Below are 121,705 nucleotides of genomic sequence, written 5' to 3' on the forward strand. Positions count from 1 at the left end.
AAGTGCTGGGATTAAAAGTATGAGCCACCATGTCCAGACCAAGAATTATTTTTTAAAAATGTATTCATTGAGCTGGGCAGTGGTGGCACAAGCCTTTAATCCCAGCCTCTGGGAGGCAGAGGCAGGTGGATTTCTGAGTTTGAGGCCAGCCTGGTCTACAGAGTGAGTTCCAGGACAGTTCTAGGACAGCCAGGTTTTGAGAAACCCTGTCTCAAAAAAAACAAAACAAAAACCAAAACCAAAACCAAAAAAAAAGTATTCATTGAAACAATTTTATTTTACATTTTATTTTGTGTGGATGTCTGATAAGGGCACACAATGTTTGTGTGTGTGTGTGTGTGTGTGTGTGTGTGTATAAACCAAACAACAACCTAAGAGTGTCAATTCTGTCTTTCTAGTCTGTGGGTCCTAGGGATTGAACTCAGTGCCCCAGGCTTGGCAGCAAATGCCTGTCTACTGAGCCATCTCACACACCCAATTTGTGTGTGTACAGAGGTCAGAGGTCAGCTTTGTGGAGTCAGTTCTGTCTGTCCACCTTTACCTGGGTAGCCAGGATGGCACGCAGGCGACTTGCGACGCTGGCTGGCTTTTCTTATTGAGCCATCTTGCTGCCATTTTCCCCGAAGTCCTCAAATGGGACTGCTGAGAAACCCAAAGCCATTCTAATTTCCTGTCTCTTTTAAGACTTTGTTTTCTCTTTGGAAGCCAGAAGAGTCTTATCTGTACACACGGTTCAGAAGTTTTACAAGTTTGTTCAATGCAGTGGGGCAGGTTTCCTTCCCTGTGGGCACTCTCCATCTGTAAACGGTTTATCCTCCAGGTCTGGGAAATTCTTTCTGAATCGTTCCACAGATGCTTTCCTTATTTGTTTTGTTTTGTTTCTGGGTTTTTTTTTTTTTCCTTCACTCTTTTACTGTTAGGATATTAGGATGGTGGGAACTCCCAGTCTGGTTTCTTTTCTTTAAAAAAAAAAAACATTTAAAATTTTGTGTCTTGCTCACGTGCACACACGTGAATGAGCGCAGGTGTCTAAGGAGGCCAAAGGTGTTGGATTACTCTGGAGCTGGAATTACAGGCGGTTGTGAGCCATGTGACTCGGGTGCTGGGAATCAAACCCCACTCCAGTGCGAGAGGAGTGTGGGCTCTTAAGCTCCACGGGCAGGGAATTTACCAGGCAAGTGTGAAGAACAGGGTATGGAAGGATCAGCGTCCAATCCAGAACCTACGTGTCTACCAGGAGGGTAAGATGAGTCACCTGTAATTCCAGGAGATAAAGATGAGATCTCCGAGACAAGCTGGTTGACTAGACTAACTGGAATCGGCCAGTTTTGTGTTCAGTGAGAAACCTTTCTTCGAGGTATATAAGGTGGAGAACAAGTGAAGAAGACATTCAGTGTCAACTTTGGTCTTCTACACAAGTATGACTGCGTCTCCCGTACATGTGCCCACACATGAAAACATGCAAACACCCCCACATACACACCACATAACCAAAAATATCTTTAATGTTCCTGTCTTCTAATAGGATACTTTATATATTCTTCCCCTATCATATCAGCAACCTTTAAACGAATTCTTCCTGTCCTTTAGCCTTATGTTTATTATTTTAATGGTATGTATGGTTTCTTCCTTATAGTTTTTTTTTTTTTAATTTACTCCTCCCACCCCCACACACACATTGAGAACGTCTCATGGTAGTTCAGGCTATCCTTGGACTCTTACATAGCCAGGGGACAAATCTCAGACGCTTCTGCTACCTCCAGTCCAGAGCTGGGATTCCAGGTATGGACGCATCACATCTGTTTCATACCGTAGTGGGGCTCTAACCTAGGGGTTCATATCTGCTTTGGAAGCACTCTACCAATTGATCTGCATATCCAGCTCTTCTTAGCGACAGGTAACCCAGGCTGGGTCTCGAATTCCACACATACTTGAGGTAGACCTCAGGATTCTACTGCTTCCGCCTACCAAGTGTGGGGATTACAGGTGAGCCACCAGGGCAGGCTGTGACATGCTAGGGATGGAACCCCAGGGTGTACATGGTGGCCCACGTTCTAACGTGGCTACATCTCCAGTAATTTCTTTTTCAGACAGGATCTCACTGTGGCACAAGCTATATAGGATTTTCTAGCAGGACCTTATGCTACATCATATTGTAGTTATCGCATAACGGGGGTGGGGCGCTCAGGAATCTCTCCATGGAGTTGGCAGAAGTGGGTGCGAGCGAATGCGACCCCATCACAGACCCGAACCGGTAACTCCAGGATTCCTAAACTTGGCCACACCCGGGACGCGTTAGCGTGCCAAAATGGCGGACGCCCCGCCCCGCGGCCCTCCGAGGTCCGTTCGCCGGCCGGAGCCGAGCGTTTCCGAGCTTTCCCGAAAGCCCGTGGAACCCAGGAACGGCGCGGGCGGGAGCGGCCCCGCCCGGAGCCTGGGAGCTGCGTCGACGGCACCGAGGGGGAGGGGAGGCCGGATGTGAGTGGAGCGGCCATTTCCTGTTTCTCTGCAGTTTTCCTCAGCTTTGGGTGGTGGCTGCTGCTGCGCTTCGCCTTCCAGTCCGCTGAGGGCCAGGCGGCGTGGACAGCGGTCCCGGCACTCGGCGCTCCGCCGCCCGCAGCCTCGCACCCGCCCGCCCCGCGCTTCCCGAGCCCACCGCTTCCCTCCTCAGTGACCGGCCGCCGCCGCCGCGGCCCACGGAGCGGCCCAAATGCAGGCCATCAAGTGTGTGGTGGTGGGAGACGGGTGAGTGCACGACCGTGCTGGGCGCTGCGGAGCGGGTGTCTCGCGCGGCGCCATCGGGGGCGGGCGGCGCTTGGGTCCCCGCAGGCCCGAAAAGCCTCGAGCTGGCGTAGAGCGCGCGCCCGGCTTTCTGGGGGGCGCGGGCCTCCCACCCTCCCGGGCCTGGTTCCGGCTTCTGGTTGGGGGAGGGCCTGGGCGAGCCGGCCGGAGGGAAAAGTGAACTCCACCCTCCTGCCTCCTTCTTCCCGGGCCGGACACCGCCCGTCGCCCTGCTCTGGTTGGCACGTAGACGAGGCTGGTTTGAAGGGTTTTTCTTTAAACATTTTCTTTTTTTTTTCTTTTTTTCTTTTGAGAAAGGGAAGTCTAGTTTCTTCATTTACTGAGGGTATTCCCCACTCAACCCCTCCGAAAACCGGGATAGGTAACGGCCCCCAAGTCGGTCCTGTTCGATGCACGTTTGCACCAGTCACTTGGGTGACCTGGAACTTGGGGAAGGGCTCGGTGGCATCGACTTTGCAGGGTGTTTATAAAAATATTCATTTTCACACTTTACGCCGAGAAAGTTACAGGGATGCTAGCTGAAGGAGTGTGTGTGTGTGTGTGTGTGTGTCTGAGATGAAGACTGTCCATTGAACGAAGTGTGGTTATTTAACAAACAAAAACAAAAAACCCCAAACCTTCTCTAAAGGCATTAGATACGGCTGTAGCAGACCCAGCTCCCTGTGACTCGAGGCAGTTCTTTTCACGATTGACCGTGATGGTTTCAGGCCCTTGAGGGAGACAAGACTGGTCTTATGCAGTGCCCCCCCCCCTTCGGTAGAAACAAGAATCTCAGTGTAATCGGAGCAAAATCGCGCGTCTCAGCGTTGCCTGTGTAGGTTCGTGTTAACGAGGAAGCTTGGCGATTGACTGCTACCGGTTTCCTCAAACGCAGAATGCAACTGGTCCGTTTTCAAGTTGAGTAGAATACATCGCAAACTTGGTTAAGGTCTTCCTCCCTTGCGGGTGAGCGCTCGCAGCCCGTGGATTTATATGATCGATTGTTAAGCTCTACGTTAGATGTTTGCGATCATCCCTGTAACTCGGTCCCCGAGAACTTTTTATTTTTCTGCTAACACGCCGGTCTGTGGGATTTGTTTCAGAAACAGGAAGTCTCATGGATACGGCTCAGTGTATCTACCGACACACAGGAATTTCATTGAGGAGGAATGTCTATGGTGCTTTCGCCTCCTAAAAGAAAGCTTTGTCACTTGGGGCAGTGTAAATGAGGATGTATTGTGGAGCCTTGGTCTTTTGGTGTAAATCCTGGCTTCTGACTGCCTTGGTTCCAACTCTGCGGTTCTCCTGTCAGCCCTAGGGAGTATATGTTGTGCGTGCAGGTGGGAGCCACCAGGCCTGCTTTAAGTGACGGCAGGCTGGCTGGGTGGACTGTCTCTGTCCCCCCCCCCCCCATTGTGAATGAGTTATAACATAGCACCTTGCTGGGGAACGTTAGAAAGTTGCCTGAACTTTCCTTTAAAAGTTAAAAACGTCGTGCCAGCAGTTTGTGGGCTGGGGAATACTACCACATTCCTAGTGTTTTAATAAGTTAAATTGCTCTGTGGCCGTCCTCTTTTCCTCCCAGAGCTTAGGGACCACGGGGAGGCAGAGAGATTGTAAGATCCAGAGGTCAGGGACACAAGGCGGAAACAGTGTTTTCTGGATTCCACTTGTGAACTCAACAGCAGCTGTGCAGCTAGCCCAGGGCAGAGAGGGCCTCTGTGGTGGAGTAGAGATGGGCCCTTGGTGCTTCCAGGGGTGGGCGAGGCAGTGTTCTTTGTGGGTGTGGTCCTTGAGGGAAACTAGCCCCAGTGGATGGCCTCACAGTCTGTGGGCAGCACAGATTGGACTAGGTGAGGTTTCAGGGCTGGGGAGAAGTTGGGAGGGAGTAGGGGTGAATATGAACAAACTATGAAAGACATCTCAAAGGCTTTGTAAAAAGAGGTAAACTGCTGCCTGTCCGGAGCCAAACCAGGGTGCTTGAGAATTCCTAAGACTGAAACACATGCAACAGGTATGCTAATACCATTAGTTTGACACTGCATCCTCTTGTTGCTTTGTAGCCCCTCCCCTCCCCCAACTGGGACGGACCTGGGGCCTTATGTTCCCCAGCAAGTGCTGAACAGCTGAGGTACATCTTAGTCTGTTGCTGGCTTTAAAAAAAAAAAAATCTAGTAAAAACTTGTAGAATGCCCACTTTGGAATCCTTTGGATTGCTGCTACTTTATTTTTCTCCCTCCATTTTTAATGTGTGTGGATGCCTTCTTGTGAATGGCCGTGCGGCATGTTGATGCCAGCAGAGGATCTCCTGAAACTGGAGTCCCTGATAGTGCTGAGCCGTTCGTTAGGTTGGTGATAGGAATGGAACCCAGGTCCTCCGGAAGAACTGCCTGTGCCCCTAACTGCCGAGCCCCCTCCTGCCCCCACTACCTTTTTAACTTCCAGGGAGTACTCCTCAGCATATCATTTTTCCCTCAAGAGAGATGCCTCAAGGGAAAGTTAAACAAGACTAAACAAGATGCTGGATATTAAGAGGCTCTTAAGTGCCTGGTCCTTGTGGAGTGCTAAGTAAGTGCAGGTTACCATTGCTGCTGTGCTTTTCTCTTTTTCTTTTTTCTTTTTGGGAGTCCAGTGCCTGTTCTCCTGAGCTGTTCCCACTGGCTTACTATCATTGTTGGGTTTTCGTTGTTGTTTTTTTTAATGAGCCTGTGAAGAATGTTAGACATAAAAATGCAGTTCCTGCTTGTGTAAGGTACATCATGGCAAGCTTGTCTTCCCTCAGGTGGCTGCCAGGGCTTGAACTTGGGTCGTCAGGCTTACCTTGACCCGCCGAGCCATCTCTCTCCCTCAGTGAATCTTTGTTTTTCAGTGCAGGCTCACCTGCGTATCTCTAGCTGGCTTGTCGGTGCCTCTTGAATGCTGGGAGCAAAGGTGTGCATCACCATCTAACTGTTCTTAAGAAGAGCATGCTGATCGTTTTGCTGAGTGAATATCTGTACCACATTTGTGTCTGGTGTCCAGAGAGACCAAAAGAGGGGACATTGGATCCCCTGGAGCTGGAGTTAGAATGGCTCTGAGCCACCATGTGGGTGCTGGGAATTGAACCCGGGTCCTCCGCTCCTATCCATTGAGTGTCTCTCCAGACTCTGTACTTGACATTGATATTGTTGGGGCTAAGTGCGGAGAGAAGTGTACATATACCAAGAGAGTTGAGATTTGCGCTCTGAAGGGTAATATGTAGCAAACACTGGTTAAGAACAGTGGCTCCCAACCTGTGGGTCATAACCTACCTGGGATCGAATATCAGATACCTTGCATATTGATTTCATAACAGTAGCAAAATTATAGTTAGGAAGTATCAATGAAAATAATTTTATGTTTGGGGGTCACCATAACATGAAGAACTGGATTAAAGGGTCACAGCATTAGGAAAGTGGAGAACCACCAGTTTGGAGGTGTAGATACATAGCTTTTCATGCCAATAATATTTTTCTGCTTTTTATCAAATAAATTACATGCCTGAGGTATAGTTGGAATGCTTTTTCTGAAAAATTTAAAGCTGGTAAGCTTAACACCACATATAGTTATGAAATTTTACAGGGCTAAAAGTCGAGTGAGGACAGACAGATTGATTGTATGACCATGTTAGATTAATCGGCCTGTATTCTTCTGGTGGGTTTGTCCCTGTTCATTAGTTAATTGACAGTGGATATAAAATATGAGAGATTTAAAACATACTTTGTGAAAACAGAACCTGTGTGTTCTGGTACTATGGAATGAACCTAGGGCCTCACATTTGGTAGGTAAGTGGTGTACTATTTCATGCAATCCCTACCCAGCCCTGGTCTCTAGCTCTTCTCCTGCCTCCCCTGAGTGCGTATTGCAGAGATGTGCTATCACAACTAACTCAGTGGCTTTTAATAGTATTGGTTTAGTTTTGATTGACTAGAAGGCCAACAAGCAAATGTCTTGAAGCTTACTTCTTGTCTGCATGTAGACTTGGGCTGGTAGTCTGTCCAGTACTGTGTCTAGCTTAGACACTGCTGTCCAGGAATTTTGTTAGGTCGGCCTCCTATGATGTCATCCTTACAGGAATGAACACATTTTCCTCTGCTTCCATGAACAGTGATGGCATGGCCCATACATTTGCTCAAGCTCTTCATGAGTTAGATTTTGACCTGTTTTATACGAGTACTTGGCTACACTGGCTTCCAAATTTAGATTTAATTATTATTTTATACACATGGGTGTTTTGCCTGCATATATGTCTGTGCACCAAGTTCCTGGTGCCCTTGGAAGCCAGAAGAAGAGTTTTGGATCCCCAGGAATTGGAGTTACAGACTGTTGTGAGCCACCATGTGGGTGTTGGGGATTGAACCTGAATCCTCCAAAACTAGTGCAACACTCAGTGCTCTTAAGAGACGAAGCATCTCTCCAGCCCCTCTCTTCATTTTCCTCTATTTCCCTATTTATCCATCTATCTATCCATCCATCCATCCATCCATCCATGCAAGTGGTTCTACATATAGAATCACATATATGAGGTAAATGTGTATTTTTATCTCTCTCTACACACATACACCTAGCATCTTTCCACTCCTCTGTGTATGTATATGTATTTATGTATGTATGTAAAATAACCTTTGTATCTTTGCTGGATTGTCATTTGACAGTCCATGGTGATATGAAGATTCTAGAAGCAAGAAGGGTAGTCTAGAACAAAGCTTCTAAAGTTATGTGTAGTATCTTCAGCCTTCAGTATCTGAGAAACTTTGTACACAGTCTTCACATTTTGAAGTCTTTTAATGGTGGTAATGACTATATTTATACACACTGATTATGATGTACCTGGTTCGTAAACTCCAGACTTTTGAATTGGTTTGTCTTTTCCTGGTACTGAACTACTTTTACTGATTCATCTATTTTTTTGAACTTACACTTTTTCTTTTTTCTTTCTTTCTTTTTAAAAAAGATTTATTTATTTATATGAGTACACTGTAGTTGTCATCAGATATACCAGAAAGAGGGCATCAGATCCCATTACAGATGGTTGTCATGTGGTTGCTGGGACTTGAACTCAGGACCTCTGGAAGAGCAAGCCTCTTAACCACAGAGCCATCTCTCCAGCCCACTCCTTTTCTTTATATATCTTCTGTCTCAGAAACTGAGGACCTTACTTCAAGGTATTTCAGTTACTGAAGAAGCATGAGGAGGGCATGTGCGAGAGTTTGGGTGTGCACACGCATATGTCTACATGGAGGGAGAGGCATCTTCAATCATTCTGCACTTCATCTTTTAATTATTTTAAAATGATTGTATGTGTGTTTTTAATGAGTAGATGTCATCTGTATGAATGCCCACAGAGGTCAGGAGAGGGCATTGACTATTCTTAAACCAGAGTCACAGGTGGTTGTGAGCAGCATGATGGGGAGCTGGGAACCAGACTTGAGTCTTTGGAAAAGCAACAAGCTTTCTTAACCTCTGAGCTATCTTTTCAGCCCCCACATTATTTTTTGAAACAAGGTCTCATGTAGCTCAGTACCCAAGGCTAGACCTGAACTCTGGATTGTAAGAGGTAGACAGGCATGCATCACTATACCCTGCCCTTAAGATTGACTTGTCAGATCTGTGGGACTTTAGGTGATAATTACCTGATCTGCCTTTGATTTGCAGCTGCTAATGGATGAGTCCGGTTTTTCTGTCTAGGGAATGGTTTTTCTTAGAAGGCCATACACAAAGTTTAATTCTCTTTTAGCTCTATACTCATCCTTTGATGCTGGGGTTGGAATTGATGGTGTATGCTGGTACACTCTCTCCCGCTCTGCTGTAGCTGATGGAGGTCTTTCTCCCTTTGGACAGGGTTTGCTATGTAGTTCATGCAGGACTGGAACTTGAAGAAACCCTTGCCTAGATTCCCAAGCTGTGATCACATACCCAATTGTCTTACACACCTTTAACATTTTTATGTGCATATGTGTGTGCGTGTATACAAGCAGATGCCTATAGGAGAGTTGTAGGCATTGCGAGCCCTCTGGTGTGGATGCTGTGGGTCAGACTCTGCAAGAGCAGCAAGTGCTCTTCGACACCAAGCCATCTCACCAGCTTCCCTAGGTATGAGATTTTTTTTTTCTTTTTTTGAGACAGTTTCTCTGTGTAGCCCTGGCTATCTTGGAACTCACTCTGTAAGCCAGGCTGGCCTCTAGAGATACACCTGCCTCTGCCTCCTGAGTGCTGGGATTAAAGGCAAGCGCCATCCCCGCCCTGATCTATATGGTTTATAATGGAGGTTATTGTCAGTGCTTTTAGGTACTGATTTTTGTGTTAAGGTTTGGTTTGTAGTTTCAGAAAGTCAGAATAAAGCTGGTCAGAGCAGAGGGGCATTAAGTCCAATGTTCTCTCCACGGGAGAGGGAAGACTTCAGTGGGACTGGAAATTGCTAGCAGGTTTCATTCTTGGTCCTTTCTGCAGGAAAGGGCAGGATGAGCTGATAGGTTAAAAAATAGTAATGTCATGCACTAGGGGAAGAGCCTGTGTAGAATGGATGGAACTTTCTTCCAGTAGACCCAGGCTCATTTCCTGCAGTTTAAAGATTAATAAAAGGAGGCTGAACTGAACACTTTATTTTTGGTTGCTCAAGACAGGGTTTCTATGTGTAACCCTGGCTGTCCTGGAACTCACTCTGTAAACCAGGCTGGCTTCAAACTCAGAAATTTGCCTGCCTCTGCCTCCCAAGTGCTGGGAATAAAGCATGAGCCACCACCGCCCAGCTTTTTTTTTTTTTTTTTAAAGAATTACTTATTTTATGAATATGAGTACACTGAAGCTGTTTTCAGTCATACTAGAAGAGGGCATCAGATTCCTTTACAGATGGTTGAGAGTCACCATGTGGTTGCTGGTAATTGAACTCAGGACCTCTAGAAGAGCAGTCAGTGTTCTTAACCGTCGAGCCATCTCTCCAGCCCTGAACTGGACACTTAAATATACAAATTTAGAAAATTTCAAAGCAAATATTCTTCCAGAAATTTGGTAATGTGTCAGCCATGGCTGTGACTGAATATGTCTTCCTTTCTTCGTGTGGACATATTCTTGACGTTACTTCCTGTAGTTCAGATGTTGACTTTGGCCTCTAGAATTGATTTATGTCCTGCGTTTACAAGGAATCAGTAAGTACACTAAAAGAAGAGTAATAACCTTTCTATTTATGCTGGTCCTTTTTTTAGATTAAGAATTGAGTGAAAGTGCAGAGAGACAGGCTCTCACACAGCTCAGGCTGGGCTCACACTTGCTGTGAGCCTCCCTTCCCACCCTGTGTAGTGTTATTTGGTGTTGGGGATCAAACCTGGGACTTGGTGCATGCCGGGCCAACTGAGCTGCAGTCCTATAGCCATGCTTTTATAGAACACAAATTGTAGTCAGTAATGATACGTAAGAAGTCTATTTCCCAGTCGTGCATAGTGGCTCACAGCTGTAACCTAGACTGAGGAGGCAGAAGTGAATGGGTCACAGGATCGTGACGGGCACGTTCAGAATCAGCCTGTTGTACAGAGCGAGTGCACGGCCGTTAGGACTGTGCAGTAAGTGAAAGCACTTGCTGTCCAGCCTTACAACTGGAGGGCATATGATAGGGCCATCCTGACCTTAGCAAGGCAGCAGAAGACAGCAGAGAGCTGGACTCAGTACAGAGAATTGTGAACTGAGTCTTCAGATGTCCCTCAAGCCAGTTAGGGTCTGTGGTAAAATTTAGAGTTTTATCTACTAATTTGCTACCTATTCCCTTAAAGCAGTGGTCCTTAATGCTGTGGCCCTTCAATACAGTTCCTTCCTCGTGTTGCAGTGACCCCTAATTATAACATTATTTTCATTGCTTCTTCATAACTGTCATTTTGCTACTGTTACAAATTGTAATATCTTTGTTTTCCAATGGTCTTAGTTGACTCCCATGAAAGGGTTATGCAGTGTGCCCCCCACCTGGGGTCATGACCCACAGGGTGAGAATTGCTGCCTTTAGTTTTTCTTCATCTCATACATGCTATGACCTGTGTGGTGCACATGTGTGCGTTCTTACAAATAACAGCAACACAATTCTCAATACCAGACTTTGCCAGTTCCTTCCCAGCTGGGCCTTTCAAAGATCTCGAACTGGGGTCCAGGCCAGGTAGAAGGCTTGCCTGGCATGCTGGGGTGCAAGATGGCGGTGTGAGGAAGAGGAAGGGTTGGGGATTGAATACAGAGTTTGTATGTACTAGGCAAGCACTTTGCTGCTGAGCCACAGCCCCGGTGAGATTTTATTCTTTTAATTACTACATATATTAATTGTGCCAAGAGTTTGACTGACACATCCATATATGTATGGGATGCTCTTTGATATCTTCCCCTGCTATTCTCTCTCTCCTTCACCCCCTTCTGCCACCCTGTTTTTGTTGGTTTGAAGTGGAATCTTCAGTAAATGGCTCTAGCTAGAGTAGAACTCACTGTGTAGGCCAGACTGACCTGGGACTCCTGGAGATCATCTTGTCTTGTTCTAGAAGCTGGGATTACAGGCTTGAGCCAGCCAGCACTTGCTGCTATTCCTCGAGTTTCCTGAAGAGTGAGTATCTTAGCACCCAGTACCTTCCTTCCTTGCTATGAATTCACTGTACTTCAGACCATCTGCTTACCAGCAAGAAAACTGAGGCAAAAAGGAAGTTCAGGTGTGTGAGAGACTGCTCCGGGTGAATGGGCTGGTCTGCGTCTTAGAGCTAGGCCTCCTCAGAGCTTGGCTCATGCTCATACAGGTTTGTTTTGACATTCTAAGCCTTTCTCACAAGATAAATGTCTAATGAGTCATATCTGTGTAGAAAGCCTTTAAGGGATTGGAAGTTACCTGCCAGTGATGTAATGTTTGACACCGAGATCTTTAGGGTGGGGAGTTCCAACTTCATTAAGCCCTTTATACTGTTACAAGTCAGGCAAGTATTGGCAAGAAAGAGTGGTTGAGCTCCTGCCCTGTGGAGCCCTTGTCCCAAAGAGTGGAAGGAAAGTGTAAAGATTGTCTTTGGATAGTGAACCCCAGTCTACAGTGGACCATCCTGGCCTTAGCAAGGCAGCAAACTACAGCAGAGAGCAGGGCTCAGTACAGAGAACTGTGAACTGAGTCTTCAGATGTCCCTCAAGTCAGTTAGGGTCTGTGGGGGAAACTTAGGAGCTTTTCTTTATATACTTATTTGTGAATGGTGCAGCGGTCTTTATTTTTTAGTGATGTTCTGAAAACTATTTCAAGTGGTTGGAAGCTTTTCAGACAGTACCCTAACTTCTGCCTCAGGGAGCGTTTGTAACTTTGGTCCCCTTAATGGACTTAACTTTGCACATTTCTCATGCTATGCCTTAGCAGCTGTTTAGGAAGTTTATTCCATCCCTGTACCCTTTGCTTCCAGGTTTAGGATCTACGCTGTTAGCTCCTTTCACAGCTTGTGAGTGTGAGAGCCCTGTGTGTGGCTGCTTAACTGGTTGTGCTGTTAGGGACAGGCTTAAGCCAGGGCGTGGCAGTTTGCAGCATTGCCACTTAGAGGCAGCACCATTAGTCAGTACTTGAGAAATAACAGTTCAGGTTGCAGAGGCAGTCATGTTCACTTACTAGTAATCAGCTAGAGTGGAAGATGTTCTAGAAGAAACTTTGCTAACCATTTCTCTGAGCCTTGCATGCAGTACATACTTTCTGACCAGTGTCAGGTGCCACATACCGTAACAGAGAGGTTGTTGACTCTGCCTTTCTGAAACACAAAGGTTTGGTCTTCTTGTTAAGATGAACATGTGTGCAGAGTGTTAAATGTCACCGAAGCGTGTTTGTTTATGCTTATGGTGTGGTAGAGCTGTTTCCTGGTCCATTCTAGAATACTGTAGTGCAATGGTGGAAGCCAGGACTGCCGTGTTGACTAAGCAGCCCCTTTCTCTTCTTTCAGAGCTGTTGGTAAAACCTGCCTGCTCATCAGTTACACGACCAATGCATTTCCTGGAGAGTACATCCCCACCGTGTGAGTATCGTTGTTGGCTGAGGATCAGCTTATCTGGGATGTGTTTTTTCTGTTCTGCTGTAAAGCCCTTGTCAGTCCATATATAAAGCATTAGTGTTTATTTTCCTCTGAATCATCGACTGGAATAGAATTGTTAGGTATTTAGAACTTCAAATAAAAAATGAGCCAATTTAATGTATGGTTTCCTCATATGAAGGCGTATACAGTTTCCTGATTGATTCTTAGATATTTCGGAAACAAAAGAAAATTATACTATGTTTAGGCTGGGAAATGTAAAGACCACAGCCTGGCCACAACAGTCTGCTAACTTGGCTCTGGGACCTGGCAAGTCATCAGGTGGTTCCATATCATACTTCCAGGGCTGGAGAGTTGAACTAGGGTGTAGGTGGGGCAGAGGTGGATTCTGGGCTGCTCACCGATGACTTACAGGGGAGCCTCATTATGTTACACAGCTCTTTCCTCATGTCTGCAACCAATGCACCCTTGAAGGCTCTCCCTTGGGGAAGACATGGGTTTTAGACCATAAAGCCCAGGCTGACTTTGGACTCTGATCTTGCCTCCCAATACACATCACTCCACCATCTTTATAAAGGCTGCTTTGGTCAGTATAGTCTGTAAATCACACTGGCTTATTATACTAAGAGCCCCTGTTTTTAAGCACTACAAATAATAAAAAACAAGCCAGGGTTTCCAGTTACTGATATTTGTGTAGGCAACAATTTTAGGCTAATGTACACATTTATGTGCTCAGGTGCACTCAGGCTGAAAACCCAGGTGACTTTCAAGTCCAAGTGTGCTTGCTGTCCTGCTGCCCTTGGCCTCAGACACAGGGGCTTTGCTGTGTGCCCTGAGCACACCAGCTGAAAGTGAGCGGAGCGTGTGCTTGAGAGGCTTGACAGATGGCTTTGGGAAGAGGGGTTGTTCCAAGTCGCCTTTTTCATGCAGAGAAAACCCTGTTTATTAAAGGTGGAGTTTGTTGCCAGGCGCATGCCTGTAATCCCAGCACTTGGGAGGCAGAGGCAGGCGGATTTCTGAGTTCGAGGCCAGCCTGGTCTACAGAGTGAGTTCCAGGACAGCCAGGGCTACACAGAGAAACCCTGTCTCGGAAAAAACAAAAATCCAAAAAAAAAAACCCAAAAAAACAAAAACAAAAAACAAAAAAAGAAAAGAAAAAAAAAGATGGAGTTTGTTTTGGTTTTCTGTTTGTTTCCTTGTAAGTAGCCTGACCTTTGTTTCCTCCTCTCTGGTGTGTACAAGGTTGACGCCCTGTGTCTTCCTTCCTTCAGGGACTTCTCATACCTCAGGGGGATTTTCTGGACCAGGGGCAGCCTCAAGGTCCATCTCTTCCCATACAGCAGACCTCCTCAGGGAATCGGGAACTAGGACTTAGTCCCTGTGTCTATGGCTAATGTTTTTCTTGTCCCTTCTACAGCTTTGACAACTATTCTGCCAATGTTATGGTAGATGGGAAACCAGTGAATCTGGGCCTGTGGGACACAGCTGGACAAGAAGATTATGACAGATTGCGTCCCCTCTCCTACCCGCAAACAGTAAGGCTCACACTTGATTTTTACCATGTATAATTATTTAGCGTCCAATGCTCACAGATCTGCTTGTGCTGCTGGGCCTGGGGTCTGTGAGAACAGCCAGTAAAGGGGAATACCTCCTTTCATGCCACCCAGAATTTGGAATTTGAATTATCCACATTTTCAGCCCTTTTTATTTTATATCCTTTTATTTACTTTCAAGACAACCACACAGAACAGATACTGTCTTATTTTGGGTTCTGCAAAGCTGTTCTTAACAGCAGTTACATTGAAAGGTGGCTTGCTCTGGGATGGTTTTGCATTGTAAAATCAAACTAAGCTGTTAGGTTGGGTGTGGCGACTCAAACCTGTCACCTAGCACACAGGAAGCAGAGGCTACAAGTTTGGGGCCAGCCTGGTCAATAGCTTTCTCAAACCTTGGCTCAAAACATCCAAATTCAGTAGTTAATATTAAGGTTTCTGGAGCTGGGCGTTGCTTAATTGTTAGAATGATTGCCCTGCATTCCCAGTCTTGAGTTGTATCCCTTTTGTGACAAACTGGACATAGTGGCTTATCCCTGTAATCAGAAGCGAAGGCAGGATAGTCAAGGACATCCTTTGTTATAGTAAGTTCCAACCTGACTGCATGAGACCCTAAACTGAATTAGTAACTTACCTTAGGGCTTAATACTTTTTTTCCCCATAAAGTGCATAGTTATTGTGTTAGTACTAAGTCTTAGGTGTAGATTGAGGAGTAGACCTTTGTCTACTTTATTAAAAAAAAAAATACTTTTTTTAGATTACTTTGGCTTCTGTATGAGACAAGCAGTGATTGGTTATTTACCAAAGCTTATTAGCGCAGTGGTTGGCAAGGGTTGGGCACTTGGTTGGTGTCTGATGCAGAGTAGTTGTCATGTTATGTCACTTGCTTATCTCAGTTCATGGGCGTCATTTTAGACTGCATGTTAGGGCCAGGGCTTGGGCTCAGGGAAGAGCATTTGCTTTCTCAGTAGCAGCACAGGGACATAGGGAAGCAAGAGTGTATCAGTACGGTTTTGTTGCCAAGGTGACCAACCTTAAACGTTGATGCCAGGCAGCAGCGCCCGTGCTGTTGATTCAAGCCCTGCACTTTCTGCCTGCTGTGCAGTCCCAGGCAGTTTCTTCGTCGTCCTCTGTGTGCTTGCCATTAGCGTAAGATGCGTTCATACATCTCAGACCAGGGGTGGTGGCTCAACGACTGTCATCTCAGGACTTTGGAGACAAAGGCAAGCGGATGACTAGAAGTTCAAGGCTGGCCTTGAACTTCTGTCTGTATAGGGAGTCCATGTCCATAAATACAACTACACAATCCCTGTTGTGCACACAGCAGCTCTGGGGCAGCCCATGGCCTCTAGTGCCCAGTTGTCCCCCCTTTACCTTACTGATTGATGGGCAGAGGCTCCTCTGTTCAAGTTTGGTTTTGTATGAGCATTACTTGTGCTCTTGCTTGGAGAAAGACAGGTTTTGAACCCTGGCTGCCTGGGAGCTGTAATCTTTCTTTGGAGTGTCAAGAATCAGTTCCAGTCTATAGAGTTTGTATTTTTAAATGAGCTTCCTGTTCAGTTCATGATGGTTTTACATGTTAGATGCCTTTTCTCTGCAATCAGAGAATACCTTTTGTTTCTCACTGGAAATGTTACTAGATACTGTCTCTTTGAACTGTAGGTTTTTGTAATTGAATTATAACCAAATTAGTTAATAGTGTAAATAAAGATCAAAAATGTAAGAGGAAAGATTTGAGTTGGGTGTTTCTTTTTTCCAGTTAATCTTGTGCTAAAAATGAAGCGTGATTAAATATTTCAAATCAGCCCACAGTCATGAGCTGACTGCAGTCTTCAGTGTCTTCAGAAACACTCTACAACTTGTGAATGCTGAATAGTTCCAGATTTTAGGTGGATTTTAAAAGGTAGTAATTGGTATCTTTCCAGCCTATTGGATGTGTCTGGAAGGGTGTGGTATCGTTTCTGAGAAATGAGAGATACCCTATTGTGACACAGTGGGTACAGAGTAGGGTGAGGCCTTCTGTCTAAGGGAGTCACTCTTAACAAGTCAAAGGTGACTTGACTCTGTGCTAAGTGGACACTTCCCAGGTTGAATAAACTGTAACTGAGGGTGAGGTCAGGCTGAAGTCGTCTGTGTGTAGCAGGCAGACAGTTTCCTTATATAAGGACTGAGTGAGGAAGGAGGAAGACAGCCGGGTGGTGGAATACCAGCACTTGGGAGGCAGAGGCAGGCAGATTTCTGAGTTCGAGACCAGCCTGGTCTACAAAGTGAGGTCCAGGACAGCCAGGGCCACACAGAGAAACCCTCTCTCGAAAAAACCAGAAAGAGAGAGAAAGGAGGAAGCCGAGATTCCTGCTGATATCCCATGATCTAGTGTGGATGGTCAGGTGGAGGTCTTAGGAGCAGAGGGGAGAGCACACAGCTAGCAGATAAAGACTGGCCTGCTAAGACTTTCTTAGATGTGGACGTTACGCTCAATGCCAGTACCCACAAGTCTGCCTTGCTTTGGGCCACACTGTCATACTACAAGGAGACCCAGGGTCTCCAGGCTGGCACCATAGTCTGTTGTCTCTGCTAGTTGGCACAGGGTCCTAACGTTGGCTCTCTGAGCTATCAGTCTGTTTATGTGACTCTTCTAAAAACCTGTGGTCAGAGCTGAGCAGTAGCGGCACATCCTTTAGCCCTAGCTCTTGGAGTTCAAGACTAGCCTGGTCTACATGTCAGCTAGTACATCACACAAAACCCTGACTTGAAAAAAATAGGTGAACAAACAAAAAGTTGTGGTCAGATATTCTTTTGAAGGGCCAAGTGGAAGATTTCTTGTTGGGACACACTGAAAAGAGGTGGCTGCGCTTCCTGTGACCATTGTTATTTTGAAATAGGGTCTCCCCTTCCGTCTGTAGCCAGGCTCCAGTCTGAGGTCTAGCTGGCCTGCAACTCAGAGTGCTTTGTTGTTATGTTTTTGCCTTGCTCTTCTGAATGCTGAGATTAGGCTTTTGTTTCTTCTTAAATACTTGTTTTGTGTGTATGAACCTTTGTACGCATGTGTACTGCATGCATGCCTGGAGCCAGGTCAGAGCCCTAGAAACGGCTGGCTGTAGTTTTGATTTTCTTTTGTTGTTGTTGGGTTTGGTTTGGTTTTTGAGTTATGCTCTGTGTAGTCCAGGCTATCCTAAAACTTGCTCTATAGATCATAGTGACCTCAAACCCAGAGATCCACCTTCCTCTACCTCCTGAGTGTTGGGATTAAAGGCCTGAGTCACCACTGTTCAGTTTTGATTTTCAGAGGGTTTCCTTTGTTAAGATGACCTTTAGAAGGGCTGTAGAGATGGCTCAGCGGTTAAGAGTGCTGACTGCTCTTCTGAAGGTCCTGAGTTCAAATCCCAGCAACCACATGGTGGCTCACAACCATCTGTAATGAGATCTGACACCCTCTTCTGGGGTGTCTGAAGATAGCAACAGTGTACTTTCATATAACAACAAATAACTCTTAAAAAAAAAAAAAGATGACTGGTCCTTCAGCCAGAGGTCACTAGAAAACTACTTACAATTAGCCAGAATAGGGTACATTGCTTTTTGCCATGCGGGGACCCACTGGGGTTGTACTGTGCCGTGGGGGTGTGCAGTGCATTTGCTCTGGCTCAGTGCTGTCTCAACCTTGCATTTTAAGGAGTCCTGCCTAGAAGGCAGTGAGGTATAGTGTCCTGCTACACAGGAAAATCCACTTCCTTGCATTCTATGCTTCATGAAGTGACGTTGGGTTTAGGAAATGATCTTCTAGTCTTCATTTCCTCGTGGTTGCTTTTCATCAGCATAGTCCCATGACGGCCTGGGAGCTTGTGCGGTCTCACAGGGCCGTCTCTGCTGCAGTGGAGCTGTCAGCGTCAGGCCCGGCATGCCTTTTTCCAGGGCGTCTTTTCTTGGGAACACTTGTCTAGCTTTTTAAATTCTTCCTTTTCTCTGTTGTGTGTGTAAGCCCTGGTCCTTTTCCCTGTTGTGTGGAATCCTTATATTAAAAAGAAGAAAAATCCAAATGTGAGCCTGAACTCCAGATACAGAGTGTGGATGACAGCAGAGTGAAAGGCTGTGTCTGTAGTGGTGAGCACTCCAGCGCCTCGTGTCCTGCCCGGTCTCATCTAGAAGCTGCCTCTCGCTGGGGACTGCGCCACTGACAGGCAGAGGTGTGGCAGGTGGGACCACTGAAGTTGGTGTATGCGACTGTGTGTGTCTGTATTTGGGTGTGACAGAGGGCACCTTCAGGTGTTGTCCCTCAAGAGCCACCTTGTTTTTGAAGACTGGGTCTCTCACTGGGACTCGGCTTACCCCAGGGTTCCTCATGCCTGGCCAGCGAGCATGTTCCTCCCTAAGTGACCGCTCTTCCGTCCTTGCCGAACTTCTGATTGCTGAGGCAGAGGTAGCTCGTGAGACGGGAGTGGCGAAGTTATTGGAGACTCTCTTGTTAAAGGCATCTTGGGTATGTGGTGTGTCACAAGTGTCCTGGAGATCTAGGAAAGTAGCAGTCAAGTCCCCAGGAAAGATGGTCAGCCAGCAGTGAGGAGACAGGGAGGAGCAGGGACACCAGCAACACAACCCCTTTGCCCTGGTATCAGGAAAAAGCATCAGAAGCCAGTTAATTTAGTAAAAGCTGTGTTAGGCCAAGGGAAGGGGGTGAAAAGGGAAGAAGAAAGCGGAAGGCTGGTGGCATAATGTAGACCTGAGGCAGGGGTCTGGAAGATGAGGAGGACGAAGGCAGAGGGGCCAGAGTGAGGGGCTAGAGTGAGGGGCCAGAGTGAGGGGCCGGAGTGAGGGGCTAGAGGGGGCTCCAGCAGGGTCTGACCCATCCTGACGACCGGCACAATATGAAATACTGGATTGTTTTGTTTTGTTGGTGGGGTATATTGTGTCCTTGACACCCTTAGAAATAGCCGACAGATGAAACCTGGAGTCTGGAAACTATTACTCTTTGAATTGTAAATAGAAGCTTGAGTGAGGTGAAATTAAAATAATCCCTGTGCTTCTTTTTATTAGATTTTCTGGGGTTTCATATTGGTAGAGTAAGCCTGTCGATTTTTATGGAGCATAGAAACGAATGGAAAGTGTTATGATGAAAATGGAAAAGGTTGTCACTTCAAGAGTTACCACCAAGTGGCGGCCTTTGCAACTCCCCAAGGGACCTTAGTTCGTTTCAAGAACTCATTCTAGTCTGAATCCACTCCCCACTCCCAGAGCCAGGCTAGGAGGCGCCACTTGGACCCTTCTGTCCTGTCTGGAAAGCATCACTGTGCCTGCCTACAGGCAGGTGCCTCCCCTGGCTTATCTCTGAGAAGGTGGAGTTCTCTGCAGCTCTTGTCAGTGATGGATGCGAGCCACAGACCATCTCTGCACACTGAGCACTGTGGGTGTGGTAAATTCTGGCAAGGGCGGGAGTGCCGTGGGGGCACCGCAGGGCGGGCCCAGCATTCCCTCAACTCCTTATTGAACTGCTGGGGACAGCCCTTAGCTCCAGCTTCAAGGTAACAGCGTGTGGCTCTCAGTTCCTAAAATGAATTACGGGATTGCACAGCTTCGGATTCCTCAGGAGGGCTGAGACAGAACTAACAGGGTTATATTGATTTTGTATTTCTTAGTTTATACTGAACTCAAGCAAAGTTCTCCTGCATTACTAGGTTGGAGACACATGTGGTAAAGATAGAACCTCCAGGGGCAAAGACAAGCCGATTGCCGTATGTAAGACTTTGAGTGACCTCAGCCTCAAGCTTTGTCTCTTTCTCGTCTCACTGAGTCCCCAGGAATTCCGTTGGGCCTTGGTTCCTGGAGTGTTTCCTCTCTGATTCACTCGGGAGAGGCTGCTCTTGACGAAACGAGCTTTCACTGGCTGTGACTTCACCACCAGTGGATTATAAAGTGGTCTGTCGATGGACTGCTTGCTCCCCTCCTCCCATGTGAGAGGAGGGGCGTCCGGAAGCCCCCTTGGGGATGGTTGGAGGTGCAGGTGTGGAGGGTCCACCCGGTGCTCGTGTGGGTGCTTTCTCGCTGAGTCAGACTAACCACTCTCAGGGCCTCTTCTCTGACTTTGGTGTTCTGTGTGGTGGGCTGTGGGGGCGGCTGCGCTGCTGAGCTAACCAACTGCTTTCAGAGGGTTTGAAATCAACTCGGATGCTTGGGAGGAGGCCCTGGTGATTCTCTGATAGGCTTGTGCATGCGCCTGCATTGAAGTAAACAATTGTCATAAAAAGCTGTTGTGTGGGTCGACTCTTTCCTTTTCAGGTACAGATGCCGGCTGGATGGTTTCAGGTGCTGGCTTGGGAACTATACACTTCACAGAGTAGCATAGTTGCCTTTTCTAGGGCAATGTCTTGATAAGCCTAACATTTTAGAAACTCTTGGGCATAATTTTATACAGGTAAATATCTGAATTTTACTTTATGAGTGATAACAGGAAGAAACCTCAGATAGTTTATACTCAGCCAGGAGTTCCTCTTGACCTAAGCACTCTCGCACTGCTTGTCCTTGTGTTCTCTGGGGCCGCAGATACACTGGGGCAGCTTTCCCAGAGGCCCTTGGCTGTGCTTGGGGAGATGGGACGGTGCTGGGGCAGTGGTTGGGCTTGTCGGCTGGGAGGTGGCACACTGAAGGCCCGGGAGCAAACTCTTGAACTCCATTTTGTGCCAGGGCCAGGGACAAGCTGGCTGATGGAGTAGAGCTGTAGGACGGCTTGTGCTTGATGTGTGTGTGCGGCCTAACGAAAACCGTGCCTTGTTAGAGGATGATTTAAATCGACTCCACATTCATGAGCCTAAGAGAGACCATGGTTGTCAGAAGAGTTTGTGTTGATAACAGATAATTAGGTTTCCAGTTGGGCGTGATTAGAAAGCGACCTTCTGGGAATGTGACTTGATACCTCCCTAGCACCAAACGGCTTCCACAGTTTCTTCTTCCACGATCCCTTTCTCAAAAGGCAGGCCTGGTAATGGTTTTGAGTCATCGGGCCAACTAGAGGGTTGAGTGGGGAGCAGTGAGGGCCGCGTAGGTAGCTGTAGACACGCCTCAGGACCTCTGACAGCCCACCGCTAGCAGCCTTAGGCAGAATGCTCTGACAGTTTAAGGTGGTCCTCTACATATTGCCTGTGTTTCCTTTCCGTAGGACGTGTTCTTAATTTGCTTTTCCCTTGTGAGTCCTGCATCATTTGAAAATGTCCGTGCAAAGGTAAGTGGGACTTCCTGGAAGATTGCCGCATAATGTCAGTCCCAGAAAGAAAGAATAAGTAAAATCAATGTTGCCCACCGCTGGGAACTGGTCGTTTAACTTGGCTTTAGTAACTATTGAGGAACAGGCCTTTAAGTCTATAGCTTTAGGGTATGGATTTCTAGAGCTTAACTTCTGTGGGAAGTTCCTCACTGCTGTAACAAGCACTTCAGAATTGGTCTAGTGACCATTTCTTTCTGCTCCAGCATCTGGAACCCACCTAGTGAGGAGGGGTGAGGGACCCTGTTAGTGTAGAGATTGGGACCATGGTGGTGATAATGATCCCTGAGTTGATGATGAGTTTTCTAGGGTGATCCTATAAATTAGATTTATTTTCCTGAAAACAAAAGTGGGGATACTTTGCATTGTGTCTTCCTTTCTTGTTTCCTTTCCTTAGTCCTTGACAGGTGGGAGTCTGTGGTGTTGTCCTTCTGGGGCCTGGCTAGCCAGGGTGCGTGTGGTTAGGGCTTGAGTAGAAGGCAGGGAGGCTCAGGGGCCGGCTGTGGCTACGGGTTGGCACTCACTGCACGTAAGCTGTGTGAAGGAAGTCAGAGCAGAAGGGGGCTTGACCTTGTTTCTTTCTTCACATGCAGTGGTATCCTGAAGTGCGACACCACTGTCCCAACACTCCCATCATCCTGGTGGGGACGAAACTTGATCTTAGGGATGATAAGGACACAATTGAGAAGCTGAAGGAGAAGAAGCTGACCCCCATCACCTACCCGCAGGGGCTAGCCATGGCAAAAGAGATCGGTACGAAAGCCTCATTTCTTGTGTCTGCCTTGCAGTCCTGATGCCAGGCAGCTGGAGTCCGCCTGAGAGAGGGAAATGTCTCCTTCTTGGGGGTCTCTGCTTCAGGCAAGCAGCCACGCCAGGCCTTTCCTAGCCTTGGTGTTGGTGTGGGAGCTGGCTGCGGAGCCAGCCGTGCTGACTGAGCTGGGGTGTGCTGTCTTTTCTAGGTGCTGTCAAATACCTGGAGTGCTCAGCACTTACGCAGCGGGGACTCAAGACAGTGTTTGACGAAGCTATCCGAGCGGTTCTCTGTCCCCCTCCTGTCAAGAAGAGGAAGAGAAAATGCCTGCTGTTGTAAAGTCTGAGCCCCTCGTTCTTGGTCCTGTCCCTGGAACCTTTGTACGCTTTGCTCAAAAAAAACGGCGGAGCCTTCGCATTTGATGCCAAGTTTTTGTTACAGATTAATTTTTCCATAAAACCATTTTGAACCAATGAACCAGTCAATAATTTTAAGGTTCTGTTTTAAATGTAAGAATTCCAACTTACAGTCTATTAAAATTCAGCCCTAAAATGACAAAGCCTTCTTAAAGCCTTATTTTTCAAAATCCCCTATTCTTGCTCAGATTAAGAATTGCCAAAATACCTTCTGAACTAAGTTGCGTTGTGCTGAGAACACTTAAGCACTAAACTGTTGAGAGACTTCTGTCGTTAAGAAGACTGCAGCTTCTGGATTCAGGGGTGCAGACCCTTCCGTAGTTCCTAGACCGTGTGACACAGCACAGCCTCCTTAATGACACGTTGCCATGTAATGCACCTGTAACTTATCAGCCCATGTTCATAACGTAACTTTGTACTGTATGTCACAGTGATGAGTGTAACAGCTCAGCTCTTTGATTTCATAGTGAGTTTTCTAAAATACCAGTTGACTAGCTTTTGCAGACTTTGAACAGAACTCTGGTTCCTGTGTTGCCTCTAACGAAGTATTCTGTTCCTAGTCGTGGGTGTGCTGGCTGGAGTGTATGAAATAGGACACGATCAAAGGAGACAGACAGTATTTGACTAATATGAAGTAGAGATTACTTTACACTACATTGTACATGGAGTAATTCAACTGAATAAAAGTGTCACGGGTAAAGCTTTTTAACGGTTAATTTCTGTCAAACAGTAGGTGACAAATGGCCGATCTTACCGGTGTCTCTTGAGCCTTTCCTCCCCCACCCCACACTGCCGTCCCTCCCCAGATGGGGCGTTGAGTCCATATTTAAACTGGCCATCCTCACAGTTGCTAACTTAGCAAGTGCGTTTCTTTAGGATCCCCTTCTTAACGAGCAATATGTCTGACCTGTACTATAAGATCTTTCTGATAATGCATTTGGAGATTTTTTTTTTTTGGTAGATCAGTAGAAGTGCGTTCCTGTTTTCACCTTACTTTACTCAAAGCTAATTAGTGCTTTCCTTAGTTTTCTAGTAACTAGGTGTAAAAATCATGTGTTGCAGCTTTACAGTTTTTAAACTATTTTAGATATTCTGAAACAATGAACCTTCTAAACATCACTGTCTTGCCAGAGTACCAACACTGTCATGTGACTAATGCTGCCCCTCTAGACCTCACCCACGTGGACATATGCTTCCCGTCGTGGCTCTGCCTAGAGATGTTCCTTTGGGTCTGTGAGGTTCTGTCAACTGCTAGTGCTAACGCTGTCCTGTACAACCTAACTCACTGGCAAGAATACAGTGTTGGGCCTTTCAACCACTAGAACAAACTTTTTTCAATTGACAGTCGCAGAATTGTGGAGTGTTTTTACATTGATCTTTTGCTAATGCAGTTAGCAGTGTTTTGCATGTATGACTTAATAAATCCTTGAATCATACAACTGGTCATGCTTGTGTTTTTGGAACTGGACATGCTCTTGGGTGTGTTTGCTTCACTTTAAAGCCCTGGATCGCTGGGGATTGCTTTTCTCACTGGAGGGATGGAGTGAGTACCACCTTCAGAGAACAGGGCGGGTGAGCCCACAGCCACACTCCAGTGGGGTTGGGTTGATCATTGAGCTGTTGTGAGGTGCTTGTGTGGGGTTGTGTGGGTTGATCATTGAGCTGTTGTGAGGTGCTTGCATAGTGGGCTATGATGGCCAAGCATGTGTCTGTGGAAGGTGTGCTAAAGATGGGGAGGCTGAGCTGCAGGGATGAACCACGCCTCACTCAGTCCATGGTTACATGGCCAGTTAAGATTAGCTTTCATGGGTGATTCTTGTACTTTGGATCTTTAAATAGAAATTACGTGTCACACACACACACACCTCTGTAGGATATAGACCAGCCTGGCCTCAAACTCCCAAGTGCTGTGATGAAAATTTGTACCACCATTTCCCAGTTCAAATTCTGACATGCACCTTCATCATAATGTTCATCCATGGCTCTTGATCCACCGAGGGATCGGAGGGAGCCTCTTCCTAACCCCTCTCCAGCCAGTTTGAACCCAGGTCCTCACACTTGTATGACACTTATTAGCCAAGCCATCTCTAGCTGCCTTGTTAAAAAATTAATAGCATATTTTAAGATCTCATCGGTTTGCACTTTGCTAGGTCTCAGGATCATCTGACCATCAAGTCTCTGTGGCATATATAATGTGACAGATTGTATCTCTGAGGGTTTTCACCTTAAATCCAGGTTCCTGGGGATTCCCTTCAGTCTTACTGACTGCTGTTATTTTTGTGGTTATTCTGGCTGGCCTAGAACTCACTCTGTGGGGAGCAGTCTGGCCATGAGCTCACAGAGAATGGTCTGCCTCGCTCCAGATGCTGGGATTACAGTATATCACCATAGCTGGCAGGAGTACTTATTACTACATCCTGCAAGGCTTCCCTTCAGTCTTACTTGCTCCCTTTTGGAGTGTTGATTGGAGATGACATCCCGAGTAGCAAAAGGTGGCTTGGGTCCTTTATAAAGTAGTTGTGATCTCCAATGTCTGGTCCTCCTGCCCCCATCTGAGTGGTGGAGATAACAGGCCCACCACACTTGGTTTTTTTGTTGTTTTCTGGATGTGTGTGTGTGTGTGTGTGTGTGTGCTGTGCTTGGTGGATTCCATAATGTATGCACTTCTTAGTAACCAGAGTGGCAAGACAACTTGGTTTAGAGCGGAAAGGCACAAACTCATTACCCCTGGGTACAGTCATCCCAGCATCCCGGCTGACAGAGGGAAATGGTGCATTGGAACTCAGCGAGTTCCTGCCTCCCAGGAATCACACGCCTTTCCTTGCAGGCACTTGATGGTATACCAGCTGCTTTATTTTTTTAAAATTCCCCTGAGCCTACCACCTGGCTCAGAGGTAGACTAACGTGAGAATTAAGCAGACATAAGGGTTAGTGATCAGCTCATGTATACACGAGGGAGGAGCTGCAGTGCCGGGGCTCAGGAAGCTCGGGCTGTCCTGGTGACCCCGAAATGCAGGTAAATATAAAGTGCATATCTGTTGTCTCAAAGTTCAGACTCATGTAAACAGCAGGATGGGATCCTATCAGGAGTGGGGGTGCTGCAGACCCACTGATGGTCTTCAGATGTAGACTTCGTAGGTGGTTTACTCTGTGAGCTGGCCTACAAGTCCCAACACCTGTGCCATGTTCCCAACTCTGGATCCTGTGAATACTGTGGTTAAAAGTGGTTCCATGGGCCAGGCAGTGGTGGCACATGCCATTAATCCTAGCACTCAGGCAGAGGCAGGCGGATCTGAGTTCGAGGCCAGCCTGGTCTACGAGTTTAGGCCAGCCAGGGCTACGCAGAGAAACCCTGTCTTGAAAAACCAAAAGAAAACAAAACAAAAAGACAGAAAAGACTGTATAAATTGTATGGTCATATTGATGTCCATTTCTGCCGTTACTGTTGATGGACAGATACCACCATACCAGCCTCACAGAAGCCACTCACAGTCAGTCAGTCTTAAGAAAAAAACCAAAAAGCAAAAAGCAACAACAAAAGAACCTCCCCCAAAATGCAAGTCCCTTGTGCTGGTCAGTGCGAGAGCTCGCTAAGGTACGTTAGAGCTGCTGTGCCCTGGGCAGGAGACACAGGCTGTCCTGTCGGCAACCACTCTGTCCAGGGCCCGGATCACGATGTCGGGCATGTGGTCAGTCAGCATCTTTGGGCCTATCAGGATCTTACTGAACTCTGCTTCCTGGGCCCACCTCGCTCTGTACTGGGCAGCAGAACAGCAGCCAAACCTGGAACGGGAGAGAACATCCGTTAGTGAGGCCACACTTGGGTCAGCCTTGAGTCACCCTCAGGCAGGGGCATGACTCCAGTGTCCCCAGACTCACCTCCCTGAGCCTCCCTCCTCTTCCAGGTGGATGATCCTGCCAGGTGGGTACAGAGTGGGGTACTTGGGAGAGTCCAGTGGGGAGTCGCTGGAGCAGTAGCCTGGGGAACATCTTGTTAGAAGAGTCTGCTCCCCAAGAAGAGGCTGAGTCAGAGCCCCCCGGCTGCCCTCATCCAGTTCCGTTGGGAAGTTGTCAGGCCTTCCTCCAAACAGTCCGTACCAACAGCCATGCAGCAAGATCTGGTACTGAAAGTGAGAGCCAAGGACTAGGTTGGTCCTGCGCTGAGTAGCAGCCCTCAGGGTCAGCCTGTTCTATCACAACCATAGAGCCATTGTAGTTGGAGCGACAGCTGAGAATTGGGACCAGCCTGGGCTACATAGTTAAGAAACTACCTAGAGACCATTTAAAAAGTAAACATGTAAATAAAATATAAGGTGAATATCACCTAAGAAATACATACTTCTGGTGTAAAGGACTTTTTTCAAGGAAATTTAAGAACTTGGGAACTGTGTTGATGCTGAACCAAAATCATACATGTATTTTATATATACATATAAAAACCAAAATTATACGTGTATTTTACATATATATATATATATATATATATATATATATATATATATATATATATCAATGCTAGAGATTGATCCCATATACACACTAAGACTCTACCACTGAGCTAGCTAGCTAGCTACACCAGGAGACAGGTGCTACTTTCTAAAAAAATATTAACAGGAAAGTCTTGAGTTCCATCCTCAGCACCATATAGAACCAGGTGTGGTAGTACACGTAGGAGGTAGAGGCAGAAGATCAACAGCTCACAGTTCAAGGCCAGCCCAGGATACCTGAGACACTATCTCAAAAAAGCCAGAAGTGGCCTTTAATCCCAGTACTCAGGAGGTAGGGGCAGGCTGACCTCCGAGTTCCAGGCTATCCTCTACAGAGTGAGGTCCAGGACAGCCAGTGCTACACAGAGAAACTCTGTCTCAAAAAATCAAAACAACAACAAAACCTTAGATGCCTGGTAAAAAGCAAATATTAAATTTTCTGATTAGCAACAATATCTTTTTTTTTTTTTTTAAAGATTTATTTTATTCATATGAGTACACTGTAGCTGTCTTCAGACACCAGAAGAGGGCATCAGATTCTCCTGTAGATGGTTGTGAGCCACCATGTGGTTGCTGGGAATTGAACTCATGACCTCTGGAAGAGCAGTCAGTGCTCTTAACCGCTGAGCCATCTCTCCAGCCCCAGCAACAATATCTTTTAAAGGGCAAGAATATAAAAGCGCCCAGAGTGGTGGTGCAGGTGACACACTTTGGCAGGGTGTTTTGACTACTGTCAGAACGCTCCCTGATACAGATCTAGTCTTTAAGAATATTGGTTTTTAATCACACTTCATTTTATGTGTTTCTGTGGTTGGCATGGCATGTGTGTATGGTGGGGGTGGAGGGTCAGAGGACAAGCTGTGGGACCTGGCTGTCTCCTCCGCCCCTGGGTTTCAAGGACTGTCCTCAGGCTGGGTTTAGTGCCACATGGTTTACCCACTAGGCTCTCCAACTGGGCCTCTCCCTTTTTGAAACTACCCCAATGGCAACAAAACTAGGCAACTGGTCTACCACTGAGCCCTGGCCCCGCCCCCTCTTTAGCTTCCTTCTTCCTCTGCTGGCCTCACATTTTTGGCAGTCCTACCTCAGTCTCCCAGGTGCTGGGATTATGGGCCAACACTAACTGTTGCCCCGCCTCATGGCTACCAGCCTCTATTGGCTAATGTACTTTATCTCTTTTCTTGGGTGTGGGTTTGAACTTGAATACTAAGGAAGTGCTCTACCGCTTTTAAAACTTTGTATTCCTTTTTTTCTTTTTTAAAGTTAATTGTAAATGTGTGGAGATGAAGACTGGAGGGTGGTCCTCCCCCCACCATGAGGACTGAACGCTGGTCAGAGTTTGGCCAGCAAGCGGACGCCTAGAGCCTCCTGTAGTCTGTAGGTGTCAGCCTTTGTCTAAACCTGGGAGCACCATCACCGAGAGCCCTGGGAAGACTTGCAGCAGCCTGGGCAGCAGCAGACAGAGCAGCTGTGAGCCGCCCGCCCCGCCCGCCTCCAGGGCCCCGCCCACCCGTCCACTTGTTGGGGTGGGGGCTGCCCTCCTGCACTCCTCCTGGCTGAGCAGTACCTTTGGCTTATTGCAGTTAGCAATCACCCGCAGGATCCTCCTCTTGAGGTCCTCCATGTTGGTCACACTTAACCTGTTTGGTAGAGAGCAGACTGCACTCAGCCCTCAGTTGACAAGATCCCCGACCCTCTGGGCCAACCTGGGAGCACACTGACCTGGGGATGACGTCCATCCCTAGGATAAGCGACACAACAAAGTCCTTGGAGTACTCATAAAGGGATTTGCTGGAATTCAAACGAGACAAGTTAGTCTAGGTTCTGCGGCTTCAGAGGGACAATAAAACAGCTGCCAGGGCAAAGTCAAAGCCACCAGGGGACATTCATAAAGAGACCGTACAGCTAAACCTTCAGAGGATCCTGTGGCTCAGCAGGCCTGGATGCACAATCTAACAAGGTGCTATGGCAGTAGAGAAGCAGGCGGAGACAAGAGGCTACCCACTGCAGTGTGCACCTGCAAGGCCAGGCTGGCCCTGGGTGGTAGCACAGGCTAGCCCCGGGTGGTGGCGCAGGCCTGTAATCCCAGCCACTTGGGAGTGTGCTTCACACTAGGCTGAATTCCAGGCCAGCCTGTGTTCATATCTAGCCCTTAAGCAGTAGACTGAGAATTGGGACCAGCCTGGGCTACATAGTTAAGAAACTACCTAGAGACCATTTAAAAAGTAGACATGTAAATAAAATATTAAGGTGAATATCACTTAAGAAATGCATACTTCTGGTGTAAAGGACTTTTTTCAAGGAAATTTAAGAACTTGGGAACTGTGTTGATGCTGAATTAGAAAACAAAGTTAAGTAACACCAAAAGCCAGCCCTTAAATCAAGCTTGTAACGCAGGTTCCAAACTGAACAGGCTTCTGTTCTGGGGACACCTATAGGACCAGCCTCATGACGCTGAGGTGGGAAGATTATCAAGTCTCTGGGCACAGCACGAACTACACAATGAGATCCAGGCCGGGCTGGGCTACACTGTGAGGCCTGGTCTCAAACACAAACCAAACACACCCCACACTATTTCTGCATCTCTATGTTTCTTGCATGAATTATACCTCAACACTAGTAGAAACTTGTGTTTCTGAGCTTCTGATCTTTGTAGGTCACTCAGCTAAGCAGTGCAGAGGGAACAGAAAGAAACCCACTTCCCATTTCTCAGCCTCTGATGCAATCTATCCAGCACTTGACTGTCAGCGCTAACACTAGGGAGAGAGCCTGGGTGTGGCCAGGAGAGTGAGTCAGACCGCCACCCCCACCCCAGAGTTCGGGTAGTTGAGAGCATCTGAACTCTGATCCTCACAGATCAGGAGCTCCCAAACCTGAGCCCTCTCTCCGCCCTGCTTCCGTTTTCCATGCACTACAAACCATGTAGGTGGGACACAGCGCGGAGAACAGATGCTGTCTGGGGTGAATTCGAATGGTGGACAGGAGCACAGCCACATTAAGGACCCAACACTCAGACCCACAGGGATGGAAGTGTTGACAGAGTGCAGACAAGTGTGAGCCACAGCTTCCTCTTCCTGGATGCTTGCCTTCCCGGACCCCCACTCCCTCTGAGCACAGCAAGTCTCAGAAACCTGCCTTCTCCTTCAGCTTAGACACAAATGCGCTGAGTGTCAGGGCTGTGGTGCCTCCCCATCAGGGCGCACGGCCACTTGACCCCAGCCCTGCTGGGCATGCTTCTCTTGTTCTTACTCCCATTGCCCTGTCAGGTGAAAGTTCTGCAGGAAAGGAACACATTCCCCGACACCAAGGACAGCTAGCTGAGTCCAGATACAAGCTCTTCTCAACACATTACCTGGTTTCTTATAGAAATAAAGGGAAAGCTGGATGCAGTGGTATGCACCTGTAGTCCCAGTGCTCCTACTGTGAGCCGTACACCTGCAGTCCCAGTGCTCCTACTGTGAGCCGTGCTCCTACTGTGAGCCGTGCACCTGCAGTCCCAGTGTTCCTACTGTGAGACGGTGCACCTGCAGTCCCAGTGCTCCTACTGTGAGCCGTGCACCTGCAGTCCCAGTGCTCCTACAGTCCCAGTACTCCTACTGTGAGCCGTGCACCTGCAGTCCCAGTGCTCCTACTGTGAGATGGTACACTTGCAGTCCCAGTGCTCCTACTGTGAGCCGTGCACCTGCAGTCCCAGTGTTCCTACTGTGAGCTGTGCACCTGCAGTCCCAGTGCTCCTACTGTGAGCCGTGCACCTGCAGTCCCAGTGCTCCTACTGTGAGCCGTGCACCTGCAGTCCCAGTGCTCCTACTGTGAGCCGTGCACCTGCAGTCCCAGTGCTCCTACTGCGAGCTGTGCACCTGCAATCCCAGTGTTCCTATCGTGAGCCGTGCACCTGCAGTCCCAGTGCTCCTACTGTGAGCTGTGTACCTGCAGTCCCAGTGCTCCTACTGTGAGCTGTGCACCTGCAGTCCCAGTGCTCCTACAGTCCCAGTGTTCCTACTGTGAGCCATGCACCTGCAGTCCCAGTGCTCCTACTGTGAGATGGTGCACTTGCAGTCCCAGTGCTCCTACTGTGAGCCGTGCACCTGCAATCCCAGTGTTCCTACTGTGAGCCATGCACCTGCAGTCCCAGTGCTCCTACTGTGAGCTGTGTACCTGCAGTCCCAGTGCTCCTACTGTGAGCTGTGCACCTGCAGTCCTAGTGCTCCTACTGTGAGCCGTGCACCTGCAGTCCCAGTGCTCCTACTGTGAGCCGTGCACCCGCAGTCCCAGTGCTCCTACTGTGAGCTGTGCACTTGCAGTCCCAGTGCTCCTACTGTGAGCTGTGTACCTGCAGTCCCAATGCTCCTACTGTGAGCCGTGCACCTGCAGTCCCAGTGCTCCTGTGAGCCTTGCACCTGCAGTCCCAGCGCTCCTACTGTGAGCCATGCACTTGCAGTCCCAGTGCTCCCTACTGTGAGCTGTGCACCTGCAGTCCCAGTGCTCCCTACTGTGAGCTGTGCACCTGCAGTCCCAGTGCTCCCTACTGTGAGCAGTGCACCTGCAGTCCCAGTGCTCCTACTGTGAGATAGGAGGCAGAGACAATCAGGACAAACAGGAAGCAGAAACAGGAGACCTTGCCTCAAACCAACTGGAGGGAGAGAACTGATCCCTGCAGGTCATCTATGACTTCCAGATGTGCACCATGAGGTGCATACCTGCACGCATACAGTAACAACACTTTGTTTTGAATGGAGTTATGAGGGAAAAATCCACGAAGACAGTTAAAGATAAATCTGCCAAGTCTGAGGTAAGAAATGGCACTCAGAGCCGGGTGGTGGTGGTGCACGCCTGGAATCCCAGCACTCTGGGAGGCAGAGGCAGGTGGATTTCTGAGTTCGAGGCAGTCTGGTCTACAGAGTGAGTTCCAGGACAGCCAGGGCTACACAGAGAAACCCTGTCTCGAAAAACCAAATCCAAAAAAACAAAAAAAAAAAAAAAAAGAAAGAAAAAGAAATGGCACTTGGATCCTCACGCAGGCAAACTGGGAAATGTGGGAATCGACTGGGAAAAGGCCCTCACAGACATACAGACCTGTTTGTTTGTTTTTTTCTTAAGTGGTACTGAGAATTGAACCCAGGGCCTCACACATGGTAGACCAGTGCTTGAGCCATTGAGCTATGTCCCCAGCCTTAAGGGGCTGAAGAGATGCCTTGACAGTTAAGAGCACACGCTGCTCTTCCAGAGGAGCAGAGCTCGGTTCCCAGCACCCAGGTCGGGCAGCTCACAACTGCCTGCAACTCAAGTGCCATGGGTCCCGATGCCTCTGTCCTCTATAGGTACCTGCACACACACACACACACACACACACACACACACACACACACGACAATCTTTAGAAAAACCCAAAACTTATTTAGCCAGGATCATAATAACAGCTATGAAAGGGGATGAGGCACGAGATCAGTCCAGTGTCTCCCTCAGCTTCTCCTCACGCTCCAGGCCAGCCTGGCTCTGTGGGAAATTCAATCCATCGGGCACACATCGCTGAGGACTGTAATCCCTGGCCTCTTGAGCACCTGCAGCGTGGCATCCCTAGCGCATCCGATTTAGTCTCTCTTCAGCTGCGTAGTATCTCTCTTCCTTTTTGATGTCTCCGTCCCCCTAACCCTGTCACCCTCCTGCCTCAGCTTCCCTCCACCTGGGATGGCAGGCGTGCGTGCCCCAGGCTCCACGCATGCCAGGTGAGCACACTGCCACTGGGCACGACTTGGCACTGCACAGTGCTTAAAGCCAAACGCCACAGGAGAGATAATCACGTTATGGTAAGGAAGAAGGAGCAGCGCCTGCCCGAGGGCGGGCGGGCAGACTGGCAGGAGGCGGAAGCCTTACCTCAGCAGCCCCCGTGGCGGGGAGAAGGCGTACGCGCGGACTTGTGGGTAGGTCCTCCGGAGCATGATGGCTAACAGGGCAGCAGCGCCGGCTCCCAGGCTGTGCCCCACCAGAACGAGCTGGTACTCCTAGCGAGACAGAGGGTAGAGGGAGTTGAGGCCTGGAAGAAGGGAGACGGGAACGTGACAGGGACAGAAAATAGAAAATGAACCATCTCACCGGAGCGACACTGAAGGCCTGGCTCAGAATCCCGTCATTGACCAGTCTGCGGTGAATGTATCTGGCTGCTTGAGCAATTCCCTGGAGATACAGGTAGGGTGGGGTCAGCATGGCTCAGAAGACGGGGTCTCTGGCTTGCAGGTAACTCTGGCTTGCAGGTAATCTTGGTACATCTTGGCCTGTGGCCCAGAGGCTGGCTGCCACCATGTGCGTGCTGTGATCGATCTAAGTAAACAGCAGTGCCAGGAACACCTGTCTGATACGGCAGCAGGCGCATCTGGGTAGTCAGTTCTGTGTACCAGCCCATAGCACGGCTGACTGGATTGTCTAAGGACGGAGGATTGAACCTGGGGCCCTTGCGTATCTAGGCAAGCAACCTGCCAGACCCTTTAGAAATCGTCTTTATGGGCCGGAAAAATGGACCAGTGATTAAGAGTGCTTCTATCAGAGGACCAAGGTTCAGATCCCGGCGCCTACAGTAGGCAACCTGCAGTCACCCTTAAGTCCACCTTCCAGGGCTCTGTGGCTCCACTTCTGGCCTCCACGGGCATGTGCACACACACACAAATACATATAAATATGTCTTCTAAGAAGTTTTTTTTTTTTGAGGTGGTCTCTAAATTGCCCAGTCTGGCTCCTAAAATCGGACATGTAGCCCAGCCAGGCCTTGGACTTTTTGTGGATGTGTGCTGTGTGTGTAGATGTGTGGGTTCGGTCGTCTGTGTATGCACGTGAGGCTAGAGATCAGCTCTGGGTGGCTTCTTCTATTGAACTCCACCTTGTATTTTTACAGGGTTTCCCGCTGACCTGGAACCTGCTGCACCGCTGGTCAGCGAGCCCCTGGGATTTACCTGTCTGTACTCTCCACTCTCCACTCCCCTGACCTGGGGTTGCATGCCCAGCTTCTCACATGGGTGCTGGGAATCCAAACTCAAGGCCTTCTGCTTGTGTGGCAAGCTCTCCACACACTGAGCCATCCTCCTGCCTCAGTTTCCCAAGTGCTGCACCACCATGCCTAGATGATCTTTTATAAAAAGATATTAAAGCCACATCCAGACGGTGGATAAAGGTGCCTGCTGCTGAGCCTGACACCGTGAATTCTACTCTTGGGACCCAAGGGATGGTGACAACCAACTCCTTGTTTGTCTCTGGCATGCATGTTGCGGCACACATGCACCCTCAACACAACACACACGCTTAAAACACACAGTTTTGAGTTGTAGGAGGTAAGTCCACTCTCCGGTTGGAAGATCATAAACTGAAACCAGCAGCGGGAGCTGAGCACCCCGTTCGCTGGTGTTCTGAACTTCCAAACCACAGCCGACAGATGAAGACAGTGTTTGCAGAGTGGGGCGCACTTACAGGTCATGTGGTAACGAAAGACCCCCAAGCAGTGGTCTGGGGGCTCTGGCTATGTGACTTGTTCCTGTGTTGGAAAGGCAGATGCTGCAATGCATCCTTCGCCACATGGGGCTGATGGATGCACAGGAGAACCGAAACAGAGGGTTCTGTCACAGTTTGCAGCAGGTCTCAACCTGCGCCTTAGCACCCCTTTGGGAGAACACATATCAACTCTCCTGCAATATCAGATATATAGACATACAGATATATTCTTTTTGAGGGGGACACGTTTTGAGACAGGGTTTCTCTGTGTAGCCCTGGCTGTCCTGAACTCACTCTGTGGATCAGGCTGGCCTTGAACTCAAGAGTTCCGCCTGCCTCTGCGTCCAGAGTGCTGAGCTCGTAGGTGTACGCCACCATCATCCATATCTATGTTATCATTTATAACAGTAGCAAAATTACAGATATGAAGTAGCAACAAGATAATTTTATGGTCAGGGTCACCACTGTGTGAGAAACTATATTAGAGGGTTGCAGCATTAGGAAGGTGGAGAACCACCGTGTTAAACCTGGTTGCCCATTCAGAAGCAAGCCAAACTTTATTGTTCATTTTAACGAAGATATGCAAGAATGTAAGAAACTACGTTAGGGGATGGAGAGGTGGCTCAGAGGTTAAGAGCATTTGCTGCTCTTGCAGAGACACCAAGTTCATTCCCAACTCCTGCAACACGGGGTCACAACTGCCTGTCACTCCAATCCCAAGGGATATGCCGCCCTCTTCTGGAGTCTATGGTCATTGCAAACACATGGTACCTATACAGACAAGCGGCACATGTGCACACACCTAAGTGAAAATGGTTTTTAAAAAGACACTATTTTAAGAACTATAGCAAGATCGAGTTATAAAAGATAGGAAAAGCGAAAAAAAGATTATTTATTTATTTATTTATTTATTTATTTATTTATTTGTGGGAGACCTGCTTTTGTAGCCCAAGCTAGCCTCAAACTTGCTGCCTGTAACTGTGGATGACCCTGAGCTTCTGAGTCTCCTGACTCAGCCTCTTTAGTGCCGCCGGGGTGACAGGTGTGCAGCCCCACTCCCAGTTTTTGTGATGCCAGGCATTGAATCCAGGGCTTTATGCACACTAGGCAAACGCTCTGTGACTGAGCCACGCCCCTAGCCCTGCTTCAGTAAGTTTTGGTGATCAGGAACAGTTGCTAACACAGGTGTTCAAAATAACATATCACTAATGGGCGAGGCTCTGAAGAAAGCCGCTCCTTTTTTATTTCTCACCCCGCCGTGTGTGTGTGTGTGTGTGTGTGTGTGTGTGTGTGTGTGTGTGTGTATGTGTGTGTGTGTGTATGTGTGTGTGTGTGTATGTGTGTATGTGATGCATCTGTGTGTGTGTGTTATTTCTCACCCTGCCGTGTGTGTGTGTGTGTGTGTGTGTGTGTGTGTATGTGATGCATCTGTGTGTGTGTGTGTGTGCGCGCGCGCGTGCGCGCGTGTGTGCGTGTCTGCAGATCTGCGGACACCTAGAGCCTAGGGTGTTTTGGTCCTTGCCTCTTTCCTTTCTTTCGCTCTCTTTTTTTTGTTTTTGTTTGTTTGTTTGTTTGTTTTTCCGAGACAGTTTCTCTGTATAGTCCTGGCTGTCCTGGAACTCACTTTGTAGACCAGGCTGGCCTCGAACTCAGAAATCCGCCTGCCTCTGCCTCCCAAGTGCTGGGATTACAGGCGTGCGCCACCACTGCCCGGCAGGCCTCTTACTTTCCTGTTTGCCTCTTTCTATCCTGGGCCTTGAGCTCCTGGGGCTTCTCCAGCCTCCACCTTCGCAGAGCTGGGACTCCAGGTGCCCACTTGTTTAGGCTGGGCTGGCCGTCAGCACGCCCCCAGCACCAGCCTGCCTCCACCTACCCAGTGCTGACGTTACAGATACACACCGCCATGCCCGGCTGTTGCACGTGAGTGCTAGAGAGGCAAAGTCAGATCCTCACGATTCCTCGGCAGGCACTTCACCCGCTGAGCCACGTCCCTGGCCCCATTCCAATAAACCGACTCAACACCAATCTAGGTTTAGTGAGAGACCTTATCTCAAAAAATAAGGTGGAAAGCAACTGAAAAGGATGTCCAGCATCGCCCTCTGAGCTTCACACGTGAACCTGCGCGCGTGCACACACACACACACACGCCCAGGAAGGACTCTACCCCAACCACCCCCACAGGACAGGAAGAGTGAAACAGAACTGGGCTCTGGCCACAGGCCCAGAGAACTTGAGGGAAGTGAGCTGTCCGGCCTGTGCCGCCCACGAGGCTGGAGCCTCCTTCTGCAGCTGCGGCTGGACTGAGCATGTCTGACTGACAGGCCATGCTCCCTGGCGCCAGCCACATTACTCCACCTCTTTGAATGGCCCCTCTCAAAACACACATACCTTGTGGGCCACACAGTCCTGCAGCTCAATATCCAGCTCCAGGTTCTCACTCTCTGCAGACAGGTCGGTCAGGACGTCCTGTGAATGCGGAGACAGCAAGGTCAGCCTGCGGAGCTACAGAGCAGGTGGTGGAGGCTGCATGAGCAGGGGTTGATGGCCTGCCTCTGCCTCCCGGGACACGCCAGAGAAGTTGCTCTTAACCTGTGCTTCAAGACCCCTTGTGGGGAGGGGTCAAATCCACCTAAGACTATTGGAAAACAGATACTTAAATTACCATTTGTAACAGTAGCAACAAAAATAATTTTATGGTTGGGGGTCACCACAACATAAGACACTGTGTTAAAGGGTCACCGCATTGGGAAGGTTTGACCACTGCTCTAAAGAACGACGGACAGTGCAGTCAGACAGTACTCCCTCCCTCCCCCTCTCTCTCCCTCCCTCCCTCTGGAAAGCTGAGCGCACTGGGGGTTTCCAGAGAAGGACAGGAAGAGCCTCTGTACAGCATAAGGGACAGACTGGAGCAGGCTGTGTTGGGAACCTGCTTGTAATTCCAGCATAAGGGGACACTTGGGAGCGACACAGGAAGGGCCTGTCTGACTGGGATGAGAGCAGAGATGGGAACTGAGAGGCCAGGAAACCTTTCTCTCACTGCAGCAAACCAACTGGTCAGAACAGGGCTGGGAAAGAAGTCCCCAGCCAGAGAGCCTGGGGCTGTGAGATCTAAGAGGGCGGATGGAGCGAGCGAGGAGGGATGGCTAACCGTAAGGACTGAATCAGGGCCTTCCACATGGTAGGGGAAGTGCTCCATCTTGAGCCCAGCCTCTGACAGGGAGATGCTAGGCAGATGCCCAGGCCTGTTTTCTTAGACAAGGTTTCGGTATGTAGGTAGCCTTGGCTGGCCTGGAACTCCCTGTGTAGATTAGGCTGCCCTCCAACTGTGTAGACCCGCCTGCGTCTGCCTCCCAAGGGCTGGAATTAAAGTTGTGGCACAGATGTCCACCCTCCCAGCCCATCGCCGCCTTCTCATTCTCCTTATGTGTATGGGTGCTTTGTTTACACGTATGTCTATGAACCACACGCATGCCTGATACCCACAGAGGCCAGAAAAGGGTGCTGGACCTTCTGGCAATGGAGTTACAGATGGTTATGAGCTGCCTATAGGTGCTGGGGATCGAACTCACATCTAACAGAGCAGCAGGTGCTCGCCTAGGGCTGGGCCTTCTTTCCAGGACCGCTTTATGTTGATACAGGGTCCACGTTGCTTAGGTTGGGCCTGAACTTAAAACTTTCTGTTTCCGCCTTCAAAGCATCTGTGATTACAGGCTCACCCTGCCTGCTCAGCGGTAACTCTGCTCCTTTCTGGGTAAGCAGAGGCAGGAGGTGAGAGGAGGGGGTGGCGGAGGAGTAGATGCTGGAAGAGGGAAGAGCAAAAAGAGGAGGGTGGGGAGGACCGGGTGGGCAAGGGGCTCAGTGCAGCATGTGGGGGCCGGAGGGAGGGAGGGCCTGCAGAGAATGAACCTGACAGCCTGCCTTTTTAATCTGTGTGCGGACTGCGCATGTGCGTATTCGTGTGTACAAAGCGGGTGCACATGTGCCATGGGCAGGTATGGCAGTTGGGTAAGAGAGCCTTGCCCACAGCAGCCTTCCCCTCTCAGGGTCTCCTGCTGGCTGGCACAGACGCTGGGCACCCTGGCCCTGGCATTCCAGACAAACCCCTGCTTCATCTCCCATTTTGCTGTAGACAGCTGAGATCACAGACACGCTACGGCCTCTGGACTGTATGTGGGTTCTGGGGACTGTATACAGGTCCTCGACCTTCCCCTCAAAACACCTTACCACTGAGTCATCTCCCAGCTGGCTCCGCCTTTTAAAAATTCCTTCAATGTAACCTAGGCAGGACTCAAACTTGCAATCCTCCTGCCTCAGCTTCCAGAGTGGTGGGATTACAGGAGTGTGTCATCATAACGTGGCTCTGTGTCTTCTGATACAAGAGTGGCCTTGCTGTCGCATCTGGCCTCAGGCGCAGAAGTCAGAGGGTAGGCTACCTAGGCTGCTCGTCTGGGCATATCTAAGGGTCGGCAGGAGGCAAACCCAGCAGGTATCCCGAGCCTGCCTTGGAGCGGCTGGCATCTCTGCTGCCGACAGCTGGGGTGGAGTGGGAGCCGTCTCCCCGTGTTTCAAGCCAGCGTTTTGCCACCCACACTTCCGCCTGCTTCCTGGTTTCACACCTCCCTTGGTCACCTCACAGGCTGCGGAAGCTTTTCTTAGCTCTGAGCCCCCTCCTGGGCCTAACTCCCGGCTCCCACCCAGGGCCCGGGTCTGAATCTGTCAGTTACCTGGAGAGACATGGTCCCTCTCACAGCGACCACTACAGACTCCTTCCTATGATCCAGAACGACAATGAAGGGCAGCTCGTACACCTGGAAGACAGGAGAGCGCAAGGCTGGACTCGCGGGACACAGCCGCACCACTACAGAGAAACCTGGTCTTCTCTCTGCCAGTGACCGGCTTCGGCATCCATGCTGTGGGTAAACTGAGGCAGGCAGCCGTTAGGGGTCAGTGCCTAGGGCTGCTGATGGGGGTGGATCCAGATACCACAGGGGCTGCTGCCAAAGGCAGCCAGTGATTAGACTCAGCAGACTTTTCTCTGAGGGAACAAAGCTTAACTTACTGGGGCTGGCACTCCCTGTGGTCAGCAAGAAAACTGAACTCTTTAAAACTCTTTGGGGCTGGCGAGAAAGAGAAGGAATGAGAGAAAATTTACACACACACACACACACACACACACACACACACACACACACACAATCTCTTTCTCTGAATGGATAAAACAAAAAGCAGAGTTCAATAACTTTTTTTTTTTTTTTGGATTTTTTTGATTTTTTCGAGACAGGGTTTCTCTGTATAGCCCTGGCTGTCCTGGAACTCACTCTGTAGACCAGGCTGGCCTCAAACTCAGAAACCCGCCTGCCTCTGCCTCCCAGAGTGCTGGGATTAAGAGTTCAATAACTTTATACATAGAAATACACATGGAGATGCATACATTTATATACACACATATGCATACATACATATGTATAGACCTATAGATAAACATATTCACACACACACATAAAATGGTAGAGCAAAGCTCCGGCAGGCGGGCTCCAAGCATTTTATACACACACATGCATACATATGCACACACAGTTGCACACAATTACATGCGAACTCCAACAACACACACCCAGACAAGCTTTACACATTCATACACATAGTTGATGGACGGAACAATGCTCCATCCCCCATTCACACAAACTTTACACATAAACATTTACACACACAGTTGATAGCCGGAAGGAAGGATGCTCCAACCTTCCACTCGCAAACTTTAAATCCTCAGAATGCATATCTACTCATCTTAATAAATCCTATCAGGAAGCTGAGGGCAAAAATGGGTACAAGAAATCAATAATCATCAGCAGTCCAGCCTCAGCGAGAGTCCCGACAGACAGTGCTGCTATTGTTTTTGTTGCTTGACCTTAAAAGGTCCCTAGCTTAACTAATAAGAGTGTGCCTTTCTCAACTATAAATTGTGTCCTAAGATTTTCTACATCAGAGCCAGTAATAAAAACACCTTCAACCTAGCTTCACTAACAATTTAATTTTTCTAAATGTTTTCATTGTTGACAATCTGTGTCTCTAAGTTCTTCCCTAGGGTGGTAACTGAATCACTAATCTGCTCCAGCAGCAAGGCCTGAAAGAGATGAAGTATTAATATTGTGAGTGCCAGAGGTGCTGCCCGGTGAGGTGCTGCCCGGTGAGGTGCTGCCCGGTGAGGGGCTGGGAGCCCGCTTAGAGTTGTCATACAATTCTTAGGTTAAGAGGGAAGCGAGGGCAGCAAGCAGAGCGGAACTCCGTAACAGCATGAAGTCCTCAGGACACGTGGTCCTCAGGGCCGTGCCACACCGAGGCTCATCCAAGTGGCTGTGGGAACTCACGGGCTGCATTCCCTGAGTTCTAAAGCCGGCCATCGTTCCGCCTGCATGGCCCTCGGCACTCAGACCTGGTCTCTATTCTCCTGCCTCAGACTCTCAAGTACTGTGATTATGGGCATACACCACCATCCTTGGAGTTACGTGTGGAGGCTGTGTGTGTGTGTGTGTGTGTGTGTGTGTGTGTGAAGGCATGCATGAGGAAATTAGAAGACAACTCGAGGGAGCTTCTTCTTGAATGGATCCTCAGTGGATCCCAGGAATTGAACACGGGTCCTCAGGCTTGGAGGCAGATACCTTTACCCACTGAGCCATCTCACCAGCCCAACTATAGAATGCTTCCTAAAAGTTCTGCCAAAAGACTCTGTGGACCACAGGGTCTGAAAACAGCTGCACACCACCAGCAGAGGTTATAGAGGTTAACCACACAAAAGAGGTTAGAGGGCAACCATGTAATGCTAACCACAGATTTTGAAATATGTGTGTGTGTGTATGTGTGTGACTTCTATGAAGAAAAATCCACTCCAGGCCTTGCGGTCTAATCCCAGCTATTTAAGAAGCTAAGGCTGAGGTAGAAAGACAACTTTAAGCCTGCTTGAGTCACAGATTAAATTCCAAGCTGGCACGCTTGGAATTTAATGACACCATAATAACAGTAAAAAGTGAAAAGGCTGGGAATTAGCAAGATGGTTCAGTAAGTTATGACATTCACTGATAAGACTGATAATCTGAGTTCAATCCACAGGATCTATGTGCATACATGCATGAGTACGCGCGCGCGCACACACACACACACACACACACGCACACACACACGCACACACACAGAGGCAAACATACCAATAATAAAGACTTTTTTTAATATGAGCTAGGAATGTAGCTCACTGGTACAGTGCTCACCTAGCTTGTGTAAAACCCTAGTTGAAGTCTCAGCAATAGACAGACACAGACATACACAAACACACAGACACTCACACTCACCTACATACAGAGACACCTAACTACACACACACACACACACTCACTCTCTCTCTCTCTCTCTCTCTCTCTCTCTCTCTCTCTCACAGGACTCTAGGACCCACATCTGGAGCACCCCGGTTGAGACAGTACCTTGTCGTGAAAGCTTATGTGGATGAAGTCGCGGTACTGCAGCCCCGTGGTCTTCAGGATGGAGGCGAAGTGGCAGTTGTGCTGGTCACCTTCCACTGCATCATACTCTATGTCTCTGCTTCTGCAACTACAGGGAACATAAAGCGGTGACTGTGCTACCTGTGCCCCGTAGTGACCACACCATGCGCAGTGACCCCACTGTAGGATTTATCTAGAAAACTCAGGAAGGGAGGGCTGACCACTTCTAAGACATTCTAACAAAACCATTTTTCTTGAATAACAGGGTGGAATCCATCGGACAAGTGCTTTTTCACTGAGCTACTACATTCTAGATAATCATTTCATTCATTCATTCATTCATTCACTCATCATGTGTTTGTATGTGTCTGCACGTGCGTCTGTTCGTGCACTCCACACATGCATGGTCATGGGCTTTCCTACCCTGACATTCTTCCTGCGTTAATTCCCGTGAGACAGGCTGTCTCTCTGAACCTTCACACGTGCTGTGGCATACACGCACCACACACGTCATATTGCATACATTAAATGATAAAGAAAAATTTAGAGATTTCCAGTAGAAATGCAGGAAGAGGCCCCATGTGGTGGCACGTGCCTGTAACCCTAGCCCTTGGGAGGTGGAGGCAGGAAGACCAGGAGTTTGAGGTGATCCTTGGCTACATGAGGCACTGTCTCAAAACTACCAAAACTCAAGTAACCAGAGAAGTGCTCAGAAAGTGACGGGGACCACCGTGCACAGTCATGTCCGGACATGTGACTCCAAATACTAATTATAGGAACAACAGCAAGGAACCGAGGCTGGAAGTGAAGTAAGAAATGTGTAGGAACTGATACCACGGAGCAGGCAATCTTAAACTCTCTGTATAGCAGATGGAGGAAATGAGGATTTGAGAAAAACAGCGAGTTTCCACCCACTCTAGTCTAGTCATGATTGACTTACACAAGAACGAAGGGACGTCAAACCTGGGCTGGTGGCTGAGGACCCGGCTTAATGCTAGCATGTGTAAGGCCCTAGGTCCTATCAGAAAAAAAAGGGGGGGAGGGCTGGATAAACAGCACTTTCTGGGGAAGCAGGAAGATCAGAGTTCAAATCCGCAGAAACCATGAAGCCTGCCAGGTGCAGCCATGCACTGTGAGGTGGTAGGGTGGAGACAGGAGGAAGCTGGGACTGCTGGCCAAAAGCTTAGCTCCAGGTAGAATGAGAAAGAGACCCTATCCCAAGAGAATACAATGGAGAGAAGAACCGCAGGACAGTGGCATCCTCTCCTGGACTCTTAGCACACACATGTGCGTATACACACACACACACACCAGTCTCATCTATTACACATATGCATATGGTCAACAGAGAGAATTCAAATACAAGTTACCAGTTAACAATCAGAGATAAAGTTCCTGATTTTTATAATTTTACTACAATGAATACTGTGAGGACATCCAGGCACACTGTTAACAGATAAAGAGGTGTGAACTGGCAAGGTAGCTCAGCAGGGAGCAAACTTGTCAGCAACCCTGATGATCAGAGTTTGATCCCCAGGACCCATTCAGTGTGTGACAGTATAATCTCCTGAAAATCCCTCTTACCTTCAGAGATTGAGCATTTTCCAGACCTTGTAATCAAGTTAATAATATGTCCTGAGACCATTTAAAACCATGTTGTCTATCTGCTGTCCTACTGTGTACTCAGCCTGGCTAAGTTTAAGCCCTTTAGACAACAATGTAACCTTACTGTGCTGTGTGCTTCCCACATAACCACTTTCTAACCTACGTCAAATGCACAGCTCCAGTCTTTTCTCTGGTTTGGTTTTTGAGACAGGGTTAGAACTTGCTCTGTAGACCAGGCTGGCCTCGAACTCAGAGATCCCTCCTGCCTCTGCCTCCCAAGTGCTGGGGGATTAAAGGTGTGCACCACCACCACCTGGCCCGCACAGTTCCATTCTTGAGCTATTTACTCTTTCATGGCCCAATCCAAAATAATGTGTGTGTGTGTGTGTGAGAGAGAGAGAGAGAGACTGTGCGCATGCATGCAAGACCTTAGGCAATGACTATGAAATGAATGCTGGAGGCAACACGGAGACACGGGTTGATAAGATCTGTGTGTGGTTTTGAGTGCTGCTCTAGGTCAGTAAAGCTTTCCCTTTTCAAACTCAGGTAAAGAATTCTGTAAAGAAACCCCTCATTCCTCCCCCCTCCCATGTTTTCCGTGCTCTTGGGGACAGATAGGCAACACAGACAGACAAGAGACAAAGACCGTCTGGTACAACAGACAGGCCACAGACGACAGACTGCAGACACACAGAAGACCCAGTGTAGAAACAGAAGACCCGGGGAGGGAAGCGGACAATCACATTTGGGCTAGCTCTTAGCTCACTGTTCCAAAGCGAAGTCTTTTCTTTTCATTTTTTATGTGACATCGATATAATGGTGTCAGGGGAGAAGGTGACCTCTATCTTCCACATCCACACCTGCACATGCATACACATCAAACAAACAAATGTCACTAATTACAACTAGCTCTTTTTAAAGTTCCAAGTGCCAGGTGTGGCAGTGTCTGCTTATAATCCCAGCACTTTTGAGGCAGAGAAGTCATCTTGGTGAGTTCGAGGTCAGCCTGGTCTACCTATCAAGTTTCTCTCAGGCCAGCTGGGGGCTATAGAGTAAAACCTTATCTCAAGGGCTGGAGAGATGGCTCAGCGGTCAAGAGCACTGACTGCTCTTCCACAGGTCCTGAGTTCAAATCCCAGCAACCACATGGTGCCTCACAACCATCTGTTATGAGATCTGACGCCCTCTTCTGGTGTGTCTGAAGACAACTATAGTGTACTAACATGTAATAAATAAATAAATCTTTAAAAAAAAAAAACCTTATCTCAAAAAATAAAAAGGGTTTTGGTTTGTTTGTTGTTGTTGTTTTTTTGAGTTAAAGCGTGCCATCTAGAGGACTCAGGACACAGTGAGTCACAGGTCTAGACAGTTCTAGATAGAAAACTTAAGGCTTTTTTGTTCTTGTATGCTTTCAAAATGTAGTATTTTTTTTTCTTTTAAAGAGAAAAAAAATATCGATGAAAGGATGAGGCTGTGCTGACCTACCAGTCGCCACCGATCCTGCAGAGCCCGGTGAACGGGTTCCTATAGATGTAGAGCGGCCACCCGTAGGCAGCGGCCGCAAACGGCATGTAGTGATGGCAGTTCTCCACTTCCGCATCCAGCTCAGTTTCCTGGGGGAGAGAAGGAAGAAGCCTTTTGTGTGCGACAGCAATGGAAGGGACAAACACAAGCTGTGTGTGCACTCCAGCGTGGGTAAATGTCCTCAGGACTCTGCCCTCGACTCCCACCTTAACAGCGTTTGCTGGGCACCCCAGCTAGCTGCTCTCCGGCCTCTAGGGTCTTTCCCTCCAGCCTGGGATTGCGGAAGCACTCAATACCACATCCTGCTTTCTGGGAATCCTGGGAATCTGAACTCAGGCCCCCACACTAAGCCCTTCAGCCACCGAGCCTTACCCACTAGCACACTGAGATCTTAAACCTGGACTCCAGCATCCATCTCCCCTGCGCTTTCCTCCTCGGCTCTCCGGAGGCTCTGCAGTGACCCATGACGTGACGTGACGTGACGTGAAGCCTCTGTGGCTCGCTCTGAGTGGCATGTTTCAGCAAAGCCTTCGCTGTGTTGGCTTAATCAGTGGGGGCTGAGAAATGGTTCTGAGGCTGTTTGGAACCTTGAAGAAATGTCGTCTCCCTAGACAGTCTGCACTTGGGGCTACGTGAGAGCTTTCGGTGGTACAGACTTTAGTCCTAAGCCACTCCTGGCGAACCTGGAGTTCCTACTTTTGATTACGGCTCACCGTGGTCAAAGGGGACTGAGGTCTCACGGGTTGTCCTCTCTCTGGGCAACAAGGACAAGAGAACTCTGGTAGCTGGAGCCTTTCCAGCCCCGATTAATTTCACGTGATGACTGAACAAAGTAACTGGAGTGGGCCAGCTAGGTCAGTCTTCTCCAAGAAGGCTGAGCCCCTCCGCTCCTTCAGAAAAACAAAGGCTTCACATCTTGGCGAGCTTCTCTCTCTACTGCGGCTCCTGCTAAGTCTCCTTCCCTCCCCATGTATTTACCATGCTCCTGTGTGTATGTGTATTTGCAAGGGTGTGGGCACTGGTGTGTGCATCCGTGTGGGTGCAGAGGCCCAGGGCTCATGGTGAGAATATTCAATCACCCTTCCGTCTTATTTGATGGGACCCAGAGCTCACCGACTCGGGCAGTCTCCTTAGACAGCTTGCTCAAGGATACCCCACCCCATCTTCACCTTCTAAGACCAGAATTACAGACGGGCCAACACACCCACTGGGCTTTTACGTGGGTTCTGGGGATCTGAACTCCAACCCTCACACTTCTGTGATAAGTGCTTAACAGCGGAGCCATCTTTCCAGCCTCTTGTAGGGGAAAAACTGTTTTGTTTGTCTTTTTTGTTTGTTTTAAAGACAGAGTCTCTCTGTGTACCCCTGGCTATCCTGTCCTACAAACTGTTATGTAGACTAGGCTGGCCTCTTACTCAGAGAGATCTGCTCACCCCTACCTCCCCAGGGTGGGAACCAAAGGCATGCGCCACCACACCTAGCACTTTTTCTTTGTTGAGACAAGGTCTCAACTGGGACCTCAGCTATGTCTCTCTGGCTGGCCTTGAACTCTCAGATGCACTGGCTTCTAAAAAGCTGGTTTTTAAACAGTCAACAACTGCTTCCACTGGAGAGATGAGGTGGGGAGGCAGGGATCCCTGTGAGCTTTTCGACTCTTGCAGGTCCTTCCTGCAGGGAGACCAGCATGGCCTCCACCTAGCAACATGGGTGCTGTCAACACCTGGAGGAAGTCTGTCGCTGGGGGAGAGCTCTGAGGTTTCAAAAGACCCACACCACTTTCTGCAGTTCTCTCTTGCCTCATGGCTGTGTCTTAAGATGTGTGTGTGCAACGATGTCTTAGCTGTGCCCCTTCTTCTGTGTAGCCTACTCCAGTGCCACGCCTGTCTGCCTGCTGCCGACAGTCACCGCAGTCACTAGATCTGTAAGCCGTAAATGCTTTCTTTCTTAAGTTGCCTTGGTCCATATCTTATCACAGCAACAAAAGAGTAACTAAGACACACCAGGAACATGGGTGCATGGCTGTCATGGCTTCTCTATATGTTATTTTTCTGTTACTGTTTTCTTTCTTTGTTTCTAGGGACATGGCTCAGTGGTATACATCCATTTGTCTAGAACGGACAACTCTGGGTTCCATGCCCAGTGATTCAAGAAGGAATGGAGGAAAAAAGGCAGGAGGGGAGGGAGGGGAAGGAGGGAGGGAATAAAAGAAGGAGGGAGGGAGGGAGGAGGGAGAAGACGGGAGGGAAGGGAAGAGAAGGGAAGGGAAGGAAACAGTAAGTTTTGTCCTGTCTACTGTATAGCCTGGGGTGCCCTGGAACTCACAATCCTCCTGCCTCTGCCCAGACTGCTGGAACAGCAAGTGTGTACAGCCAAGCCTGGCACGAGTTTCTCTTGGAAAACAAGACAACCCATAGCAGGAACTTGTTCATCAGACAAAGCCTGAACTGTCTCTGCTTCCTAGACTCAGACTGGAAATACGCTCTGGGGTGACTCAGGCCCATTCAAGAAGGAATTCTTCTGGAACACAGAATCTAACACTAGATTTCCTACAATGCAATCTAGACAGTGAGACACAATGGGGGCTTCCTGAGCCTGGAGTCTAGGCGAGAAGCCTGGGTCTCAGGCCAAGGATACTGAAATTGTTCTTGGCTACTTCTCTTCCCCTTCCCAGTCTGTCTCTGTCTCCCTCTTGTTTCCCCACCTTTCCTCTCCTCCTCTTTTCTTACACAGGGCCTATTTCTAGCCTGAGACTCACTATATAGCCCAGGCTAGTCTCTCTTACTCACACTCCTCCTGCTTCCTCCTCCTGAGTGCTCCCTGCCCAGCTTTGGCTGTGTGCCTCTGAAGATCCACACGGAAGCATGGACGTGAGGGGTGGGTTTGTCATTACCTGAGGCTGCCCTGGTGTGTGGGTCACGACCTCCTGAGGCTCCCGACTGTGGCTGATATTGTCCTGTTGCTGGTGGAGAAGGGTGAAGCCTGCCGCGATATCACTGGGCACCAGGTCTGTGTCCTGGGGAGAAAGCACAGTGGCTGCCGTGAGACGCATCAGACTGCTGGGGAGCCCTTAGCATCCAGCTGAACATAGCTCATAATACAGATATGCAAACACCCAGGTACATTACACAGAAAGAGGAAGTTATTACTTTTTATTTGAGACAGTCTTGTACAGCTTAGGTTGGCCTTTAGCTCAGGACATAGTTAAACATGACCTGAAATTCCAGATCTTCCTGCCTCCACCTCCCAAGTATGAGCATATAGCGTGTGTGTACCTGTGCACACGCACAAGTGTGTGCAACATGCCACATGAGTGTGGGAGCCCTCAGAGGCTAGAAGGTGGTGTTGGATGCCCTGGTGCTGGAGTCGCAGGTGTTGGTAAGCTAACCAATGTAGACCCTGAATGCAGGTCCTCTACAAGAGCAGGAGGTGCTTTTAACCCCTGGGCCATCTCTCCAGCCCCTTAACAATGTATTTTTCAAGAGCAGTTTCCTTTGCACGATTCCTTATAGATGTTACCTTAGTATTTTTTCATATCTTGTCCTCAGACAAATCTACTCATCATTTTATCAAAATTTCATTTTAAGTGACTTAACTATTTTGGTTTAAAGAAATTGTGTATCTTTGTGCAAGTGCGCACATGCCAGAGTACAGACGCGTGCTGTGGACACACACTGGAGTACACATGTGAAAGTCACGGGACAACTTTTGTGGACTGGTTTCCTCCTCCCGACTTGCTGTGAGGCAGGGTCTCTCTCTACCTGCTGAACAGTGTTCTCTCGTCCAGCCAGCCTGTGAGCTTCTACCTAACCATAGGAGTGCCGGGATTAAAAGCACACACTGTCGTGCTTGGCATTCTCCTTCCTTAAGGTGGTGTGATGTTTGTGTTGATACGAACTCTGTGGCAGATTCGTGAGTTTGAACATATGATTACTCGGTACACTGTGCCATGGAAGAAATCAGAAATCGGTAAACACTAGTGAGAATTCTCTTGTGGACAAACACAGAAGTCAGAAGTCCTCTACTAGCTGGGTCTGGTGGCCCATACCCAGAACTGCAGGACCCAGAGGCAGGTGGATGGCAAGTTGAGGGCCAGCCTGAGCTATACGTAAGTCCTTGTATCAAAAAGAAGAGAGGAGAGGAGGGGAGAGAAGAGGAGAGGAGGAGGAGAGGAGGAGGAGAGGAGGAGGAAAAGGAGGAGGAAAAGGAGGAGGAGGAGGAGAGACAAGGAAGGCCAAGTAAGCAGGCCACAGGATGGATGGCTCAGTTAAAGGTGTTTGCTGTCAAGCCTGGCAGCCTGAGTTTGATCCTTGGGACACACTTGGAAGAAGGAGAACCAACTCTTGCAAGTTGTCCTTTGACCTCCACATATGCCATGCATGCACCCACACACACAGAATAAATATAATTAAAACCAAAAGAAGCTACACGAAATTCCACAGCAGCAGCAGCAGCACAGGAAGACCCACGGATGGTCCACGTATAGACAGAGTCTACCATGCCTGAATCCTTGGGCTCCATCTCTAGCACTGCATAAATAAATCCGTCTTGGCAGAGCACACCTGTAATCTCTACATTCAGGAGACCGAGGCTGGAAGACCAGAAGTTCAAGGTCATCCTTGGCTATATAAGGAGTTTGGGTCATTCTCAGCTACATGCGATCTGTCCCCCAAAAGTAAAAATGGTAATGACAAGGTTCTGACTGTTCTAGATATCCTGTGATGGGGTTGAAGCACTCCCGGAAGATTTGGCGATGGCTGGAGAGACGGCTCGGTGGTTATGAGTGCTTGTTGCCCTTGAAGAGGACTGGAGTCCAGTTCTTAGCACCCCTACCAGGCAGCCTCAAGGACTCCCTGTAACTCTAGCTCCAGAGGCGCTGACACCTTCTTCCAGCCTACTTGAGGGCCTGCACATGTGAACAGACACTCACACAGATGTAAGTGATCAAAATAAAAAACAGTCTAAGGCTGGCGGTGGTGGTGCACGCCTTTAGTCCCAGCACTTGGGAGGCAGAGGCAGGTGGATCTCTGAGTTCAAAGCCAGCCTAGTCTACAGAGGGAGTTCCGGGACAGCCAGGGCTACACAGAGATACCCTGTCTTAAAAACCCATAAAAATAAAAACAAGTAAAAACAAGAACAACAACAAAAAAAAAAGTTTGTGGGCACACTTCTTGGGTTCCCACAGGAGGGCCCCTGCTGTGCAGCCTGCTGTCACATCACAACGCTAGCTCTCCACAGGCCAAAGTCAGACACTACAGAGAAGGAGGGGGGGAAGAGGGGAAGATGCATGGGGTGTTTGGTTTCAGAACCAAAAATAACAGTAGTTACCACACATCATTGTTACACAGACACACAGAGGGGGAAGGAAAGGAGCTCGTCCAGGTCCTAGGACAGCTCATCCGAGAGCGATCGCGCCCTCGCACTGCATGACCACTGAGTCATGATGAGCAGCGAGAAATAGTTCTTTAAATGATTGTTTACATTGTGTGTGTGTGTGTGTGTGTGTGTGTGTGTGTGTGTGTTTAGAGGTCAGAAGACACCCTGCAGGAGTCAGATCATTCCTTCCACTTACGTGGGTCCTGGGGATTGACCTCAGGTCATCTAGCTTGGCGGCAAGCACCTGTATCTGCTGAGCCACCTTGCTAGCCTGAGAAGTTGTTTCTGATACTCCCTGGCGGGGCATTGTTTACACATGGCTATCAGCTGACTAAGCTGGACAGAGGAGATGTAGAACTGGCAGATTCTTTCGTAATGTTTAGTTCCTCAAAAAAAAAAAAAAAAAAAACCCACTCAAAGGGCTGGGCGGTAGTTGGCCAGTGTTGATAAGACACACCTAGCCTTCGAGAAGGGGGCTGAGGGCTGGGCTGGTCCAGGGCCTAGACACAGGAAGTCTAGGCCTCCACCCTTAGCAACAAAAGAACCAGTCGTGGCAGTACAGGCCGGTAAACCCAGCATGGAGGAGGCAGGAGGAGGAGGAGGAAGAGGAGGAAGAGGAGGAGGAGGAGGAAGAAGAGGAGGAGAAGGAGGAGGAAGAGGATCAGAAGTCCCAGGAGACCCTTTGCTACACTCAGTTTCAGGCCGACCTGGGTTCCAGGAAACACAGCCTCAACAGAGCAAAACAAGCAAGGAGCAGGAAAGGCTTGGCCATCCTTGCGGTTAACTGCGGCCTGCCGAGCCCACCCAGGCAGTGTACTCCCAAACCTCACGCCCAAGGGGCACAGGTCCTCAGTGCCACTTGCTGGTGGCTCACACGGCTTTGTGCAGAGTGCTCATCGTCCCACAGAAACAGGAGAAAGGGACCACAGCAGCTCCCTTCCGCTTACAGAGAAGTAGGTGGAGAACAGGTCGGCCGTGCTGGAGAACGCGACCCTGGTGTTGTCGTCCTGCCCGACGCAGCAGCAGCAGCACTGCACCCGGGTCTCCCACACGCTCTTCGCAGCCGTCTTCAGGCCGGTCAGTAACTGGTTCGAGCTGTTACTGTCCAGGTGCTCAGGGGCACATGGGGGATACGGAGCCATTTTCCCACCAAGCGGGTCAAAGACAAAGATGATGGTGACCATGGTGGCAGCAATGACAATCCAACTGTAAGGAGTAAAGCATGGGACAGGCTGGGTGACTAAGATGGGCAATGGCCTGAGCCCACTCCACACGCACCAGCTAAGCCCCGTGAGTGCACTGCTGGAGGAGAGACAGAGGTCTGAAAACCCAATCGAGGCAAGCAATTTTCTTCTAGAACGTTCCCCAGGAGGGTCAGTGAGATGGCTCAGGAGGAAAAGGTGCTTTCAGCCAAGTCTTAGCACCTGAGGATGAGTTCCAGGGCCTTCATGATGGAAGGAGAAAATCAACTTCTGCGAGTTATCCTCCGACTTCCGTGTCACACACATGCGCGCGCGCACATACACACATATGACTAACTATGTAGATGAATATAAAAAGGAAAAGAAGAGAAAAGGAAAGGAGAGGAAAGAAAAAAGAAAAGAAAAGAAAAGAAGGAGGTTCCTTGTGAATCCACAGCTAACCCAGGTCCCTGGAAGATCAGAGTTCTGAGAGTGAGGCCTGTGGTGAGCAGTGTTGTAGTCTGGACAGAGAGGTCACTGGAATTATTCTCCAGGACACCCTGACAGTGACCCAGGTACTACTCAGCGCTCTGGGATTCTTCACAGTAAAACAGAAAGAATCTAAATGCTGAGGAACACTCTGACAGGCGCCCCCGCCCCGCCCACATTTAATTACTCTACTTGTGTGTGGTGTACATATGTGTCCATGTGGGTTGGTGCATGTGTACAGAGACCAGAGTTCAGCCTCAGGGGGAACTAACTCCTTGACTGCTCTCTACCTTCCTAAGACAGGGAGGGCTCCGACTGAGCAGAGCGCCCAGTGATTTGGCTAGCAGTCCACACGTCCAGTACCCAGTGTGGGGATCTGAACTCCGGTCCCGAGGCGATTGTGGCAGGCTTTAACAAGTGTCCCACCCCCTCAGCCTTGACTATGTCTACACAGCCCATAGCACGCAAGGCTCTGCATGTTCCCCACTACCGTCCTGCTGGTCAGATGCCGACTCTGCTGCCTGTGCCTCTGGCCTCAGGGACAGACAGCAGCTCCAGCACCAGCTTCTGCTTCCCCGATTGTTAAGCTCTTCAGCTTGGTGGTGAGAGGCTCGGCGGGTAAAGGGCATCTATCTGCTCAACCTAATGACCCAAGTTCAATCCCTGGGGGGCCCCATGGTTGAAGGACAGAACTGACTCCCACTGCTTGTCCTCTGACCTCCACATGGGCCATAGCATGTAAGCACATCTCCCCACACAAAATTAAATATTGTTAGTTACCAAAGCTGTAAAAATGGCATTACAAACCTCTTTAGACTATTAGACACTGTCTCAGTTCCGGGTACCATTTCTCATCTCACCTTTAACTTCCACCCCCCTTTTGGCTATTGGTTTCTCTCCCCGCCCCATATCTGGAGCTCATGTTTTCTGGGATAGGCTGGGAGGCAGTAAGTCCCAGTGATCCTCCTGTCTCCACTGTTCTTGGAGCTAGGGTTAAAGGCTGGAGGCCCAATTTCTTTACATGGGTGCTAGGAAATGAACTCCGGTCCTCACACAGTGAGTGACAAGTGCCCTTGACTGCTGAGTCCCTCCTGCCCCTCCTCCATAAGAGAGAGAGGACTGGCAGGAAAGTGGGCCTGGGAAGAAAGTGATCATGTGCAGATGTAAGCTAGACGAGCTGTTTCTCACAGACCAAAACCCATTGTTCAGTCTTTGTGAATTACTCAGAGAGGCCCTGCTCTATGTTACAAAATTCGCAGGACATCAGGGTGCTGTACTGCCCAGAAACGCACCTGAGGAGAAGCTAGGACAAGGGGGAAGGCCTCACCTGACAATGACGGTGACGATGATGCCAATGACAACTGTCCTGTCACATTGGATACCTTTTGCCACCCAAGCGGCCCCCAGAGAAGCCCAGACCATCTCTGGCAGGAAGAGCGCCAAGCGGATATAGAGCAGCTTAGACATAGACTTCCGAGGTCCAGGGTTACAAATGGTTCCTGAAACAGAAAAAAAAAAAAAAAAACCAGCTGCTCACGAGCGTCCTAAGACGCGGAGCTGCCTGTCCAGCTGCCCGGGGAGGGGACTGGAGAGATGCTCACTCATAAAGAGCCTGTCGCGAAAGTGTGAGGACTGAGTTCGGATCCCTAACATCTGCACGAGAGCTGACAGAAAGGTGGTGTGCGTCTAACCAGAGGGCTGGGGGGACTGGAGACAGGGGATTGGAGCTGACTGGCCAGCCAGCCTGGCTGAAGTAATGGGCTGTAGATCCACTGAGACCCACCCTCAAAAAATAAGGTCAAGAGTGACTAAAGAAGACACTTGACATTCACCTCAGACCTCCATACATCACTTATACACATGTGTGCGCACTCGCGTGCAAACACACATACACACACACACACACACACACAGAGCAGCCTCAGGGAGGGGCTGGAAAGACTACTCAGCAGTTAAGAACATACACTGCTCTTGCAAAGGACCTGAAATTGGCTGGCCCTATCTACCCCAGGCAGCTCACAACCCCACATGATAACCCCCGCCTCAGGGGGATATCTGCCCCCCGCCCCCCAGCCTCCATGGGCACCTGCAGCCACACACAAACCACAGTCAGCCGCATAAACGCATACACATAATTTTAAAATAAATCTTAAGAAACACAGCTATTGAACATCTCTGCGTTTTGCTGCACACCCACCACTCAACTCCTACTCATTATACTTCCCCAAGTAGAAAGCAAGTGACAAAGCCGGGTGGTGGTGTGGGAGGCAGAGGAGGGCGGAGCTCTGAGTGTGAGGACAGCCTGGTCTACAGAAAGAGTTCCAGGACAGCTAGGGCTACACAGAGGAAACTCTGACTTGGAAAAACCAGAGGGGAGTGGAGAGGGGGAGGGGAGAGAGAGGGAGAGACACAGACAGACAGATAGAGAGACAGACAGAGTAAAGGGTGGGAAGCAGGGCAGAAGGTTCACATTCGTTGCTTAGACTCACTCTGTCTCTAACTAGGGAGGACTGCCTAACCGCTGCCCAAACTGGAATGCTAAGAAGCGAGAGGCCCACTGGAGCAACAGGACTGCTCAGGAGAACTGTCCCAGGCAGGAAGAGGAGTCCCCAGGTTCCCTCAGCCAGGAAGATAAGCAGCCCATCCACTGGACGCCTTACTAAACACTCAGTACTACCAACCACTTTAATACCCACTTTTCCTCAATCTTCACAAACTGTGGGCAAGAGATGATCTCATTTTACAGAGTGTCAGAGAGCTCGATATTTCTGTGGTGGGGGGTAGGGTGTGTGTTTCTGTGCATGTGGAGTGTGTATGTGGTGTGTGTGTGGTATGTGTAGGTGGTGTATATGTACTGTGTGTATGATATGTATGTAGTGTGTGTGTGGAGTGGCATAGAGCGTGTGGTATGTATGTGGTGAATATGTGGTGAGTCTGTGTATGAGGTGTGTAGTGTATCTGTGTTCAGGCTGTGTATATGTGGTGTGTGGTATGTATGTAGTGTGTGTATGTGGTGAGTCTGTGTGTGTATGGCGAGTCTGTATATATGTGGTATGTGATATGTGGTGTGTGTGGTGAGGCTGTGTGTATGTGGTGTGTGGTGTATATATGGTGTGTATGTGGCATGTGTGGTGAGGCTGTGTGTATGGTATGTGGTACGTATGTGGTAAGGCTGTGTGTATGTGGTGTGTGGTACATGTATGGTGAGGCTGTAGTGTGTGGTGCATGTATGGTGAGGCTGTGTGTATGTGATGTGTGGTGCATGTGTGGTGAGGCTGTGTGTGTGGTGAGGCTGTTTGTGGTGTGTGGTGAGGCTGTGTGTATGTGCTATGTGGTGTTTGGTGGGGGGTGGTGTATGCGTGGTGAGGCTGTGTATATGTGGTATGTGGTGTGTGGTGTATGTGTGGTGAAGCTGTATGTGGTGAGGCTGTGTGTATGTGGTGTGCGGTATGTGGTTTGTGGTGTGAGTGTGGTGAGGCTGTGTGTATGTGGGACTCTCAGGCCTCCTGCTTGGTATTTATATGGTAATTGATTTTTATACATTTTTATTTTCATTTATTTATTGTGTGTGAACACATGTGTGCCATGACACCGTGACATGTGGTCAGGACACCTGCAGGAATAGGGGTTTCCTTCCATTGTGTGGGATCAAAGTCAGGTCACCGGCTTGGCGAGCAAGCCTGCTGAGCCATCTGGCTGTCGGTCACAGAGCTCTCACCCTCTGAGGAATGAAGGAAGCCTGCTACTCGGTAACAGTGGCAGAGACCCTAGAAAACAGGAACCCAACCTCCACCGCTGCACTGGAAAGATGCCACCTAGTCTAACACGGGCAGCAGCATCTGTGACGGGGACTCTTCACACAAAAGCTATGGCACGACATTTACTAAATACAGACAAAGAATCAAAGAGATGGAGTGTGTTGAATTAAGTTCCCAGAAATTAGATGAGGTATTTGAAAGAAGTCGCACCTACCTAGAAAAACCCTGTTTTAAACTCCTGGACAATTTCATATACATATGCGGTACATTTCGGTCACCACCCCTCCCCGCCCTCCTGCTGCCTCTGGGGTCCCTTCTTCCCGAGAAGTCCCCTCTTACTCTCAAATCTTTGGCTTTGCTTTTTTTGTGATTCACTGAGTTTGATCAGGAGGACTGCCTGAGCCCAGGCGGAGCTATTCCCTGGAACACGGGCAACTTACCAGTGGCTACATCACTGAAGAAAAATGACTCCCCTCCCTCAGCAACCATGGCCTGCCAGGAGCCCCTGAGCCAGAGTGGGGGGTGGGGGGGTCTTGGGAGCCCCTCCCCAACCCACGAGAGAATACGGATGGCCTCATCAGGTTCACGTCTTAGAAAAACACATTTTTTTAAAAAAAGACAAAGTTTCACTCTGTAGACCAGCCTGGCCTTGAACTCACAGAGATCTGCCTGCCTCTGTCTCCAGAGTGCTGGGGCTAAAGCGCCACCATGCCTAGCTAGAAAAACACCTCTATTTCCATATTTGCTTTTTTTTCCCCTCAATCCTAACTTGATAACCTTGACCCTCAGAGACACTGCTGCACTAGGCTATCCTCAAGAAAGAGCTCCTAAAGTGACCTCCTCAGGTCCCTCAGCAAGTGGGCCATGCAGAAGAGCAACAAGGAGATGGTCTGTGCCACCGATTTATGAATGACAGACACCTTAGGCACTTCTCCGACATAAAAGTTGAGCTATGAGCGTCTAAGACACAGACAGAGATAAGGACCGTCCCCAGGCATGGCAGATGGCAGGCCTCTTGGAGAGGGTTCTGCCAAAGCACCTGGAACTGCCTGGAATGTGGGCCATCCCCAGTTACCCCCAAGCAGCAGCCAGAGCTTCACGGAGACTTCTTAATCAAATATGGAGATGTATGCCTATGCTCCTAGTTCTAGCTCGGGTAGCTGAAACAGAAAAAAAAAAAAAAAATCACCGAGTCCTGGGCCAGCCTGGGCTACACAGTAACACCCTGAAAAGCAAAGAAAAGACCACAACAAAAGCGACATTGTTCTTAACTCCGCCACATATATCCATGACTGTGAAAAAGAATCACTGTCCTCTTCTTTCCACAAGCCACACTACAGGGGGATCATGCCCTTCTGAGTGTGTGAGAATTAGAGGTAAAGCCTGAATACTACATGTGCGTATCACACTGGCCTCCCCAAAGGTTTGGCTAACTACATTCCCATGAAAAGACCAAAGCTGCTCATTCATTTCCACCTCATAATGCAATGGTGTGTCTATATTCACATCTCCGTGCGTGGTTGAAGCTAAAAATTCTGCAAATAAAAGATGTATTCTGTTACTATGCGGGCTTTCTACGTATTTTTTCCTACTGGCCTGGGTTGTTCCCTATCTCTCACTGAAGCCCCGTGCTCGGTTTGGTGGTGCATGCCTGTAATCCCTGCACTTGGGAGGCAAAGGCAAGAGAGCTGCCCATAGTAGCTCCAAGCCAATCAGGCTACGGTGCACACTTCATCTCAGAAAGAAGAGACACGGGGCTCTGGCTCTGTTGGAAGGGGTTTGCCTCACAACCCTGAGGCCCTGGGTTCAATCCCTATCGATGCTAGAATGAAAACTTTTTTAAAGAGCTACGAATGTAGGAAATTGCTTCTTTTTCTCATGCCCTACAACCCCGACCCACACACTTGCCTTTTAAATGTTCTTCTTCACTAAAGTTTGTATGTGTATATGTATACACACACATATATATTTTGAGACAGGGTCTCACTATGTAGCCCAGGATGGTCTGGAATTTGTTATTTAGACTGGGGTGGCCTCAAACTCAAGAGATCCACCTGCTTCTACCTCCCTGAGCACTGGTTTAAAGTTACAAGCCACTATCCCCAACACTTCATACACCTTTAAGAAGTTTTTTTCCTTTAAACATTTATGTGTGATAGACATATGTACTACCACATATCTGAGAAGGTCGAAGAACAACTTCTGGGAATAGATTCTCTTCTACTACACGTATTCCCTCCCAAGTGCTGGGATTAAATATGTGTGCCATTACCAACCAGCTAAAACAGGTTTCTCTGTGTAGTCCTGGAACTTGCTCGGTAGACCAAACTGGCCTGAAACTCAGAGATCCACCTGCCTCTTCCCCCTAATGCCTGGCTAACATTTTTTTAATTTCATTTTTATCCTTGTGTTTGTGCCTCCTTTCTGGGTGTAATGAGGCCAGTGAGGACATTAGAGCCCAGGTGGTTATGAGCCTGTGGATGGCTGCTAGAAACTCTTCTGTAAGAGCACCCACTCTTCTACCCAGCCACCACCCCTCAAAAATACAGACAGGTAGACACAGGCAGACACACACATATACATGTAGACACAGGTAGAGAGAGACAGAGACAGACAGATACACACACACAGGTTGACAGGAGTCAGTCATGTGTATGTGTCATGGCACACACATGGAGGTCAGAAGACAACCTTTGGCTGTCAGTTCTTTTCCCCTATGATGTGGAACCCTAAGACGGGGACTCAGGCCATCAGGCTTGGTAGCAGCAAGTGCCTTCATCGACAGAGCCATCTAACTGCCCACAATGCTGTTTTTCAGACAGGCTCCTTGGTCTAAAGACTCGGGTAAGCTTTGAACTTGGGGTCCTTCCATCACAGTCCCCTGAGAAGCTGTGATAACAGGCCTGCACACTGTCACGCTCGATTTAATACCGTTTCATAAAATACTGTTTTGGGTTCCAATGAGAACAGCTCAAGTCATAAGTAACAAAAAACCCAGTTCCAGCTGGATGTCCTGGAAGGAACTGTACACCGGCTAACACTAGATTAGCAGGGTAGGAAGACATCAAAGCTTCTCCAGGAGTGCTAGTGTGTCTGCTTATCCTGGCCACGAGAGGAGACTTCTCCAGAAGAAAACACAAAATCATGCCTCAGTTTGCAGCTGGGACCTTAGGAGGAAGGATAAACATCACGCTAGGAAAGGAATTTTGACAACACCCTACCTCAAAAAAATGAGGAGGAGAGAGATCCAGGAAGGCAGCCAATGACATCAGCCCCTGGCTTTCACACACACTGGCAGAGACACGCACAGGAACGTGTGCATACACCACACACACACACTGATAAGAAGATGTTCCCACGGCAGCTCTAGTGGTAGGTTTTCAACTATGGAAACAGTCAGAAGCTCTGTGGGGCTGGGGAGGCGGCCCGGTGGTGAAGGGCACCTGCTGCTCCTGTGGAGGACTCGGGCTTGGCTCCCACCACCTGCGTGGCGTGGTCCACTACCACCTGTAACTCTAGGCCCGAGCCATCCCAATCCACGGCTCTCTTCTGACCACAATAGGCATTCACATGCATGTGTTCGTGCGTGAGTGTGCACACACACATTTAGAGTGCACATACACTCTAAATGGGTGAACTGTGCCGAATGCCAGTAGTAAGGCTGTTAAGATGCAAAGCAGGTTTCCCACAGAAAGCGTGACTCTTTACCTCTCATGCTGACACACACGATGGCCAGCACGGTGCATATAATAACTGCGAGGAGAACGAGGAGGACTATCAGATACGTGCTGAGCAGGACTCCACCGGGACAATCCAGCTTCCTTCTGTGCGTGAGATATAACGTCAGACTGGCAACCCACCTGTGAATTCACAGAGAAGAATGTGGCTTCATAAAACACGACATGAGGAAATAAAGGGAGTTAATATTCTCCAAATCAAGGTTAAGGTTCAACATGGGATGTAATTTGCATAAATAAAAAGTTTGTGTAGGGGCAGGCTGTTAGCAAACGTGTGGCTTTCTGTTCTTATGCTAGATCTGCTGTGAGTCATGGACTGGGCTTGCTTATAATCCCAGCACCAGAGAGGCAGAGGCAGGAGGATCATAAATTAGAGGCTAGCCTGAACCTGGGCTATATGTGAGTTCCAGGCCACCCTAAGCTGCACAAGAGGCCCCCTCTTGAAAAGCAAACAGGCTGCAGATATAGCTCACAGGGGTGCATCCCCAGTGCTACCTAAACTAAGTGTGCACACCTGTCATCCTAGTACCGGGGAAGTGGAGGCAGGAGGATGAGAACTTCAAGATCGTCTCACCCCTCATAGTGGGCTTTGAGGCAAGCAAGAAATGTAGGAGACCCTGCCAAAAATCAAAACCCAGGCAAGCTAGAGTCCTTCAGGAAAAGAACCACGGTAATTTAGAATTATGCCAGTGCTAAACGAACTATGTTTGCTGAATTAGTAACGGGATTTGTGCGTATGCGTGCAGTTTAACATTCCGTGAACACACGTTGTAGCCCAACTGTAACTCAAAACCAAGCAAGCAGGAAGCCAATTACGAAAATAACGTATCAGGGTAGACACAGATAAACGCAAATGGAGAAGCCCTAGGAACTCTTGACTGTATTTTGTAATTTGGCGGTGAACAATGCTAGACAGCATGGGTCTCCAGGAGGTAAAGAGGCCTCTCATTCACTTCACCCCAAAGGTACTTCAGGAGCAAACAGCACCCGCTGGGCAAGAATGCCCACCTTTTTTTTTTTAAAGCTACATTTATTTATTTATTTATTTATTTATTTATTTATTTATTTATTTATTTGAGGGGAAGAGTGTGCCATACCATGCCTGTGGAGAGAGGTCAGAGAGCAGCTTAAAGGAACCAGTTCTCCTTCTGGGTCCTGGAGGTAACAATTTAGGTCATCGGGCTTGGGGGCAAGCACCTTCACCCAACTGAGCTACCTTTGCAGCCCAAGATTGTCCTATTAAAGATTAAAATTCCAAAGCCCTAAGAGGTGTCATCTGAGGTGACAGAGGATTTGACTGGGTTGTAAAGCCTAGCATACAAGAAGCCCTGGGCTCAAGCACTAGAGGGGAGAAAACGGAGGTAAGATTAGGCTAGATAACTACCCCCTAGTCCTGGGATTACAGGTGAGCACCCCCGCCGCCAGTTCTGTGTGGTGCGGGGTGGCGGGGAGATCCCGGACACACAAGGGCCTCCTGCATGCTAGGTGAGCGCTCTACCAAATGAAACTGTTCCGCCCTCAGCCCCTAGATAACTTTTTCGGTCACTCTTCCAAACACCAGGGCTCCGTGTCGGGAGATAAAGGCGAAAAACGAGGAGAAAACCCCGGCCTGACTAGAAAGGGCTTTGCTGCTCCCATTCCTTTGCCTCTTGAGAATGCTTTTTCCTAAGAACGTTATTCCTCCTCGTCGCCAGACACGCCAGGAGCTGACTTCACCCACCAGTGCCGTTTCCCACTGAGCGTAGCTGCATTTTGCAAAACCGGCCTATTAATACTGGTTTCTATGAATTGCTCAGAAATTGCTATTTCCCAGATTTTTTGTTTTGTTTTGCAGAGACAGGGACTTTGAGCTACCCTCCCAAGCAAGAAAATAAGACAGCGATCCAAAGTTCCGGAGCCGGGCTCCAGAAAAGAGAGACCTGGGGGCTATGACTTTCGGATGCTCGCATTTCCCTCACGCACCCGGGGCTAGGGCTGGGCGCCGCACCCTAGGGCTCGTACCCTGCAGCAGTGAGGGTCTGGGACCCCTGTCAAATGCACAGAGCGACTGCATCTATAGCCTAGGTGCCGACAGATTGTGCTCGCGGGGCGCGGCTGCCCGTTAAGCACCAAGGAGGCACGACTTTTGTCACCTTAACCAGCACGCCCCCCACCCGCACAGCGGCCTCACTCACCACAGCACACGCAGGAACAGCTCAAAAAACCCGGGGAACACCAGGTCGTCGCTGGCTAGGGACCAGCGCCGGCCGAATAGCACCATCCCCGGCATGGCGCACCTCCCACCGCGCCGCCTGAGCCGCGCGCGCCCTTCTGACTCTGCGCGTGTCCGGACGGGGGTCCCCAGCGGCGCCGAGGCGCACGCCTACGTAAAAGACCCGCGCATGCGCCCTCCGGCCCGAGTCCGGAGCGCGCACACAACAGACTCGGACTGTCGGCTTTCTCTGCCTCCTTCCCAGATCCCCTGACCCGGAAGTCAGCTGCAGGTTGTTGAGTGCCGGTCAGTGGGGTGTGAAGTCCATTCCGGTGTGGTCATTTCTGTTTAATAGACTGAGGATTTAAAAGATCTGGAGAGAATGCCCTCCTCGGAGTGCCGCGCCTACGAATGGCGAAGCTAGGACGTAGGCCAGGGTCTCTGAATCTTCCTAGCTTGGGATGGCTTTACTGTCATTTGTGGTCCCTTAGGACTTACTGAGTTCAAGTCTACGCCACCCACCGGCTGATGAGATAAGATTTGACTCCTTTTAGCACCTCCATTCCTTTTCTCTCTCTCCAACCAAGTGCTTTAACCATCGTCATTCCTTGCCCTGACTGATCTCACTACTGCTAGTTCCAATTCTTCCCCACAGTCCCCCGGGTGACTGAGGGGGGAACCTTCAGACCTGGTCCAAATTATGTTTAAGACTTGCAAGTCTGCACTTGGGCATAAAGTGCATATTAACCCTTATCAGAGACCTTTCTAGCAGAGTCTTAGATCAAAAGCCTCTAATTCGTGTCTGTGTTCCCACATCTTCTACCTGCTGTCCTCCACCCCCACATTTTAGCTCCCCAGATTTTTTTGTGTCGGTGGTGTGCATGTGTGTGTGTGTGTGCATGTTTTTGCATGTGTGGTGGGGTGCACGTATGTAGGTGCGTGTGTACGTGTGCTCATGCGTGTGGAAGTCTGAGGATGATATCAAGAACTGTACCCAGTCGCTCTCTCAATCAAACAGCTCAGTGAGGCGACTGGTCTTGCCAGCCAGCTTGCTGCAGAGATCATCTGATTTCCCTTCCCAGGCTGTAATAACAGGTGTGCTGCCACACCTATCCTGCACTTTCCTGAGTTTCTGGGGACCTGAACTTTAGCCTCACACTGGTATAGCGAGTGCTTTGACTACTGAGCCGGATCCTTAGCCCTTTCCCTAACTCTGGTTTCTTTATTTCAATCACTCCCTGGCCCAAGTCTGACTGGGGCCAGACAGGCTGGTAAACAGAGATGGTGTCCGGCAAAAGGGATTAGTTTTAAGATCTAGACTGTTAATTATTTGAGATGATGGGGAGTTTGTGAAGATTTCCATCCTGAGGCTGGGGATGTAATTTAGTTGGCAGAGTATTTTGCCTGGCATGCGAAAAGCCTTGCTTCCCAATCCCAGCCACTGTGTAAACCAGAACTGGTAAAATACGCTGGGATCCGAGGCCTGGGGAGGTGGAGACAAAAGGTTTAGAAATTCGGGGTTGTTGAAGTTTGGTCTGTTGCTATGTCTTGTAGTGCTAAATTTTATGCCCAAAGGTCTAGGCCCACAAGTGACTTCTGCTTACGAGCTTGTGTTGTGCAAGCCTTGTTCCTTGATTTAAAACTACTGGTTAAATACAATTGGCTACCACCAATTGCTGGAGGCATTAGAGGTAGGTGGATTTGGAGTGACCTGGTTGAGGGAGCAAGAGGAAGGAAAAGAGGAAGAACAGGAAAGGGGGGAGGAAGCTGCCATGGAGGGTGGGGGTGGGGGAACCACAGCACACAGCCAGGATTTCTCAGCAAGAATCTAGGGTACACTGCTGGGAAGGTAGCCGGGCCAGCAGTTAAAAGAGTAGATTAGGGGTTACCTCCCAGTAATTGCCAAAGCCACATAAAATAACCGTAGTCTGAGTCCCACTTATTTGAAAGCTAGTTGGGGATAAGCTCAAATTGCTTGTACTACATTTTGACAAACCTGACACAGATCATAGAACCAAACTATCTGAGACTCCCTCTCAGCACAAGGCCCAACTGCATGCTGGGACAGAGCCCTCAATGCAGCAGCTGGATTTCCAATGAGCGTTTCTCATTGGCATTGTGATCTGATCTGGGTATCTCAGGCTTGGGAAACCAGGCCACCAAGCCCTACTCTCCCAGCCACCCACACCTCGTGGCTGGAGCCTACAATTGGTACAAATGCTGCTTTGCAGACTGCAGCTAGGGCCCAAGCTCTGAGTTAACCACACTAGGGCCTCAGTCCTGTCTGGACTCACACCATTTCTCCAATAGAAAAAAAGGCCCTAACAGATCATGAATGGGAGACAGAGAACAACACCAGCTCAGGAGCACAAAAGCCATGGTCTTGGGGTTTTTTTTGTTTGTTTGTTTGTTTCTGTTTTTGTTTTCCTACACTAAGCCTCTCTTTATGAATAAAAAAATCAGAAACCCCTGCAGAGTCCTGAATCAAACACCAAAGGGAGACAAAAGCACAGAAAATTTCCGATCAGGTTGGAAATTGGCATTTTAGGAAAAAGATAGACAGATAAAGATGATAAATACAGTAAAGACCTTCTGGACTTTTAAGAATATTTTGAACAGATCAAAGGGGATGGCTCTAGAGGAAATTGTCACCTTGCCAGTTATAATTATTGCATTGTTAAGCTTCACTCTCGACCTAATAAGCATTTTGGTTTGCTGTGTCTTTTCAATAAACAGGGCCTTAGGAAAAAAATTTTACAACCCTTAAAGAAAAAGATTAAATTTTTTTAAAACAATGTCAAGACATTAGAGGGGAGAATACTGAAAATTATGAATCAGAATGTGGAGACTGTTGTCCGAGAAACAGGAAAAGGATAAAATATAGAAGCGGACATTAGAAAACAATTTAGAGACATTTATGAACAATATTGAGGAGAATACTAATATAATAAGGATAGGGAAAACAGGAAAATGTAGAGAAATTTATAAGTAAAATTGAGGGGGAGATTAAAGTAATAAAGATACAAGGAAAGGAAGATAATAAAAATTAGAAGTTTTAGAAGAAAATTTACAAAAGATTATGAGTAAGATTGAAGTATATACTAAGATAGGAACAGAGAAATAAAACCAGTATATCAGCATCACCTCGTAACAAGACTATGAAATGACAGTCTATATCTGCTTTTAAAAAAAACTAAAATGATTTTCCTAGCCTTGATAAGGGAATTGGAAGAAGGTGAAGAAAATCCACGGGGTTATCAAGAATTTGAAAGACAAGCTATAGAGGCACAGGATGTAAAAAGATTTAGGGAAGCAATAATGAACTGTGACTTGCATTCACCATATGTCAAACAGGTACTCAATAACTGGGCCACATGGAATCCGATAATTCTCAATGATTGGAGAGATTTGATGACAGGCATCCTAGAGCCTGGCCCTCAATTGCAATGGCTAACATGGTGGGAAAATGAGGTTTTAAGTATGGAACACTGAAATAGGACTGGAGGTACCGATATCGTCAAGGGTCAGTTACTAGGTGAAGGCCCGTGTCCTTAATTAGGAGTACAGATTGCACTTGAGGATGCTGTCCTAGAACAATGCCTCACAATAGTCATAAATGCTTGGGATAAGGGTGAAGTACAGGAGCTATCTGAATCACTTACAAAGATAACCAGAGCTCAAAGGAACCTTTCACAGACTGTTTTCAAAGACGGCTCTAACTAGGGCAATGTCAGATCTAAATGCTAGAGAAATCTTTAACTGAATCTTTAGCATTTGAAAATGCTAATGATGAATGCAAAAAGGCTATTATACTATTAATAGCAAGATCTGCACCTCTTTATGAATGGATTAAAACTACTGCAGACACGGGAGCAAATGCTCACAATCCAACTGTGGCTGGGCAGACACAGGAGATGAAGAAAACCAAGATACCCATGGCTGTGGCTGTCAAAGATCCAATCATTCCCTAAGTGATGGTAACCAAACAATTCCTAAGTATAAATCCTTCTGCAGTAGTAATAATTCCAGGAGAAGATTTCCTGTGAGGTGTAGATGTGGAAGAATTGGACATACGGCTCATGAACGTAGGGCATCCAAGGATATACAAGACAATTTCTCAATTTCCGAAAACAAAGGGACTTTGCTCAAGGCCTGACAAAACACAACACGAGCCACTAATTTCTTGTTCTCTAAGGAAAGATATTTCTGAAAAACAATGAAAAGATTCAAGGTCTGATAGGACAAACAGAGCTGCTCAAAACTCAATTAAACCACTTAATGAAAATTGAACGGCCCCTAAAGATAAAAGATTCTAAGGATACTGAAAAACAGATACTTTGGCAGGCTGCTATAAATGATAAGAGACCAAAGTTAAAATCACAGTTAGACAGAATTAAGATTGAAGGATTAGTGGAACAGATCTAACTTGAATAGCACAAGATTCCTGGAATCCAGTTTGGTGGCTTCAAAGGATATCTACTCCACTCCTAGGGATTTGGGCATTGTCTCAGGTACAACGAAGTCTCAAATGGATCGAGCGTGTTTGGACCAGAAGGTGAGGTTAAAGCTGTATTTGGTAGATATAGCCATGAATTTATGGGGACAAGATCTACTGCAGCAATGGGAAACACAGATTAGCTTTCCTCCAGGTTTAGAGACAAACCATAAGGGAGGGAGTTTCTATCAGGGACAATTGCAGACTGTCCAGGGTGCTCATAGTCAGAACACAAAGGCTGACTCTTCAGCCTTGACTGAGGAAGCCACTGATGCCAAACACCAACAGCCTGACCACTGAGGTGGCTGACTGGCCAACTTATTTGGATTGAGCAATGATCTATGCCATTGTGGGCACTGGAACAGGTCCAGGAGCAGCTGGAGGCTCAGCACACGGAGGAGTCCACCAGCCTTTGGAGCTCTCTTGTATTTGTCATTAAAAAGAAATCTGGCAAGTGGAAGATGTTAACAGATCTGAGAACAACTGATAAAATTATTCAGTCACTGACTTCCTTGAAGCTTGGAAACCTATTTCCTTCCTTGTTATCTAAGAACAGCCCATCACAGTGACTGATCTAAAGGGCTGTTTTTTCCACAATCCCTTTACAAGAACAAGATAGAGAATTACCTTCACAGTGCCCACATTTAACCAATCCAAAGGTACCAAAGGAAAGTCCTGCCACCTCACACCAATATTTTGTACAACAGCCATTGGAAGTAACTTGGAAACAACGTCCTCAATCCACAATTTACCATTATGTGGATGACCTTTTGCTGGCTGATTCAAATAGAGATAGTTCAGAACAAATGTTTGATGAAGCTAAATTTTTTTCTTTGTTGAGGATTACAAATTGCACCTGAAAAAAAAAAACACAAAGAGGAAATTCTGTTAATTACCTAAGATATAAGATAAATCTGCAGGAAATTTGACTACAAAGGGTGCAAATCAGGAGGGATCAGGTAAATACCCTTAATGATTTTCAAAAATTATGGGGGAATATTAACTGGCTTAGGCCTACAATTGGTTTAACCATTGAAGAGCTGAGTAATTTATTTCAAACCTTGCAAGGTGATAAAGAATTAAGTAGTCCAAGAAGATGATCAGCTGAAGCTGAAAAGGAATTGGCTCTAATAGAAAAGAAATTACAGGGCTGGAGAGATGGCTCAGCGGTAAAGAGCACCGACTGCTCTTCCAGAGGTTCAGAGTTCAATTTCCAGCAACCACATGGTGGCTCACAGCTATCTGTAATAACAGCTGATTCCCTCTTCTGGTGTGTCTGAAGAGAGCAATGTTGTATTCCCATACATTAAGTAAATAAATAAAAAATTTTAAAATGTTTAAAAAATAAAATAAAAAGAAATTACAAAAACAACAGAAAGCCCACATTCTCATGGAAACTGAACAACTCTCTACTCAATGGTAACTTGGTCAAAGAAGGAATAAAGAAAGAAACTAAAGACTTTCTAGAATTCAATAAAATGAAGGCATACCAAAATTTATGGGACACAATGAAAGTAATGTTTAGAGGAAAATTCAAATGAATTTTTTGTTGTTTTTGTTGTTATTGATATCTAGCCTTGGTCCAAGGTGATATGATAGAAAACATGGGATTTTTTTTCAATCTTCTTGTATCTATTGAGGCTTGTTTTGTGTCCAATTATATGGTCAATTTTAAAGAATATTCCATGAGGTGCTGAGAAGGTATATTCTTTTGGGGGGGGATGAAATGTCCTGCAGATATGTTAAATTCATTTGGTTCTTTGTATATATTAGATATTAGCCCTCTGTCAGATTTAGGGTTGGTGAAGATCCTTTCCCAGTCTGTTGGTTGACATTTTGTCCTTTTGACGGTGTCCTTTGCCTTACAGAAAAGAGAACCAAATAACCCCATTAAAAAGTGGGGTATGGAGCTAAACAAAGAATTTTCACATGAAGAACTTTGGAGAGCTGAGAAACACCTTAAGAAATGTTCAGCATCATTAATCATTAGGGAAATGCAAATCAAAACAACCCTGAGATTTCACCTCACACCAGTCAGAATGGCTAAGGTCAAAAACTCAGGAGACAGCAGGTGTTGGCGAGGATGTGGAGAAAGAGGAACACTCCTTCACTGCTGGTGGGATTGCAAGATGGTGCAACCACTTTGGAAATCAGTCTGGCGGTTCCTCAGAAAACTGGGCATGACACTTCCTGAGGACCCTGTTATACCACTCCTGGGCATATATCCAGAGGATTCTTCAGCATGCAATAAGAACACATGCTCCACTATGTTCATAGCAGCCCTATTTGTAGTAGCCAGAAGCTTGAAAGAACCTAGGTGTCCTTCAACGGAGGAATGGATACAAAAAAATGTGGTATATTTACACAATGGAGTACTATTCAGCCATTAGAAACAATGAATTCATGAAATTCTTAGACAAATGGATGGAGCTGGAGAACATCATACTAAGTGAGGTAACCCAGTCTCAAAAGATCAATCATGGTATGCACTCACTGATAAGTGGATATTAGCCTAGAAACTTTGAATACCCAGGACATAATCCACAAACTTTTTTCCTTCCCTTTACTTTGAGGTAGTGTCTGTCTTTTTTTTTCTGAGGTGTGTTTCTTGTATGCAGCAGAATGAGGGATCCTATTTATGTATCTAGTCTATTAGCCTGTGTCTTTTATTAGGGAACTGAGTCTATTGATATTGAGAGATATTAAATGACCAACGATTGTTAGAGCCTGTTATTTTGTTATTGGAGGTGGTATTGTGTGTATATGTGATTCTTTTCTTTTGGGGTTTTTGTGAGGTGATTAATTTCTTGTGTTTTCTTGAGTGTAGTTTGTCTCCTTGTGTTGGAGTTTTCCTTCTAGTATTCTCTGTAGGGCTGGATTAGTAGAAAGATATTGTTTAAGTTTTTGTATGGAATATCTTGGTTTCTCTATCTATGGTGATTGAAGGTTTTACTGGGTATACTAGTCTGGGCTGGTATCTGTGATCTCTTAGGGTCTGCATGATATTGTTTAGGATCTTCTGGCTTTTTGGAGTTTCTGTTGAGAAGTTGGGTGTAATTCTGACAGGTCTGCATTTATATGTTACTTGGCTTTTTTCCCTTGCAGTTTTTAACATTCTTTCTTTTTCTGTACATTTAGTGTTTTCATTATTATTTGGTGGGAGGATATTCTTTTCTGGCCAAATCTATTTGGTGTTCTGTAGGGCTTTGTAGATTTATGGCCATGTCTTTCTTTAGGTTAGGGAAGTTTTCTTCTATGATTTTGCTGAGGATGTTTTTCTGGCCCTTTTAATTGTGTCTTAGTTAGGGTTTTACTGCTGTGAACACACACCATGACCAAGGCCATTCTTACTGGCACAACATTTAATTGGGACTGGCTTACAGGTTAGAGTTTCAATCTGTTATCATCAAGGTGAGAGCATGGCAGTACCCAGGCAGGCATGGCACAGGAGGAGCTGAGGGTTCAACATCTTGTTCCAAAGGCAAACAGAAGACTGGCTTCCAGACAGCTAGGATAAGAATCTTAAAGCCCACACCCACAGTGACATGCTTATTCCAATAAGACCACACCTACTCTGACAAGGCCACGCCTACTCCAAAAAGACCAAACCTGCAAATAGTGCCACCCCCTGGGCTAAGCATATTCAAACTACCACAGCTGGGAATCGTTACCCTCTTGTGTTCCTATTATTCTTAGGTTCTGTCTTTTCATCATGTCCCAAATTTACTGAATGTTTTGGGTTATGATTTTTTTACACTTGGCATTTTCTTTAATCAATATATTAATATCTTCTATGGTATCTTCTATGCCTGAGATTCTCTCTTCCATCTCTTATATTATGCTGGTGAAGCTTGAATCTGTGGCTCCTGACCTCTTTCCTAAGCTGTCCATGGCCAGGGTTGCCTCCATTTGTGATTTCTTTATTGTTTCTCTTTCCATTTTTAGGTCTTGGACCATTTTGTTCAATTCCTTCACCTGTTTGTGTTTTCCTCTATTTCTTAAAGGGATTTATTTGTTTCTTCTTTAAGGGCTTCTACCTGTTTGCCTGAGTTTTCTTGTATTTTAAAGGTCTTATTGATATCCTCTTTGAAGGCCTTTATCATCTTTATGAGATAGGATTTTAGGTCAGAATCTTGCTTTTCAGGTATGTTAGGGTATCCAGGGCTTGTGGAGGTGGGAGAACTGGGTTCTGATGGTGCCAAATTACATTGTCTTCCATCGCTTATGGTCTTGCACTCGCCTTTTGCCATCTGGTTATCTCTGGGGTTAACTGGCCTGGGTGTCTTGGATTAGAGCAGGCCTCCTCAGAGGCAAGTAGAGCTATGTGACCTGGGTTCAACCAAGCTTCCTAGGAGGCAGGTCGTGTTGTCTCTGGTTAGAGCAATCCCCTGTAGGGCAGTCCTCCTGGGGACCAGGCAGGCTGTGTATCCAGGACAGGCACACCAATCTGCCGTGGGTGCAGGTACAGGAGCAACCAGAAGAGCGATGGGGCTCCAACAGAGCTGGGTAGATCCCACCTCTGCTGGGCTCTGTGGAGGTCCTAGCTGAGGGTGTTGGGTCAAGGGCCCCAGTAGGGCAGACTTCCTGGGAAACAGGCAGGCTGGGGGCTCTAGGGGCAGGTACACCATTTCTAGAATGGATGTTTTTAGTGCACAGAGTGAAAAACCAAAGACCTGTATAGAATAGGTCTCTAAACTGATTCTTAAAGGAAAAATGAGACTTCGTCAATTAGCTGGAACACATCTGAGATTGTGGTACCTTTTACTAATCCTGAGATTATTTTATTATGGGTAGAAAAGTCATATTGGCAAAGAGCTTGCAGTAATTTGGGGGGAGAAATTAATAATAAATACCCAGAATGCAAGCAACTTCAGTTTATAAAAAGAACCAATTGGATTCTCTCTTATATAATAAAAGGGATACCAATTTCTAGAGTCCCTTCATTTTTTATACTGATGCAAATAAATCAGGAAAGGCAGAAAATCAGAAAACATTAGTAAGGTAGTTGTGAGTCCTTATAATTCAGTAAAAAAAAAAAATCAGAGTTATATGCAATTCTTCCAGTGTTATTAGATTTTCCAAAATCTGTTAATATTGTAACTGACTTTCAGCATGCAGAAAGAGTTGTTTTGCATATAGATACTGCTGAACTTATTCAGGATGATTCCAAATTGACTTCATTATTTATTCAACTGCAACGAGTGATCAGAAATAGAAATCATCCATTATATATAACACATATCTGATCTCATATGGCTCCACTAGGTGCTCTAGCACAAGGTAATGATGAAATTGATCAGTTATTGATAGGAAGTGGGCTTAAGGCTTCAGAATTTCATAAAAAACATCACATTAATAGCAAAGGTTTTAGAAAGAAATTTTCTATTACTTGACATCAAGCAGAGTAAATTGTAAAGACATTCCTACTTGTTCTGTATGTAACCAAACTCCATTACCTACAAGGAGTAACCCTAAAGGCACCCAAAGAAATGAAATTTGGCAAGTGTATGTGTTTCATCGTAGAGTTTGGTAAACTGAAATGTGTGCACCATACTGTAGAAATATATTCAGGATTTCAACGGGCTTTAACTTCTGAAAAGGCTGATTCTATAATTACACATCTATTAGGAGTTATGGCCATTATAGGAATACCTAGACAAAGTAAAACTGACAATGCTCCAGCACACATCTCTAATAAAATGAAATGAGTTTTTACATATTATGGTATAAAACATATTATAGGTATACCACACAATCCTACAGGACAAGCAATCATGTAGAGATCCTAACATACTCTAAAAGAGATACTTAACAAGCAAAAAGGGATAGCAAAGACCTCCCCCAGAGATAGATTATATACTGTTAGTTAATACTGATTTATTAACTCTAGCAAACAAAAAACTACAGCTGCTGAGAGACATAGAATTATGGGGGGAAAGTACTGAACTAAACCAGCCTGTTCATTTTAAAGATTCCCTAACCCCAGAGTGGAAAACAGGAAATGTATTATGCTGGGGAGAGGTTATGCCTATATTTCCGCAGAAAAAGAAAAGCTACAGGTTCCTTCCAAATTGATAAAAATGAGACATGATAGGGGGAGACCTCCTGAAGATCTCAACAGTAGACAAGAAGAAGATCAAAAGGATCAAACCAGCATACCAGCAATACACAATGCCAGGCCTTCTATTAAAAAAAACTCTGAAACTGAATGGGGCATATACAAGTCTCCAGCCAGAACTTCAGCTTGCATGGCCAACAAGTCTTCTTCGACACAAAATTCTCATACTTATTATAACATGCCATCCTTTCATATGGCATGAACGGAGATTTATATTGCAGTCTGATTATATGATCAAACTAACTTCTGAAGAAAGACGTCGTCTTTCACCTGCCCCAACAAAGTGCAGGAAACCATTCTTAATCGATCCGTGCATACCACACATCTCATAAAGATGACTTCATAGAGCTATGTATTGCTTGTAAAGTTTGAATATTGCAGATTGGAAGACCAGGAGGGCAGCCCTGACAGGATTCGCCCCGGGGATGCTGAGATGCTGAGACTTGCTGTTCCTGCTCCCCACTCCCCGACTGATCCTGCCTCAACTGCTTCAAAGCTGTTTCCTCTAATGACTTGCTTCTGGGGTATTTTCAGAACAGCTAGCTCACTTGGTCCAGCTTTTCAGACTGCTACAATCTGCATTTCATGTACACCTGTACTTTCTCAGCATACAGAACTGGACAACAAATGCTGCAGCTAGCTTTCTTTTTTTAAAGAATTCTTTATTGTTATATGTAAGTACACTGTAGCTGTCTTCAGATATACCAGAAGAGGGCGTCAGATTTCATTACAGATGGTTGTGAGCCATCATGTGGTTGCTGGGATTTGAACTCAGAACCTTTGGAAGAACAGTCAGTGCTCTTAACCACTGAGCCATCTCACCAGGCCTGCAGCTAGCTTTCTTAAGACTAACCATTTTTCTAATTTTCTTGGGACCCCCCCCCAAAAGGAATACTTTGCCCCAAATTAAAAGGGAGCAATTATAAGAAGACTCTCATCTCAGTCTCTTAGTTGGGATGGATGGTTTTAGTCATTTTATGAATTATAGATATGTTGTTATTTTAAGGGATGATTATAAATAATTATGATTTTGGATGGGAAGAAAACAAAATATGGAACTTAGACTCAGAGATTTCTGTCTTTCTTTCTTTCCCAGGTAAGGGAAAAAGGGTTGAAAAGAAAAAGGGGGATATAGAAATACTATAGGAAATTAGACAAGAGTAGATTACTAAATCTACTCTTAAAACAAAAGCATTTTATAGCCATACATTGGCATAGAATTTTATATATTGATAGAAAAATAAGGTTATATTTTGTTACATTGGTATAGAACTTTGTATATTGGTACAGATCTCAAGTTTTCATTGGTATAAATCTTTGTATATTGAGACAAAATTTAAGATTAATTTTGTTACAATATAATACATATATTTCCACTCTTGGACATTGTGCCTGTGCAACATGTTTAAACATACAAGGTTTAATTCCAGTCCTTTTAATAGCCCCTATTACAAACTGTTTAGGATAATTAATGCAGGCTAACATTCAGTCAATCAAACTCATGGTCTTGTTAGATATTAGTCTGTATCATCACAGAGATATCCATCCTTGGTTGTACAGATAATAGGAAGCTGGAGACCAGTAGCATTTGCTTGTTCAGATATACGATGAGTAGATAGATGGTCTTCAAAACCTCAGAAGCCCACAGAATATGGCATTTAAAGATGTTTTCTATTAATTTAAGGCTTTTTTTATATTGAGACATATCCACTCCTGGCAGCAGCCCCATTCAACTTGGAAGAAGAAGATGGGTATCAAAAGGTCTCAACTGTGGCAAGCTAGTCATTGGGCAAACAAAATGGTCTAACTTTGTAGACAGAATGCCATCCAGAAAGGACAAATGGATACAGGGCAGTCCACTGCCAAGCTCTGCCAAGACAGGGTAAGCAAGTCGTCCATAGTTCCTGCTTCACAAAGATAGTCTGGGCCAGAGGGCTCAAGGTGGAGGCTGCAGTGATGTAGAGAATACTGGGGACTGTCCAGGTGTTAGCTGTCTCTGTCATTTCTGTCTTTTTGGAAGCTGTGTCCTTATGTTTCCTGCACACTCAGTTAATGTTTATCTCCTCAGGCCTCTGATGGGATTGAAGGCTAAATAGTCATGTTTACTATAAGAGTAAGTTGTTTAGGATTTGAAAGGATGTTCTAGGTCTAAGAAGGTAATTTTAGTTACCTAGTTATCCTAATTCAAGTTAGGATAGAAATTGATTTAGATACAGGATAGATAGGATAGATAATAGAATGCTATCTCTTGAGTCCAAATGCAAACAGACTAGATTTTTTTAGTGTAACTTTTACTTAATAATTTTCATAATAGTTTCATGATTATTGCTAGGGTACATTGTTTATTATTATAAAAGTCCTTTTATTAAGACAAAAAAAAAAAAGGGAATTGTTGAGGTTTGGTCTGTTGCTATGTGTTGTAATGCTAAATTCTATAGGCCTGCAAGGGACTTCTCATGTTTACAAGCTGTTGTTGTGCAAACTTTGTTCCTTGATTTAAAATTATTGATTAAATAAAATTGGCTACAGGCAATTACTGGAGGGATTAGAGGTAGGTGGGTTTGAGTGACCTGGTTGGAGAAGAGGGAAAAGAGGAGGAAGAACCGGAGAGGGAGGCAGAAGCTGCAAACAGGGGAGAGAAATCACAAGCACACAGCCAGGAGAAGCAGCGAGGATCTGGGGTACACTGCTGGGAGGGTAGCCAGGCCTGCAGTAAGAAGGGTAGATTAGGGGTGACCTCCCAGTAACTGTCAAAGCCAAGTAAAATAACCACAGTCTGAGTCTCATTTATTTGTAAGCTAGTTGGGGATAACCTTAAATTGTTTATGCTGCACAGGGTCATTCTCCAGCTACATAGTAAATTTAAGGCTAGCCTGGGCTCCTTGAGACCCTGTTTCAGATATCTGAAAACAAAATTTAGGAGTAGTTTATGAGGCCGTGATGGTGTTCGCAGGGTATGGAGAACATAACAGCATATCTCAGAAAGCCCGGCCGGGACGAGTAGCACATTCCCAGGCAGCATCCGATACCGTTTGTGTTGCCCATCCCTTTGCTCCTTTGAGAATACTTTTTCCTGAGAATAATATTCCTCACTGCTAGGCGTGCCAGGAACTGACCTCACACGCTGACGCCACTTCCCCTCGAGCCCACATCTTGCAACACAGGCCTAGCTCATCGGCTTCTCTTGAAATTCAGTTTCAAGATGTTTTCCAGTTCAGCAGATCTCAAGGACAAACATTATTTTCTCATGTTGTTCTCTAAACTAGTTCCCGACGTATTACACAACAGAGAAGCCAGAGAGGATAGCTGTCCCTAAGCCCTCTTACTGATAGACAAAGAAAGGCACATGTACTTTACCTTTCTTCTTTATTTCAAGGCTGACTACTTCCAACAAAAGGGCTCTGGTGTGGAGCTGCCAATATGTCTAATAGCTGGAACTGTGAAAAACACAATTCTGCCTCCAACAAGAATAATAACATAAAGGAAAAAGTTGGAGTAGCTGGAGCAGCTTTGAGCCTACATTCTTAAAGAATCCAGCCGTTAGGCCCAAGGTAAGGACATTCACACAAGTAGCACTCATACAGGCAATATTTTAAAGCAGCTGATGTAAGAGAGGAAGGGATGAGGAGTCCCCTGTACCAGCTATACAACTACACTGTACATTTAGTGAGATCGCACTATTGAGGTGTGTCTGATACTGTGCTTAGCAGATATCAGGATAGCATGGATCACTATTAACTTGGGCAAGATTCCACAGATGGTTAACATCATCCTGCAAAAGTCCCTCTCGACGGTGTAAATTTAACACACCTAATTGTAAGAGCCGGTTTGTCTGTAACCACTTATCTCAAGTGGAGGCCATCAGGGTCGACATAGTACTGAGTGCAGCTCAGAGTTTTGCAAGGCTACAAACGCAGTGGCCGTAGCTGCTGCAGCTGAGAGCCCTCCCTACCACTACAGTGAAGGTGGCAGATATGCCAAAGTCTCTTATGCAATGATGCAGGGGTGGGGCATGATCGGAGATGACAGGTTCCCAGTCCAGCCATCAGTGGCATCTTCCATTTCTCGGAGAAGTATGGCGGTATCCCCGTTGACTGCATCCCATCGGGTGGGGGCGAGGGAGAGAATGCAGTTCATTCCTGAACAGTTTAACTTGGCACTGAGAGTGTCACTTTAGAACCAATCCAGAGAGAAAAAAGGAGTTGTCCAATAAAGGTGAGATTGGGATCTGGACCCCCATGAAAGATGCGGTTGGTAGTCCAATGAGCCTCTGAGAAAGATCTGGTCCGATTCCCTTCAAAGAAGGAGCCATTCAGAATAGGGACAAATGGCCTATAATTCATGCACGACCAGGGCCCGGCTGGCCCCAGACTACCAGAGAGGCCATCAATTATCTGGTTTAAGTCTTCTTGGAAAAAGTAAGACAGAGATTTGTCAGACACATTACAAAATTCTTAACCCTCAATGCCACTTGGGAGGTCACTGGTACTGGCAAGTCAGTTGAGAGGCATCCTGTATAAGAGGTTTCCTTTCTTAAAAAAGTATTATCCGCCACATAAATTCCATGAGTCACAGAGAGGAGACCTCCAGGTGAGCAAAGGGAGAGTCAGTGGTTTGAATATGCATTGTCCAGAGAATGGCACTATTAGAAGGCATGGCCTTGTTGGAGTAGGTGTGGCCTTGTTGGAGGAATTGTGTCACTGTGTGTGTGTGTGGGGGGGGGCTGAGATCCTCCTCCTAGCTGGCTGGAAGAGCCAGTCTTCTAGCCGCCTTCAGATCAAGATGTATAACTCTCAGCTGCTCCTGCCTTGGTGATCGTGAACTGAAACTCTGAACCTGTAAGCCAGCCCCAATTAAATGTTGTCCTTAGAAGCGTTGCCTTGGTCATGGTGTCTGCTCACAGCAGTAAAACCCTAACTAAGACAGTCAGTTAAAAGTGAGTTCTTTGGGGTTATTGGAAAAGTTCCATTAATGCCTGCCATGGAACCGTTTATAAACGTGTAGCAGAGGGTTGGAGAGATGGCTCGGCGGTTAAGAGCACCAACTGCTTTTCCAGAGGTCCCGAGTTCAATTCCCAGCAACCACATGGTGGCTCACAACCATCTGTAATAGGATCAGATGCCCTCTTCTGGGGTGTCTGAACACAGCAACAGTGAACTCACATAAAAATAAATAAGTACATCATAAACAAATAAAAAAAAGAAAAGAAAAGAAAAAATCACCTGTTCCTACTTTGGCTAGAGTAATGAAGCCCAGCGGACAGTTTCATTCAGGCAGAATCCCACCAGGCCCTCCCTAAGAGAGTATGAGCCACTGAACGTTACTTCTAGGGTGGAATTAACTGGAAAAGGGTTCTCTTCCGTCATCAGGTTATTGTCTCACAGGAAGTAGAATCAGCGGGCTCCTCACCGCTGCCCATAAAGAGGAGCAGTGTGTGTCTGTGAGTTGGCCGCTACAATGGCACACATGAGCCAGGCTAGGGTCCCTTCAGGGGACGTTCTCTGGGCTTGATTTATGAGGCCCTTGAGGCTCCCTCAAGTCACTGGTGGGGGGGGGGTGGCAGTAGGCTACTGATTGAGGGTGTCCTTTCCACGGGCGTCACTTTGGGCCTCCCCTGTTGGTCAGTGGTTGGGAGAGTGCTGCTCTGTAGCTGCTGGAAGTCTCTCCCCCATCAGCCTCACTCAGTGAGAGTTTCTGTCAGGCAGTCCTCAGTCGCTCTGTCAGTTCTGCCCCGCGGCATCGGTGGCACAGGGCTCCATGCTGGCCGGGATGGGTTCCTCCGCTACTTCTGGGAAAAAAAACCAAACAATCCTTAGTCCCATAGTTAGCAGCCCCAATGCTTACAGGGGGAGATAGGCCTTGTTTGTCAAAGTTTTAAAAATTATGTGTAAATAAGGCGTCTGCTAGTTTGTCCTGAGACCTTGGCCCTTGGATCTCTCTCTGTTTGTTTTGAGGGAGGATTGGGCTCACTCAATGATGCCTTGTCCTTGGGGGTTATGATGTATTCCAGTGAAGTGGAATACACATTCTTTGCAGAAAGAGGCAAACTTGCCACTGGCAGGTGCAGGGGAAAAGGGCACGCCCATCACACATCGCTGTTTTTATGGATACATTCTTGTGTTTTCTTTGGGTTGGGCTATGGCAAAGATGTAAGATCTATTGATATATTTAGTGTATGTACACATTTGGGGCAGCCAAATTCTAGCACATGCATCACATCCATTTGCCATTGGGTATTTGGCCTCAGACCACAGGGCTTCACTCCATTTGGCTGGAGGGGTCCCAAGGGCAGTAACTGTCCACAAGCCGTGCAGGTTCATACAGGAAGCTTACATGAGGCTTGTGTCAATTGGAGAAACAGCTTGTGTAGGGAAACGCAGAATTACGGAATGGAGAGTGTGGGCTTGAGCCTGGTCTAGTGGCGAGCAAAGGAAGGGTGCACCAGACTGTTTCCTCATTGCACTGGGCGAGGCATCCAGGGAGGTTAAGATGGAACCGAACATGTCACATACAAAACGGATCAGAGTGCATCTCAAGCAGGGTCTACAGTTGAGTCATGGCCAGCTCCACTTTCGAGCTAAAAGTAAGGATTTAGTTATGGTAGCTACATATCGACTGTCACTAAAGATATCAATAGGCTTTGGCCAATCTCTGCACAATGCGAGGATGGCTGGCAATTCCAATTGCACGGACCCCTTGAAAGTTTCCTTAAATATTATTGTTGGCTCTTTGTTTCTTGGGGGTGTGGGCCTCTGTTCCATTGGTCCAGCACAGCAGGTTTAGATGGAAGAAGATAGCCCACAGTCAGCTTTATTGTAGAAGAGGAGAGTGAGAGAGGGGAGGTAGAGAAGCAGGAGCCGGCCATGGCCACGTGGAGAGAGGGAATGGCGAGAGAGAGAGAGAGAGAGAGAGAGAGAGAGAGAGAGAGAGAGAGAGAGAGAGAGAGAGAGAGAAGCAGGGGACAAGAGACAGAAGAGAGTGAGAAAGTAAGAGAGAAAGAGAGAGACCTGGCTGTTGCCAGGTAACTGTGGGGCAGGGCAAACCTGGCTGTTGCCAGGTGACTGTGGGGGTGGAGTCCAGCCACAATACTAGGGACCTGGGGCCTGGCCCTACGTGACTGATGGCCACAGAATTTTAGAGTTGAGGGCCTTGTGGTGTCAACCTAGTGTCTGGGAGCATGGGCAAACAACCTTCTGTCTCTCAGGGATTAAGTCCGCTGAATGGCTGGGGTTTAAACGGAGCTCAACCAGAACATAGGCTACCTTTCATGCTCTGACATGGGGGGGGGGGATGAATAATATACCTAAATGAAGACTGTAAAACCAACGGTTGCCTTAGGGATAGGATGTCCTGACAATAGGTGGTGTACAGACAGATCCATCATGGGGAGAAAATGGAGAAGAGTTTATGTCCTGGAAAATGATTGTCTAATCTTTGCTGACAATTTATTAAAAGCACCTGGGCTGGTGGGTGGGATCTTAGGCACCACACCGGGAGGTTCTGGGAAAACTGCAATACCATTTGGGGAGATTTGTTAAGGACTGTAAGGGTCATTTTTAGCACCTTAAAAATGCCATCTATATATGGTGTTATTGTGGGTGCAGAGGAGTGAGCAAGATGACTCCAATAGAGGATCCTGTCAGTGGGTGACAGACACCAGTAGGGAGGGCGTGCTGGGGAAACCAGCCCCCAGAGCGCTAGAGCCGGGTCATATTTGCAAAGGCAGGCCTGTTGAAGACTGTCATTGACTGTTTTGAGGGCTTCTCTAGTCTCTGCGGTGATTGTGATAATATCTTTTGCCTTTTTAGGCCCCATTAGTAGGGGGGCTATTGAAGTGGAAACTTAAGGGTTCCTTGGAAAGCCAGTTGTCTCAGATGGTGGATTTCTGGGGCAAACACGTGAAGGAACATTTCACTGAAGCAGACACAGGTGAAAGGATGTTTTGCTAAAGCAAGGACGTGAAAGGGCACGTGATCAAGGATTCTTTGCTAAAGACACACACACACGCATTGGTCTGTCTTACATTGCGTAGTTGAGTTCCTCTTGTTGGGACTCCGTAGAGAGAGATGCAGTAAAAACCTTCTAGCGGTATGCTGCAGCTTCTTGCTGTTTCTGTGGACTTGGGCTGATTGGCAGAGTGATGTCGGCTGAGACAGACTCACGTGCTGAGGCAAGACCCAAGAAATAGGACTCAACGGACTGTGAGAGGGGCTTGCCTGTAGAGCGAGCTCTGCAAAGCTTCTAGGTCTCTCCTCGTTGCTGATCTTCCATTCTCTGAGAGAGGCACAGCTGAGAACGCCAGGCATCCCTGCTGGTCCGAATCCCTCCTGCTGACTTGTCCCAATTCAGCTGAGGCCTGACCCATCCTCTTAGATTGTGTCACCACTGCTGCTGTCCCGACTCTACCAAACTGGACTGTGGTGTGTCTGTGAAGTGTCTGCAAGTAGACCAAGCCGCTGCTGCTCACCTGTGAACTGAACTACTGATTTCCTGACAACGCAGACAGGATTTACTCTAAAGAATCATTTCTTTTTTTCTTTCTTTAAAGATTTCTTTGTTTTATGTAAATACACTCTCACTGTCTTCAGACACACCAGAAGAGTGCATCAGATCCCATTACAGATGGTTATGAGCCATCATGTGGTTGCAGGGAATTGAACTCAGGACCTCTGGAAGAGCATTCGGTGCTCTTAACCACTGAACTATCTTTACAGCCCCCACCAGAGAAACAATTCTAAACAGGTTCATCTCCCTCATATCTTTTTTTTTAAATCAATAAAAATTAGGTAGATCCACTTATTTTGGGTGTATTTTACAAGTGTAAGTTTGGACAAGCTATTTGACAAACGTCAGCATTAACTGCCAACACTATAGACATCTTAACAAGAAAAGGCATATATGTTGGCCCTCTGCATTCAGGCAGTGTCCTATTGCATATCAAATGGTACAGATGCATTGACAAATTTGAGGGCACTAAAGGAGCTAGATCTCTATTTCTACTGCTATTTAATTGGTAAGTACCATACAAACATACATTTATGAGTGTTACTACCACCAGTCATTTATAGGATGAAACCCAAGGTCTATCTTTTTTGAAGGCCGGAACTAGGAAGTCCACACGAGACACCACAGGCTGTGATCCCAATTTCTAAAAGGAGCTGTGACAAGTTGGAGAAAGAGTCTTGGGTTAAGACTGATGGAACTTGCCAAATGAGATCAAGATGGTACTTTAGAAAATGTAAGCCAGGCGGTGGTGGCGCATGCCTGTAATCCTAGCACTCTGGGAGGCAGAGGCAGGTGGATTTCTGAGTTCGAGGTCAGCCTGGTCTACAGAGTGAGTTCCAGGACAGCCAGGGCTATACAGAGAAACCCTGTCTCCAAAAAACCAAATCCAAAAAACAAAACAAAACAAATGTAAGTGAAGTGCTTACAGTAGACTTCAGGAGTGGACATGGTGAGAGAATTAGGTTATGATAAAGTAAGGAGTCTGAAGATTGGGTGATGTGACGAGCCTATCACAGCCAGGTCCTTGGTGACCACTCAGAACAGCTCTTCCCATAGGCTACCTGCTTCTGTCCATCAAACACTCAGGGTACAGAGTTTGGGTTGATAGCTCAGCTTTGGTAAGACTTTGTGTTATTCAGATGAAGAATACAAGTCTGACTTAGTAATGACTAGCAATACCTACTTAGTGGTATACCTTGGTTACATCAAGTAAAAAGAACAACTAATTCTAACTGGGGAAGTCACAAATAGAAGCCTTGTCACATGACTGTCTTGAGTCGTTTAGACACATCTCCAGACCAGCAGTACAAGATTCTCTAACAACCTGTAGCACTGCAAACATGTTCTCTCCAATTCATCCAAATGCTATTCCAACTAGACACGAGGTGCAACTATGAGTCAGACGTAGCCTTCAAGATGTTTCTTAGATGAGCTACTGAGCAAAACATGTTTAGGTTTTAGCCAGTTTGCCTCTGGTATTTTCTTTCATTAACCTCAATGTAAAACCTCTAACATTAAAATAAGCCATTCCTTGGACACAGCTTTGACACAAATTAAGCTCATTTCATCAAAATCTTCACTAAATCATGACCAAAGGGCCTGCAAAATGTCTACAACTGAGCTTTGAAGTAGAACAAAAACCAGGAAAACCTCTCTCTCTCTCAAGCACCAATGGACGCCATGCAGCGACACACACGAATCCTTAACAGGTCTTTCCTCGTGGAAAATCCTGAGATTTTAAAAACTGCTACTTTATAGAAGGCAGGTTGGTTTAGTGAGGAAATTGACTTTTAAAACGATAGTAATATTTGGGGCACTTAGTATTTCACAGATCCTCAAGTCTTGAGGTAGGTTAAACATCAGTATCCTATTTTACAAATCAAAACGCAAGCGGGTGTTACTCACTTGTCAGACTATAAGTCTGGTGTTCAGAAAGAGCATAATCACTCTTACCTCAGATTCATCTATCTGAACTTGGGGATGGGCTTGCAAACATCCACAGGGGTTGGGAGGAAGACTATCTAGCGATCTTATGGTGGATTGCACATATTATGGAATAATTCATTTGCTCATTACAAATATATTTACATAGAATTGAGCTCTAAAATTACCAGTGTGGAGTATAAAGTGTGTTGCTTTTCTGCCTCACGTTGAGTGGAGCAGGACCAATCACTAGTGTGCACAAGCAGGTGCACCAATGTAGTCATAATACAAATGACACCTGGATTCCATAGGGAAGTAGCCCTCACCCGAGCCCAAGATGAAGAGGAAGAACCGTATCAGCTCAGGCTGCTGCTGTTCAATATGCTACAGCCTGACATCCTGGGGGAGAGCTCTAATAATAAATGTGTCCAAATAAAGTCTGCCAATGTTTCCACTAACACATAAACCACAAGTAAAAGTAAATTGATATTTTATTAAAACGACATGTATAGGAGATACCTAAATACTTTAATATGAACGCTTTACCTATCATCACATAATTGTAATTATTAGCCCTATTCTCGTAGTTCATCCTAATTATTTAAAATTATTTAACAGAATTCAGCTTATTCTAGACAAAATCTTTTCAACTCCTTGCTTCATTATAAAGTTCCCTTAGGAATAAGAGTGTAGTTCCGTGGTGCTGTGCTTGCTAAGCACATATGCTAAGAATCAAACCACTTCTCTCATAACAAAAAAACTCTCACAAAAAAATCTTTTATTTAAGCAAGTTTAAAAAGTTAAGGCAGACACATATGCTTTTATATAAATGAGAGAGCCCAATATAAGTCACAGAGGCGAAGTCAAGAGAAGACTCGGCCTGAGGAGATAGCAGAAGACAGAGAATACCGGTGTTCTACTTTAGCATCCCCAAAGCTGAAGGTGGAAGTAGGAAGTTTCTACACTGAGACAGTTTATATAAATTATATGAATTGTATTTTTTTTTTAAAAGTCAAAATGAAATGCTCTGCCTAGAACAAAAGATATGTCTAAACAACATATCCTATTTGTACAAGGCCACTGGAAGTCATGAATATTAGTAACAAACGAAAAGGTTTAACTCTATAGCAGGCTGAGTATATTTCGGTTTGGTATTCTAATAAGCTCAAGGTTGTAAACTCTTCTTATACAAAAGCAGTAATGGCAGGCAGATTTGTGTAGGAATTCTTGTGCTTCTGGTTGGCATGCTGTCTACTCTCTAGTATGGTGAAATTTATAATAAAGACATTTGCAAAAGGTTGTACAAAACTATTGTATTTACAAAGATGGCACAAAAGTGAAGGCAATAGTCAGTGCACATGAACACCCATTCGCAGCTTCAACAAAGGAAGCTGTCCCCGCACACTGCAGAACGAGGGAGAGCACTAGCTTTAGTGGCAGCTGGTAAGCACTGGAGTCACACAAGTCACACCGGAACCGGCAGGTATTGCCCAGGTGAGATGTTCTTGTTAAAGCTGGAACATCAGTGTGGCTTGGTGGCACATGCCTGTAATCCCAGCACTTGGGAGGCAGAGGCAGGCGGATTTCTGAGTTCGAGGCCAGCCTAGTCTACAGAGTGAGTTCCAGGGCAGCCAGGACTATACAGAGAAACCCTGTCTCAAAGAAACCAAATCCAAACAAAACAAAACAAAACAAAAACAAAAAACAAAGCTGGAACATCGGGTTTAAGGCTGTCATGTCCAAAGTAGTTATCCAAATCTTTTTTTTTTTTTTGTCCCCTTTGGTTTTTTGGATTTGTTTTTTTCGAGATAGGGTTTCTCTGTATAGCCCTAGCTGTCCTGGAACTCACTCTGTAGAGCAGGCTGGCCATGAACTCACAAATCTGCCTGACTCTGCCCTCCCCTCCCCCAGAGTGCTGGGATTACAGGCGTGCCCACCACCGCCCGGCTTACCCAAATCTTTTGCAGCCCATTTAAGTGTGTTTGGATTATGTGTCTTGTCTTCCAACTTGTGGTCTTAAACCTCTGTCTTACAAAATTCAAAAGGAAGATACAGAGGAAATCAACACAACAGAGGTTCTATTAAATAAGAGTAACATACAAAGCTGTACCTATGAGGAAGGAAAGAAAGCCAGATCATGAAAGCTGTAAAAACTTTCTTGCTACTTGTTGAAGCCAGCCCTACACCAGCTAGGTAATATGTACAATTGTCATGTCATCTACTTACGTTGCTGTTACATGTCCTTTGCATCAGTGCACTGTGAAACTAACCAAAACCTCTACACACAGTATGCTCCCTTGAAACAGTAGCACACACTACTACACCCTGCAAAGCTGTCAGTCTCAAACGACAGAGTGAAAGGAACGGAAGTGGGTAAGTAACGCAGGAAGGAGAAATGAAGGACATTAGAAGACTCGTGCAGTTCAGCTCTTTGAATCAGCCAGCCAGCTCGCTAGCCACCAGGGATGGTTTCCGCTGAGGGAGCTCCTGTGGAGTGGGAATGTGGACCCCAGTGACCTCTGTCTGATCTGGGCTGCGGCAGGACGCTGCTTGTTCCTCATCTTCGCTTTTGCCACGTCATAATCCCCAGACTCAAAATACTCTTTGCCCTTTCTGCAACCTTTTTCTTAAAAAAGCAGAACCTCCAGGATTTTGTCCCAAATGAGGATACCTTGCTTTTAACCTTGCTTCTTCTTCAGCTTTCTCTGGACTTATTACTTTATCTTCCATTTCCTTTTGCTCCTCCGCCAACGCTGCCTCAGGGACTTCCGAGGATGTGGTGCTCCTTTTATCCCCGCACCTCCGGCCCTGCGACGCCTCTGGTGGATGGCAGGCTAGAAGGAAGGTTAAACCGTTTAAGAGCCATCAATAAAAGTAGGCTTTGAAAAAAAAAATTAAAGCTACAACTAATTGCCCAGGTGTGACAGGCAAAGCAGGTTGGATCCAGGTTAAATTTCCCAGAAACGTTTTCATGGATGCTACAGTAATAGGTATGAGGAAGGTGAATTGAAGTTGATGAAGTTTAATACCATCAGCTGTGATGGTGTGGCCTATCTTTTGTATCTTTTCTGCTGCTATACACATAGCTAGCTTTGCAATGCTTCTTCGGTTTCACATCTTCGTCTTCACTGACCTTCACTTTATTGAGAGAGGCAGGACAGAACTTCTCCTGGGCCCCTGCAGGTCCTGGTCACTCATGCTGACTCATGCTGATGCAGTTGAGGCCTGGCTGTTTCTGCTGAGTTGTGCTACGGCTGCTGATTCGTGTTTGCTATCCTGACAGTACTGAACTGGACTGCTGGTATCCTGACAATTGCACACTGAAATTGCCCCCAGGAACTACTTCCAAACAGCATACAGCAGAGCCTCGCCGCTTCCTCTGAATCAACCTGCCCTTGCTGGTTCGTGAATGCTGATCTTCGTTTCCCTGAGAGAAGCACAGCTGAGAACTTCTTCTGGTGTTCCCGCTGGTCCCTCCTGCTGTACTTTGCGCATCAGCACGTGTATCCAATCAGCCCGCATCCTCAGGGTCTCAACAATGGCGCTCAACCTTGCAACATAAGGTGGACCAGTACATGAACACACGTCCTTTCACGGGCTTGCTTTAGTAGAACATCCTCTCTCCTGTGTCTGCTTCAGTGAAAGATTCCTTCACAAGTCTGCTTTAGTCTTTCACCTGCGTGCACTTCAGGAAAACCCTCCTCCATGTGTTTGCCAAGGCAAAACCACATCCAACCGACTTTCCAAAGAACCCCTAAGTTTCCCCTTCACTCACTATCCCACCCTGTCTAGCTCTCGGAACGGCAAGCATCTTTATCTGGAGCAGCCATGAGCAAGTCATCAGCGTACTGCAAGAGCGTTATTTGGGAGTGGGCCTGCCTCTACTCACCTTCATGCATCTTCATGCAGTGCCTCATTAAAGATGATAGGCAAGTTATTGAATCCTTGTGGCAGCCTGGCCCATGTTAGCTGCCCATTGAATCTGCGCTCTGGATTACTCCATTCGAGAGTGAACAAAGGTTCACGAGCTAGGGCTATCCGCAAGCTAACAAAGGCATCCTTAAGGTCCAGTATGGCATAGATGTCTATGATGGTTTGTATATGCTCTGTCCAGGGAATGGCAGGATTAGAAGGTGTGGCCCTGTTGAAGTAGGTGTGTCACTGTGGGTGTGGGTTATAAGTCTCTTATTCTAGCTGCCTGGAAGCTAGTATTCTGCTAGCAGCCTTCAGATGAAGATGTAGAACTCTCAGCTCCTCCTGCACCATGTCTGCCTGGACTCTGCCAGGCTCCCACCTTGATAATGGACTGAACCTCTGAACCTGTAAGCCAGCCTCAACTGAACGTTGTCCTTATAAGAGTTGCTTTGGTCATGGTGTCTGCTCACAACAGTAAAACCCTAACTAAGAGAATGTTTTTTTGGGAGGCAGACTTCTCAGTACGGTGTAAGGGTGGGGGCACCATGGGGTGAATATCTTCTACCCTTTTGTTGACTTCCCTTGAGCTTTGTATGGGCCAGTAGTCATTGGAGTGGGGTTTTCTTACTGATAGAAAGGGTATGTTTTAGGTGATTGACAAGGTATCAGTATCCGCTGCTCCCAGAGTAAAGTTACCTGTGGCATTATTCCCTATCTTGCTTCCCGAGGCCTGGGGTATTGGCAGACACTGGCCAGGCCAGCACTGACATTTAGCTACACCAGGATCGGGGCACAATGTCTGGTCAGTCCCGAGGGACTTTTCTCAGCCCATACCCCTGGGCGTTCCCCCAATACCCTCTCTAGGTATTGGTCCTTATTAATGTCTGGAGGAGGTGTGATATAGAGGTTATATTCTTCTAATGCCACCGTCAGTACATTCTTTTTTTTTTTTTTCCCAAGACAGGGTTTCTTTGTGTGTGCTCACATACACAAAGCACTCGCTCACTCCCGGAGTGTGCATGCATGCGTGCAGATGCACTTGGCCGTGTGCACATGGAAGGCACACTTTAGGTGTCTTCTCTTTTCTCTCTCCACCTCACTTTCAGAGACAAGGTCTCACTGAACTCAGAGCTCCCTATTTGGCTACACTGGCCGGACAGCGAGTCTCGGGAGTCCACCTGTCTCTGCCCCCACAAGGCTGGGGTTGGAGGAACACACCACCATGCCAGATTTTTATGTGGGTCCTGGGGATCCAAACTCATATCCTCACGACTTGTGCAGCAAGCATCCGTGCACTGAGACATCTTACTCACGAGAAAGTGACCTTTTATCTATCATTCCCCCAAACTGATCCTCTTCCTCCATTTCTCTACTTGAGGCTTGAATTTCTTTGATTCAAATAAAATCTTATCTGTATTGTGGATAAAATTGGTATCTTTGTTGGAGTCCACGAGTTGCCACACAAACCACACGAACACCGTTCTCAGTCAGACAGGGATGCTTTATTGAATGCACATTTTGATACTAATCAGTCAGGGTCATAGCTGAGTCTATGGTGGTCAACATTTCTCAGGGTCTGCTTATAAAGGAAAAAAAAAACCATAAAAGCCTCAGTGAGATCATACGCAGGCGCTGGAAGGGCTGCCTGGTGGTTGGCTCTGACTCAAGCCATTTTAGACATGACAGTTTATATTGACCTTTAATTTGATGGATCTTTCGTCACGCTTTGTGGAATTTCTTAAGACGAGCAAACCTCACAACATACAGAACATAACAGGGTGTGGTCAGCATGACCCCACTCTGAGTTATTTTTCTGTGTCAGTGACTGGCAGGCCTGTCACAGCAACAGTTCGACATAGCTGGTGGGCATGGGACAAAATGGTGAAAGGTGTCAGGCCTTAACAGTCTACATGTAATTTTTGTTGTAGCCGCCTACGTTGGGTTGGTGTGTATGCACGTGATGTTTTAAAGCATTAATGCTGGGCTATGCTGCAGCTTGCATTTTTCCTCCCCCACTCCCTGGCCATGCCTCTGTCCTTTCTCTTCCATTTCCAACACTGGAGCAAGACCTCAGGACCTTGCACATGCTATGCAAGTGATGCCACCACCAAGCTATTTTCTTAGCCAGTGTGTGTGAACTCTAGATGTCAACTTTAGAGTTAGTGTCTCTATAACTCTATATAACTTAATTTATTCATTTTTTTCCAAGACAGGATTTGTCTTTGTAGCCCTGACTGCCCTGAAACTCACTCTGTAGACCAGGCTGGCCTCGAACTCAGAATGCCTGTGCCTCCTGAGTGGTGGGACTAAAGGCCTGAGCCACCTCACCTGATCACTTTAATCTTAAGAATTCTTTATTTTATGTATATGGGTGTTTTGTCTCTGTACTACATGTGGGCTTTGTGCCCTCGGAAGCCAGAAGAAAGTACTGGATCTCTTAGGACTGGAGTTACAGATAGCGACAGTTGTGAGCTCCCTTGTGGATGCTGGGAACTGAAGCTGGGCCCTCTGGAAGAGAAGCCAGTGTTCTTAACCACTGAGACTTCTCTCCAGCATTCCCGCCTACCTTATTTTTGGGGACATGGTCTCCCTGTTGGCTATTCCTGGTTGTCAACTTGATTACATCTGGAATGAACTACAATCCAGAAATGGAGGAACATACCTGTGATCTGGGTCTTGAGGTTGGAGGACGTAAGCTTCTGACCTGGATCTTGACGTGGGGTGACACACACTTTTGATCTAGATCTTGAGGCATAGTGGCCATGAAAATCTTAGGCCCAGGCAAGGTAGTACAAACTTCTTTTTTTTTTTTAAGATTTATTTATTTATTATATGTAAGTACACCGTAGCTGTCTTCAGACACGCCAAAGAGGGGTCAGATCTCATTACGGATGGTTGTGAGCCACCATGTGGTTGCTGGGATTTGAACTCAGGACCTTCGGGAGAGCAGTCAGTGTTCTTAACTGCTGAGCCATCTCACCAGCTCCTAGTACAAATTTTTAATCCCAGGAGACAGATGCAAGGATATCTTGAGTTCAAGTCCAGCCTGGGTGAAAACAAGGTCCAAATCTGGGCTTTGTGGTACACAGCTTTAATCTGGGCTGTGCCTTCTGCTGGAGGCCTATATGAGGACATTGGAAGGAATGCCCTCTTGCACTTACTTGCCGGTACACCTGTCAGAACCTACTTCTTCAGGATTCCAGCTTCTACAGGAGACCAGCTGAAACACCTACCCTTGTGGGACTGAACAACAACTAGATTCTTGGACTTCCCATTCACAGCTGCCCATTGCTGGGTTAGTTTGAATGCAGACTCTAAACCATTTCAATAAATCCCCTTAATATATAGCGACATTCCGTAAGTTCTATGACTCTTGAGAACCCTCCCAATAGTCTCACACTCAAAACTCCATCTTTCAGCTGGTCTGGCTTGCTAGCAAGCTGCCAAATGAACCCCTCAATGCTGGAGTTACAGGTGCACATCCAGCTTTTAGGTGGAAGCTAGGGATTCAAATTCAGGTTCTTAACCAGTGTGGTGGCACATGCCTGTAATCCCAGCACTAGGGAGGCAGAGGCGGTTGGATCTCTGAGTTCGAGGCCAGCCTGGTCTACAGAGTGATTTCCAGGACAGCCAGGGCCACACAGAGAAACCCTGTCTTGAAAAACAAACAAACACAAAATTCAAGTTCTTGTCCCCAGCCCCTCATTTTAGATAGAATCTCAGCAGGTTTCCAAGGCAACTTCGAATTTATGATCCTCCTGCCTCAGCCTCTGGAGTTACTAGGATGACATCTGCCAGGCTTTTAAATAGCAGGGATAAGAAATAGGAATTATAAATCAGGACTTTGATCTCAGCATTCTGGAGACAGAGACAGCCAGATTTCTATGAATTCTTGGCCAGTTTTGTCTACATAGGGAGTTCCAGGCCGTCTACAAATACACAGAGATCCTGTTTCAAGTAAAAAAAGGAGGATTATACAGGAGAAACAACATTCCACACTACAAAGGTTAGCTAACCTTTGTAGGGACAGCAAAGGATGATTCACGGCTCAGGAACACACAGGAATTCCAAACCTGACCACTAGAGGGCGGAAAACCCAAACCAAACCAACCCCATGCGGAGTTCAGTAATTACCCTATTATTCATCAAACCTGAGAGATAGATGCTAAAGTCCTGAAAAGTCAATTTCTACACATCTGTTCCTTTCCAAAGCTTTTATTTGGGGATGGAGATATGGCTTAGCAATTGAGAGTGCTAGCGATCTTGAAGAGAAGCTGAGTTCAATTCCCAGCACCGATATCAGTCAACTCACAATCCCCTGTAACTCCAGCTCCAAAAAGCTTCGGTGCCTCTGGCCTTTGCAGAGACCCACACATACCCAGACATCTATACACGTGATTTTATTTTTTAAAAGATTTATTCATTTATCATATCTAAATACACTGTAGCTGTCTTCAGAGACCCCAGAAGAGGGAGTCAGATCTCATTACAGATGGTTGTGAGCCACCATGTGGTTGCTCGGATTTGAACTCAGGACCTTCAGAAGACCAGTCAGTGCTCTTAACCGCTGAGCTATCTCTCTAGCCCTCCACATGGTTTTAAATATCCTATTTTCATTCTTACTGCTAGGGCATGCTTACATGTGAGCATGCATCACAACATGTACATGGAATCAGAGGGCAATCTGTGGGGTTGGTTTTTCCCCTTCTACCCAGGTGTTGAACTCCACCCCACACACCCTATACACGTTTCTAACAAGTATTCTTAACTGTCTAGCACAATTAGCCAGTGTCCTGTGGGTCAGAGAGGCTCCTAGCAATACCAATTTCCAGGAGCTTTCAGGGTAGCTCTCCCTAGAGAGTGAAGGGTAAAGGGGGGAGTCATGCAGATCTTTTCTTAAGAATACCAAGGTCTGGAGCTGGTGAGATTATGTAATGAGATCTGACACCCCTCTTCTGGCGTGTCTGAAGACAGCTAGAGGCCGGAGTGAGCAGAGGTCCTGAGTTCAATTCCCAGCAACTACATGAAGGCTCACAACCATCTGTACAGCTACAGTGTACTCATAATATGTAAAAATAAATCTTTAAAAAAAAAAGAATGCCAAGGTTTACATCAGAAGCTCCACCAAGAGGGGGTCTTCTAAATATTTTGGCAGGGTAGAAGGGCATGCACACACCGTGGCACCATGGCGCATGTGTGGAAACCAGAAGAAAAGGCTTCCCTGTGTGGCAGTCTCCAGGGATTGGACTCAGGTAATCAGGCTTGGCTGCAAGCACCTTAATCCATTGGGCCCCATCTTGCTGGCCCAAGGACTTAGTTAAACTTTGTCCTGGAACTCACTCTGTAGACCAGGCTGGCCTTAAACTCAGAAATTCGCCTGCCTCTGCCTCCCAAGTGCTGGGATTAAAGGCGTGTGCCAACACCACCAGGCTTTAGTTAAACTTCTTAAACCCTGCCCTTGGAGTTTCTCTACAGAACTGAAATTCATAGTAATGAGATGGCAGACTCCATGCCAGCCTAACTCCAAAATTTTACATCAGAAACTGTTAGAACAAAACCCCAAACTTTCATATCCGGCTGGACATTGGGGCACATCTTTAATCCTAGGACTTCAAAGGCAGAGGCGCCTAGGTCTCTATTCAAAGTCAGCCTGGTCTACACATTGAGGGTCTCAACAAAACATAAACCTCAACGAGAAAAGGTTCCTTGACAACCTATATTCAGGAAGCAGTTAACTGTGAAACCATGCTTCAGAAGTATGCCCCACACGGCCATGCCTCACGAGGCCAGTCTCTTCATGACGCCATGCTAGGTGGTAGGCAACACCATAGCCAATTTTATCCTACTTGGGAAGCCTGAGAACAGAAGGTGCTGGAAATCCGAGGCTTCAGACCCTTGTTCTGTGAAGTGTGCCTAACCCCAGCCAGTGCCCTCCCCGCACACACACACCAAATGCAGGCAGACAGACTTGACTTCCCACTCAGTCCCCATTCAGGATTATCTGAGGAAAGCAGGTCCACGAAAGTAAAGACTACGATGCTGAGGGAACGAACACTCATGTGCAAGACAAAATCACAAGGCATGCGGGCAAAGTCAAACGGGGCAGCAAGAGGCAAGCCCTCAGTTGTATTGCCAACTTTGACGTAGAGACCCCAGGGTAAATAAAAGGACAACCCTCCTTCCTCCACAAGCCGCTTTAATTGCAGGAAGCAAAATTACTGACTTTTGCAGTTAGCACACTGCAAGTATTCAACACTTCTAATATTTATGGTGCATCATATAAAGTCACGATATGATGAAAATCTCTACTGTCCCCATAAACAGGACATTGTCCAGATTATCTTTGTGTGTATAAGGATGTATACCTGCATGTACGTGTCCTCAGAGCCCAGAAAAGGGTGTTGGACCCCCGGAACTGGAGTTACAGGTGGTTGGGAGCCGCCACGTGGGTGCTGGGAAGGATGGCAGCCGCCTAACCATCAAGCCATCTCTCTAGCCCCTTATATGAATCTTCAATGTGTGCAGCCCTATAGAGCTTTTGCTGCATCTAAAACATTGAATATTCAAAGCCTAACTCAGAAAAGACCATACATTCTGTTTAATAAAATGTTTATTTAGGATGTTAACACAATATAGGTCATGCAAGAGCCCAGTTTAAAAAAAAATATACTAAAAAGAATGTAAGGAATGATAACTGGTGTTGCCAATTAAAAAGATTGTCAATCATTTTATCACCAAAAATGCTATGAGAAAAACATCTGAGTCTGACATGGTTGTAGTGATCCTTCAGATTTGTGACTGACAGTGACAGGTAGCTATTTGTGTTCCATTCCTCAGAGGAACAGAGTCCTCTGTCCAAAATAGCCATCACCCCAGCCTCTCCATAGTCAGAGGGCAGGAGGCTCAGAATCTCGGGGTGTGGTGGGCTCTTGGCACCCTCAGGTGATCTCAAGCGGCCACACCTCAGCGGGTGAACGGTGAGCACTGGAGAGCAGCAGTGGACAGCTTCTGCTGGGAACCTTGAAGTTTTGGTAATGAAACCTGCAGGGCTTGCGAGTCATCCTCCCAAACCTGACATGTAGTGTGACGTCTGGGGAAGAAGGGCTTCCAGGACAATGAGGACTCTTTTGGACAGAAACACCAATGGAACACAGTGTTTTGGATTTCAAACAAACACAACTCATCTTTTGGCCAAAAAAAGAAAAAAAAAAAAAAAGAAAAGAAATAAAATAAATAGCACAGAAATTCGACAGATGTTTGGATAATCTACCAAGTGTCAAGGAGTATAATTTCATTGTACACACAAAGAATTGACCACCTCAACAAATTTTCAAAAAAAAAAAAAAAAAAAAGGCTTGTACTTATTCTGCACAAAATCGTCACTTTTGGAAACTGCCCCAATTCATCTACATACTGAATTTACTAACACAGCATTAAGTTTCTTTGTGTAAAAAAATCTTTGTACATAGTAATAAAAAAGATAAGGCAGGATGCAGTAGACAGAGCCTCCTGGTCTCTTCCCCTGCATCCTCGAAGAGCCCCCAGTGGGCGCTGCCACAGAAGCAGCCTTCGCCGCTCCCGCTCCTCCGCTCTGAGCATCCCGAGCCTTGGCCACGGTGAGGCCCTGTCCGAGCACCCTGAAGGGCAGAGGCTGTGACGGGCTTTGGCACTTACGCTGGCAGGCTGAGCTTCTTTCCCTTGAGTACTATGATGTGACAGAAAAGAACAAACAAGAGGTTAGCATACGGACAAGCTCAGTCTCCTCCTCGCTGGTCTTTGTCTTAGACATGCCCAAGTACAAGGAAATAACAGAAAAGCGCACAGCCATATTAGTCAGTGGTGGCGCACACCTTTAGTCCCAGCCCTCGGGGCAGAGGCAGGAGGATCTGAGTTTGAAGCCAGCCTCGTTTATAGAGTGAGTTCCAGGACAGCCAGGGCTACAGAGAAACCCTGTCTTAACCGCCCCCCCCCCAACCACACACACACTAACAAAACAACACAAAACAACCCACCCCAAACCAAAAGCTGAAAAGTGAAGAAAACAAACAAGGAAGCCAAGCAAATGCACAACTGCAGTTGTTGAATATGCCTGGCCCAGGCAGTGGTACTATTAGAAGGTGTGGCCCTGTGGGCATGGGCTTTAAGACCCTCATCCTAGCTACCTGAAAGTCAGCCTTAGTCTTGTCTTAGGGGCCTTCAGATGAAGACACAGAACTCTCAGCCCCTCCCACCTGGATGCTGCCATGTTCCCACCTGGATGATACTGGACTGAAGCTCTGGGGCTTTAAGGCAGCCCTGGGGGTGGAGGATGGAGGGGGGTGGGGGGGCGAGAGAAGGGAGGAGGGAGAGCACAGGAGCAGCATGCATCGCCTCAGCTTGTGTGTACAAGTCAGGACAGTCTGGGGTGCTGGTCGTCGCTCTGCACCTCATGTGAAGCCGGCTCTCTTCCCTTGGTGCTCACTGATGGCCATGCCTGGCTAGCTGCTGGGACGCTCCTGTCTTGCCACAGGCACCCTCCCACCACAGACGCACACTCCTGTGCCTGGCTGTCGAGGATTCCCACTCAGGTCCACACACTTACACAGCAAGCGCTCTGTCCACTGAGCCCTGAGCCACCAACCCTGCTCTTGCTTTTTTGTCTATGAGACAGTCTTGCTATGTAACCCAGGCTGGCCTCAAAACCAAGACCCTTCTACATCAGCCTCCCGAATGCTGTGTTACATGTGTATGTGCAGACCTGTCCAATCAAAGCCACTGTTACGATGCTCCTGGCACACCTACAGTTTACCAGAGTATCTTGACATTGTTAGACATTAAAACACGTAAGATAGGGTATCGGCCCTGAGGAGGGAGGCTGAGCAGCAGCAGTGCAAGCTTAGGCTAGCCTGTGCTGTAATGAGACTCTGTCTCAAGGAAAAACAAAAGAAAACAAAAACAAACCTAAGATATTATGTCCTGGCACAGAGCAGGCCCAGCACTAGGAAGTTGGCTGTAGGCCAGGGTCCAGGGCTGGGTCTGAGCTCTCACAGTGCAGGAGTCTGCCTGCCTCGGTATAAATGTGCATCTTCCTTTTCTGAACAAGAACCACAAGTAGTTTTCATAAGACATCTAGAAATCTGTATGTCCTACATTTATACAAATATAAAAACATACATACATAAGGATGTTGAGCTAACCACTAGATTTTCATGGCAGCAACTAGAAACCCTGAACACCAACCAGCAGAGTCTGGGAAAGTAAAGGACTGGAAAGCTCTGTGTCGGTTCTATTTACTGACAGGAAGGGGAGGGGCAGGCTACTGACTCTCATGCAGTCTCCCCCAATATCTGTGAGTACAGACACCTCAAACTGTTCACTGAGGCACTTACTGCAACTGAGTGGTAAGATCTTTGATGGCTGTCAGAAATTCTAGCCCTGACTGAACGTGGGAGTTTTTTGTTTATTTTATTTGGAGAAAGGGGCTCATGCAGGGGGCACTCAAGTTAGCCTCAAAGTGGAAATGGACTTAAGAATGACCGTGATTTCCTGTCTCCACCTCCCAGCGCTGGAATCACCGTGCCTGGTCTTAAGCCCAGGGTCTGGAGCACGCTAGACAACCATGCTACCGACTGAGCTACCAGCCTGAGCAGAATGTTTACAATGAAAACACTGCTGAGGGCTTTAAAGCTGGACTGAGGCAGAGGCTCTTGTGGTTTAGCAGAGCACCAAGCAGGGGGCAGGGCAGGCAGGGGCGGGGCAGCATCCGCAACTATGAAGTGCAGGATGGAGCGGACATACCTTTTGTAATGTACAAGTAGAAGAAGTCGCAGTAGAGAATGGTTTGGACGACACCAGCCACCACAGCAATGAGATCAAAGAAGCCCTCGAAGTAGAAGCGCCAGATCCAGTTGACTAGGTACAGAGCACGGTAGAGGCCCAGGAAGAAGAGGTAATGGGTGGTGATGGTCTCGGCCTCGCCAGTCTTGCTGATCATGAAGAGCTGTGGAAGGATGGCCACGGACTCCAGGTAGATGGAGAAGGTCCACAGGATCTGAAAAACAGGAGGCCGGCTTCAGCTGGGAGGGGCAGCCAGCCACCACACACAACACAGAACGGCTGGAGTGCTGAGGAAGCTGGGAACTGTTGTAATCTTGTCTACCATGAGTCCACAGGGAAGATGTTCGTGAGTGTGCTTGTCCAGATCCAGAGTTCACCCATTCTACTTCCTGCTGACTCCACCAGGCTACTGGAGTTTTCTCTATAGAGGGCGCTGCCTTCAAACTCTTCAACTTTCTGACAATATGAAATTAATGCACACTCACTAGAAAGCATACTTCCATCCTCACCTGTTTGGGCTAGCGGGCTATACTACGACGCTGGGCAGCAGCGAGGAGCTCCAGAGCCCCGTCACCCACAGCGCATCATCGCCTGCGCCGCTGGGAAACGATAGTCTACAATGTGCGGGGTTGGTAAACTGGCTATATCAAACTTTTTATCAATAAATGGACACACCCATGTCAGAAGTCAAGAAGCATTTGCATTCTGTGTGTATATGTGGTGTATATATGTGTGTGTGTGTGTATGTGTGAATGTGTGCATGTGAGTGTGTATGTGGTGTATGTGTGTCAGTGTGTGTGTCAATGTGTGTGGTATGGTGTGTGTATGTGAATGTATGGTGTATGTATGTGTGAGTATGTGGTCTGAGTATGTGAGTGTGGTGTGTATGTGTGTTATATGTGAGTATGTGTATGTGTGTATAGTGTGTGTGTAGTGTGTGGTGTGTGTGTACATGTGCTCATGCTGGAAAATATCCCCAGGTGTCATTTCTTAGGTGCCATTCACCTGTTTTTTTAAACAGGTCTCATTAGCCATGATGTCCAGTGAGCCCCAGTGATCACCATCTCTGAGTCCCCAACACTTGGATTATGTGTGCCCTGGAGAGGGAACTCAGGTGTTCAACACTTTGCCTTCTCAGCCCCACTTTCTTTTACTGAGACAAGGTCTTAGTTGCATAAATCGGCCTGAAACTCAAGTGTAGCTGACAGTGACCTTGAACTCCAGATCCCTCTTCCCAGTGCTGAGATTGCAGGCATGTAGCACAACCCCGGGCTTTGATCCAACAGTGAACTTACAGCAGACACCCACGTGCCTGGGTGCTTTACCAATCTATTTGCAACAGTGTACGTTATACCAGAAGTCTGTAGAACCAAAATGAAAACAAGCCAACAAGAGTCTATTTCTGTCAATAGGTCTTTTTTACACAGGAAGCCACTAAATAACCCTTAACCAACCTCAAGAGGAGAGAAGTCATGATTGACTAGAAATGAGAGGCCTCCTACAGGAACCACCAGGAACTCCACTCGGAAGGTATCGTGATTCCCATCATAGGTGGCCTTGAACTTCATGTAGATCAGGTACACAGTGGCATAGGAGCAGGCAATGTAGATAAGCTAGAAAGGGAGACACAGGTTAGGAGCACAGTGCGACCATTCCTAAGCACTATTGTCACCACCGACATGGTCAGCTTTCAACACACACACACACACACACACACACACACACACACACACACACACACACACTCACTCACTTTTGGCTGGTGTATACTCTGTGGAGACACAAAGCCACCACACTTAGGACCCAGGGCAGTTCTATCACCCCGAACCCTACCTTGCTGCCTCTGCAGTTAAGCCCCTCAAGGCTCTAGTTCTGTCTTTTCTAGAGTGCCACATGAATGAAGTCAAACACGTCACTACACGTTAGTAATTTCCCCCTTTTTAGAGCTCAAAAGGAATTTCTAATTATGTGTGTATACATGTGCGCATGTACCCATGGAGACCAGAAGAGGGCATCAGATCCCTTGAAACTGGAGTTATAACCTGCTGTAGGCTACCAAATGTGGGTGCTGGGATTTGAACTCCAGACCTCATGACTGATCAACAAGTACTCGTATCCACTGAGCCTCCTTCGTCCGTGCTGAACAGAGGACTAACGCACAGGTGTCCTACCATCTGCTCATTCACCACCCCCAGGCACGAGAGGTGTCCTGTTTCCTGTTGGTAGGTGGGAAGTAGCTGCTATGAACATGTGTTACAGCCTTTGTGTGATTGTAAGTTTTCTTTTTCTTGCATTTATACCTAGGAGCAGGTCGGCTGGATCAAATGTTAAGCATTCATCTTAAAACTATTAAGAAACTTCCAGAGAAACAGGCTTCTAATCTCTACAGCTATGATACAGCAGCTTTAGAGGGGAAGAATGAATGCAAAGTTCAGTGCACTTCCGGACAGAGGGCTTCTGTCCAAGACTCCTTGGCGAGCTGTTCTGTAAAGATAAGCACCGTGATCCAGGTTAAATTCTGCCACCGTGGCTTTAACTCAAACTGAATTGCTTTGTTTACTGCCAAAAAGATGGTAAAGGCACTTGGGGCCAGGCCCAGCGATAGGAGTCCAATCTTGGGGACAGATATGCTGAAAGGAGAGAACCAACTCCTTAGAGGTGTGCTCAACCTACGTTTGACCAGTGTCTGGTGTGCACTCACAGATGTACTGACATAAACAAAATAACTGAACATATATATACAAATCTTAAAACGTCATTACTTAATAAATATTTGGATTGTTGCTATGAAATTCAGTCTGGTATTATAACAAAGAAAAGCCAAGAGTTATTTTTGTTTTATTTATTTGAAGGCTATTTATTTAACTTTTTAGAGTTTTATATTTTGTGAGTGTTTGCCTGCATATATATACACCACATGCCTGTCTGGTGCCCTCCAAGGGCAGAAGGGATTGATGCACATGGAACTGGAGTTATAGGCGTCAGGTCCTCTGCAAGAGCAACAAATGATGGAATTCACTGAGCCATCACTCCTTAACTACTATTTTAAAAAGACGTTCTTTTAAGTTATTACGTGTCTGTGTGTGACTGTGGGTTAGTACCTGCAGGCTCAGAGGTACTGGATTCCCTGGAAGTGGAGTTGCAGGTGACATGACGAGGGGCTGAGAGCTGATCTGGTGTCCACTGCAGGAGCAGCACGAGAAGAGGAGCTGGTTAAGAGAGCTCCTTCAGAGAATCTGGGTTTAACTCCCAGTGGTCAGCACCCACAGGCAGCTAGCACACCACTGTCTGCAGCTCCAGACCCACAGGAGCCAATACCCTCTTCTGACCTCAAGGGCACTAGGCACACATGTGGTATACTTACATAAACTCAGGCAAAGCACACATCACATAAAATAAGTAAGTCTTAAAAAATGTTTTTAAAAAGCAGTATGAACTTTAACATTTTAATTGATGAGGCCCCTCTCCAGCTCCAGATTTATTTTATTTTTGATTTATATTATATGTATGTGAAAATGTTTGTATGCTGGGGCTGGAATCAGGGTGCTGTGGGTGCTGGGGACTGAACTCCTGTCCTCTGTAAGAGCAGCAAGTGTTCTTAACTTCTCAGCCCTCTCCCCGGACCCCTGAAAGCTAGTTTGTGAAACATTTCTGCCTCCAAGACAGCAATTTTGTATACACAGTAACAGAGCTGTTCCAGGACTCACAATTGAGCCCTGTGTTCTTTCATCTTCAAAAGGTCACCCAGCCCTAAGGAAAAGCCTGATATTCTGAAATTATATCTATTTGTAAACTGCAGACACTCAGGCCTCAGAATCAAGCAGCAGATTTCAATCATGAATACAGAGGGCTGGGATAAGGCCCACACTGTCTAGCCACTCCTCCCTAGGAAACACAACTTGGGAAACTTAATTAGGAAAACACTGGGGCAAATGACTTAATGACAAAATGAGGGTAAATCATCAAGCCCTCAAATGCTTTAAAAACCCACAACGACACTAAACAGTTCTCAGACCCTTGTTATGCATTTATATTTATAGTCAGCACAGTATCAAAACTGGTGCTTTCAACCCTAGGCATGTATAATAAAAAAAAGCACACACATTATGTGCACTCGCACAGAGACTTCTGAACCATACCAGTCCAGGCATACTCCAGTCGGGAGCTTTCCAGGGCTCTACCTGGCTACAGCTGGACTCAGTTGGAAAAGAGATTCTGTCTTCCCATCTATTTCCAGTATCTCACTCAGACAACAAACTGAAACCTAGTTATTCTGTATATATACATCCATCCAGGTTTATTTGTGTTCCTGTGTGTGCACGCGTGCACATGTAGGACACAAGTCAATCTAGAGTGTTTGCTTGTTTATGAGTTATTTAATTTATGTGTATGCATGTGATGTGTGTAGGGATGCCCGATCCCCTGGAGCTGGAGCTAGAGACTGAGGTGAGCCAACTAATGTGCTGGGAGCCCAGGTCATGTTCTCTGCAGAGAGAGTGTGCTCCTATCTGCTGAGTCATCCCTTCAGCTAAGGTGCTCTGAACACAGTAATCAGGCCAGGCCAGCAGGATCCTCCTGCCTCTTTCTCTCTAGAGGAGAGCCTACAAGTGGGTGCCACCATGCCCAACTTATATGGGTTCTGGGAATCAAATCAAGGCCCTCATGCATTCATCAGAAGCAATTTGTAGCCTGAGCTGCCTCCCAGCCCAACCTAGCCATTTTAAGGCAACTAATTATTTCCTGATTACTAGAGTCCAGAACAGAATGCTGACAGGTGACTCAAACTTGCTTCTCTTTTCCTTAAATTTTAAACATATATTTGGTATATGTTTGTGCATGTGTGTGTGGCAGCTTAGGGACAGCTTATAGGACCTGGTTCTCTACTTCCACCAAGTGAGTCCCCAGGATTGAACTCAAGTTGAAAGACTGGGTGGCAAGCCCCCTTCCCCACTGAGCCACCTCACTGGCCCTAAAGTTTTTTTGTTTGTTTTTTTTTTTTTTTTCGAGACAGGGTTTCTCTGTGTAGCCCTGGCTGTCCTGGAACTCACTCTGTAGACCAGGCTGGCCTCGGAACTCAGAAATCCACCTGCCTCTGCCTCCCAAGTGCTAGGAGTGCTCCACCACTGCCCGGCCTTTTTTTTTTTTAAAGTTTTGTTTTGTATTTTTTAGTAAAGATCATAAACCCAAATACTGCATGCCTACTTTAACCTTACTTATGAAGATACTTTCAAATGCAAAGTAGAGGGAGCCTTGAACAAGTTCTTAGAACTATAAACTTCTTGCAGAACGGACCCCGAGTCAATCTCCAGCACTATAAAATAAATACGTAAAGGAAAAAGACATGAGAGCAGATAGGAAGGGGGAAGGTTAGGAGATTAGAGATAGAAGGATATACATATTGAAACACACACACACACACACACACACACACACGAGCAAGATAGTCGAGTAGGCAAAAGTCCTTGCCAATTGAGCCTGACAATCTAAGAAGAGAATTTATTCCCAAAAGTCTCCTCTGGCCTCCACATGGACACCACAGCACGTGCAAGCCTGCATTCATATATACACATGCACATACTGAAAAATACATACATACATACATACATACATACATAAAAGAACAGCATTCCTAGCTATCATTCTTGAAAGAGTTTTTTATTTTTTTGATTTGGTTTTTTTCTAGACAGGGTTTCTCTGTATAGCCCTGGCTGTCCTGGAACTCACTCTGTAGACCAGGCTGGCCTCGAACTCAGAAATCCGCCTGCCTCTGCCTCCCAGAGTGCTGGGATTACAGGCGTGCACCACCACTGCCTGGCTGAAAGATTTTAAATAGGAAAAAAAAAATCTAATATTTCCCAGAGGAGGATAAATGCACTGGAGCTGATATTATACCATACCTTCATAGATGTATTATATAATGAAATGAATGAAGTAAAAAGATCCAGGTAACGAGTTGTGAAGACCAGTGCAAACAGGAGCTGGCTTTTCCCAGAAATACCTGAAGAAACAAAAAGCAGGAGTTAGGGCAGCCAGCAGACAGGGGAGGCTCTGGGAAAGACTGACTAGGCCAGAGGAAAGTAAGCTCTTCTTCCTTCTAAGCCCCCTTTCAGGCTCTCCTACCAGGTCCTGCTATAGTGGACGGCTTTCCGGTTTCATTAAACTATGGCCAGTACACCAAGGCAGGCACCCACAGGCCTGAGCTCCCTCCAACAGCTCACTGCTTCACTCCAGCCTCCTCCCCTCTTTACCTTCCTTACCGTCTGTGCCTTCACAGGCCTACCTGGCTGGCTGTGCTGGCACGTGCCTGAAATCCCAACACTTGGGAAGCAGGAAGTCTGAGTTCCAGGCCTGCCTGAGCTACACAGGGAGACCCTGTCTCAAAATAATACAAAAGAAAAACTGATACACCCTGAAACCATGTTTCCACCTGCAGAGTAGGGCAGCCACAGCCCACACGGGGGAGACCAGAACACAGTGTACAGCTGACCTTTCAGACACCTACATCTGTCCACGTGGCTGTGCCAATTTCAAGATGTTGCAGACTGAGCAATTAGGACAAATGGAAGGTGACTGGTATCAGTCTGGACGCCTCAGCTGTGCTGGGCATGGGCCCAGAGAAAACTCATCCCACCTGCTCGTTTCACCTCTGTGTGCATGGCAAGTGCGCATTTCTCTGACACCTTCGGCCATCTACAGCGTACAGAGCACAAGTCTGGGTACGAGCACTTTCTCAGTATGAGGACCAGGCCCTGCATAGACCTGACTAGAAAGGAGAAGAGTTGACCTGCTTCCCACAAGGGCCTAGGGCAGAGCCGGACAGCCAATCTGCTGCTGGCTGCTTTGCCTGGAAATGGCTACTGTTTTCTATCAGAGGTTAATGTTGTAGAGGAGAAATGGTGAAGCCCTGGAGTGAGACCAGAATGGAGGAAGACAGGAGCAGCAGGCAGGTCCTAAGGATGTTGGTGGAGCCTTGAGAATTTTCCAGTTCATCTCCTATATGGCTCTTTCCAGTATTTCCAGTAAGACAGAACACAGGCAGGCAGTTTATTCCAAAGGGGACATCCATGTCACCTTCAGCATTCCTACAATGAAAGCCAGGGTAGCTCATCCCTGTCCTCTGAGACCCACCTAGACATCCATCACCTCCGCGGGGAGATGGAGACACCCTGTCTTGGTGCTGCTGACTCACCCAGCAGGTATTTCATGCCAGCTGCTGCCCTGGCTGCCCCACAGACCTTATAAGACACTATGGAGCTGGCGCAGCAGATGAAACACTCGTCATGCAAGTGAGAGGATCCCCAGAACCTACAAAACCGGGCACAGGAGCAGGCATTTGTGATCACAGCACTTCCACTGAGAAATGGGTGTGGGCTAGGGGTGGAGACAGGAGAATCCCCTAAAGCTCATGGACCAGACAACCTGACTTCTGCAGTGGGGAACAGTCTCAAACCAAGTAGAAGGCAGGGACACCTGACAACATCCTCTGGCCTCCCACACAACTCTGGTTCTGCAAAACTCCACTATACACAGAATCTCTTGTGGAAGTTGTGACTTGTTCCATTTAGTATTTCCCATGCTGCCCACCATACCTGACTCATAGCAGGGTCCAGAGAAACACATGCTCAAAAAAAAATGGAATTTACTTTATCTTCACGCCCTGGACTGTCTCATTGTATGCTATTCTGGATGTAACTTCTGAATCCTCCGGTGTCTCTGGGACTGTAAACAGACAACGTGCTTGGCCCTAACTCACCACCAGCTAGAGGGTGAGATTCTCCCTGGGTGAACACTGGACAAAGGAGGAGACAGGTAGTGTGCGCTGGGAATCCACATGGTAACTAGTATCTGGGACTCTGGGATGCTTACAGGATGCAGCAACCATTCTCTCTAGCAAGTAGCAGCTTTTCCCTTTACCACTGAAAAAGTGTTCCATCTTCTTCACGGAAGGAAGCAATCTCAAGCTAAAGATGGGGGTGTGGGGGTGGCAGAAATCTCCTGGGGGTAGGGCTGGAATGGAATAGCTGCTATCTTATCTGTCCGTGGCTGGATCTGCAGTGCTGGGCATCAGTTGTTTTGTCTACCTAGTGCAGTCCTGAGGACCAAACCTAGAGCCTCATGTTAGCAAGTACCTTACGGATGAGCTACAACCACAGGCAACACCAACTTGATTGTGGACCAACCGTGTGACAAGCACTCACAGGGCACACTCACTGTGAGCACTTCAGTGACTTCCTGGCACCAAATGCACCTGACGGCTGCATTCAAAAGCAAAACTTGTCAAGTGAGCATCGCTCGTGGTTCTCTTTTCCCAAAAGCTCACTAAAGTTTATGAAAGCACACATCTCCACACTTGCTACCGCAGGACTTTAAATGACAGCTTTGACCAGAATTCAAAGCCGGGTTTCTGACATTCTTACTGGTTTATACAATAGGTCCGTGATCCAAACAAAGGAGAGTCTAGTAACAGGAGGGATGGGATACCACCAAGCACTGCGGGTCAGGCCACACTCCTAAAACTCTCTCAAAGCATCTGCACATTCTAACTCTTTAAAAAATATCTTCTTTCGGTGGGGACAAATAGCCCAGGCTGACCGTGAATCTGCTGCTATGGAGTCAAAGCTCTTCTTGAACTTTTCATCCTCCTGCCTCCATCTCTCCAAGTGTTGGGATTACAGGTATACACCGCCACACCCAGTTTGGACATTCTTTTAAAGCTCCTGACCTTTCACTGGACTCCACAACTCAATACTTCAGAACAACCTCACAGTTAGGCATGGCAGACCAAGCCTGCAATCCCAGCCTATCTGTAATCACCAAGCTGAGACAGGAAGATCAGAGTTCAAAGCCAGCTGGAGCTACATGTCAGTACCTTCTAAGGGCAGGGAATGAAGCTCACATGTAGCGTGTTTATCTAGCATATCTAGATTCTCAGCAGGAGGAGTGGTTTGGGAACCAGAGGTCTAGGTTCAAGCTGGGTTGAGGTACAGGGTAAGGCTAGTCCTATTACATAGCACCCTAATTCTACTTTCTGTATTTGTCACACAGACAGATTGCTCTAACTTGTTGGGAATGGTGAAGAGACAAGGAGAGTGTTTTATAGAACACATGCTGCTGTGAACCCTTGAGGAATGAGTCTTACTAAATACTGTTTGGCTGTTTGCTTTCTTATTTAAAAAAAACATGCCAATCATTCTTAAAATTTTTCAAATAAGTTAAAATATATAAAAAAAGTATAATGTCTTTTTAAAAAGATTTATCTTTATTACTTTTAATTATACACATCTTTGCCTGTGGGGTAAGGGCACATGAGTGCAGGTACCCTCAGAGACAAGAAGGTATAAGACCCAAATCTGAGTCCGCTGGGAATGCAAAAAGTTCTCAGTGGCAGCTATCTCTCCAGTCCTAGTCTCTTAAAAAGCCCTCCTATCTCCATAAGTGTATTTAAGTATGAGCTGCTTTAAATTCTTTTTTTTTAAAAAAAAGATTATTTTATTTATATGAGTACACTGTCGCTGTCTTCAGACACACCAGAAGAGGGCATCAGATCTTATTACAGATGGTTGTGAGCCACCACGTGGTTGCTGGGAATTAAACTCAGGACCTTAACCGCCGAGCCATCTCTCCAGCCCATATGAGCTGCTTTAATGCCCCTCCTTTTAAAAGACTGTTTTATGTGTATAAGTGTCTGGCCATATGTATGTGCACCACGTGTGCCTAATGCCATGAAGGCCAGAAGCAGTCTGGGTCCCCAGAACTGGAGCTGCAGATCACTGTTAACCACCATGTAGGTGCTGGGCAGTGAACCTGAGTCTGCAGGTGATCTTAACTGCTGAGCCACCTCTCCAGCCACTTAATGTCCCCTTTCCATTGCGTTTGTATGTGTACCTATATACATTTTTACCTTTTAAAGTTACCTTATGCTTTACAACCTGTCGTTTGAATTCATGTCTTGGAATCACCTTTCCTTGTTATGAACACACATTTTCTCGTTCTATCCTATTCCAGTATGGACATAAACAAAATTATAAGACCAATGATTGACCACTTGAATTATTTTAATTTCCCACCTAGAGCCTCCCACTGTGGGTGCTAAGCACTGAACTCTGATCTTCTCAACAGCAGCAAGTAATCTTCAACGTGAAGCCATCTCTCCAGCCTGTTTATAGTTTTTGTTACAAATTCTACACAAACATCTCTTATCTACAGACAATTTTTGTGGCTGGAGATGTGGCTCAGTGACAGAGTACCCAACACTATAAACTGGGCAGGACAGCATATAGCTGTGACCTCAGCACTCGGAGTAGAAGCAGGAGGGTAAGAAGTTCAAGGTTATCTTTGGCTACATGACCACTCTTTTCTTCAGCAATCTTCAAACTTCTCGTTGATATGTCACAGGAGGTATCCTTGGGTTCCTCCCTCCACTTCACATTCAGAGAAGTCACTGTCCTCATAACTTGTCAGCCATGTCTGTCCTTCACACGGTTTACCCCCTCATCTGACCTGTGTCTTTCTTTGTGCAACACAAGGTGCAAACCCAGGCTTCACCCATACTAGACAAGTGTTCTCCCACTGCAGCTTCTTTCTTACTCTCCAGATTCTTTTGAAGAGGGCTTTGAACTTCTAGTCCTCCTATGTCCACCTGCAGAGGTCAGGGATTGCAGCACGCACGGCCATGCTCACTTTATAACATGCAGGGATGGAACCAAGGCCCCTGCCATCTGCGCTGAGTGCTCTCAGAGCTGGGCACACAGAGAGTGGTCAAGTCATGCATGACAATGATTAGTAAGAGATTAGCTAGCCCTCAAAGGATCAGAGAAAACAGCTCCAAGAGGAATCTAGGAAAGCGAAGATGTAAAAGCTTTAAATACTGAGGAAGGCAACAAGAACAACAAGTGTTCCCACTGGGAGTAGAGCGCTAAGGAAGGGCTTGACCAGTATGCACAAGATCATGAGGTTCTAGGTTCAATCCCCAATATCAGTCAAGGAAAGGAAGGAAGGAAGGAAGGAAGGAAGGAAGGAAAGAAGGAGGGAGGGAGGGAGGGAGGGAGGGAGGGAGGGAGGAAGGAAGGAAGGAAGGAAGGAAGGAAGGAAGGAAGGAAGGAAGGAAGGAAGGAAAGAAAAGTTTTCTATTTGCTTCAAGTATAAAGCTATTCAGTTCCGTGACATATAGGGACATGTGCTCCTGTCAAGTTTGATAGGTTGAAAGGTTTACAAAAGGAGGAGGCTGGAAGTCACACCTCACAGGACTCACTAGTCATTTAAACTCAGGGTACAACACTGACAGTGACTATCAGCCTATAGAAAAAGTTAGCTAGAAAGCACTTCACCTAAAAACACAGCTTTGGGTTATGGATTTGGCCTGACTTTAGTGAGACCCTGGGTTCAAACTCCATAAATAAGTAAATATTACATGCCAGGCAGGCGTGGCGCACACCTTTAATCCTAGCACATGGGAGGCAGAGTCAGTCGGATTTCTGAGTTCGAGGCCAGCCTGGTCTACAGAGTGAGTTCCAGGACAGCCAGGGCTACACAGAGAAACCCTGTCTTGAAAAAAAAACCAAAAAAAAACAAAAAACAAAAAACAAAACAAAACAAAAAAAAAGTAAACATTACAGCTTCTTCCAAGGTATTCTAGATAAGGGATTAGGGCAAAACAGTGACACCCTAAAGACAACTTGAACACCAAGCTGCCTGACAGCTCAGGACACAAGACATTCTTCTTGAAGTTTCCCTCTACAGTGACAAGACACACCCCAGCATTTACATTAGAGCACAATCAGCTCACTGCCCCAACTATAAAACAGGTCCTTCAAGCCTACTAGCATACTCGCAATCCTAGCTCTGGGGAGGCCGACACAGGAGGACCCATGTTTGAGGCAACGCTGAGTACTCAAAACTGTAATGTCCAGACCCTTACTGCCTGCTTCTCATCCTCTTAGGGAAATGCCCTGTGGTTTACGTTCAAAGCTGGTGTCAAAACCCTAAAACGAGTCCCGATTTTCAAACTGAAAACTACCACCTGGACAGACTAGTCGAGGCTCAGGTTCTGGATATTCGAGAAACTCTGATCAAGTTCTTCCTCTTTCAAAAGCCTCTAAACAACTTTGAAACTCAGCATGGAAAAACAGAGCATCTAAACAAGTCAGCATTTAATTCGAACTACTCGATCTTGGTGATTTTCATTTTTGAAAGGTCAGAAAATTGTACATAGCAGAATAAAGAGTCCAAGACGGAGGGCTGCTTACTACCGTCCAAGGCATACTTGGGAATCACAAACTGAACTCCCAGCTCACATGCTGTGTTTACCTCAATGCTCTAACCTCCCATGAAAACAATGCATATTAAATAGCAACCTGCTTCCTTTTTCCTGGTTACTCAAAGTACCCTTAAGAATTCTACTTTCGTGGGGCTGGAGAGGCAGCTCCACAGTTAAGTGTATTTGCAGACTATTTGGGTTCACTTTCTAGCAACAACATGGTAGCTTACAACTGCCTGTGATTCAGTTCCAGGGGATCTGATCCCCCTCTTCTGGTTCCCGAGGGCTTCTGCACACTTGTAGTAAATTCACGCAGGCAAGCAAAAAAATAACAATTAAAAAACCCTTCTGTTTCTTGGGGCTGGAGAGGGTTCAGCCATTAGAGTACTGCTCTCACAGAGGACCCGAGGTCAGCTCTCAGCACTCTAGGCAGCGCATAACTGCCTGTAACTACAGATCCATGGGAATATGATGTCTTCTTCCGGCCTCCACAGGAACCAGCACCCACACAGTTAAAAATAAAATATATCTTTACTTAGCAGAAGAACATAAGAAAGAAGAAGAGACTGAGAGATTTAGAAAGACAGCTAAGACTAAAAGTAGCATCCAAACCCAACAACAAACGTGCTAGAACCACTGGCATCTGCAAACTGAAACTGCTTAGGCCAAAGCAAACGTTAATTGGAAATCCCAAATTCCTTACAGCCTATGCTTCAAAACCCTGCTACTGTCCCTGAGTCTCCGTCCCCTCCTCCAGTATGGGGACCTGCCCACATGGTTATTTTAAGGACTGCCTGAGAAGAAGAACCATATAAAACACTCAGCTGACTGCTTAATGCACACCTATCGCAACTGCAGCAATTAATTTACTGTCATCACCAATCACACAATCGAGCCTCTCGGTTCGCCTCCAAGTCAGATCCCCTGGTTTCAGTACAAGGACTTTGTAACATCCACATTGACTGGTCAAAGGTCTTTTGGGGTTGTGCTTACTTCCTGGATCTCAACTACGTTCCAGGGAGAGATGAGACCTTCAGAGAGCAGAGTCAAAGGGGTGGTGTTACTTTAGATGAGGTGTTTATTAATAAACCAGATAGGTGGCGCCTCCATCACCCAGGTCCTTTAGGACTTCTATTTTCTGCTGTCTCTGAAAAAAAATTAATGAGTTTACAAAGTTACTTCATTGGGGGACATAGCATTAAGTTTTAGGACAGTATTTTAAGGATATATTTAATTACCTAATCAACCAATTAATTATTGGGTTTTTTTGTTTGTTTGTTTTTGGAGGGGAAGGGGGTGTTTTTGGAGAAAGGGCCAGCATGTAGTTCATGCTGATTTTGAATTCCTGAACCTTAGGCTTCCACCTCTCAAGGTCTGGGATTACAGGCAAGGGCCATCACATTTACCATCACAAAACTTGTAAGATTCCTAATATTTAACGAAATACAGAAATCCACAGCTATTGTGTGAGGAAAGTTCATCCTACTGCCTCTCTGCAATGTAGTTTGAGGGAGGTACAGCGCCAACTCACTGGTGACGTGGAGCAAGGCTACTAGCCGAGACCAGAGACCTCAGTGGTACCCAGCGCTTGCAGTTTACGAGAACCAGTTATTAGACGGCCACACTCAAGAATGAAAAACTAGCTTGCTTCTCAGAGTAGCATGAAAACTATGCCAAGTAATTCACTTAAAAGATCCACATCTCTTTTTATGACGCACGAGATCCTGAACCCCAAGACTTGAGTGCAGCCCCTTCAACTATAAGCAGGGGCCTGACCTGACACCATCCTGCCTCCCCATCCCATCCTCTGCTCCAGTCCTTGAAGAGAACAGGAGGAAGAGCAGGATGCCCCTCTTCCTCCAGCCAGCCCCACCTTCGCGGGTGGCCTGGCTGCCACGTCAGGCCCTGCTAGCTCGTGGTCCTAACCATCCTCCTCAAGCAAGTCTCCCATTGATTCCTGGGGACTCAGAGGCGCCCCCCAAAAGTCCAAGGAGAGGGACACGCCTACTAGAACCCCACAGATCCCGTGCAAAACTTTTCAGATGCAGCAGGACGCAGGGGTGGGGTGGGGGGCAGTTACGCTAGCGCTCTCTGAGCCGGGACGGATCAAGTTCGCGAGCGGACCAAGCGCAGAACGCGGGGCCAAGAGCTGCGACGGACACCCCAACCCGTGTGCACACCCGGAGGGGTTTCGTTGCCCGCCGGGCAGGCCGAGGTGGGTGTGTCTGGTCATCGCAAGCCCCGCACAAGCCTCCGAACGACCGAGAGCCGAATGGGTCGGTCGAATGGGCCGAAGGCGCGCGCTCCTGCCCCGCGCGCCTCGCCCCGGCGGCCGCTCACCAGCACAGGAGCGCGTCTTCCAGATCTTCAGCAGTAGGATGACGATGGCCGCCAGGTGGGACAGGTCCCCAGTCAGCCGGAAGATGTTCATGGCGGTGGCGGGCGGCGCGGCACGGCGGCACCGGAGCTCGGCAGCGACTCAGGACGCGGCGACAGCCCCTGAGAGAGGAAGCGGCGAAAGATGGCGGGAGCGGGCGCGACGTGGCCAGGGACGTGGCCGAACTGCCGTCGCGCGCGCGGGGCAGCCTGGGAGAGCGGGCGACCGCTGGGGCCACGCCCCTGCCACGCCCCTTAAAGGCCCCGCTACCGTGAACAACCGGACTCTACATCCCGAGTGGGCTGCCAACTGAGGACCCAGAGTCCTCCGCAATTTCCGTCTCCAGGGTTTCCGCCCAGGTGCCAGCGATTTCCTTCTATAAGTTGTAGAAATGGCACTCCATTGTGAGTATTGTCTTGTTTTTTTCCATTGCCTACTAAGATAGCAAGGATATCTATCTCAGAGGCATTGTGAGGGTAGAAAGCAGTGTTACAATTTCTGTGATTAAGAACGGGAGCTTCTCTTGTAGAGGATGCCCACACCTAGGTCGAGCAGCTTACATCAATCACCTTTAACGCCAGCTCCAGGGGATTCGATGCCTCTGGCCTTCTAGGGCACCTGCACTCACACACACATAGCCACACACACAAACTAATACACACATTTTAAATAATAAAAATAAATCATAAGAAATCTGTCAAAAATCTATTAATTTTTATTTAAAATTACATTAAAATTTTGTATTAGGGATGGAGAGTTGGCTCAGTGGATAAGAGCGATTGCTGTTCTTCCAGTAGACCTGATTTCGAGTCCCAGCACCCACAACCGCAGACTCAACAGCATGTAACTCCAGCTCTGTCTGGCACCTCTCACCTCTGAGGGCACCACCACCATGCACACACACAACTGAAACAAGAAAAATAGATTTTTAGCCGGCCAGTGGTGGCGCACACCTTTAATCCCAGCCCTTGGGAGGCAGAGGCAGGCAGATGTCTGAGTTCAAGGCCAGCCTGCTCTACAGAGTGAGTTGAAGGGCTACATAGAGAAACCCTGTCTCGAAAAATCAAATAAATAAACAAATAAATAAATAAATAATATTTAAAAGTGCATTTATTTGTGGATGTGTATGGACACATGCAATCAGACACAGTTCTCTCCTTCCATTTTGTGGGTTCTAGGGATTGGGCTCAAATTGCCAGGCTTGGTGGCAAGCCCCTTTAACCACTGAGCAACCCCATCACTTCTTTTTATTTCCTCTCCCTCCTCTTCCTCTTCTTTCTTTTTGCTTTTGAATGTGTGTTCCCGTGTGTGTGCGCACATGCAGGCTGTGAGGCCAGCTATTCCTAGGGCCTTCTAGATCACGCCACACCGGCTATACTGAAGCACGGCCTCACACTTGAACCCGGAGCTTGCGGGTTCGACTGGTCTAGCAAGACAGCTTGCTGAAGGGATCCCCTGGCTCACCCTTCAGCATGCCAGCCCCACGCTTCCGAGGATGCGGGAGAGCCGGGCTCTGTCTCTCACTGACTCACGTCAGCAATCTTTCTGGATTTACAGTGTTCCGTGTTTGCCATTTCAGAAGGTTTAAATTATGGAGCCGGGGAGATGGGCTGAAGAGATAACCCACGTCCTCATGGGTTGTCTTGGAGATGGCTCAGTTAATAAAGCGCTTACTATACAAACATGAGGTCTGGAGTTCAATCCCCAGCCCCGGATTAGCCAGCTCCCGAGTCTTGATGTTAATGTTATTGATGTTAATGACTAAATTTTTAAGTTGTTGTCAGTACTCCTGGTTATTTTACCTGTAAATTAGCAAACATGTTGGAGTTGGGGCAATTTGAGTCCCAAACAGGCAGCTCTTGGGCCTTCATGTGTAGCCCTGGCTGCCTGAGGGAGAGAACTGTCAGACAGACAGACAAACAGACAGACTCCACTTACACCAGCACCAGAAGTCCACAGATAGCTTAAGAAAGCCACATAATGCTGGGTGGTGGGGACACGTGTCTTTAATCCCTGAACTCAGAAGGCACAGTCAGGTGGATCTCTGAGTTCGAGACCAGCCTGTTTTATAGACTGAGTTCTAGTACAGCCAGGGCTACATAGAGAAACCCTATCTCAGAGGGTTGGAGAGATGGGGTGGGGAGATGGCTAGTGGACATTTATGTGTGTGTGTGTGTGTGTGTGAGACAGAGACAGACAGAGAGAGAGAGAGAGAGAGAGAGAGAGAGAGAGAGAGAGAGAGAGAGATTGATTTACCACGATACACATATGAAGGGCCCTGGCTCAGCACACTTGGCAACAAGCACCCTTACTCCACTGAGCCATCTTGTCAGCCCAGTGATAGCCGTTAATTATTCCTGTGCCTGATGGTGCAGCCTCAGCAAAAATTGTTTCAAAAGGTACTGGACCTCTTGTTATCACTAGCTTATGTGGCCACTGCAGTTCTTTCCCCTAAGGCCAGAGCAGCTCCCCTAGTCGCCTGCCAAAGCTACTGCTGGTAGAGCTAAGGAGGCAGTGCTGTGATTGGTGCAAGCCTTTTGGCTAAAATCAAGTGTGATTGGTGCAAGCATTAACCCACATTTGCATGTCGCACTTGCTGTGATTGGTGGAAATTCCCTGTCTATTTAAGCCGGCTGTTGGGTTTACTTTAGTGAGACATGGTTCCAGGGCTGGTCTTTCATCTTCTTTTTAAGATTTATTTGTATTTTACGCAAATGACTGTTTGCCTCAATGTGTTTAAGTGCACACTGTGTGTCTGCAATGCCCACAGAAGCCAAGAAGAGGGCGTTCTGCAGCCGATGCAGCCTGCAAGGTGGACGTGATTTAGCAAAGCTTTGCTTGGCCTACGCTGTACCAAACTGGTGTGTGGAAAAGAGCTGGTCCTTCCTTCCTTCGCTTTCCCTTTCCTTCCTTCCTTTTGTTTTGATTCTGAAACAGAATCTCTTTGTGCATCCTTGGCTGGCCTTGAACTCACAGAGATTTCACTTGCCTCTGCCTCCTAGGCACACTGGGCTGCCTCCTCCTCCTCCACTTCCTCCTCCTCCTCTTCTTTCTTTGACAAGAAAAAATGTTGAGACAGGTTCTCATGTCACCCAGGCTGGCATCAAACTTAGTATGCCTTGAATGTTGGGATTATAGGCATGCTCCCCTACACAGGGCTTATGTGGTCTGAGCATGGTGTCCAGGGCTTTGTGAATGCTAGGTAAACACTCTACCAGTAGTGCTACATTCCCGGCTCCTGGTTGTTTCCTTGAGCAATTTGGTAGCCCTTGCTTTCCTGCTACTGTTTGGTTCCAGTTACTGAGCGCCTGCGGTATGGAGAGGCCGGAAACAGCCCTAATAAGCGGGAAGAAAACCGATGATGAGATCTGCACTGGTAGACACCTGGTAGCTGAACCTTGGGCATGCGCAGGTTTACCAAGGGAGGGTGAACAGCTGCCCAGCGTAAAGGTCATAGTAGATAAGGAGAACAGGTCTCGTGGCTTCCTATGTGGGAAAGCAGTATGCCTGGGGAACTGGGGACAGAGAAGCCTGTCTGTGTCCTGCCCCGGTGAGTGGAGGACACGGGTAATGGGTGGAGACATCGCCTCAGGAAAGTCTGGCTCTGAGGGAGGGAGAGAGCATCAACCACTAGGATCTAGAACTGATCTTAGAGACAACAGAGAGATGTGGCAGAGCGAGCCAGCCAGCCAGTGGATGGTTATCTACAATCAGTGATGGACCAAGAGCCCTGGACCTGGGAAGGCAGGTGCATGGTACAAGTGAAGAATTAGGCAATAGGGCCAGCAAGATGGCTCAGCGGGTAAAGGTGCTTGCCACCAAGCCTGACAACTTGAGTTCAATCCCAAAGACCTACACATGACAAGGGGAAAAAACCTGACTCCTACAAGTTGTCCTTCACGTACACACACATACATGTACACATACACACATGCATATATGTATGCTTAAATAAAATATTTTTAAGGGAGGAGGGGACAGCAAGATGGTTCAGAGGGCAGAGATGCTTGCTCCCCACCCCCACGTGACCTGAGTTCAATTCTCTGGACCCTCATGGTGAAAAGGAGAGAGCCCATTCCTACATGTTGCCCTCTGGCACCCATACATGTGATATGTGGGTGGTCACAGACACATACAAATAAATCAATGTAAATGACCTTTAAAAAATAGGAGGGGCGGGCTGGAAAGATGGCTCAGTGGTTAAGAGCATTGATTCCTCTTCCAGAGGTCCTGAGTTCAATTCCCAGCAACCACATGGTGGCTCACAACCATCTGTAATAGGATCCGATGCCCTTTTCTGGAGTGTCTGAAGACAGCGATGTGTACTCATATACATAAAATAAATAGATAAATCTTTAAAAAAAAGTAGGAGGGGGAGTCAGAGAGATGGGTCTAGTGCATAAAAATTTGTAGAAGAGTGTGTGTGTGTGTGTGTGTGTGTGTGTGTAGGTAGGTAGGTATATGTGTGTGTATATGTGTGTATATTACTGTATGTATGTGATGTGATATATGTGTGTGCATGTGTGGTATGCTGTGTGTGTTCATGTGTTTACATGTGCGTGTGTATGTGTGCATAGTGTACTCTGTGTGTGTGTGTGTGTGTGTGTGTGTGTGTGTGTGTGTGTGTGTGTAGGAGCCCTGCCTGATAGAATCTGGTCTCTGTGAAGCATTGGCTCACCTAGAGACTTCTGAGGCTCGCTTGAAGCTAGAATTATCTAGCTTCATCTCCTTGGTAGCCGCCCGCTACCTGTCCCTTTGGGAGGTCACCTCTGCCCACTCGTAAAGGGCTGCCCTTTCTAACTGCAGACATTCCCTCACAGGAGAAAGTAGAGGGAGAGCCATAAACCCTCATCTGGGTCCCAGCACACCTCCCAGGCAGTCCTGTTTGGTTTTTCATAATTGCACAGTGGCCTTGGGAGGGGCTTTCAGGAGGGGCTAGAACAAAGGGGGGCATCTCTTTGGAAGCCATCATTCATGCTGGGTGAAGACTTCCCAATGTGGCTGCTTTGGGTCCCCCACACTCCTGCCAATAACCCCTTGTCTATGCACTATACATAAGCTGAATGAACTCATTGGTCCCCAGGGGGAACTCGATGGAATCATACCAAAGTTTGCCATTGGAACCTTAGAAGAGAGGGTAGACATTGTGTATCCCCACACCGAGAGAATTCTCCCAACACTAGTTATTAAAGGCACTGTGATGGCCTTGTGCTCCCCTCAAGTTCAGATGTTGAGACCCCCCACCCCCAACCTCCACCACTACACTGGGTTGTGAATTTAAAGGCAGAAGCAGTAGGCTTTCTTTCTCAAGTTAGTGACTTGAGCAAGCCAGAGGGAACAAGCCTTCCTCCATGTTTTCTACCTCAGTCCCTGCCTTCCCTGTGTTCCTGGTCTGACCTCCCTCAATGACAGACACTGATCAAGATGTGTATGCCTGATAAACCCTTCACAAGTTCCTTTTGATCATGATCTATCATGGTGATAGAAAGTAATCTGGGACAGCCTCTCCCAATAAATAAATGACAAATTAATATAATAATTATTAAATCAGTAGTATTAGTAGTTTAAATAAATATGAAAAATACATAAATAATGTTTTGAAGATAAGGAAATTTCCATCCAAGAGGTTGAGCTTTGGATTTCCACAGACACATGTTTTGGATCCAGAAAGTTCCAACAATTTCCAAGAGGTTCAGACTTTTATTTGTAAAAAGGAGATCACAAAATCCACCTCAGAGGGTTGTGAAAAGAAACTGAAATGAAATCTGTAAACACATGAATCGTTTCTACTTAGTAAATGTCACCTGGTGTCACTATTGGGAAAAACCACACAGGGCTAAGCAATGTCACTGTTATTGTTGAGGAGTAGGTTAATGTCGGCAGCCACACTTCAGGGGAGGGGTCACATACTGGCTCACGCAGCATTGCACACTAGTTCTGGGGCAGATATCTCCTTAAGATTAAAACTCAGAGATACTGAGCCGTGGGGTGTCTCTACCCAGCCCTGCATGTGGCACCTGTCAGAAGTATTGACAGATACATTTATGAAGAGAGAGCATTAGAAACCCTGAAGGACTGTCCAGAGCCAGCCTAGGTCAAGAAATTGACAGTTTTATAGTAGAAGGGGGATGTGGTGGCTTTGAGATTGTTAAATCCAGATGTGCTCCTCAGGCCTGGGTGGACCCAGGGGCAAAGAGAGACACAGAGCAAACTTCTCTTATCTCTTGGCCGGATACTGAGGCACTCCCCCCAGGTCCCCACCCTTTGTCCATACAGCATATCCAGAGAAAGGGAAAGTTCCCCTTGCAAACTGTCTGGACTTGAGTCATGAACTCTCTCTGAGCCACTCAGCCAGATGTGAGACTTCTGTACCCGCTCAGCTCTGTGGCCTGGGAGTAAGGTAGGGATAATAGTCTAAAGAACACAGGGGACTTTCTTTCCAACAGAAGGGCGAGCGGATGCTGTGCAGACCCTGCTGCCCACTGGAGTATCTGCAAGAGAGACAACTCGCAGGTAGCCAGATAAGAGAGACATGCTACCTGGAAGTCACCTGGTGGCATTCTGGAGCAATGCTGGGGCCAGGCTGGATTGGGACCATATAGAATTTTGTCATTGTTTCTGTAAACATCTTTCAATAATTAATTAGTTTATTTATTTGTGTGTGCGCACACACGGGTGTGTATGTGTCAGTGTGTGCAGTGTGTGCGTGTGTGCACTGGTGTGCCGTGGTGCACATGGTCAGAAGGCAAGTTTCAGGAGTCAGTTCTCTTTCTTCTACCTCGTGGGTCCCAGGGATCAAACTCAGATCCTGAGGCTTAGCAGCAAGCTCCTTTACCCACTGAGTCACATCCTCGGCCCTGTTGTTTTGAGAGAGGGTCTCATATGTAGCCTAGGCTAGCCTCAAACTCATTATGTCACCAAGAGTGACTTTAACACTGCCGCCTCCAACACATCCCCAAGTTCACACCCCACGCAGTGTGGCTATTGCAGCATCTGCCTGGCTGGCTGGGCAACCCTGTCCCACAATATAAAACAAAATAAGCAGTTTGTTTTTCTTCCTCTCCAGTGTGGCATTGACAAGGCCTATGATCAAAGCGCTGGAGTGTCAGTTCTGCACCAACCTCCAGAAACTCGTATTGATTGATTGAGACAAGGTGTCGTGTAGCTCAGTCTGACCCCAATGACCTTGACCTGATCCTCCTGCCTCCACCTCCTCAGTGCTGGGATTACAGGCATGCACCACCACACCCCGTCTATACAGTGCAAGGAATCGAACCCAGGGCTTCAGGCATGCTAGGCAGGCACTCTACCAACTGAGCCACATCCCCAGCTCCGATTTTCTGTGCTCTTGCATATTTGTTCCCTTGGGCTCTCACCTCGCTTGTGAAAATGATCCCAGCTTTTGGTCACAGGATGAGCCACCACCTGAGGCTGTCACTGCTGTCCCTATCAAAGCCCCAGGTGTGGCGAAGAGCCCTGTAAAATTGGCCAAGCCACTTACCTGGCTGACACCGACTACAGAGACATGAGGGTGTCCACTGAGCCTGGCTCAGATCAGCAAGGCCCAGGTCACTCAACCTTGAGTACTGAGTGGTGGTCATTTTAAGCCATTTTGAGTTAAGGTCTTTCATCCCAACTACTTGGGGGATGGGGCAGGAGGAACCAAGGCTCTAGGCCTGCACAGGCTGTAAATAAATGAATTCAAAGCCAGCCTGGGTAGCTTAGCAAGACTCTGTCTCCAAATCTGAAATTTGAAAGAGACTGGGGATACAGGTTAGTGTAGAGAACTTGGCTAGAATCCACCAGTAAGGGGCTGGGGCTTGGCTCAGTGGTAGAGTGTTTGCCCCACAGCAACAGTTGTGTCTGTGTATCCCCAGAATACACATGGTGAAATGAGAGAACTGATTTCCTCAAGTTTCCCTAGGACCTCCACATGCCTCCACTGCGGATGCTACCAAATAAATGTATGTATGTATGTATGTATGTATGTATGTATGCATGCATGTATGTACGTAAGCTTTTTTATTCCAAATAGAATCCCTTAGCAAGGGGCTGGGTGGGTGAGGGCATAGCTTAGCAGTAGAACTCCTGCCTAACATGTCCAGCTCCTTGGGCTCAATCCTCAGTAATGTAGAGGAAAACAAGGTTAAAGTTCAGTTTGTTACACAGCACTGCTATAGCAGATTGGTAACAGATACAATATGGGGCCTGTTAAGGAATCCGAGCTAGTGCTTGGCCTGTCAGTCAGACTGCCATCTAGTGGCTGGATCGTCGGGCAAGGGGCACGTGCTTCTAACCTCAGATGAATGCTATGGAGTTCTGACTGGGCCGGGGGATCTTGCCTGGTGGGTCTCACAGAGATTTTATTTTATTTTAAAAAATATATCGTTTTGCAGTTTTGGCGAGTGAACATTACGGGCCCCATGGATTCTAGTTAAGCACCCTGCTGCTAACTATATCTCTAGCTTCTTTCTCCTCCTGGTTAGCTTTTATTTCAAAGATAGTCTCAGTAGGCCTTGATATTTCTGTCCCCCTGCTTCCGCCTTCTGAATAAACTGTGACTTCTTTCTCCTCCTCCTCCTCCTCCTCCTAAGACACAGTTTCTCGGTGTAGCCCTGGCTGTCTGGAATTCTCTCTGTAGACCAGGCTGGCCTTACACTCAGAGATCTGCCTGCCTCTGCCTCCTGAGTGCTGGGATTAAAGGCCTGAGCCACCATTCCTGACATAAACTGTAATTTCTAATCCCAGCTCCATAGCGTTTTAAAAATGTATTATACTTTACTTATTTGTGCATATATGCTGGTGCACACACGTGAAGAGGACAGAGGACAACATGTTCTTTCTCTCTGCCCCATGTACATACTGGAGATCAAATGTGACTGGCCAAGTTTAGTGGCAAACGCCTTTGCCCACTGAACCATCTCTCCTGGCCAACAGCATAGATCAAACCTTTTAAAATTTGGGTTTATTTATTTAATTTTATGTGTATGAATGTTTTACCTGCATGAATGTATGTGCATGCTTGGTGACTGTGGAGGTCAGAAAATAGGATCAGAAGACTCCTCCGTAACCCCCAAACAAACAAAACAAAAATCCAACCTGCAGTTAGTGAGTCGCCATGTGGTGGTGAGATTGAAAACCCCGTTCTCTGCAAAAACAAGTGCTCTAAACTGAAACATTTCCCCAACCCTCCAGCAGGGATTATTCCTTACCAAAAAAAAAAAAAAATATTTTACATGTGTATGGACATTTTACCTATAGTCTATGCACCACATGTGTGCAGTGCCTGTGGAGGCCAGAAGAGGGCGTCAGATTGCCTGAAACTGGAGATAGCAAAGAGTTGTGAGCCTCCCTGTGGGTGCTGGGAAACTCAATTGTGGTCCTCTGGAAGAGTAGCCAGTGTTCTGAGTCACCGCGGGCCTCTCTAGCGCCCCCTAACAGGAGTTGTGTGACACTCTTTTCCTGGGACACAAGTACCAGGTCCTGTGTAGAAGCTGGGCTCCTGCAGAGTAGAGGGAAATGACTAGGCAGCTTTCTTCCTGACACATGCATCTTGATGGATGTTTTTATGGGATGGATGGGTATAAGGGAGGACCAGGGCCATGGAAGGGCCTGAAATGCCACGTGTGGGCTCGGGTAGAGGGCAGAGGGCTTACCCAGCATGGGTGAAGCCCTGCATCCCACCCCAGCACTGTGCGAATCAGTTGTGGTGGTGCATGCCTGTAATCCCAGCACAGAGGAGGTGGAGGCAGGAGGAGCAGTTCAAGGTCCTCTATACAGAGTCTGAGCGGGTCCTGGTCTCGTAAGACTCTATCTAAAAGAGAGGAAGCCGGGCGGTGGTGGCGCACACTGTTAATCCCAGCATTTGGGAGGCAGAGGTAGGCAGATTTCTGAGTTCAAGGCCAGCCTAAACTACAGGAGTCACTGCCTCAAAATGACAAGGGCCGGAGTTATAGCACTGTGGTTGAGCCACTTACCAGCGACCACAGGGCTGGGGGTTTGAATGCCAGCAATATCGAATAGAAAAAAATATTTTTTTTGGTTTGTTTTTTGAGACAGGGTTTCTCTGTGTAGCCCTGGCTGTCCTGGAACTCACTCTGTAGACCAGGCTGGCCTTGAACTCAGAAATCCACCTGCCTCTGCCTCCCAGACTGCTGGGATTAAAGGGCACCACTGCCTGGCTATAAAATAGATTTAATTTAAATATTTTAAGACAGCCA

At 47.1% G+C, this 121,705-nt stretch overlaps 3 protein-coding genes and 1 pseudogene across 3 annotated transcripts; 1 reads left to right on the top strand and 3 right to left on the bottom strand.

The window, feature by feature from the left end:
* The first annotated feature begins 2,523 nt into the window (after positions 1-2,523).
* Rac1 (Rac family small GTPase 1) lies at positions 2,524-24,211 on the top strand. The gene is made up of 6 exons (XM_052168694.1): positions 2,524-2,745; positions 12,720-12,791; positions 14,224-14,341; positions 21,504-21,566; positions 22,199-22,358; positions 22,565-24,211. The coding sequence occupies exons 1-6, from the start codon at positions 2,711-2,713 to the stop codon at positions 22,693-22,695; spliced, it is 579 nt and encodes a 192-aa protein (XP_052024654.1). The 5' UTR covers positions 2,524-2,710; the 3' UTR covers positions 22,696-24,211.
* Positions 24,212-25,603: 1,392 nt separating this feature from the next.
* Daglb (diacylglycerol lipase beta) lies at positions 25,604-62,240 on the bottom strand. The gene is made up of 15 exons (XM_052168692.1): positions 62,064-62,240; positions 59,861-60,012; positions 53,722-53,893; positions 51,672-51,930; positions 48,242-48,364; positions 45,313-45,440; positions 42,205-42,331; positions 39,457-39,540; positions 37,121-37,198; positions 33,350-33,430; positions 33,131-33,258; positions 28,982-29,050; positions 28,827-28,899; positions 26,652-26,896; positions 25,604-26,555 (listed from the first exon to the last, which is right to left on the bottom strand). Exons 1-15 carry the CDS (start codon positions 62,156-62,158, stop codon positions 26,363-26,365), a joined length of 2,007 nt encoding a protein of 668 aa, XP_052024652.1. The 5' UTR covers positions 62,159-62,240; the 3' UTR covers positions 25,604-26,362.
* Positions 62,241-84,985: 22,745 nt separating this feature from the next.
* Positions 84,986-86,327, bottom strand: LOC127672756 (cAMP-regulated phosphoprotein 19-like; annotated as a pseudogene).
* An 8,178-nt stretch (positions 86,328-94,505) lies between these two features.
* On the bottom strand, positions 94,506-111,683 carry Kdelr2 (KDEL endoplasmic reticulum protein retention receptor 2). Its single transcript, XM_052168098.1, has 5 exons — positions 111,449-111,683; positions 102,750-102,850; positions 98,307-98,465; positions 96,814-97,066; positions 94,506-94,741 (listed from the first exon to the last, which is right to left on the bottom strand). The coding sequence occupies exons 1-5, from the start codon at positions 111,537-111,539 to the stop codon at positions 94,707-94,709; spliced, it is 639 nt and encodes a 212-aa protein (XP_052024058.1). The 5' UTR covers positions 111,540-111,683; the 3' UTR covers positions 94,506-94,706.
* Between the last annotated feature and the right edge of the window lie 10,022 nt (positions 111,684-121,705).

This window comes from Apodemus sylvaticus, chromosome 22 (genome assembly GCF_947179515.1).
Source record: "Apodemus sylvaticus chromosome 22, mApoSyl1.1, whole genome shotgun sequence".
In the NCBI taxonomy this organism is placed as follows: domain Eukaryota; kingdom Metazoa; phylum Chordata; class Mammalia; order Rodentia; family Muridae; genus Apodemus; species Apodemus sylvaticus.

Bases quoted from the DNA above. Each gene is read 5' to 3' on its own strand.
- Daglb (XM_052168692.1), bottom strand. From the start codon at position 62,158: ATGCCGGGGATGGTGCTATTCGGCCGGCGCTGGTCCCTAGCCAGCGAC. The intron at 42,332-45,312 runs GTAGGTCAGCAC...TGTTCCCTGTAG, and splicing joins TGCAGGATCGGTGGCGACTG to TTGCAGAAGCAGAGACATAG. The intron at 33,431-37,120 runs GTATGTGTGTTT...CTGTATCTCCAG, and splicing joins AGGACTGTGTGGCCCACAAG to GGAATTGCTCAAGCAGCCAG.
- Kdelr2 (XM_052168098.1), bottom strand. From the start codon at position 111,539: ATGAACATCTTCCGGCTGACTGGGGACCTGTCCCACCTGGCGGCCATC. The intron at 102,851-111,448 runs GTGAGCGGCCGC...TTGTTTCTTCAG, and splicing joins GAAGACGCGCTCCTGTGCTG to GTATTTCTGGGAAAAGCCAG. The intron at 94,742-96,813 runs GTATGTCCGCTC...GTCACATCATAG, and splicing joins CTACTTGTACATTACAAAAG to TACTCAAGGGAAAGAAGCTC.
- Rac1 (XM_052168694.1), top strand. From the start codon at position 2,711: ATGCAGGCCATCAAGTGTGTGGTGGTGGGAGACGG. The intron at 21,567-22,198 runs GTAAGTGGGACT...CTTCACATGCAG, and splicing joins TTGAAAATGTCCGTGCAAAG to TGGTATCCTGAAGTGCGACA. The intron at 22,359-22,564 runs GTACGAAAGCCT...TGTCTTTTCTAG, and splicing joins AGCCATGGCAAAAGAGATCG to GTGCTGTCAAATACCTGGAG.